The sequence below is a fragment of the Enoplosus armatus genome, chromosome 5, assembly GCF_043641665.1.
Source record: "Enoplosus armatus isolate fEnoArm2 chromosome 5, fEnoArm2.hap1, whole genome shotgun sequence".
Taxonomy (NCBI): Eukaryota; Metazoa; Chordata; class Actinopteri; order Centrarchiformes; family Enoplosidae; genus Enoplosus; species Enoplosus armatus.
Genome location: NC_092184.1, coordinates 7,100,691 through 7,223,107, shown reverse-complemented (window position 1 = coordinate 7,223,107; position 122,417 = coordinate 7,100,691). Strand labels below are relative to the sequence as shown.

At 38.4% G+C, this 122,417-nt stretch overlaps 1 protein-coding gene across 1 annotated transcript; it reads right to left on the bottom strand.

Moving 5' to 3' along the window:
- Positions 1-18,482: 18,482 nt before the first annotated feature.
- cntn5 (contactin 5) lies at positions 18,483-92,947 on the bottom strand. Its single transcript, XM_070905958.1, has 25 exons — positions 92,924-92,947; positions 92,702-92,718; positions 92,074-92,192; positions 79,570-79,776; positions 73,682-73,805; positions 73,417-73,592; positions 59,631-59,726; positions 55,876-56,079; positions 51,043-51,145; positions 45,983-46,164; positions 42,673-42,809; positions 42,385-42,514; positions 39,358-39,502; positions 34,916-35,043; positions 34,321-34,520; positions 32,438-32,558; positions 30,200-30,358; positions 28,143-28,292; positions 27,224-27,294; positions 20,855-21,089; positions 20,655-20,764; positions 20,321-20,507; positions 20,037-20,149; positions 19,119-19,287; positions 18,483-18,586 (listed from the first exon to the last, which is right to left on the bottom strand). The coding sequence occupies exons 1-25, from the start codon at positions 92,945-92,947 to the stop codon at positions 18,483-18,485; spliced, it is 3,411 nt and encodes a 1,136-aa protein (XP_070762059.1).
- Positions 92,948-122,417: the final 29,470 nt, after the last annotated feature.

The following is a 122,417-nucleotide window of genomic DNA, read 5'->3' as shown; positions in this document are numbered from 1 at the left end:
AAATGGAAAAATGGCTTGGATTTCACAACAGATATCAATAATCCATGCAGAATAAGCATTGATTAGCTCTGCAATGACTTATGCACAAGTCAGGCGACTTATTAGATTTCCTCTGGTATCACTGCATCACACAGTGGGGCAGCCAGTGCATGTGAGGAGATGTCTGGTCTCCTTGTGGTGGGAGAGGTGGGGGGTTGTTGGCTCCTAACATGCCCCCGTCAATTCCAGCTCTCGTGCCATCATTCTGCAGCAGCAGCCCTCAGGGGTGTAGTTTGTTACATCGACACAGTGAGCAGAGAAATGTGATACATTAGTGGAAACCCTGTTGCTCCGAGTTAATTGCTGTGTGCACTCTGCAGTGCTGAACTGCGTTATTGGGTGAAAGATGATGACTGTGAGATGGACTACGAAAAAATAAGTTTCTGCCCAACGCACAGCTCTCAATTCTCCATCTGAAAGTGCAGAGATGATAGAGTTTAAGATGTCACACTTGACATGTGTATTACTGGCCGGGATGCGGGTAACAGTTCTGACTACACCAGAGGAAGACATTTCCTATGACATTCAGTATCAGCCATAGCTGCACAGTGCAGACCGCATCAGATATAAATGAATAAGGCAATCGTGTTGTGTTAATTATGCATTTGAAACAAACGATGCATCATAAAAAAGACAGGATTAGATAACTAGAATTCTTGTGATGGCAATTACCTCTAAATAATATGAGCTGTTTTCCCCAATTAGCAATTGACACTACCATACATACTCTTCATTTAAATCAGGTATTAAGGTAATTGCACAATTTCCGGGTGGCACTCAGCTTAGTTCCAGAGGAGAGCTTTTGAGAACAAGACCTGTCACTGTTTTCCCAGCATGATTAATGACCCAAATTTAGAAGGTTTTTTTAATCCAATCATGTTCTGACATTTCCTATCAGATGAGTCCTTCCTCATTCTTTCCGTTGTTTACCACCTGACAGTGCAATCTGCCAAAGTGGCAAGTGCCGGGCTCTCGTTTATGACTCCCATGTCCAGATGACGTTTGAGCAGTTATGCGTGATTACCTCCTCTTTACACAAAGAGGCATCTCTAAAGCATGCGAGTGTCCACAGGGATTCCATTTATTGCTTTTCACTGCACAGTGAAAATTGGGATGGTAAGCTTTTTTAGCTTGAAATACCATGGCCGCATATGAGTTGAGTCTGGTGTCAGGCAAAGGACACATCCTCTGGAAAATGCTAGAGCTAGAAATGTACATGAAAGCCTCGTCTGTGTCTCTGCATGTATAGCTTTTGACTTACAAATCTTCTCAGTGCACATAAGAAGAGTTGTCCTCAGGCGCAAAGCAGGTTTTTTTTTGCCTCATTGACCTTCATGAGGTGATACCTGTCCAGGTGGACCCCAAGCACAAATTTAAGTCTGGGTGATAAATTACAAGAGCTGCTTTAGCAGCTTTGTAAGCAACAGTTTGTGTGCTTTGCTCAGACGGTGGCTTTAATTTGGAGCAGCAGAAGTCCAAAAAGAGGCCCCTAAACCGCAGAGCACCCCTGTTGAGTCAAATAAACTTCTCCTTGGCACCTTCATCTGTTGGCCCCACACTGTGAGGATGTTTTGGTACATCACCAATCATTGCACTGAATGTGAAAATCTGAAACTGTGAGACAGAGAACAGTGTTTAAGAGATTTTAGAGTTACTACACTAGAGAGAAGCCTTTGTTCTTATTTTTAAAACCAGATGTAGGATGCAGGCTACCACTTCAAGTGCTGGCAGCTGCTTTTGATTTCCTCTGAATCTCAGAAAAGACTTTGATTCCATTTTAGCTCAAAGAAGAATATTTCACATCTAATACCTCATTGAAAAATGAATGATTCACTTCTCTTCACGGCACAGAAAACAGATTCTTTCCACCTTACCCTACCCTTGATCTGTTTGGAAGAGTCAAATTGATAGTGAATTACTTTTTTGTGCACTAAATATTAAACATGATATAAAATGTGACTCTTCCTTACCTGTTTTTCTTGATAGTCAGTTTTTTTCTTTACTTTACCAGTGGGTTTATTTTCTCTTAGACAAAACATGAAATCACACAATGCTTTGGAGCAGTTTTTATTGCTGTCCAGTTCAACAAACATGCTGCTTCATAAGTTTTGAAAAATGACAATTTCAAAGACCCATGGTTAAAACCCAGTTGCATGCAATAACTGGTGTAATTTATTGGACAATTCATTATAACCATCTGGGAGTTAATAGCAAAGGGTATAGTCGATATCCTCGTCCCAACAACAGATTGCATGTAAAACTGGATCATTTTCTCTTGCAGCTTATTCCATCTGGACACCATGCTTTTGACCAGCCATCCTTTTTGAGTGCCATTTTGGTTGGAAATGATGCCATGGCTTTTTCCACATCAAATACTGGGCTTAAGCATGATTTGATGCTGAGAGACGTTTGGTAAAGTTTAGGGATAAACCCAACCAGAGAGTTATTTCACATAAACATGGATAACAAACTGACTTAGTTATACAGTGTACTGTGATCTCCTCTGTTTTAGTGAGATTTCAGATTTGCCTAATCAATCTAATCATGTCGAGAGGCCTCTCTAACATGTTGTTTTTTTCTCATACTGTTTGCGTCAATACAGTTTATATTTCATTTTTGTAGGGTGTGCATTTATATTAAAAGGAATATTGTTGGTTAAAAGTGACCACAAAATCTATTTTTAGCAGAGACACAAATATCCAACATGGTGGTCACAGTTATAAATCATGGGTGATCAAATATTGCACTTCAAATGATGCTGTTTGTAAGGCCTGAGTTCTGTTCAGTTCCGTTGACGGCTTTATTAGTATTCCTCAAGCAGACCTGAGAAAGCTGTTGAGACTCTCTTGATCAGATAAATCAGTATTAAGGGTTTTCATCAGAGAGAGAATTACACAGGTCCTCGGATGCTTCAGACTCTTCCTCAGGGACGCCAAAGTATAATTTTACATTCTTCAAAAAGTTTTCCAATCATCTTCCCTTCTCATGGTTAAATTTAAAGCCCATTAGTTTTTATGTCACCTGAAGTTTCTCTATCCAATATACTTCTCCTGCTGACAGAGAGAAAAGGGCCAAAGAGATTAACTTCCACAGAGCATGCTAAAGGAGAAATCAAGCAAACAATTCTGCCCAAATTCAAAAATGCACCACTGTGATACTGTGAGTTCCCAGAGGCAAAGAATAGGTATTATGTTTCTCAGGGAAGCAATCTAAGCCCGTTCAGTAAGTGAGCAGTTACATGCGGTAACACTGGGTGGCTGCTGAAACTTTGAAAAAGGCAAAAATTCTTCTATAAGATAAACTTCTACTGTAATTTCATAGAAAGATACTGTTCAGTGTTTTCTATAAATGTGAGCAGCACATTGTAGGTATATATCACATTCAGTAACTGACATAAAGGCGGTCTTTGGCCATTGGTGATGAAACAAAAAGTATTTTGGCGGTCAAGATGAGTAACTGTTATTGGGTCTATTTCAAGTTTGAAAAAATATCAGTGAGTCAAGGAAAGCTCCCTCAAAAAAGATCAGTTTTTCTTGCAGAGGAGTGTGCTTTGCAGGGAAGGCTTAATAAGTATGTAGCTTTCAATTTTAAAAGGCACACAAGTACATGCCTCCACTGCTAGTGATTGACTGATAAAAGCTTTGTTTGCTCTCTCTGGGATCCCTACAGCTTTGAGCCAGGTAATTGAAAAGAGAAAAAAAAGTATTTGTGTGGGTCATACCTACAAAAGAGCCCACACAACTAAAAGCAGTATCCAGCTGAAAGAAACACCAGTCACCGCTGTTTTTCAGCTCAAAGCTGATGCTAATATAGCCTACGCTTCCATGCTTCTAATGCATTCAAATTAACTTAAGATTTTCACAGTCCATGAGCGTGGAGCATAGAATATCATCTGACATGTTAAATGTTGCCAAAGACCTTAAAGAAAGGCTGAATCCTGAGAATTGGCACAGATGAGAGACAACAAATCCATAACAATACCAGACTCATCAGCAGTTACATAATCCTGGATGGGCTCAATAGACTGATGCCTAACAGACTATATTCAATGTGCCAGGCTGCATCAGAGCTGTACCTTTCAAACTACATTGGATGTTTTGTAATGACACCCAGAAACAAGGAATTTAATGGCAGGAAGTTACGCTTTCCATGTGGCCAATTGTACTAATACAAAACAACAACAGCTACTACTACTGATAATACTGATAATAAGAAGAATAACAAAACCATTTAAAGACACATAATTCTATCATATTTTAACCAACAATTTCTTTAGGTATACTAATAAAAACATGACTAAGATCTGTAGCCACACCAAAGGCCCCATGAGGCTGTAATTCTCATAAACATGCCAGACAACAAAATAGTTGAATGCACTAAAAATGTAGACATGACTTTGCTGTTCTTGCAGTAGATCCTTACCACCACTGGGGATAGAGTGAGACAATGTAACCTTTACTGAATAGCGACCACTGTAGCCAAAAGTGGTAATTACAGAATATTAATATATAATATCTCCCAAGATTCAATTGCTTCCAAAAAAAAAATCTATCTTAAGTTTTCCAACACTAGCCACCGTAAGCTACTGGTCATACCAGCCTGTAGCCTTTGAGTGCCGTGAATTGAGCAAGGATGTCTTTTATTGCTGATCATTTAAATTTCTCCTTTAGTAAGAAGAAGATTGTGACGTGTCTCTTTTTTAACACACTGCTGAGGCTGACAAGGATAAAGTGGCGGTAAAGTGGAAATTTAGACCTCCTGGTGGCACTAAAATGAATTGAGGATTAATCCCAATGACCATCCAAGTCATTGTGATTTATATTGAATTACAGCTCTTTGAAGGGACCCGGGGGGTTACAATGTGTATCTGTGAAATAATCACTAGGATAATGACAGGTTAAGATTTGGATCAGATTCAAACTTAGATATCCCACCAATATAATTTCATTTCACATGTGTGGACGAGGTGTAGAAGCATTAAATTACTCGTATTGCCAGACCTAATGTCAGTGATCTGCATTGTAAATATTACACAAGGCAACGCCATATCCCTCTGCTTTGTCAGTGAATTTACCCTCTGTATGAAATGGGCTATGTAAATAAAGTTGCCTTGCCTTGAATGCAATTCATGCAACACTGTGACTGGCTGGTTCTCACAGTTCACATAAAGGGGAGTGGATTCCCTTCGTTCATACCAAAGAGCTTTTGAAAACAAATATAACATCACTAATTTATTACTGTACATGGGAATCCATCCAAGAGTTGTTGCCACTCAAGTTGTTGTCCCTCCATGTTTTAGATGGAGAGGCAGACCAGTCATACCTAAAATTACATTTTTACATGTGATGCCTATTTACAAAATTCAGACAACAACAGAAAGACACATAATATCCCCCAAATCAACAAGGAAAAGGCAAAATTAAAAAAAGAATGCAATTATCATCATTATCATTATCAACATTTGGAAACATACTGCAACTTCAATATGACACCATATTTAACATGAAATAAATCCACTTTTTAATTTCTGGAGATTTCAGTTTTGGTACATCAATTTGGGATCGAAGCAGGCATAACTTTAGTAAACTAGACATAATGACATTTGGACCCAGGCATTTCTTGATATTGTTAAAAACATCTTCCCAAAATGGAAAAACAAGACCACATTCCTCATCACAGTCTTCACTGCGCAGCATATACTTCTCACAAATGACATGTTATTATTTTCACTCTTGCAAACATTATGTGAAACATTGCCAAATAAGCCTCCCAGTGCCAGGTGAGGTCAGGACTAATGACTGTCTTGAGTGTCTGTAAAGACAGCTTCAAAACTGTCATCCATCTCCTCACCACAATGTCCTTACACAAGCACAAAGCTGGTAAATAAGCAACAGGGAGTGGATACTGCAGTTGACAGAAGCTCAATAATCCAACAGACAAAGACAAAAGGCTTATCTAGCCAGTTTTCGTTTGCCTCACATCACCAGTAATGCCAGTCAAACCAAATGAGTGACAGCTTCCACTTTAAAGATTTATGCTAATCTAAAAGGTTGTGTTGAGCCCGCTGTTGTAGACGGCTGTTGTTAGGGGGTCAGGCTTTATGAGCATGTCAGGACAAAAGATGCCCCCCCAAAAAGTCTTTCTGATATTTAACTGGATGTAGTTTGATTCTACAGAGAAAGGCTTGATATAACTTCTGTGTCCAACATATTTCTGTTTGCATTAGAAATACTGTGCACAGACAAGGCATCAGAGCAACCATACTATCAATACCTCACTTTCAACCCTTGTGTATCTGGATTCTTCCTTTTCTTGAAAGCAGATTATACCCTTAGCTTTCATGTGTCATGCGATTTGATGTGCAGCATTGCCAAACATCTCTCACTGTTAAATGGGAGGCATTGCAGGACAGACGGGAGAAGGAACATCTGATATTCTGATGCTCAGGTGTGACAAATCCCTCTGTGAATTTGTCGTAAAACAGCTGCAGATTATAAACAGGCCACTCAGAGAGGGATGTGACACAGCTGAATGATACAAACTGAAACATACAATGTAGCAGATAAAACACATTTTTAAATCCTTTGCAACAATGTGTAGCTACAGTAGTAGTACACATATTTTCATGGTTAATCTAACTATTTCCACAATAACTTTTATTTAGAAGTCTACATTTTCATTAGACAGCCAATAGTAGAGCAACATGAAGACTGAGACGGGGAGGAGGATGTAGTTAAGTTCCTAAACCAGATTCAATCTCTGCGCACGGAAGGTCGATGGCCCGTTCCTTTCCCTTGAGCCAATGTACAATATGTTCTTTGTTATTTGCCCACTAAATTACAAGACTTTTTATATGATGCTTATGTTTGCCTGTGGAAATGGTCCTACAGTAAAACAACACTTTTTTCAGTGTTCATTTTTTTTCTTTTTTTTGGATTTCAGAACTCAGTACATGTTGTTGTTTGTCTATAAACCTCTCAAAAATCCTCTTTTATTTGCGATCCCAGTAAAAGTTATAAATAGCTGGTATAGCACAGGTTTTGACGGTTAGCACAGGGTTCATTAGTATGCGTGGCATGAATGGCAAACACGGTATGGATTTAACAGGGCCCAGTGGAAATGCTAAGCATGTTATAACATTATGCTAGAACTGCAAAGTTGCTGCACAGTTTTTTCATCACTGCCAAGAGCTGTCAAGTGTGTGTTCAAAGATGTTTTGCCTGTTTCAGTGTCTGAAGTGAAAACATGTGAGTCGATGAAGCCACTGCAGTTAGGACTCTGGAATGACCCGCCTGAAGATTTCAGTCTGCATCATTTAAATAAATAGAACAACTCACCTCTATGCATGCAGTGTTCATTCATGAATTTTGTCTGACCTACATGTTGCTCTCATGTTGCTGCTTTTGCTTTTCATATTTTTACCTCTGGTACTTCTCTGTAAGACATTTGAAGCATGTATTGTGCAAGAACATGCATGTAGATATATAGCTGTCACTGCTGTCTGTGCAAAATGGCAGTGTTCATGCCAAAGTATCAAGGCTTCAGGGACAGCCTGGTGGGAGACCACTTGAGCTGCAGCTTACATGTACAAACTGCCGTCTCGGAAAGATTGAAACTGGGGGCTATATGTCATTGTTTTCACAAACGGCCTGATCTGAGGCTTCTAGTGGTCTGCCATTGTTTGAGTAACCACAAAGACAGCTTTTGTGTGGAAATGCTAAACTGAGATTAGCTCCAGCAGTCTAGCAAGCTACACAGAGCCTCAGAAGAGCGTGCAATAATCACACAGTTGCTCCGATGGTGTGGAAAGCCCTGTTACTGAACCACTTAAAAACAAACTGTACAGCTGCTCCAAAAGAAACCCAAAGGAAATCTCAGAAGATTATCCACCAATTGCACAAGTTAAGACATCCAGCAGCATATTCTGAAACCCATATTACATTGATTTTGGGCCAGTGTACAATACAGTAAACATATCAGTGGCTCTATACATTTCAGTGGTTCTGTTTTTGTCGGATAAATGGCCGTCATGATATCAAGTATGCTCAAGTAAAGTCTCCATTTTATTCATAACCTCCGGGATCCTCAACATAGGTTGAAAAATGCCAAGTTACAGCAGCATTTTATTAAAGTCATCTATCAGTACATGAGGTTGACGTTGGTGCTGCCATGCAGTGCCTTTACAATAATTTCAATTTCACTGCAGTACCAGATCATTTAGATTTTACTAACATAAAGAGGATGTCCATAAATCACTTTTCTTTGGGCAGTCAAATTGTTTTCCAAACCATGATAAGACTTCTCGGTTGTTAAAATGGATAAATGGTCTTTCAACAATATGCTTATCTTCTCATGTGCAGCATCAAACATGTGTGCATGATGGCCATTTTAAAATGAGAGGTATCTCATTTACTGTGGAGTTTGCATGCTGTGATGTGTGAAGACGATAGCTCTGACAGCACCCACTATTATTTGATGATTTATTATAATTCTCTCAGTATGGGCATCTGCTTTCTTTTCAGATCTTTACTTCCCAGCTCCCCGTGGCTCTTTCCTGTCGTGTATTTTTGCCTACGCTTTGTCACAACTACAAAAGGAGCATGTCTAACGTGCCGATTTGTCTCCGAGACAGCGTTAATCAAGAAGCCCTCTTAACAGTAAATACTTTGATGTCCAGTCCACCTGAACAGACAGTACTGCCATCTGTGGCCCATCCCAGCTGTTTGTAGTGCATTTTCAAAATTAGTTTGGCTTCTGTTTTCCTCTGCATAGGAAAATCGGTCTGATCTGATAATCTACCATCCAGGGAAACACAATCCGCACTTGTGACATACTGGTCTGAATGAAGGGTAAAGTGCAACGCTCTTGAGAGCAATTTCCTCATTTGAGCTGTAAGTCAATAAGGTCAAACATAGGACATTAATCACCAGAGTTTAAAAAAAGAGAAAATCTCTAAGTCTCAGTACAAAGATCAACCTATGAGCGTAAACCTAGATTTCCAGCCTACAGCTCATTAAATCTGAATTGAATTTCTTTTCAGTTGCCTGTGTTGCAGATCTGTATTCACCTCGGGTGATAAACCTCTTCTGGCTACCAATTAAGGGAAAACATTTACATGCACAGCCCAATTTAAATGCACCACCATCAGAGCAGACATGCTCAATCACCTCCAAGTCTGTCTCATTCATCATAGTCTTACTTACAGCTGCAATCTCCTTGTATATTGATTCTGCAGCACCTGTTTTCACTCAACGGTCTGGGAGGACATTGTAGCTCGGCTAAGACTACACCGCGGGTTGCTGTTGGTCTTTGATGGTGTGCAACTGTCATATGGGGAAGACGCACTGACAACACCTTGTGAGACATCAGAGGTGTATTATTTAAGCCTTGAGCGTATTGGCTGTACGGTATTGACGTTTGCATTGATTCTACAAGTATCATTGTTGTATCCACCCTTTAGATGTAGGTTGCCTGCAGGGTATTTGGAGGTGTACACCGACATGACCTGCTGTAGCTACTTTAAACTGTGAAGTAATCCTCTGGTCATAGAGAATGAAGATTGGATTCAGAGTTGTGACATTAAGAAGGTTGGTTCATCCAAATTTTAAAACATTTTCTCACTTACCCGTGTTGTAGTTTTGGTTTTATACGTAGACGTTTTGAGATTTCAGTACTGTTGTGCCGTTCATTTCATTTTGTACAGCACATTAGTCAACTCTGGTTGTTTTTAAACATGCTATATAAATACATTTGATTTGATTTGATTTGAACCTTCTGCTGCCATCTTAACACAATGGAGGTCATTTTATTTGCACTGAAAAATTACATTTGAATGCATCATGTATTTTTCCCGAAACAGTGTACTGTTACTGGACCTCACTGCAAACAGTTTTCATAGGGACTATTTCTTCAGTAGAAAGAAGTTCCTGTAAAACTGTTCACATCAAAGTCTGTGGATCATCCAAAGTAACTCATTGTTACACATTGTTGTTGGAAAGACAAATTGATGTTGAAATGTTGAAATCTGTGAGCACCACAAACTACATATTACTGACTTCCATTGTATTGGGGTAGATGCAGGAATCTCACAGACCTGTGCACATAAACCTAAAACTGTCTGATGGGTAAGACACCACTATTGATTGATTCTGTTTTGTTCAGACTGAGTCAGTCTTGTTTTACAGTAAGCTAATTTATTATTTTTCTTTGCTCTCATTTCTGCTTCATCTTACATCCTTCATTTATCCTTCATGTACTTGTGACACACAAGCTACTGCATTAGTAGACGCTGAAAGGAGCTTATAAACAATATGCAAACAATAAACAATAAAATAGAGATGAGCTGTAATTTGTAATTTGTGTAAACTGAACCTTTAAACTACTGATTTAGCAATGATAATGTACAGCCTTTATCTACGACGATAGTTAAATGTTCAACATTTCATGCTCAATGAGGATAAGCAACACAAGCAGTTCACAACTTGGATGTTTCACACAGTTGCTGTGAAAATATGTCACGAAATACCTTATAACATATTTGAACAATAATCTGCCACTGTGGTACACTTCAATGACTTTTTCACCTTTATATAGCATGTTTTACACAATAACATAATTGAGAGTGGGCTCACCAATGGTTTCAACTAAGCTGAAAAAGGTCATCATTTGCCATCTAAGGTCTACACCCTAAAACTATATGTACATGCATATATCCTTTCTTTCATCCTTCTTATGGGAATTGTCTCCATCTTGTTCTTCAGACCTTCTGAATAACATAATACAATAAGCTCATTCATCTTTTTACAATAAATCCTAGCTCCAAGGAATCTTAGCAGCTAATTGAAATCACTGTGAATACAGTGAAAAGACACTGTTGTTGTGCCCTCTGTCTGAGATCAGATTTAATGAGGGGTTTATGCTCTATACATTCCATGCAGTGTGTCAGATAATACATTTTGATTTCATGCATCGTGAAACAAACGAGTGCTCAACGGAATTATTTGAGATGCTCTTTCAGTCAGAGAGTTGCTATTTGAGTAAATGAGTATTGAAATGACACAGCTGTTTTTGCACATTGCAAATTCCATTTGAAAATCATACGCATTTCAATAAAGCTAAATTAAGAGCACAACTACTATGTTGCCAGTGTGAAAGGGCTTCGACTTTATCAGTCATGGAAATTGTCAGAGCTCTTCTTCTGCAGAGTCTGAAATGGGGAAATATGGAGTTTTCTGATAATCCAGCCAATTTAAACTTGGAGAAGAACAGCAGAGAGGAGCAGGGAGATGAGGAGAGTATGGCTTCTTTACTGTTTTATTACTTAGTTTCACTTTGAAGGAACCCTCAGATTGCCTCAACTGATCCAGGTTTTACTGTGGCCTGCCACCCAGGGAATCTTTAAATCAGGTAATATGTCAGCCCCGTGAAAGGTTCGCTGCACCTGGCTTTACTGTAAAGTAGGCGATGAAGCTGTAAAAGGCCAAGCGATGAACTGGATGCTCCCTCGCACAGTCGGGCTCCAGACCAAGGATAAACCCAGCATTTACCTTTCTCTCCTCTCTCCATGGAAAATGGAGGGTGAGTGCTGCAGCAAGGTCTTAGCGACAGGTCAGGACAGTTCAATCCGGGAAGAAGCCAGTGCATTAAAGGAACTGATGAGACTTTGATTCATCTGAATTTAAAAGCAATGAATAAAACATTGGGTATTACCTTCAGATCCACTTGTTATTAAGATCTTAAAAAATGGAATATATCCAAGACAAAGGAAACTATGAAGCTGGACTGATTCAGTACAATATGTAGACAACAGGAAACCTCTGAGAAATATTTGTAGTCGTGTCAGCGTACCCCACAAATCCAGCTCTACAACATCACAGGGGCACTATTAAAGAATGGCCCTCTTATTTTCAGTAGGAAAAGGTTATCTTTTAAAAAAAGATAGAGTGGCCACTGCAGCATCTTTTTCTGTTCTGAGAAATAAACCAGGAAACCAGACACAATTAGATGTGACTTTCTGCAGGCACCCTGCCATCCAGATTGGTGACAAACATGTTGAATGCATTCCTTCCTCATAAAACATTGCAAAGCTGCTTTTATGGAACATTTTAAATTCTGTATTGTTTACTAGCTTGCAGTCTTCTTCTCTGCTGTTCCTATATTTCTTGGCACATTACTGCGAGGACGGTGTGTGCATCGGGCGCGCCCTCGAGACAAACAAAATGGGGACCTGCTCATAAATAAACAGCTCCATAGGCTAGTAGAGGTCAAAAACTTACCTTGAATGGTTGATTTCCATTCATTTGGACGACTCTGTATTCTAATTCTAATGTTAACATTTTAATGCCAGTCAGGCCTGACAAAGAGCAACAGGACTTGCAGCATACACAAAATGCTCTTTTCTCTAGCCAAGTATAATATATAAGAAGTTTAGTTTCCTGGAGTTGAGTGGATGAACTTTCTTGCTCAGTCCCAGTAGTCAAGAGTCTCACAGATTAAGTGGTGGACCTCCTCTCAGGTGAGCAGTGTTCACAAGGCCTACTGAGGCACACTATGGCAAATGAGTGGGTGTGTCTGGACCAAAGTAGTAGTAGATCCCCACACTGCTTATATGTGAGACAATAGTATGTTACATGTTGGCAAGCTAACAATCTAAATATTAAATACTAGGATTAGCATGTTATCATGCTAACACCCCCCCCCAGGCCAAATGTCAATGCCAAATGCCCCACTAGTGGTGAGCATAAAATGTTCTTTAAATTTGTTTTGTTCTTGGTATATTATAGATTTGTGGTCTTATATTGACTTTGTTACACATTTTACTTTAATCGTATTTTATTCAAACTTAAAGAACTGTGGTTAAATTTGCTGTTTTACCAATGTGACTGCACACAGGAGCCTGAACCCAGAATAAACACCTCCATCTGTCTGTGTAACCAACATTGGCATGAAACTTGTCATGCATATTACTGCCCCATGGACTAGCAACACCAGCAGGTTTAAATTGTATCTACTGATACAATCTATTTTGCACATTTATGCTTCCATCTGGAAGAAATTTTTGTGACCCCATGACCTTTCCTCTAGTGCCACCATCAAGTGAATTTTTGGTCACCTTCATATAATTGTTCAGTTATCTACATCAGTGGTTCCCAAACTTGTCCACGTCTTTTCCCTGGAAGCCCCTCAAGGACCCCTGGGGGTCCCCGGACCCCACATTGAGAACCACTGATCTACATGGTACAATACTGCCTGTGAACATAACAGTTAACTGGGGAGATTATAAGGTCTCGGCAGAGGTCTGTACTGAGCTGACTGCTTTCTTGCTTGACCTTTAAATCTCCCTACAAAGCCGTCTTCCTCCTATATACATCACACTTAGATTATCCCCAGATTCACAAATCCATTTCAATATATTTCCTCACACAATGGGTCGGGGGAAAAGTAGCTTGGATCTCCAAATTGAATCACCACCTTCACCAATCTGTCGGGATTTGGCTGAAATCCAGGATTGGTATAAACAAATCACCATGAATGACTTTTACTTCGTGAAAGGATTTACACCTGCAGTGGAAATTCTTGGAAATGTTAATTTCTTTTGAGCAGCATGACACACCACACCTTTTTGGAAATATTTGCAGTTAGACACCACGTGGTTCAGCAAGGGCCAAACATTTTGGTATACCAGGTGGTTTGTTATTCCATATGTACACCAGGAGCACTTTACAGCATAATGCATTCCAGTCCCATAGCAATAACTGTATGTCAGAGCACTGTTCACCTCAACAGAAACAGAGCGTTGAGGAAATAGAGCTGTACAATGCATTCCATCACTATGTATCAGTATTATAATTGGAAAAAGTTTGGGAGTAGAATAGCACATGGCCTGAACTACAAGGGATGGAAAGTTTAATCAACAGGATTTGTCGTTTTTTCGTCTCAGATTTACTCTTAAATGTGCCTCCCTAATGAGGCCTCTCAGCAGGGCACTCTTACTTTAATTTCTTATGAAGGAGGGTTCACAGTATATCAAATTAGCTGGTGTTTCTTAAGAAGTTTCCCTCTAATAGTACACCATCTGCCATCACAAAGGCAAGAGGATTTGTTTTGAAAAAAATAAAACCAAGTTCTGCAACTAGTGGATCTTAAGTGTAGCTGTAGACTGTGTTTTGAATTAATGGCTCTAGTAAAACAATCCTTGCATGGAGATGCACTTATACTGTCAGTATGAGGAATCAGATAGTATTGCAAAGACAACAACAGACGTGCAAAACCAACACTAGTTCCACAACATACCATCTTGCTGAGCCCACAATGTAAACATGTTGTGACAAACAATATACAGAAAGCCACAGTAGTGCAGCTAATATGTGAGGTTTGTCCTGAGAGTAGTGCTAGAGGAAATGCCATTTGATCATTACAATCACAAGGGTTTATCACTGTGGAAGTATGAGTGTAGCCAGCAAATGTCTCTAGTTTGTGACCTCTGAAGTGGACATCATAGCCTGAGGTTGGTAGTAGTTGTCAAGATATCTTAACAAAGTTACCTTGAACCAAAGGTGCCACTGATATTGTCTGGCAACTAGTGGTGCAAAATAGAATAATAACAGTCTGAGTCTACGTTGTTGATGGTACAATGAGGGTACTGTAAACAAACGAACAAAAAAAGGCATGATATTATATATCCCGCAAAGCTCAACAGCACAGCACATTGTGCACTGTGGCTTCCTGACAGCACAGTTGGTTTTAGAGGTCAAAAGACAACTTCAATTATAACTTAAATAATTACTGCACTGGTGCAATACAATGCTGGATGTTGACTCTCTCTGCAAAGCTGCTCCTTTAATCCCTCTGTTCACAGTCTTCGACAGAACATGGCACACTTCCCTAATTCTCATTCTCTGCCATCCCTGCCGCTGCCGAGGGGGACCAACAGGCCGAAAATCCAAACATCACAGAAACCTCCAACAGCAAACACAAATTAGCTAGCTGTATCAGAAGTCCCAACAGTTCTATTTTTACATCTATATACCAAAAAACACAGAACGTCTTGTACCACAGCAAAGATGGGAGATATCTCACTCAACAGCTTAGAAACTATCTGAAGAAGGTTTCACATCACACACAAGCTTTTAATTATACTATAAGGCTATTTACCAGACATACTGTACATTGGTAGAAAATTATGAATTAAACACTTAATTAAAACTTATTGAGGAAATATTGCAGACAAAATTGAATTAGGGTGAAACCACAATTACGGTTTTTAATTCAATGTGATCTGTGAGTGGTCCTAAAAAAGACAGTTCCTAAGAACACAAATGCACAGACATACGGCATTATTACCTCAACTTTTTTTACCGTTTGATCTCTGTCTGATCGCTGGCTCCTGCGTTTTACTCAATTGTATCCCAAAACTGTATGATGTAACAGTTTTGGTAAATGTAATTCCGTTCTAGTGCGAACAGAAACATCAAATGCTGGACAGAAACTTACACAATACACAGAAAGTCTCTTACTGTATGATATTACAGTTTATATCTTACTGTAGCAGCAGCATCTGTTGGAGGACTCTATTCTTTTCAATTTCAGGATGAGTATTAAATTGTGACCTGCCTGAAAAGCAAAGTCACAGCTCAGCTCTCAATCACAGAGCAACAATGCCACCGAGACAATTTAATACTTGACTTTGTAAGTTTTAGAGGGCTAAAGGACATTTGGACATGAAGACACACGTAGTATCAACTGATACATGCTGGGATATCATATTTGAAAGGTTTCTTTTGGTGCAGATAAGTCATTATTGTTGTGTATATGGTGTAGGTTTCCGAGAAAGTGCTGTCAGGATGAAGAGGAAAGAGAGGAGAGAACCTTTATATACCATGTGCCACTGGTGTCCCCTGAATAGAGCATCTCACTCTGTAAACTCATTTGTGCAATAGCATTAGATGATGTAAAAAGTAGTACATATTTCCTTCAACTTGAAGTTCCTGCCGTCTGTCCCGTTGAAGTGTCGTTGGAGCCGAGATGTCGAATCCCACAGCTTCAGGGTTGCTGTTAGATTATGTATGTTGCTAACCTCAAGGAAAGAGGTTTATGAAATTTCAGCGTAGTGTGACTCCTTAAGCCTAAAATGTTCCCCTTCAAAAACACAAGTATTCAAACATTAGCTTAATATAAAACAGATGACAGTAAATAGGACCACCATCATATCCAGGCTAATAGTGATTAATAACAGCTTGATGAAAATATATTTGTCGTGTACAAAATGTAATTGCAGGTAGGAAAATCTAAACTGTAAAACTGACTCTTTTTTGTCAAGCAATATACATTATCTGTAAAATTGTCCAATGTAACATACTGTAGATAACTAAAAAGTACAGTATACCCCCCCAAACACACACACATACTGACATTAAGCTAGGGGGAGTTCATGTTTTAATTGCTGACACTATAGCTTCTGGCTCTCTGAACCAAATGGGTCCCCTTGCAGGATACATAATCCATTATCATAAATCAGATGCACCAACACAGACAGGTGCTGCATGAATAATTAAAGGTTGGTACATTAGCACTTGTGTGGAGGTATGTGTTTGAGCCGACATCATTGAACAGGCTAAAAGCACCGCAAAACCCCCTCCATCTACATTAAACAGCTTAATGCTTTGCACTACAAACAGAAATGATGTACAAGTTAGAAAGAGGAGACCAACCTCACCATCCTCCCCCTCTGAATGTAACAGACAGAGAGATCTCAAAGTAGAGGAGCGTCCGTGGGATAGACACTGCTTGGAGCAGTGTTCGTCCTCTGTTTTGCTGTGTGGTCCTATCTCTTGTGGTTGAGCTGGTACCCTTGTTTGAACCTGAGCGGCTGAGCCAGGTTACTCTGACTCTGTAATGGAGAGTCCAGGGAACTGGAGGCAGAGCAAGCAAAAGGTCTGCTCAAGCAAGCAGGCTTTAGGACTACAGATCACCACTCTAACATTAATTACACTTGAGGCAAATTCATTTGGATTTCTGCCCAGTGAGATAAGCTTTTACTGCAGACAAGGCAAGAGAGGAGCCAGAGAGGAAGGAGAGATACTCTTGATGTTGCCCTATTTGGCTCTGCAGTGGTTCTTTTATCACAGAAAGTTTTGTGGCCTCTGATGCCACGTGTGGGGAATTCAATCAATCCATGCTTTACATAACACCTGGGAAGGGGAAGGCTTCTCAAAGTGCAGAACTGTCTGACTGACCAGCAACATGCTAACAATTATGAAAGTGTCATCGTGAATTTGAAAGTGACATGTTTTAGGTGCATTGTCGTGCTGTATTATCATCCATTAATCATTTGATATTTATCAAGCAAAAGTAACAAATATTTACTGTCTCCACCCTCTGAAATGTGGGAATTTGATGATTTTCTTTTATTTGAATACTGAATATATTTGGATCCTGGACTCTTTGTCAGACAAGGCAAGCTGTTTGAAGATGTCACCTTGGGCTTTGGGAAACATTGTATGGACAAAATAATGAATTGGTTCTTCACAAAATAATGAACAGACTAATCAAAAATGAAAATACTTCTTATTTGAAGCCCTAGTGTGTTGTCATAAATACCTCTTTTCTAAAAGTTAGAAATTACAAACAACAAACATTTAAAAAATATACATAACATTTATTTGTACTGACACCAAGAGTCCGTACAGAGTTGTCTTTGTCTACCTTTGTGTTTGAGCACTACAGGTAAGTACCTGTTTCCTACCTCCATACATCCAACAGTCAACAAACTGTATCACCAAGCATTGCTTTATCACTACCAAAAAACAGAGAGTTTGACGTAGCTGACACACACCACTGTGTTTTTTCTCTAAAGGTAACACAATGTACAAAAAGCAAGTCTGGAAATAGTAAGATTCTTGGTTCCATAAAAAACTTTTTTCTCCTCAATGTGTGAATAAGAAAACAATGCACTTATCTCTACTGAGCTTCTGCTGCATTGCTTGTTAGGCAGCCAAGGGGTAAATTGATGCAGATAAGTAATGAAAAGAAACAGGCCGGCTGATCCCTGTATTACTACCACAGCAGCTTTCGAGGAATTGTTCATGCTCTGTAGAGCCCCAGAGCTGTAGGAGCCGTCTGGAAGTGGTTAGATGCCAGTCAATGAGGGGAACACATGATGTTAAAGTAAATGATTAAACAAATCTTTCCATACAATGTACAATACAGTACAACACTACCGCAATGTTGGAAAGAACTGTGCAAATGTCCAGGGCCTCAGAAGAAACAGGAAACTTAAAAGGATGAACTCTGAAGGGCCGCATGTTAACTGGCAGACTCAACCCCCTCTAGCAGGCCTCGGGCCCTTTGGGATGGCAAAGGCCAGAGCAAGCAGGCAGTCAGAGGGAATTAGGGAGCGGAAGACTGGTGGCTCCCTCCATGAAAATGAGGATGGCACAGTGGCCTCACCAGGAAGCTGAAGGCACCAGAAGAACCAGGAGCAGTGCTGTCCATGTTAGGCTCTGTGGCAGACAGTGCACTGAGCACTGGTTGCTTTTTGCTCGAACGCCTAAAAGAAGGGGGGAGAGAGAGAGAGAGAGAGAGAGAGAGAGAGAGAGAGAGAGAGAGAGTGAATACTGATGAAAAAGAAGTTGCTAAACAAAATGCCAGAACTGCATTCATTTTTAATGCTAAATAACTCCACAGATCTTTTGAATGAATCGAATGAAAAATTGTCTTTTCTTGCCAAAGGAAGAAAAAAGGACAGTGAAGGAAAACGGAGATGAGGAAGAAAACAGCAGTCCATTGCCTTGAAAAGCTGCCTGGTCCTGTCAAACACAGGAGTGCAAACTTTCTGTTCGTCCTGTTGCTCAAAAGTTAATTGGCTGTGCAAGAGCAGGAAGGTTTGTGTGGGCGAGGTAATTAAAACAGTATTAGCCAAAGAAAACTTTGGCTCGTACAACAGCTGCAGTGACTCAATTAAGGGCAGAACATAAGATTGTTACAACGAGAAAACAGCCTGTGCATGGAGATTGGATTTCAGAGGTCATGTAATGGAGTATGTGGCTGAGAGTGAGGCAGCTAACTAGCCTTGAGCTTACCGGAGGAGGTGACCACTCGAACTTGGGAGCTGACCGCTCCCTCTCCCCCTTCGCTGAGGGCGTGCACCTCAATGATATAGGTGCCTCCCTCTGGCAGTGACAGCATGGTGGAGGGGTTGATGGTTCTTGTCACCTGGTTGTGGCTTCTGCCCTCCTGTTTGAGTAAAACCTGCAGGACATGTGCACATAGCCACTTCAGGTTTACATGGTGTATACAGTTCATACTTAAACACCACATTTTTCCCAGTAATAGAACGGAAATATTGGAGTTCTTTCTGATAACCAGGAATCCAGAAGTCAAAGTCCTGCTTATCTTCTGCATAGACAATGTTAGGTGAGTTGCATTTGGAGCACTTCCTCAGCTTCGACAGACACAAAACTCTCCCATTTTAACTCTGTTAGTAAATATCACTTTCTTGAAATACAAAGTCAAAGTTACAAGACTGTGTGAATGCAAATGTTGGGAGAGATGTCAACTGTGATTACCAAGGGGCATTTCAGTAAAAAATGTCCAATCACTGAGCTTAATTTTGTTGTGCATGCCAATAATGGCAAGGTGAAGCTAAGGTTTACACTTCAGTGAAGCCTTATAATATATTCAGCAGTTTAAATTGATTCGCTTTTGGATTCTGGGTCGATGTTAGATGCATACATCAACGTGTGATATTTTGTTTCCAACTGCAATGATGAAAGGCTCTGAATTTGTTGCACTGCCACACATTGCCACTCTCACCGGCTGAAAACACTGGGTATTAGAGCGTGTTGTCAAAAGGCCATAACATAAACCTAAAGCATCGTTAAATTATCCAGGTATAAAAGACTTCTGAAACTAGCAGCTCCTCCCAGTTAGTAAATCTGTAGTATTTGCATGAATGCTTTTATGTATTTTAATGTTATGAAATTGAGATTGATCATTACCATGTACCCGATGACATCAGATTCATTGTCTTTTGCCTTCACTGGGTCCCAGTTTAAAGACACGTTGTTGCCTTCTTGAATCCACTTGAGGTTGGTTGGAGGCTGAGCAGGAGCTAAGGAGAGAATGTAACACTCTGGGTGCAAATTCAAACAGACTTTTAAAAGAAGTTTCAACCAACTAGGTCAATTACTACACTTTTTTACAACGGGATTTAGAGCGAACTTAACAGGTAGCCTCTATTCCATATATAGTGTTACATGATTAGTGTCAGTGCTGTACTCACGGGCTTTCCTGGTCTTGGCTGTGACAGCAGCAGTGGCAGGACCCTGGCCGATGCTGTTGAAGCCTCTAACTGTGACGAGATACAGACTGTTGCCCTCTAGTCCTGTCAAGACCATGGATGTTTCGTTTTTCACAGTTCTTTGTTTTTTTCCCGACTCTTCCTGCTCCATGTCTTTCCAGTAGCTGACCTGTTAACAGGAATGAATGACTTTGAAAAAAATACTGTTCTCAACACATGCCCAAAAGTACACACACTTGTGCAAAATGTCAGATGCTGTATGTAAATGAACAAGTGTGCACACAAACGCACACAAGCATGCGCAATTTTCAAGCACCTCATATCCTCTCGGTCTTCCGGGGCCAGGATTGGGTGGCTTCCATGTGACCCTAATTTCCGATGAAGAAACGCTGTAAGCTTTCACATCAGACGGTGCTTCCCTCGGCTCTGTGAAACAAGTCAAAATGGTGACAATCATAAAAAAAAAACCAATTCCCTCTGTACTTTTTAAATCCATGCAACCACACGTTATCTCACCCCCCTCAGCAGAGTGGATGATGACAACTTTGCTGAACGGCCCATCTCCCTTATTGTTGTACACTCCGACCTTCACTTCAAATGGGGTGAGGGGAGGGAAAGTCTCGTCTCTGTATTTGTAAGTCGTAGAGTCCGCTGAAGTCACCATCTTCTCCTTCCAGCCTCTGGTTCCATTGGCACGAAATGCAACGATATACCCAAAGCCTTCACCATTTTGGAACTCCTCAGATACAGGCTGAAAATATCGGAAAGAAAAAAATGATCATCCAAGAGGGTCTTTCACTGAGATTAAGTGCAAACCTGGAAACTGAAGGTGCATTATTTGCACATTTTCTCATTTAAACCACTTTTCCTGTGCGCGCAAGGCTCTCATTGAATAAAATTGACTTTTTCCTCTATGCTAGTCCCATATAATCAGCTTTCAATTTCCTACCCATTTACTGTAACTGTCTGCCAGTGTTAATAAAGATGTAGTCAGTCTTGAGTAATGGAAACAAATCATATCTGGCTCAGTTGTGCCCATTATGTAGCTATTTATCTTTCCATGTCTGACAGGAGGATTTTTGGGACACAGGTTTCGTGTGCTGGCTTTAATGCTTATCTGTGGTTTTCCTGAAGTGGTGAAACTGGGAGCTGTCTTCCACAGCTGCTTGGTGCTTAATCAAATCAAATGCCAATTTATGAAGTGAGATAGAATTTAATTAAAATATGAGCTGCAGGGATTACATTTTTGGATAAATTTAATAAATGACAAACACCTGTACACCTGTTTTTGGCAACTGCTCACTGCCGTAATGTGTTGATTTGCATAGGCTTCAAAGTAATATTGTCCCCTAAAGGCATCGCCCAAATTAGCCATGTAGTCTACAGAGGGATTGGTGGAGGATGGAGATGTAGTTCACATTTCATTCAGCAACGACCAATCACCATGACAATGCCTAATTACAGGGATGATCAGTGAAAATGAATTAGCTTCCATCAAAGTTATCATTGGAGCTGGCAATGCTTTTAAAGAGATGCCAAGCAATATGGGTCTTTAAAAAACAGCATGAATAAATGAGCCAGTTAAGTCTAGAAACACTTGCGGGTTTGGGAATTGAGATAGTTACAGATAAGTGTGGACCCAGTGTGAGAGGGCTGATACCACTGAGGTAAGTCTTGTGGATGAAATTGTGAGGCCTGCAGGGCTCAGTGACGGTGACTGTGGGGGCATCACTAATGGTCCTCCCAATGGCTCCCCGAGAAAAAGCAGTCTCTCACCGTCGACTCTAATGAGACGGCTGAATGAAGCTGCAGAGACTGTTTAGTCATTCATCCTGCTTAATAACCCTGCCCACCATGGCCGTGCAGGCTCTGACAACTCTCCACAGATGATTGGAGAGGCAGAACCGCCATGCGCTCACACGCCTAGACTGCCAAAAAGGGCTAACATTCCTGCTCCGTCTCCTTTAATATTTGTCTCCATTGATCACTGACAAAGTCCTGATTCATTTCCAAAAGCATTTAGCAGAAACGAGAAGAAATAGGGCAGAGCTAAAACGACTTAAAATGCCAAGTACCAAAAAGAGGACACTGCACCTAAGTGGAGCGTCTCAGAATTGTCCTGTGATACTGATTATTGATGGGTGACTAATTATTGTACCCCACAATGGACAGAGAGGAAATGTCATTTTTTCTCACTATTGTACACCCTGTACGTCAGAAGTGAATTGATCTGATTGCAAAAATGTCTAAAGGCTAAATCATTTTCACACTCTTATGCTGAGGCCCTTGTTGAAGAAACAAATTGCTCCAATCATGGAGGTTTGTAAGTGAAAAGCTGCAGATACGCTGTTTCTTGAGTCTCTTTAAGAGAATCCTTCAGACTTCTGGGTCATGACAAATTGTTTCACTAAGAAACACTTTTGTAATTACTCAAATTCATGCATGGCTTGAAAGGACTCTTTATTACGTTTTTTATGTCTAACCAAGCAACAATCAGTGTTTTGTGTAAAGTTAAGTATCCCTTGATTGTTCTTCCAACATGGTGTCCCATATTTATTTATAAGGAGGTCTTCAATGTGTTATACTAGCTCCTCTAATGACACTATTGTGTTATAAATAGGAAATGGTCCACTACCAAACACCATCCCATCTGGAATGGACATTATCCCCCATAATGTGCCACTGAGGGGCACTTCTCCTCATGTGAAGGTTATCTTCCCAGTGGCAGTTGGGCTCCCATACTTAATAACTACAAGAATAACTGTCAGTTGCTTCCACATCTGTTCACTGTTCCCCTGTTAATATATCCTTCAACTGATCTCAATTGCAAATTCTCAGCTTTGCTAATAGTAATTCTGTACATGCTGTGTCCTGAACCTGGCGGAGAGCCAAGCTGTCCACTTGGAAACAGTTCACACTAAACTAAACCTCTTTACTTGGTGTGAGATTTATTACACTTTGTACAACCATTGTCAAGATTGAGATTACAAACAGATATTTCTAAACATCCCTGGATTTATTGGGAACGGCAATGAGATTCAAGGTTAATCATCATTGTGCCTCTCTGGTGACCAAATTTAAAATTCACAACATCTTTAAACACTTGCCCGGCTGATGCAGCTCTGTGTAATACACAGCCCAGCTGTCCTTCTTTGAGCTTTGTCAGCAAATTTTGCAATTTTGACCAAGTTGTGCCCTCAAACTCTAAGACCTTGGATGGTTAAACACAATTTCCAACAGAATAAAGCAGGGCCCTGTTTAAAATGCATTGAGCTGTGATCCCGGGGTTGTGCTATTGTTAATGATAAAGCAGGGGTTTTTGCCCTGCTTGTAATGACAATCTGCACAACTAACAACACATGGACACAAGGTCTTTAAAGCTTACAAACAGGAGAGGCAATGACAGACAATGAAAACACCATGCACACGTGCTGTAAATATATGCTTGCAAACTGCATCCACAGATAATCTATAAATCTGTCAATAGTCATTATTTCAAGTCAATTTGAGGCGTGTCTTAAAATGATCAACATTTTGTTTGTGCTGTATTCATTTGAATAGGCTCTATTTGTTGTACTAATGCTTGTATTGCATTCATTGCTGCTGCCATGACTTTATTTCCCTTGGGACCAATATAATTAAATCTTTATCTCCTAAAGGTGCTCCCTTATTACAATAACCACTTCAACCTCTGATCTCGTGGAAAAGCATCCTGCCCTAGTGGACTGAAGCACTTTCCCGTCTGGCTTGTTGCTCCTTTTTTCTCAAACCCTCCAATGTGGAATTAAAATTCAGTGAAAGCAAGTCAGAGAAAATCATGTAGAATACTGCAGCAGACGGGTGTATCCTGTCTTCCCTCTCAAGTGGAATAAAAGGTCACTTTGCCCTAATGATGGGCGCTCACCTGAGCCCCCTCACTACTCACAAGACCCTCGCTGAGAAGACTGCAACCTTCACCTTTGTGTGTATCCACTGGATATAATGTGCATCTTTCTCACCTTTTTCTATCAGGAGGGTCACACCGTCCTGGCAGTTCAGTGCATCCACACCTGGGTTATTTTACCTTTGTCTCTGCAGCTGTTTGTCTGCTGAAAAGGGCTGCTACAGTAGTGAAATTACAGTATCAAAAAACTGAATGTGGCTCTGCCACATATTGTACCTCCTGATCAAGGAAGTGCAGACATGCTTTTCCAACTTTAGAACAGTCATTCACATTAAGACTCACAAGGGAAGGCTGACTAAGGCCAATTCAATTACAGCAAACTGTAACTATTTTAATTAGACAGAAGCTTGTATCTCAAACACAGCAACATTTCAGAAAGTTGCTAGTTTAACATTTCCTTTGGAACTTAACCTTCTTGACTCTTGGCTAATAAACTGTTTATTGACTATTATTTATGGAGTCTTTGTGAATACCAACATATTAGCCTATGTCGTGTACAGTGTATTGTTGTGTTACTTTTGGTTGTTTTGGGGGTTTGTTTGGTGTTGACACATGATGCTGCTGAGAAGAAATCAGATTGTAGAGATAATTAGGCAAAACTGCAAAAATATAAATGAGAAAAATAATAACCAATGTTTATTTGGAAATATAATGCAAATAATTCTTCAGCCAAAAAATACAATTTTAATTAATTAATTTGTTTTTCATTATAATCTAAAAAAAACAGCTATGATCAATGCAATCAATAACTTTACTGCTAAAATTTAAGCTTAAACTATTCTTCTATGCAATCATAATAAACACTCCGCTCTTATCCAGAGAGCTTTTAGAGAAGGAAATGTAAAAGAGTTTATCCACAGGATAGAAGTCGTCTGAGCTTGATGTCAACCTCCTATGCGCAACTCCGTTCTTTAAATACTCCTGCAAATCCCTCAATACATCTGTCTTCCGACATTTTAAAAACATCTCCAGACTCTTCTCATCACTTTCTCACTTTAGCTGCTGAAACTTTCCTCTATGTTTTAATTAGATCCCACTTTGATGGCTCTGGGAATATGACGGCAAGCGAACGCACGTCCTCAGGACACACTGAGCGAAACTGCAGCTACTCATCATATCTCACCTCAAGTGAATGCAACTGACTGTAAACTCAAGCAATCATCTGTATATCTTTAAATCATTAGACCGTTTCTAGGAACCACAAGGACTAGCGTCGTCCATCAACCACGCTTTATCCCCCTTAATAATGTCTGACAAGTATTCCCAGGCAACAAAAAGTGAATGTTTTTAATGAATGGCACATGCAGTAGCAACCTCTACATGATTATTAAGTCACATTCACATGCAGGATTTATTACTTAGTGACAGTTACATTCCTAAGGGAACAATGGCAAAGCTGTAGTTTCAGTACAGATGTTTAAAATGAACCTTGTTTCAGTGGGCTTGTTTTCACTCTTGGATCACACTGATTACACTGATTGTCAAACTGCGGGTTCAGACATTTTCTTAGCAGTGGGTGGGTGATAGCAAATTCCCTTAACATACAGATTTGTTATCACATTTTCAATCTTGTTGGGTAATACTTACGATGAATATTTACACTGTATAGGTTTCCTATCACATTTAATCATGTGAAAATCCTAAAAAAATGCTTTTTTAAAAAGTTTTAAAAACTGCAGGCACTGCTTTGTTTCAGAGGGTCACAAGCAGGAAAGGTTGAGAAAGACTGGCTTATAGGATCCATATGTTCATTTTTATAAATCACATAATGAAAAATCCACATCTATGTTTATTGTGTTGTTTGGGGTTATATCTATTATCAAGCTAATATCGTCTCTCATTGCTGATTATAATTATTATCTCAACTTGTCCCTTCTTCAATCTGGCCTGCAGGACTTCAGCAATCTTATTCTTATTATTATTATCATTGTGACTGTAAACCTGCTTTTACCCTTAAAGTCATTATATTAGTTTCAGATAACAGGGAGAGTGAACTACACTGAACAAAGTGATCCCAAGCTTAAAGGATTGAGATGACTCATGCTCTGTTTTTCATGAAATATTACTTAAAAACATTATTATAACATTATAACACCATTATAACCAAAACATTTGTATATTTTCTGAAATTCTAAAGTTGAACAAATTTCTAGTTCCTTTTATGTCTCATTATCTGTTGAGTAGTTACTTGAAAGCAATTACTGATAACTGAGCATCTCTTAAAACCAGTAACATCTTCAGTTGGGGTACAAAGGTCATAAGACTGTGTTTAACACGGTTCTGTTTACATAATGCAACACAGCCATGCTCTTTACTGGAAAACAGAGCAGACAAACTACAGACTACAAATTATTTCTTAAAGGGACTCCCTTTAATAATGACATTCAAGACAGGTTTTTTATTATAAATAAGCATCTGTAGCATTCTAAATGTTGATCTAATCTATTGACTGGAATTACATTGATTTTTGAAAAGTACATATGGCAAAGTTTCACATTCAAGGTCTTCAAATTGTACTGGAAACTTACTAGAAAACTTTTAATAACAATTCTAATTGGATGACCTGTGGCAGTTTCTGCCTCAGTTTCTTTAGAAACCAAGAGAATATTCTGTAAAATAAGTATCTTGAATTTCAAGGACCTTTAAGCCCTCTCTCATACAGCATGTAGATATACTGTATATCATTATTATATCCCTGCTGGAGACTTTTTACAAAATTCCACAATTTGAATGTCATGTTGTTGGCATTCCTAGATACAACAGGAAACTGCAAAGATTATTTTTAAGTGAGAGTAGACTAAACAAAAGCTTCCATTAACTCCAGTTTATTCAACAAAAATCTGAGTTTGCTTAACTTAAACACCAGACGCACTGTGACATTTGTGTTTTTACACATTTGTTGTCACGCTTGTGCTACAGAGGGAGTTTGGCAGAGGACTTACCTCCCACGAGATGACCAGTTCATGCCTGCGGCCGTTCCCTCCACTAACATTCGCTGGTGCCACTGACGGGACTGTGTGAAACAGAAAGGTTAACACTGCATCACTGACCCAACACTGCAAACTCACTTCAACATATTTCTGAAAACTGAAAGAGAAAGTACAGAATGAAAATACTTTTCAGATAGTGGTCCATGTTCTCTAAGGCCCAATCTTCAATTTCTGACCACATACATTTGAGCTAAATTAGATTTATGATTTTGTGATTAAAAAAATGCATTTTATGAGTACTGATCATAATCGAAAATAAAACGTTTTCAACATTACTGAAGAAAACAAACTTACAACATGAAAAACTATTTAATGTTGTGGCATCCATTAAAATATCTGTCAATCAAATCGAGAGTGATAGTACATTTGGATCACGGATTGTAACGTTAAGGATGGATTACCACATCCGTGTGTAGATACAGTAATTAGTCTTAATTATGCTGACGAGATAGGACAGATTAAATTAGCCATTTCCAAATGACCACTGACCTTTGTAATGATTACATTTTATAGATGAGAAACGAGCAGTTAGTGAAGCGGGGCACTTGATCCAGACTGTCTCAGTCAGTTTTTGCTCACCATAAATAGTGTATTCTGCTGTGTCTTTGCCTCAGGGCATTAAAGGACTGGCTGCTTTAGCAGAAACACTAAACTTGTTAAATTTCACGTAAGCAGCTTATTGTCAACTTCTTGCCCAATTAAAACTGAGTATATTAACAATGGGATGCTCTCTAGCTCCAATAAATCATCAGCTGGAACTTGCACTCAGCATATTATATAATAGATTCCTGGAATTTGGGTAATTTCTTATGTCTGTCGAAATCTGACTTGAATGTAGTGTATATCCCCGCTGATGTCTTAGAGGATTTACCTGCTTCTTTAGTCCTAACTCCTCTGGAAGGTGCACTGGGATCTCCGGTCCCGATCGCATTGCTGGCCACCACCCTGAACTCATATTCCACCCAAGGGTTGAGCTCCACAGCCATGGCTGACTCCATGTCCCCCGTCACTGGGTCTGGGTCTGCAGACAAGAGTCGCTTATGTATTTATTTAATTAGTACAAGGACCACATAACAGCTCCTGTACTTTTGATCAGAAAGAACAACGCAGCGGGACAATTATGGTTAACATACAGACGAGACAATCAGGGAGGTTTTTTATGGCTGAACATTTGAAAGTTCAGTGCTGACCGAGGCAATCACCTGGCCTCAATCAACCCACTGAACAGGTGTTTCACTGCTTAAGGCCAGACTGAAATAAGCAGCGTGAATAGCAAAAGTGAAGGTGCCTGGCAGAGCATCACCAGGGAAGATACCGAGTGTCTGCTGATGTCTGTGGGTCGTAGCCTACAGTTAATACAGTCATTTACTGCAAAGGATTATATGTGATTAAATATGATGACTTTGTGCGATGGCTTCAAGACTGTGTCAACTTGTCTAATTACTTTCTGTTCCCTAAAATTGGGGGATAATTCCTCTAATGTTTACACCTGTGTGTAAAAGCTGTGAGCTGACACTTTAACCTCACAGCCATTGTTTCATTTCAAATCCAGTGTGCTGGAGTACAGTGCCAAAAAAACAAAAAATATACCATTGTCTTAGTTCTTATGGACAGTATCACACCTTCCACACAGATTCACTGTGACGTGGCATAATTTTACACCAGGTGGTGATGATACACAATTTACTTGAAACCTGGTATATGATGTTGTTTTGATGTCTGAACAACAGCTTACTAGCAGCTTTGGAGCATAAGTAAATTAAGTATAAGTCATAATTACATAGAGGGAAGCTGATTTCAGTCAATTTTCACAGTATCTACAGAAGACTTTGAGAGCTCCATAATTACAAGTCACATCCCGAGACTGAAAAAATGTCAAGTTTTATGAACGTATTTTCAACGGAATTACAAGCAGGTAACACAACTAATCTAGTTTCTTCAGGGCTGCCATAATCAAGCTTCGCCAATATTGATCCTGCAACAACAAACAAACATTGACTGAAAGCATATCCGTGTCACGAATGAACCAGAGGTCTCTCTGTACTAACTAAGGCAACATTCAGTGGTGCAGTGGAGATTACATTGTTATCATCATCCAAAGCAGCTCACAATGAGACCACTCTGTCAAGCAAGCTGCTCTTCAAACATGCGCTGATAACTCTGTTTGCAAGGAGTGGGAGCTAAAAGCCCAATCCCCTGTATGCTAATCTTAACAAGTTCAACACTGACAATACATCACAGACTCCTAATTGCGCTTTATCGAATTAAATGTGGTTGAACAGACATGATGTGAGAGGAGTGTATACAAAGTATGATTTATATATCTGTGGGGATGAATCATTATCACATCTTAAACTCTGCTATTATTATCACACGGCATATTAAGATGGATTACACACAATGCTTAGCAAGCCTTCATCCTTTAAGTGATAGTAACTGATGGTTTTTCTGTCAAGGTACAGAAAAAAGAAGCTAATTATTTTTTAAGCAGTGAAAGTGCATTTATACTAAATGAACATGGATTAGTCTTATAATTCACGCCCAAAAGGTTAATTTCCCACTAACCGCTAATATAAAATTCAAAGCAATGACATTTGATATAGGCTCAAATTACTTTTTGCAAGTTCTTCTGAGCAACAGCCAAGTTCAAACGCAAAACGACAAAGGGAACTGCATTTCAACTTCTTAAACAGGCATCTGAGAGGAATGCCATTACGTTCTGGATGAGATTTAAAGGTCTGATTGTGTTAATATATAAAAGTGCCTTGCTACAAGAATTTTTAATTATGTCTTGAAACCAGTAACCTCACTCTAGTTGGGCTGATTCACCGTCTCCAGACATGACTTTGGGCAGGATTAAAGCCTTTGTATATAGCCCCACATTAACCTCAAGGATCTAGATGCTGCAATTTGCTCCTTATTGATTACCTGTTTTGACAGTTTGCCAGCCTAATGAAAATGGGCTGCGGGCCTGTAAATTATAGGTGCTGATAGGGCTGTGGTTGTCCAGGCCACGAGTCCAGGACAGGGTGGCCGTGGTATCTGTGATCTCCTCTACAATCACCACTCCAGGGGGTCCAGGAGGTCCTGGTGGAAAGAAGGTTAGGAGACACAGATTAAATTACAGGTTCAAACGGTTGAACCACCAATGCTTAAGACATGTCAGGACACAAGGGAAGAACAAAAAAAATCTCCGTTGCTGTTTGAATCAATTCTAAGCTGGTCCGTATCGTGATGTCATCATGCATTGTTGCTATTAGATGCAACCATGCAAGCACTGAGAAGGATGTGTATACATATGGCAAAAGCATCAATTCTCTGTTGTAATATTTGCACAAACAAACAACAGACAAAAACACAACATGCTAAACTGAACCAGGATTCGGGCTGACACAGATCTGCTGCCAAGGATTTCATGCTGATTAAGGGATATTGAAGCTTCCTTTTTGGGGGGTTTCGGAGGCAGTTTGCCAGTTCTGCTGAGCATGACTGTGTGGTAGACCTTCCTGTGTTTTAATACAGCTGAACATATGTTTACCTCAGTCTTCAGAAGGAAATGTAATCTGCAAGTGCAGCAAACGTCTAAGGACTCTAGGGGGAACAGCTGTAAATGAAAAGCTGGCAGCTGGTATGCTCAATGAAAACCAATGTACTGTGTCCCCAAAAAGTGCCCATTAGAAGGTTGCACTGAAAGGTGCATTTGCATTTCAGGACATTAAGATTCATTCTGTGTCACTATAGGAACAGCGCCCTCTTTTTAGTGTGTCCAACACCATGGCATAAATCTTCCCCTGTATTAGTGCTTAATATGAAATGACAACCATTAAATACATCAAATAATATACTGGAGATGAAGGTAATGTCACAATATATTAACATGAATATTTTTGTGATAAAGTAAAATAAAACAATACAGTGTAAAGTGTGTTCCGCTGTCTTTTTAACACATACAAACAAAACCTTTAACAATTCATTTGTCATCACCAATTTACTTCAAATGTATTAATCTATATAACATAATTTTGTAAAATTATAACACTATCATGACCTTCACAACATTCCTCTGAAAGTCACGTCAAGTCATTAACGCCCAGTCCTACAGTATATACAATCATTCAGCTAAACAGAACTCAATTTAGCCTTGGTTGGATGACTGGTCTTTATAAAATTTCCTGTCATGTCATCTTAGAAGAAAGGGTATGAGAAGTCACAGCCTTAAAACGTGTTTACATTTTACTTCAGAAGACAGTCAAAAACAGACCGGGAGCTGCGTGGACAATAATCATTAAGATTCATTATCAGCAACAACCAGAAACAGCCAGATAATCTTATCACTAGACATTTAACAGCACAAATTAAACTTGTTCATGCAGATAGACCGTCTGTCCAGCAGTAGTCACAGCGACCATAAAAAATTAGTCAAGATGGTCAAAAGAGGGCAATAATGTGGAAATAGTTGCTCATTTGTCTCCACCTGGAGCAAATGTCTAACGTCTGATGTAATTAAAGTCGAGATGAAATGAAAAATGCCCTTTTAACCCTTTTACATCATATTGTGCACCTATTTAACAATATATGCCAAAACAATCACAACAAAATATGTTGCTTTGTCTTTCTATATTAAAATCAAATCATGTTTTCTTCCTGTAAAACAAAATATTACGTTACGTTTGCTTGGGTAAGTTTGAAGCAACCAAGAGCTAACATTCATTGGTTAGTTAGCTAGCAACAGCATGGTACGTCGGTGTGTCTTCGGGTGTTCAAATCAAATTCCTCCCAGCGTTATGTCCTGCCTGCCTATCCCGTTTCACTCTGAAATACATCACAGAAGCTAGACACTCTCGAAATGCCGTTTCATCTTGACTTCATCTCAACTTCCCAAAGCTGCTGCACTTGTAACAATTTGGGCGCTAATTTCCTAGATTCACAGAAAACCTTAACATTATTTTACAGTATATGTTAACAGCTTTAAATCCACCAAAAACTGGTGATTGTCATAGTGTCCATTTCCACTGGACTAAACTTTTCAAAAATAACAGAGTATGAGAATAGCATGTGAAATCTGCTTCAGGGTAGTGGTTCAGTTCAAGAGTGACAGTGAGTCTCTGCCTCCATTAAAGAGTCTACAGGACAGCGTACTGGTGCACTGACAGACAAGAAGCTCACCTCGGACAAGAAGTTCCGCCTCTGCAAATACAGTGTCAGCACTGGTCTGGGCCCGGCAGCCATACTTCCCAGCATGCTTCAACAAAATGCTCCTAATCATCAGATCCACTGTCGAAGACTGCTGCAATTGGGAGAGAAAAGAATAAAAAAGTTAGGTATTAAGCAAGCCTAAATGTGCTTGACACGAAAAACTGTGATTCCTTTACATCTTGTAGAGGCTCATGCGGCTTGAGAGATTCCTGTTTAATTCAGGTGCTTGCATGCTGCTACATTCTTCAGCTACTCGTATTTTCCCTCTGTTGAAATGAGAAATGCCCAAGGCAAGACTGGGAATAATTCAAGGTCTACAGGCAGCTGTTTAGCACGAAACCTGATTAAAATTACAAACCATGCATCAGCCAGGAATCTGTTGTGCCTGTAAAGGATTGTCACTGCAAATACTTTCTCTCCAGAGCATGGGTACTAGCAGAGGACACATCAGGACAGATTTTAACATCTACTGTTGATAAAGGAATAGTGACATAAACAGGACTCCCCACTCTCTAGCAAATTTGTTTTTAACTTCATTTCATGGTTTAGTCACTAATGATTTTTTTGTATTATGCAGAGGGGAAATGTAAGATGTTGCTTTGTATATAAAACTAATTTAAGCTTGTGAGCAAAAACAAACAAACAAGCAGCCTCAACAAAGTTGTTGAATTTAATTGAATTTACTTCAAAATGATTCATCTAAAAAAACATTTCAATTCAGTTGAACACATAATGATTTATGTGTATAAGTGACATTTATCATAATGTTATCCTGCAGTAGCCTTTTCTTTGCTGATGGTTTCTGTTTACTACAGACGACTCATATGAAGTAGCTAGTGTGGTATAAATGCACAGTGCAAAATGGTGAGTGCTATTCGCGTATATTGTGCTGAATAGAATCCCATACTACACCAAATATGGTTAACCAGGGAAACAAATTCAACTGGTAATGAGGAACACGTAAAACATTGAAGTCAGAAAAGGTCCAGCAAAAAGCAAAAAGATTAAAAGGTGAAGGTGAAATGGCGACATTAACAACTGCAACCTTGATGTTGAAAGGTTAAAAGCCTCTTTGCTTGTGTATATTTTGTTTTCGTTGGCAGAATTCATATCACATCTTCCTCAGAGGATCCTTGACCCTGTATACCTTGACCTATTCTAGATGACTGAAGTCAAACACACAGACAAACAAACAGAAAGAGTGGGTGCAATTGGGCTCTTCAGGGGCCTGACTACTATGTAGCTGTTGTGGATGGATTTGTGACGATAGTGCTACGTGTCTACAAAATAAACAATGTGCATTAAGAAACAGAAATAGTCAGCATATTAAAGTTTTAATTTTCTTCTTCATCATTTTCCTTCCTATTTCTCATTCAAAATCATTGCTGACTTTGTTTCATGCCTTATTACTTTTCAAAGCCAGTATGAGTCTGTCTCTATTTGTGTTTTCATTTTCACAAAAAGATACAATTTCACAGGCGCAATTCAAAACAATATACTAGACTTTGATATACATGATTATATGATTCAATGCAGGTCTTTGATGACGCCCGAGGCTGTCTGACCTTTAGAGGAACTGATTCTTTTTGCAGATAACAAGTGTTTGTTGCCATGAGAACTTAAAATCATTGCATAAAAGAGTGCAAACAACAAAAACAAAAAAGTTAACTAAATGAAAAAACAAACAAACAAACAGCCATATGTTTACGCTTAACAGATGGCCAATTATACAAACAGACAGATACAATGGATGACAGACAGCCGGAAAGACAGAGACAGATAGAAAGACAGACAGGTAGATAGAGAAATATATAGGACCATAACCAAAATGAAAAATTGACTCTTAGTCTTACTTTTGCTCTTACTCTCGCTCTTACTGTTTGGATGTATTCAAAGTGGCCACCATCTTGTTGAAAGTTGATTGGTTTCTGGTTGAAGAACCACTGGAAAGCCACATCCAGCGATGTGTCATGTGTCGCCTTGCAGCTCAGCACCACGCTCTCCCCCACAGTCACTTCCACTCTGCTCGGGCTAAGCTCCACACGCATGGCCTCTGGAAGCACAAAGCTGCTACACTGTCACCTCAGGCTAACTCAAAGCTAGCGTCAAGCAGCTGCATTTGACTGTGACACCACTGCCAGAGCAATCATGAGAACCCAACCCTAACTTGGGCAAAAACACTCACCTTTGTCAGATAAATATCCTGCTTAGCCTTGATCTAGGCTGTAGTAAAGTATACAGTGCAGACAGAGGCCTTTACGCTGTTAAAGAGTGCCCTTGTAATATAATTCTTGAATGTGAGAGCCCTTGGTTCACGGTTGAGCAAGCACAATAAATTTCCTGGCACCCGAGCAAAGGTGGGGGGAAAAAATGACATTGGGGACTGTTTACTGGTGGCCGACTTGTGCTAATTTGGCAGAAAATAAAGGCCCCCAGGGCATCACTTACCTTTTACCCACAGCATGGCAGTCATCTCTGCCGAGCCCAACTGATTCTCTGCCCGGCACACATAGCTCCCCTCATCCGCTCGGCTGGAGTTAGCAATTCTCAGAGTGTTGTTCCGTAACAACATAATCCTGTGAGAAAGGACACAAAAATCAATACTGGTATGAGAAACAAATTCACATACAAACAGTTGCACTACACGTTCAGGCACGAGGTTATATGTATGTGGTTGTGTCGGGTTACAAGAATAGCAATATTCACACGGGATAAGAATAGAAGAGTTAAAACAAACTGCGCAGATATTCTTGAAATAATCGTCCACTGGAGAGAAAATATAGAATAAAATTACGTCTACACCTAGCAAGTTATTATCACTGAATTGAAGGACAAAAGGCGTCTGACAGTTGTTTGTGTTGCGAAAAAGCTCAGAGGACTGGGGGATATGAAGTCAAGAACAGTGTTTGTATTTGTTGTGTAACCTTCAACAAATAAACCCTTTTTCAGTAAAGATCAATCAACAATTTAAATGTGTTAATGAATCTGATTTACAGATACCACTAAGTAGCCCTATCTTGACCAGGATTAAAACACAGATGCTATTGAAGATAAAGCTTAAGGTAATGGGGGCACATTTTCAGCAAAAGAAAAAAAAGTGACACCACTATTGAAGTATTGATGTTGAGAACAAAGACACACAGAATTCCTCTGACTTTCAATTTGTGTACAATGATGCACTATATCTGATCTTGTGCCTTTGAAAGAACACAATAGGCTGCAATTGGAGAAATTATAGTATAATTTAAAACTCATTAAAGGAGCATTTCAGGACAAAATTGGGGGAGAAGACGACACAGCATGAAATAAAATAGATGTTATGTTATGATTCTTTGTTTCTCTGCATCAATTTCTTCCTAAATCTAAATAAACGGAGCATTCAAAAAGGCACAGTGCTCATAAACCCACCTGACAACCTCTAAATATTGCTGCATTCAATGATTCTAAAGCAAAAGCTGTCAAACCAAGATGTGCATATCACCAAGCCTTCCTCCTGGGGAACACAAACGTAATGGAGAGAAAAGGCAACACCACGCCTGCATTCATAAGTAGCTGAAGGACACTAGCAATATGGTAGTAACATTTCGCTCTGACTTGTAAATAACAGCTTGAAAATTAGGTGCTTGACATCAGATAGTATAGGATGTAACAACACTGGAAGCAGGTGTGCGAGCAGATGGCCTCAGAGCAGGAATCATGTAAAAGTATAGTATTTTGAATTATGTTGAGCTACTGCTCTCCCCTCAGTGTCCAGTGCAAACCCCCTTTATTCAAAATATAAATATTTATATCACAGTTGATTTCAGCATGGCCTACAGAGGTGGGGATGGATATTCACTCAAATATTTACTATTCAAAAATCAATTTCATCCTAAATCAAACAATTGAAATGATGGGGGGTGTGAGGTATTCTCTTCTTTTAATTTAATTCATATTGTTTGCCATTTATATTTACAACGCTTTTATCATGGGCAAGGTGATTGAAATTGGCAAAGAGAAACTCATGAAGGCGTGACAAAATCTTGCCACACATAGACAATTCAGAAGCAATCTGCAGCCAGGAGACATTTTTCAAATTAGGGAGGAAATTCACATCTGACAAGGACACTGAGGCAGAAAGGACAGGATAGGGACTGTTGGGTATACAGAATATGCAAATGAATTCAACCGTAGGAAATTTAAAGGAAACATTTGAAAATCACAGTACACCTATTTCGAAAACATATATTTCTAATCTGAAGTTCCTGAAGGGAAATCAAATTGAGTGCTACAGAATACTCACTATTTACATATGAAATTTCACGATTTTTATAAAAATTGCCAAATTATGCACTGATTGTTAAACAGCGAGTCTGTGGGTTTCAATTGAGTCTGCCACGTACTTTCAGACTAATGGGATTAATACTTTCTATTTAAGAGACAAAAGCCCTGAACATTAGCGGAAATCCATGTTAATTACAAACTTTCATTAAGTCAGCACAGCTGTCAATGCCAGATAAACGTGAAGCTGTTTCGATTCCTCTCCTGTTCTTCCAAGAATAGAACGTCTCTCCATCCATAAACTCTTCACTTTACTATAGGTAATGGCAGAAAATCCTTGCAGGAGTCACCCTGGCCAAGACCTGAAATCGCACGGCTCCTCTTGTTGTTTTGGCTTTTTCAGATAAAAATAAATAAATAAATCACCCTTTCACCCTTTGTGAGGGGATCAACCCTCACAAGGTTGATCCCCAGCAGTGACCCCCTAAACACACTTTGTTATCCATTTCATGTATTCCCTATAGTACTGTTAATTTGCTACAAACATCCTGTTAGAGTGTCAAACTCGAATTGGATTTGTGTTTTATAAAAGCCTTATGTATAGCTCGAGAGGAATCTGAGAGAAAAGTTGCACTTACTGAATGTAGAAATTCTTTGAGATTATGAAGACAATGGACCACATGCATATATAATGCCAGCACTTAATAGTGAATGATAAATTACTCTGAGGGGAGAGATGAACTAACTGCTTTGCCAATATTTTTTCGGAACAATTTTCTGCTCTCTTAAGACACGACTTTATCTGAAGTCAGATAAAAACAAGATCAAGGTGTTCAAACAGGTATGAACCTCCCAGAGGTGTATGCCAACACCACTGAAAAATAGATTTGCAAGGGTTTGACAAATACCTCAAAGGCTTTATCAGATCCAGACAGGCCAGGGTCATTAATCACCATTTTAGGGAACCACACTCACTTACTTATCCCCATCTATCAGTTCTACTGAAGCCAGCTCTTTTATAGAAAATAGACATCCAAAATGACCTCTGAGGACCATTTGTCTTTCAATGGAAAATGAAATATTTTGCAGATGTAAACTAATTCTTGAATACTCTGTTTCCCTCCAACTGTTAGAGGCATGAAGATTTGTCGCTGCCTGTTTGAAGGAGAAACACACTGAGGATCTGATTATCAACTGGCTGCCCTTGCTGCGAGGCTGTTGAACAGAAGAAAGACTGCTGAAGTCTGGCTGATAAATAAAGGTCCTGTTCTCTCACTCAAAACTTAGAATGCTCAGCAGTGACTGATAATTTCAGTGGTGTCGCTCAGTTTGATTGATGGCCCCTCGCCCTGCTCAGCCCCCTCTAGGTGCAGCAGAGAGATGTTTCTCATAAAAGATGATGCATCAAACTGCATGTGATTTCCAAATGCAATTGTGCGGTCTAAATTGGCAGCATCCCTGAGAAGGAGGTGGGGTTGAGGATGAGTCTCCAGAGCTTTGCCAGAACCTAAGGTGTTTTATTTTAGTAGTGACACTTAATTTCAGTTACAGTAATGAAACTGTGATGTGTTACAATAAGACATGTATACAATTCCTCAAGGGCCTGAGCCGGAATGATAACACTTGCATTTATGCCATGAAACTATTATGAAAAATAATATAACGATATTGAGAGAGACAAACTGTTCATGACTTCAAACATATTTTACAGGGCAATTAACTTTCTTTCATAATATTCTATTCTCTAAACTGAGCACAGGAAAACAAATCTGATAAAAGAGCTCCAGCAAATCTACCACTGTCTGCAACGAAAGTGTGCACGATCTATCCCAATGATAACAGCAAAAATTATGTTCCTAAAAGTCCTAAAATGTTTTAAGCATTTCATTCCAGACACTGAAACAGGCCCTCCAACATATTGCTATTTTGGAAGCACAGTAAAGTGCTCAAGGCAGATCATGACTTCAGTGATATTTCAAGACACGAAATGATTATTTCTGGGTTTTACACATTTCATCTTACGTTTCAATACCACATATTGTACATATACAGAGGCTTGGATGTTATGACAATATACTGTGCAATTATACAGATCTGCTATACCATTTCCTCTGAGGTATCCATCTATCTCTGGTCATATTAGGCCATTACAGACAATGTTGCAAATCACTGACCAGGAAAGCTTTACAGCCACAATGTGTTGAAGTACGTCAGATATCAAATTCACTCGTTTAGCCCAAAATAGCCATTTCCATCTGGATCATTTATCTATACATGTTTCATCCATTTTAAAGACATGCAGTATGTCAGGTCAACTCAGTGTGTGTTGTTATTAACATGCTGTGCTGAAGAGTAAGAGAGAGCCCACATTAGGCTGGTCTAAAGTTTGATATGATGGCCTTGTCTGTGGACACAGTGCCAGCCTTTGTGTGGGCAAACACCTGCCCTACTGAAGTGTCCTTGAACAGAGCACTGGATCCCTATCAGCTCGGGGGCTCTGTTTTCTCACACAGATCAAGAATGTATTTTTATCATTTCATATGACAATGCATTCTAACGGAGATATCCAGTATGTAAAAACACACTTCTATTTGAGAGTGAAACAGAAGGATTCTAAAGAGTTGCTGTACCTTTTATTTGGCTGCATCCGCCTGTCTCCTCTCTTCCATGTTATCCGTGGTTTGGGTGATGCTCTGGGTTTGCATTCTAGTGATACATCTTTTCCAAGTGTGGCAATGACCCGTACGGGATTGTGGACAAAGACAGGTGCCGACGCTGTTTAAGACAGACACACATCATTTTAAGGTGTATTTTTATAAGAAAGAAAGAAAGAAAATACTGTAGGTATTTCATGATCAACACACTAATATTAATGCCGTATGTGATTTATTATTTCCAAAGTTTGGGTGTTGTAAATATAAGCTTGTTAAATTCATTTTTGAAACAGTTAAGATATGTAAATATACATTATCTTCAGTATTAAACCCCACCAACAAACTATTGTATTTGTCAGAGATGTACAATCATTTATCTATCTTTAGATCAATCACTGAATCCAATGACTCCTGATAAAGTTAAAGGGCTTATAGTGAAGATGATCCCCCTTTCATGAATTAATATTTTTTGTCACACAAACTGACAAAAACTAAAACGATGTTGCCTTGTATAAAAATGTGAGCAGCTCTTTCCAGCCCAGCGCCTTCCACAAGCTAATTGTATGATTGTATGCTACCTGTTCAACAGATAATGACGCCAATGGGATTCTCATGTTGCTCTTTGTCTTGTGACGTCAGTTTGCCAACACAACTTGACTAGCTTATTTCTGCAAGTTTGTTTTTCTGCCACCTAGTGGTAAAACAAACTCCCTTAATGCAGTTTCAATCATTGTGTAGCTGCTTAAATGTAACAAATTTGTAAACGTAACACTCGTTACACCTCTTCAACTGTGGCATTTCAAAGTAATTATTTGAAAAATGCTAGAGGGTTTAGACTGACACATCATGACTCACAACACTGCTTGATCAAAATGCTAATTTGTGTCAAGAATAATAACTAGATGTTCCACATGAACTATTACAAAGCATGCTTTTATACATACATTGGCTTAAATAAATATATATAATAAATATTCATATACTGTATAATGTACCACACTTAGTGTTAATTCTGTGATTATTCAGTATCCACTACAATTATACAAATGTGCATTGTGTTGTGCCGCCTAATTACTAAATAACTGTCATCATGTTAATGATGACATGCCTGGATGATTTGTTCTGCTTTTATGAAAATTGTTTTTAACCCATATTTATCCAGGCTGCCTGAGTGAATAATAAATACATACTATAACCCTTTTTAACAATCATGGCCTGCTCAAGGGTATGAATTAAGCAGTAATGGTCTAAATAAGGCTTCAGGCACTCAAGTTGATGTGGTACTGCTGTACAGCTGTATTACACATCAAGGCCATCTACAGGCTGCAAGGCTTTGTCAACTGTGATTATTCAAATCTTGAATGATGCTTTATAGGTGACATTATACACAATGACAATTCAATCCCATCTGTAGCTACAGGCTGACCCCTCTCCTGGTAACACTTGTGTCTTTGAGCCTGAGTAGTTGCCTGAGTGGCAGAGGTCCCTCTAGACACGGAAAGCAGCAGAAAACAGAGCAGTTGCTGTGTGTATTTGTTTTAATCAAAATAAGAGCAGGCCTGCAGCTGGTGGCAGCAGTACCCTTATTGCTTCACCCGCCACCCTCCCAGAAGAGCTGGATCTGGGACAAGATCACAGGCATGAGGGCAGCTACTGCCCCCATGTAGCCTCCAGTGATCGCTCATCTGCAGGCTGTTATTAGCCATGTAATCTGTCCTGATAGTGTTTGCTTGTGGACATCTCTACGGAGCACAGGTCACTGGGAAGAGATGCCTGGGGGGTATGGTTATGAAAACATTCATCACCAGCTTCCAAATATCATCATTGTGACTCTGACTCTAAGGAAGGCAAAAGCACCTCCTCGTCAGCTCAGATAAAGCTAATTAAAATCTAGAACTTCTCACTCTCACTCTCACAACACTGTGAATTTAAATCAACTAAACAGAGGTTGTTTTACACCAATTTTAAACTGATGGTTTAGGGATAAACATGTTATAGATCTTCCACAAAAAAACGTTGTCCATTTGCAATAAGATTTTCAAAATGCCACAGATTCCCCTTCAAAAAAGGGCATGCCACACAGACGGTAAATCAAACCGTCCCTCAGGGAAACACGAAAGGGGAATGGGTGTCACCAGATGTGTCCCAGTATTGAAGATGACAAGGAGAAAATAGTGCATCAACACAGAACAGTGGACAGCCATTCAGACTGTTATGTTTTTAGCCTGAAGCCTTAAGTCTGAAGAGCACAGTTTCCTTGGCTTTTAATGTCCTTACATTTCCAACTATACATGAAGCATGTTATGTATAAAAAAGGATACACATACACATTTCAAAATAATGAAAACATGGTAGAATGTAGGGTTGGTTATTACTGATAATTCTAATTGATTATCAAATAATAATAGCAAACAGTGACTAATAAATACCTGATGAAAGTCAACCCCGAAATGAAGATTTGTTTTTTTTCTAAGAAATGGGGATTGTGATGTCTATGCTTTGAAGGCAAATGACAGAGCGGAGATAAGACCCTAATGGAGTCATTAAACTCCATCAAAGAAACCACCGATGTCTCTCATGGAGTGTTTGCTCCCATTAGTATAAATCTATACCTACAAGTCATTGCTTTTCATTCTCCTCAGAATAACATACAAGTGTTCCAGACACTCCTCGACTTGATGCGTGCAGACATCTCATCGAATACAACCATAAGGGTCCTTCTTTTATTCATGCCGTCCACTGCCTGGGTTAAATCAGGGACCATTGATTGGCAATCAGCACATCTCACAGTTCAGCGTTCCCCACTTGCATTTCAATCTCCTTACCTATCATTCGGTACCTTATTTAGGTGCCAATACTTGGTCTGCAATTTTATTATTTGCAGAGTATCAAGAAATATGCTTGGCTGAAAGGAAAAGTTCCCTCATAAAATTTACACAAACTATTTTTTCTTTTAATGCTGTGTTTTGTCTAATGTAAATTATAATACAACGGTGTAACTACCTAAAATCTTGAGTTCAGCATTAGAGTAGAGGGCCCCGTATTTATTTTCTGCAACACATTGGTACATTCCTGAGTCCGTCTGCTGCATTTTGTGAATGCTCAGTTCTCCATTCACAATTTCAACTCGACCCTGTAACAAGACAAAAGGTATATAGGAACATATCTTAATATAGACATACTATTCATGAAAATACTGCATATAGTGGATGTGTAGTTTCATTGGAATAAGTCAGATGTTTCATGGTAAAATCAGCAAAAGGAGAGGGTACTGTGTAGTAAGGTAGGTACCTGGGATGTCAAGGGCAAACCATTACGAAGCCAGCGATAGGTGGGCCGTGGCCTCCCCATGGCCTTGCACTCCCATTGGAGCTTCTCTCCACTATCCATCTGAGTATCATTAATCATCCTGACCCACTGAGGGAGGGCTTGAAGATAGAAAAAAAAAGATTTAAGAATAAGTAATATATCCTTGAAACACACACAAGGCACAAGTATGGTCAGCTGTATTAGTTATATAGGAAGAAACAGGCATGCGCAAGTACACTGCAAACACACAATGTAAGAGGTTGTATTTAAGACACTCTTTTGTAATCCCATAATGCTACAGTCCCAAAAGAAGCAAAATACGGTTTAGGACATACTAGGAAAAGTAGCCTATGTGTTATTTATTTTGTTGTTTTTTTACAGTATTTTGATACATAAAAATCCTTGAATCCTTGACACACTGACTTTCAATCCTCCTGTTTTTTTGCACTGCACTTAACAGAGATAACTTGTAAAACACACAATGTGTCCAGTAATAAGACATCTTCTTTTTCTGATCTTCTGTTATGCTCTTTAACCCTGAAGACCTGGAGGAAAATGAGCACCTACTCTAATAAGGTTTAAAATGATGTACAGCACAAAACATCTAGTGCTTGTTTCTGGGACCAGGATTAAGTATATACAGTAAAACCAGCATACCAGCACACCTCTAGTCAAGACCAACAAGCACCACACCAGACAAATACTTATTGACAAGAGCAACCCATTCTATAAGTTTGATTACATTTTTTTATTTATTTCTGAGACTGGTTTGAGAATTTTTTATTTCTGTTTCATGAATATTAACAGAAAATGCAGTGGGGATTTTCACTGATGGGGCCCAGAGTTGCATTGCTGTCAAAAAGCGGAAAGCCATCCTCTCTTCTCCAAGTGTGGTTTGTTTTTTGTGTCATGTAGCATGCTCACTTTCCTCTTTCCGCAGCATGGCTGGCCCATGGCATAGGCAAACTAGGCAACCGCCTTTCTTGGGGACCCTTTAACCGTGAAACCTTTTTTCTTTTCCTTTTTCCCCCCGTAGCCTACTTGCTTGTGTTTCCCAAGCAGCATCTGCAGTTCCTGTCCAACTCCACATGCTGCAAAGAATCTCTGTCACAACTCAAGATCTGAGCACTGTATAGGCTGTATGTACTTTCTTTTCATCTTGTAGTCTCTTTTCTATCTACTGGATCTTATACTGCATGCAGTTGTGCATTTTTCAATTCTTGTACATTTACAAGAATATAAAATTTGCAAAGGCCTTTTACTGGGGATGGATCATTCTGCCAGTCTTGTGTAGGGGCAGGAATGTTAATCAGCCAGTTACTCACTAACCCAATCATTTCCCTCTTTCTTTTAATCTCCTTTATTTGTACTTTTTGCTCTAATATGTTTTTAAGCTCAAATCAGACATTTATAAATGCACATGGTGACACATGGTCACATTTTAAGTTTAATAATTATTAAGTTAAATAGTTATTGATAATGACATGATATGAATATATAGTCAATGTGATAATTAGATCTGTAAAGTTTTAAATGCACAGAACTGAGAAGGAACACTGGCCCTGACACCCATACTGATGTGATTTCTTTTCGTTTAGACAAAGCTTCAACATAGAATTCTGTTATCTGTGTTTGTTTTTTACTGTAACAATTAAAATAATCAAAAATAATTGTATCCAGATTAATGTATGACACACTTGGCCAGACTTGTACAATTGCATGGTGATGTATTTCTTGTACAGTGTGTGTAGATAGGAGGGAACCCCACCAGAGCTGCTTCTCCTACAGTAACATGCCAAGCACGTTCTTTGCTATTCTTTGCATATGGCACCTTGAGTTGAACACTTTTTTTGTGTGGTTTGATTGAATGATTATGGTCAAGAAGGTCTCCCTCACAATGAAAGTTCAAACTACCAGCTGACCTGTGTAAATTACATTTAGCGTGAGGCTGCTACAAATTAGGCTCCCTATTCTCCTTGTGATGTCAACAGAATGGAGGTTGCCAAGAAGTGCAGGGCCTTGGAAATGTGTCCTACCAAGGCTGAAGCTGTCCATTATCTTGGTCCTGTGCACACGGCACAGGCAGAGAGGGACGGGGGATATGCACCCTCATAGATAACTTTATGGTCATGGGCAAAGGCAGTAATTGTATGCCTCCACCAACCAGTAAAGTTGCAGTTTACATCCATGTCTGTCCAGACTCATATAATATATGTAGTATAAAGTGTACAGTATAAAGTGCATTTGTTGGCTAAATGGAAGTTATTACTATATTGATGATACATATGTATGATTCCAGTGAATATACATTGTTGAACTGATTAATGAAGGATTATCATAGATTTATTGGCTAAACAGATGGATTCGCATAGCATATAGCTACACAAAATGTGGTGCTTTTGTTTTCTCCGGGCATTTCTAGATGCTAGATGCTCTATAAGCTGTAGCTGAATCACTCATTCACAGGATGTCGTAAGGACATGTGATTTCAATGGCGCTCAAAATTCAAAATGAGGCAGGAAGTGAAAGGCAGAATGGATGAGATGGAGGAAAGCCCGTACTTTGCTAGTTATGCTTTACTAGTTATTGTTTACTCATTGTTAAAAATGATATAAAAATTGTTATTTTTGGTGACTAGCCTAGATTTGGTCAAATAAATAATTGTAGCGTATACCTGCATTAGATGTAAGCTGAGAACATTACAATGTTAGTATAAATAAATCAAGAATCTTTGGTCATAATTATTGGTCTATAATTAATGTGTAATCTTATTCCAACAGTTGATTCCAATATGTTAAATGAAACGTATGTTTTTGTAGTGACAAAAATAATAAGAAATAGGTGTGCTCAGCAAATTCAGAGAAAGCAGTGTCCAAATGGATGTAACTACTAGAGAAAAAACAACTATGAGAAATCTTTGAAAAAGACAAAGAACAACTGCAACAGTCTACAGTATTAAAACAACTAAGCAGAGAAGTAGCTCAGAACATTTTAGCCGGGAACAACACACACCTGACAGTAAAAAGAATGGACACTTGTTCTTTATTTATTATTTGCGATGGATGTATAATTAGTGCTTGGACTGGACAGCCTTGAATTTGAGAATAACTAGCAAAGATTATATCATGAAAAATCCTTGAAAACTGTGCAAATTGAAAAAAATTGCTTACAAAAAAAGTTCCTTCGACGCTAGATAGACATTCAACAATACTTGTGCTCTTCCATGTTTAATGGCTGAACAAAAGCAAAAGATGAACAAATGAACGGAGAATAAGAGCATGCTCAGACTCACTGTAGACCTGTAGATGTCCTTTGAAAGCAGTGCCTCCTCTTGGATTCTCAGCTTTACATTCATAAGTTCCCGAGTCCTCCAGCTGAATGTTTGGAATTTCCAGCACAGCCTGGGACTTCCGAAGTCTTGCTTTTTTGGGGATGTTGCCATTTATCTTCCTCCATGTGATTGTTGGCACTGGACTGTGAGGAGGGAAGAGTGGGATTATATACTCAGTACAGTACAGTGTAAAAGACAAACAAGCAGTATTTACACACAGTATGGGCTGTGAGATGCAAACAATTTAAACCGTTTACAATTTTATATATTGCATGAGTGGACGGTTATAGGCTGAACTCGTGTCTGATGCTCCATCAATTCATTCCTTAATCAGGTTACCTGAGTTTTGGACAGTAATTTGAAGACATCACGGTTGTGGGCATTTACACATTTTGCCTGCATGACTAAGTGAATAAATAATTATCTGATTATTCAATGATGAAAAATATTTGTATTTGTAGCAAACAATGAGACATTTTAAAATAATAGCATCTAATTGTAACAAGACATCTGCAATACTGAAAAAAGTCCTTCATTTGTATTGACACACCACAATGAGTTTCTAATGTTAATGTTGTTTAATGCTGGTTCTGCACTACATGTGAATCACTGACCTTTTGACCACTTGTAATATATTTACTGAACCAAACAACCTACACATTAGACCCCGGGTTTCAGAGAGACAGGGACAATATTCAAATCAGGCTATTACAACAGCCAGAGTGATTCTTATGATTAGTGTTCAAGAAATGTCATCTATCCCTGTTTATTCATGGATTGCCCTATAGATCCTTATAATAAATGACTTGCACAGAGAGAGAGAGAGAGAGAGAGAGAGAGAGAGAGAGAGAGAGAGAGAGAGAGAGAGAGAGAGAGAGTGACTTACTATGCGTCCAGTATCAGTAGTGCTCTTGTATGACAACTAGATTTGACAGGTGTCTGAAAGATGGAAATGTGACACCATACAAACCTCCAGTGAACCCATCAATCATTTAGCCAAGATGGAAATGTTACATCCCTGAGCTTTTTTATCTGTTCTAAATTCACAAGGACATTGAAGTGCTCTTGGCTGCAATGGACTCAAATTAGGATTCAGAGCATGTTTCATATTAAACAAAGCAAGTGTTTTTTTCATTTGGGACAGGAGTTTTGTGTCACATATTTCTTTTGTAGACTATTGGTTTAAACATTTTCATTTACTTTGTATTTTTGAATAGTTAATTCATTACCTTGCAGCATGCATTTAGGTTTCCTCACGTCACTGAGGGTGTGAAGCAACATACTGAATAATAGCCAGTAGTTTGAAACGGACTTCAGTTATTGGAGCCCCACATTTCTGCACATAAATTTGGGGAAGCAGTTCTGTGGCTAGAAATGAATGTCTTGATCGATAATAAATAAAATATTGATTTTTCCTTATCTATAATATCTATGTAAAATGTGGAAATACAATACTTAATACAACATATATGATGATGTATGACACATTCACAGATAAATAGATTGTCACAATATTGTCACTTTAATTTATATTTATGTAACATGGATTCCAGTTAATCCCTGACAAAGTAAAAATCACCTATTTTAATTATTCATCCATTAATAGAGTCAAATAATGTAGAAAACTATCACTGTCATCACTAGCATCTGCAGTACAGACGGCTATACATTTTACTAGCATGGTCAATCAACAAGAAATATTCCCCCATACAGTATGGTTACTAGGGGCAAAATCTGGGGCCTGAGGTAAAATCAAATATCTGTGGTCTAATGTGGGTCCATTTGTTAGTGCTTGGCATTTTCATTTTAATGCCCCTGTGGGGGTGTAAGAACAATGTAAACAAATGCCAACCACAGACACAGAGATTGAACCAGTACTCATGAATATGGCATGCAGTTGTTATGAAGCCCTTCCTTATATGCTATTGATGGAGAATTTTGCTAGAGACCTTTGCTCCAACTAAACTCTCAACTAGCCAGAGAACAGAGCAAATCTATAGCGACCTTGAGGGGCTGGAACATGAGGGTGAATCTTCCTGACTCCATGGCAGGATTTCTCTTTGGAGGCTGAATAATGAGTACCAAGCCTGTACGCATTCACAGGGCCGGTGGTGGACAGGAGGGAATAGGCTCACTCAGTTTAGAAACGAGAAACTGTGCCTGTCAGTGTCTTCTGTATGAAACTGTTGGCATTAACTCCTGAACTCTGAAGCTCAGGTCATGTCCATTATTATCAAAGTGTGGGTATTTCATACCCTAACATCGTGAATGTGCTACACACCCAAGTTTATGTAAGGTGTTACAGTTTTCAATTTAAATGTGCCCATAAGCAAGCTCTGTAGATTACATCTTAATTAGCATTCCACACAATTGCTGTGCCCTCATCTGGACTTGTTCCATAATAAAGGTTGAAAATGAAATCTAATACCAATATATAGTGGAGAATTGGTTTGCTTCAGATCATTAAGATTTACATATTGTCCCACAATTTAGCTCATTTGCTAAGCTCTCAATTTCTTGGTCCTCTAGGAATGTCTACACTATTATTTTAGGGAGAATCTACCTGAAACACAAAGCCACATTTTACCTGTATGATCAGAGCAAACACAACATTAACCACAGCAGAAAGATGATAAAATGTATTGTCATTAAGATACACTTTCTGTTGCTGCTGACAGTGTGGTCCTTGTAGTCCTGTATTGCTCAATGAGGAAAGTAACTGCAAGGGTTTCAAGAGTTTGATTCCCTCTGGGGTCACTGAAACTAAAAGTATATGCTCTACTCTAAGGCAATTTAGATGAAAGCATCCACCACATGCCACATACTATATTTTAAGTGGAAATGAGTGGGAGAATGTGTAACCCATCAAATGTACAAGGTTTTTTGAACTGCAATGAACTTCATACTCCAATATCTCTTAAAATGAATGCAGCTAACAGCACTGCACTTTCCAGAGTTTCTTGTAAATCAGACTGCGCAGCCAGGTTTTAAATTGAATTTGTGTTGTCTGAAAATCTGTAGGTAGTGTATCATCATCTATAGATGGCTATAATCATAGTCCTATATTTAAAAGAAAACACTGGCTGAATGATAACTGTTTTGTATTGACTGGCAATAAAGGTGTAGAATCAAAATGACAAACAAACTATGTTTTCAGTATACTGTACACTGTCAAACTGCCGGTAAAGGCTAACTGTTTGTGTAACAGAAGCATGAATCTTGCAACTTTTTTTGCTACAGATTTCCATCCAGAAAACATTGATTGTAAATTGGAAGCCAGACAAACCAGCAAACTAGTAATTCAGAAGATGACAATGAACAGCGCCATATACTTTGTCTTGAACTGAGCGCGGTACTTGGTTTGCAACTCTGACTGCTTAAAGTAGAAGCAAAGTAAATTTGGTCTACGTCTATTGACAGTTCTCATGCAATCTAGGAAAATGCCCATTGAGCCTCGTTAATGCATCATTTGTTTGAACACAGGTCCTGTTCACAGAGGCACAGAGATACCCCACAATCGCAAACAATGTTTATCATTCTACAGAGAATCCACTTTCACAAACATACAAGTTACAAAATCATAATTAATAATCTTCTTGCAGTCTTGCAGATGTTACTAAAAATAACATTACTGTGTAAGGTGAATGCAACTATTTTACTATTTACTATTTTTATTGTTCTGTTTTTCAATATCATTGTCCCATTGTTCTCTTTGCCCTTGACTGTGGCCTACAAAGTACTGTCACTGGTAAATATCTCAACAGACAATCACATCAAGGTATTTTGGCATCCACACACAAAGAGCTTTTCTGTCCTGTCTAAGCAAGTGGTGCCATCATAAATATTGATCAACAGGAGAACAAAACCCATTTTAACTTCATTTTCAGTTCTATATAAAGACTGGCATTTCTTAATAGGGTGCATTGATAAATCATTCATCTCTACGTAAAAGGGTAAGTCACTGGGATCACTGTCTGACTGAAAGCCATCATGCACAAATTACTTCATTGAGGGAAGAACAGGGCAAGGACTCAAGCTGTTTGGCTGTTCTACAAGCATCCAAAAACTCCTGCATGCTTGATAGGAAAAACTAAGGGGTGTGAGATGACAAAGCAGTGTCTATATATTTAGGAAATGACTTGCGATGATATGGATAATTAATTGAAATCAAGGTAAACAATTATGAGGTCCTTAGTCATCTGTAGATTAGAGACTGTTTGCACTTAAGATAGGACTCAGTGATGAATAATTCATGCTGAATAATCATAAACAAAAAGGAGTAGGGATGATAAAATATTACATTATTTCTTGTAATGTCAAAAACCACTTCAACCTTGCTTTGGAGTAGAACAGGTTGAAAATGTTTAGTAATTATATTTGATTTGAATGTTCAAATTTTACAAATGAAAGTGACTTCCTTACAATTATTTTGATTAAAAAACTCAATTTCAAATATATTTTGATTGAAAAAGGCAATAGTTTTGTAAATCATGAGGCCATGAAGCCAGCAATGCTAACTTTAGTAACGATGGTAAGTGGTTTGGATGTTAGTCTCTGTAGACAAAAGTGTGTTTTCCCTCCTGGCAGACAGACTATTACCAGTTTCATTTTTTTTCCCAGACATAACCTTGGCTTTCTACATTCATAACAGACCCTGAAAGCACCCAGGAAACACAGATACATTAGGGCTCTCAATTATGAGAACACATGGGTCCCTAGGGCTGAATTCCCTATTCAGTCTTCCCCCCATGCACTAACATGCCATCTAACAGCCGAGCTACGATGCAGCACTTCTCTACACTCACTTAACATCCTGCCTGGAGACAAGATATGCCTGGTTCCCTTTCAGGTAATGGAATAATGTAATTTAAAGAAGAGAGGACAACACAAGGAGTATTATCTAAAGGATCTCTCAGCAACAGAGCAGTGATAGGCTGTAATTTACTGCTCCTGGTGATTAATATGATACTGCTGTAATAAACAACTACCTATATTTGTGCAATATGTCATTGTTTACTTACTTCCCCAGAGCAAAGCACTCCAGCCTGACAGTGACTCCTTTGGCAGCCAGAACAGATGTCGGAAAATGCACTTCAATTTTGGGCTCATATTCACCCATGACACCTGGAAAAGGTTAAAGAAAGAGGAATTGCAGACATTAGAACCAAGCGGATTGAAACGGCTACTTACCCCCCCATTTCCCATCATCCTCATCTTTTCTTGCTGTGTGCTACACAGATACTGGGTATAGTGATTTAAAGATAAAAGGGATGCTCAGTTCCTTTTGCCCCAGTACCTGTTTTATGAGTATGTAAGCAACAACTGAAGGAAAAAAAAATGAAGCAGCAAATCTAAATTTCCTGAGGATTCCTGATGTATAGGCTTCTCAAACTACACATGGTACATTGAATCATGCAGTGTACAGGTTTGGGACTGTACATCATGCACACCATCTGGCATATCCCTCATCTATTCAGCTTTACTTTATGCACTGTTTATTAATAGGGTTAGTGATGCTGGCTTAGATCAAATACAGAGAAACATTTTTGATCTCTACAAAAAACAGAGTACAAATTGGAATAAAGCATATACAGTTTAAAACGTGGTATACTACATTTTAATACATTTGTCATTTGGTATTATTTTTATGTAGTCAAAGTCATGTGCAGTCATGTGTGCCAAATTTTGCATAGGTAGCATACTGCCATCTATGCATGACCGCAAAGTCTACTATACAAGAAATGGTAGAAAATAAACCATTAAGATGATGTACTAACAAATGTTCTCCAGTGACAACAGGGAAACGAGGTGTATTGTCCTCCAGAATTAGTAATCCACTCTACAATTCCCAAACACATTGTGAAGGACACAAGTGATAACATGTTATCAGTCTTGCCAAGTGGCACTATGACTAACACCTCCACTCTAAGTCATAGCCAGAGGACATGTTTTCTTTGTTTTCTGTATGTTAAGGCGGCCATTTATATCCATTTGCCAGAGCGATATGTCAGATGGCATTGAGCAACTTTGGAGAAAGAAAGGAAAACACCTTCATCTGAGATCTAATTACTATTATCTGTCTTGTTAAATGGGAGTTTGCGATATGAATATTACATGAGCATTTTGCTCAGAAGAATGTTAAATGCACACACAATCATTGCATGTGAGCACCACTGATGGACACGCTGGTAACCCCAGCACCTTCCTGAATTCACAACAAAACATATCGGACCATATGCAGTGCTGCTCCACGTGCACTGTAACGTACATGATCAGTAAGACAAATGACCGACGTGACATTTGAGAAACCATAATTACACCTCCTACGTGTACCTGACACTTTTTATGTGATAAAATGAATGCTGCAAAGAAGGAGTGGGGGTATTGAATTGTGGCCCACTATGTATGGAAAAGGAGTTTTATGATATTTGTTCCAAAGAACTTTTCAATTTCAATCTCATTCTCAACATTTATGGCTCCAAAGCAGCCCTTCACATATAATGAATTTGCAATATTTCATAGGCTCGTGCCATAGTATATTCAATATCATATTCAGTCTCAGTGGCTGGACTTGATAGAATTGAAAGAAATGTCTAGGCTTGGTGTGCTAAAACATTACCGACCCTCATTTGTAGTGTAGCTTTATATTTTATGTTCCAGTTTCATTTATTAATCACATGAAAATTACATTTGGGACTCAGGCATTGAAAAAGTGTTTTATTAGCTCTCTGATCCAGCAACAGCAAGGCGTTTTAAGATGCCTCTTAGAAGCACTAACGCAGGAGAACTTTTGAAACTTCAAGAAGAAAATGGAAAATATAACAAATAATACATAACTTCAAACTTCCAAAACAGATTTTAGAGGTTTGAACGTTTTTACAAATTCATTACACCTGCTTTAAAATATATGAAAACTTCATAAATGTAAACATTTAAATCTACATTTGATTCCTTTTTATTTGTGAAATAATCAAATCAGATTTCCCCCTGCAATAGTAAAAATTGTAGTTAAAATTGTAACAACTAAATAACAACTATCTCTTACTTTCTCCATCTCCATAAACTTGAATTGGTCCAGCCATTTCCTGGGCAGCTGGACTGGTGTCCCTAATTGTCATTGGATTGTCACATCCCTACTGTAGTACTCATTGAGGAAGTTGCCCTGAAGGCATCGATCCATCTATACTGCATTAGCAACGCAGACATGTTTTATACAAAGAACAATAGAGACATTACACAACATTTTGTAATATACCAGATAATCTGTGATAATGAGACTTTAATTATATTAGATATATAGAGAATTTTTGATGATCAGATATCTAAAAAAAACATTTTTTCTTGGGACTAAGGCAGTAATTTAACATGCAAGCAGGGAAAATGTCCCATTTACAATTGCTGCATGTTCTCATTAAACACAATATATTCAAAGTACTTTTTCACATTTTCAAAAGCATTTAAAGGAACAGTCCTATCACTTCAGACAAAGGTAGGGACATAGGTATATTTATAAGTCGCTACTTTCTTGACAGCAGAATGTGTGCATTCAGGGTAAAGGACAAGGAGTTGTTTTGACTACACCACTAAAAATATGTTGTTTAGTAAAAAATCACGCTGACATCCAATATGGCTCAGGGCCTAAGGTCACCAATAACAATTTACAATGTAGTACAGAAAACATGCCCATACAGAGATAGCATGCGCCTGCAAACATTATGTTTCACTGATATTACTGTCAGTGTGGAGAGAGAGAAAATGTCTTATGACTATAATAACACCACCAGTACAGACACATAAAAACACACAAAACAATGGTTTATGGTTAACAATATGTCATTTTTTGACAACATAAATTTGAGGTATATTCATAATTAAGAGCTTTAGTTATAGATGGATAATTCACATTACTGTTTAGTGTTATTCACTTTATCAAATGACCTGTCAATTAGTTTGAAAATTATAACATATCACTATAAACAACTATAAACTGTGTGCACACATAAACTGCTGCTTGGTAAACCAGCTTGTGTTCCTTTACTCAAAAGAACGCTATATAACTGATAGACCATGGCAACATATGGATGATGGCTGATGTCAAAAACTATGAGATGACATAATAGACTGTGTCAAATATCAGAATGTTTTATTTACTGCGGTTTCATTTTGCTGTAGTATTCCTTTTTTATTAAAAAACACTTTACATGTGTTCTGATCCAGAGCCATTTCAAAGTTACTGTTATCCACCGTAAAATTATGCACTTGCTTCCATTTACACCAAACAGATAAATCAAAGGGAGTGTGTTTCTGAGATGAGCTGTATGTCTGTTTAAAAAGAGTGCATTAGTTCAGGGTTCAGTGCTTAGCCCAGCTCTGCTCAAGGTGGATTGCGAATTGACGATCAATGGCTTCCAGCAGGGTATAATGGAGCCCAGATGCTTGTTTTGATTAAGAGAGTCAGTGTTTGAGCTGACAGTGGTGAGCTGCACACAGATCCTGCTTGAACTGTCTACTGTGTAATAATCACTCAATTTTACTGAGGCACAGATTGTGGTGTCTGATTGGTCAGATTCCAATGACTGAGGGGTGCACACGGCATGGGAACATTTGGGAATCTGCTGTGAGGTGTGCCAATGCAATTTCCAGCATTTTAGACCCAAATGCACAATATAGAAGGCTGCTGAACATCATGAGATTTGCAGAGCAAGAGATGCCAAGACATTCTTTGGCATAATGGACCTACAGCTGTAGAGATTTGATTTGACCAGGTTGTGTTGCAGGTAGGAGAGCTGTCCTTCAGCCTGCGTATCATAGCCACACATCACAATATGGAGGCTGCAAAGTTGATTCCTCACTCATCGTTGAAAAATAAACAACAAAAAATCTTTCTGTTTTTTTATTCAATCATGAGCCATATTAAACAGCAGACTGACCACATGCCCTTCTGACTGTATTTTGCATCTTGGTGCGTGGGAGACACAAACCAATTTAGCATGGTGATGTGCTAAGTATTATGCACGTCTCTGAGGGTCATTTCATACAATGTTATGCAAATAAAGAATAGGAATCTTGCTGGAAGGGATGTAATCCTTAAGAAGTAAATTTGTGTTGCGACATTCGGAACAAACCTGGTTCCGAGGCACAGAGGCCCTTTCACAGCTTCACTGGGGATGTAATCACAGTAGCTCTTTGAAACCTTGACAATGACAGGCACCTGTGTGAAGTGATGGGCATTTCTCTGTGTAGTCAGGTGTAAAAGCCTGTAGGTGAAATCCACACCTGAATCCAACAAACAGCTCAGCAGCATGGCTCCTGAGAGGCTAGTATAAAAGAGCGAAATCCCATCCACAGCAAGGGCCATTGATTCAGTTAATTTTATGCTGGAAAATGATTTCCCTGATGGCCAGTTTCACCAAAGCACATTGTGAGCAAAGAGGGCTCCCCACACTAATGTTAAAGCATTGCTCACTATCTATTTATGGTGTGTATGGAATTCATAACGGCCTCCACTAACATGAGGCTCAGTGGAAAGCAGAAGACCGCCCCACTTTTATTAAGCTATATGATCTGATATCTTTTCTCCAAATGCATTATAATACAATAAAATGCACCAGCAAAATATAAAATAGGCTTTTAGATTTTCATCTGTGCTGAACAAGGTCAGAGGGAGGGACCACTGTGATAGATCTAAAAAAAATGAGAAACAAAATCTAAACATTTTTACACTTTCAAATGGACAGAGAGAAGAAGTTCTGTGTGGTTTATCCAATGAAAATCATTTGATTTGTCTTCCCAGGGCATTCATACAAATCAGGGCCTATCATGTGTGAGAGGTGCTATAAATCTGAGAGCCTCACCATCGGTTTTCAGCGTTAGAGGCGTTGGAGGGCTCAGAACCCTTGCATTCGTCACCGTGTTCTTCACCAGACAGATGTAACTTCCTACGTCAGAGGGTTGCACCTTCGAGATGTACAGGTTTCCTGTGTCCTGGGAGATGAAGCGTCGGCTGTCCTCAGCCACGAATGAGGGGAACTCATTAAACACCCAGCTGTAGATGATCTCTATAAAAGCAAGTGGAGAACATACAGATTAGAACTAGAATTACTGCCCTGTGGTTTGCCTCCATCAACCAGTCAAGTTGCAGTTCACGTCCATGTCTGTTCAGACTCATAAAATATATGTAGTGAATACTTGAAGGAATTGAATAAAAGGTATTAAGTTTATTTTTTGACTAAATGGAAGTTATCATCATTTGATGATACATAATTATGTATGATTCCAGTGAATATACATTGTTGAACTGATTAGTGAAGGATTATCATAGATGTATTGGCTAAGCAGGTACACATGTACTTACTTTACCATGTAAAGATGTAACTAATTTACCAAAATTTATAGAATATATGAAGTATTCAATTTCGTTTGAGTTGTTGTTTGAGGTTGTGGCAAAGCATTGCAAATAATTACTGAAGCACCCAACATGTGTTTCTGGTCTCACTGCATGAAAGAGCAAAAATCTGCTCTGACATGTTAACTATTGCTATGTTTAATGAGTCTGACAGGAGCAGTCTTCTCTTAACTAATGTATAATCTGACCAAAAAAGACAGGGCTTTGAAAGAGTATTAAGCTATTTGCATCTAGGTTGAATCTTTTATATTTTATTCATGAATAACAGTGTGCGATAGTCTGGGATATAAACTCCTGATCCCTGGCAGACTTGGCAGCACAGATGTGCTTATGTGTTTAGTAATGCATGCTGATATACAAATTAAACTGTTAAAGAAGAAGAAAGATTACATAATTGCTTAGAACAAAATATGTGGGTTTGCAGAAAAAAAGTCACAAAGAAAAAAGGAGGCAGAACTAATCGGCAAAGTGACCCTGAATAGGATTAAGTGGTTAATAAATGATAAAAGATGGATGTATGGATGCAATATAAGTATTATGAACATAGAGCAGACTTTCACAGCATGCTGTTTACTTAGAGTCTATTGTGCATAGTTCTACACAGCCACAGTCACATCCATCATCATATTAAAAAAAATGACTGTCAAACTCAGGGACAAATTAATCTATTCAATGTTGCTTTACAATGTTGAACAACTCTTTGATTCTGCTGTCTGTTCTGGGAGAAAAAGCTCAGCTATATTTTCTTTAGACTATCAATGTCCTCTTGGTAAATAACGAATAACTGCTGTTTCAAAGATGCTCAGATCTGAAAGATCTAAACTCAATGCAACACTCGATGTGAGCTCAAAGTTAGTGGCTGCAATAAGGTAGAAAACTGAATCAAATACTGGACACTTTTCAAATACTGCAGGTCAACAAATTCATCAGCATCACTTGTTTAATCTACTGAGGGGACTACTTGATAACGAGAGGCAAGCAGGAATGGGGGAACAGGAATTGGGCACACAGTTATAATCCAGATCAACAACACAAACTAGAACAACTGTAGAGGATGATAACTTAATAATCAACACATATTGCTGCTTTAAGCATAAATAACAAGTCTTTGCTACAAAGCATTATCAAAGACACCAGAGTTTCAATAGGTTTTATTCAAAGGTCATACTTCATAAAAGTAAAACACTATTTACCAAAGACACACATAACTGATCACAAGCATCCAAAGCCATGAAATGGAAATATAATAAACTTTTCACATCTCAGTGATTCCAAATTATTATTTTTTTTTACTCATGAGACCTATCTAATTTTAGTGGCATTTTAATGTCTTTGAGTCCTCCCACAACCAATTTAACCCAAACATTGTTTAACACTCCCTATACAATATGAATTTCAACGCTGACACGCTCTGACTCACAGAGCCATTCATCACACCGGCAAATTTTATGGCGGTGGCATTTTTTAAATTATTTTAGTTGTTGGAGATCATCCTTCATGTCATGCCAGCAATGTTGAAGAAATGAATTATAATCTTACCAGTATTGTGTATTTGAGCGTCATCTGTAAACATGAAAAGTAAGCATCAAAATAAAGGCTCAACAGCCTGTTGAGGCTGGCCTGCCATTCACCAACATCTGAGAAGTAAATATTCTACCAATGTTGGTTTAAGCAATGCTAACTTTGTAACTTTGGGTAGTATGATTATTATTAAGTCCCTTGTTTGTATAGATATATATTGCCAAAAATAGCCACATTTTGTATAGTTTTGTAGTTTTTTTATTAAAACTATATTAACCAAGGCTACCTTGTCAAGTACTTTGTAACTCACTGCGGTTACACTTTAAGTACATTTTTACCACAGAAATACAGTGAAATGGAATTGGAAACCTTCCAAAACCTTTGATAGCAATTTCTTAAAAGTTGCTATGTTATTACGTGGCATAACTGTCACTTTGTAGGTCTGATCTTTTTTTTTTTCTTATTTGTTTACCGTCTTTGGTTCATAAATGCTGATTTGACAACCGCTGTCCTAATTAATTTAGCTACTCAAGTCAGACTGTAAAAGCAAGAATGCAAAGATTTGAAAATGACTCACTGCAGTGTTTCACCATATATGACCTTTGATACTAACCTCAGTATCAAAGGTCATGGTCTGATGATATCTGACGTAAAATCTCTTTGTTCTAAATTGCCCTTTTAACGGTTGAGTGATTATGAATATAACATATTCTGTATCGATCCAGTGGGTAAATCTAATACAAGCAATGTAACATGAGGGTCTTACAGTCTGCCATCATGACTGAAACATGGGTCAATTTTATAGCTTATAGTAGCCTGACTGTAACAAACCCTTAATGACAGAAAATCATTTTTTCCATTATACTGATCTCACTCCATAACATCATTTCCAGTGTTTGATTCTAATTGTATGTCAATCACACTTTTAACCATTCAAGAGAAAATCTTGGTTAAGGTGGAAAAATAAAAGCATGTAAAATATGTACAGTGATTACCTGTACTGTGATTAATGGAGAACTACATCTGCACTACATTTGAATCTGTCAATCATTAAGCATCATTAATAATGAATTGTCTCTTCTTTTTTTTTAATCAGCTATTCTGTCACTGACTCTCTGGTTGCTATCATGTCATTCAAAATGGCATCCAAAAATGGGAGCGGGTGCTGAAGAGCACTTGGCAAACATTCCCATGGGTGCAGTGCAGCGGTACGACAGAGCTGATGCAAACAGAAAGCTTGGATGATTCATGACTCACATAAGAGCTTACATTAGGGGACAACTGCAGAGAGGGATATTCAAGATATGCTATTACAGAGCGGTGTCCATGCTCTGCCTATGGGAAATAATTGGCTGTGTGACATTTCTTTTCATTTCTAATGATCCAGCAAATTTGATCTCTGAGAATCTGTGCTCTGGCTCTGTTGTTGCCATAACTTATCACATTCATCATTTGAACGGCATGGATGGATGGATAGGAGAACGGACGGGTACAAAAACTAACCATCAAAATACAATGCAATAAATAAATAAATAATGACAACAATCATTCACCTTGGCACAGTAATAACAACATTACTGGTTGTCATAGGAATCTTGATGAATAGTGATGAGTTTATTGACAATCCCAAAGAGAAAGGTGAAGAGAAGAATTCTGGCAGTGACTGACGGTCTGAACTCTTACCTGGTGAATGAGGAGGAGGGGTACACATAAGTACCACACCTTGGCCTTCTCGCACAGAAACCCCACCTCTGGTCTTCCCACTGAAAGCACCGAGATCTGGAACAGCACGCAAACACATTTTTTCTCAACAATACAGTAAAATATAACATACTTATGTGGAATCATTTTGAGGGGTTTAAAAAAATGCAACATACTTGAATTTTGAGGTGGTGACACAAGGATAAAGCAACAATAATTGCTGGTCTCTGGCATCAACGGTTTACATACCCATCCACCACCCCAAGGTCCACACCTTTAAATGGCACACTTGCTTCTGCTTTTGCACTAAATGCATTGGATGTATATCATGTACTGCAAAAGTGTCCGATACGAATGTATCTAAGGAAGCCTGGGCCAGAACAAGAAGACAAGGAAATCCTCGAACTTGTTGAAAATTATGTAGACACACTAAGCTGCTGTCATTGGACTATAAAAAAACAGAACTGGAGTCTCAGTGTAAGGTTCAGATGGGAATTATTGCTGGCTGAATTAAGTTTAGATGCTTTCTTAATTAACATTTGTAGAGCTGTCGTGCTGTTTGAAAGAATCAATTTTGATCATGGAATTTATGCTCTAGATTAAAAATAGATTGTTAGATTAAATCATCCCTAACATGATATTGCTTGTTTGTAACTGAACTAAACTCCTTTACTAACATTATTTTGAATGTACTAGTGTGGCAGTTTGTTTTCACCTAGTTGTTTTTCTGTGGAAGTAGAACAAAGCAGGTTTAATCTGAAATCCCAGAACTGCAGCCCTCTGGAACCTAAAACTGCCTGCTTAATTTCTAGTTGAAGCAATGCCAAAGTGTGGAAATCAAGCGACAGGCTGCTGACCCAGGGTGGGTCTCTGTGTCTCCACCACTCTCATTTCATCACTTTGAGGGGCAGTGTTTACCATTACCCTGGAACTGTTGGATAATTATGCCCCCGAGTGACTTGTGAAACCTGCATTTGTGGCACATTTAATAATAATCATAGTTCTCGGCCTTCATCTTAAAATGTAGCACCAAGTCAATTTCCTGTCAAAGTGTATTTCTTTATTTTTCAAAACATCAGTGTGGTCTCTTGTGCGCTTTCTCCTCATTAAAGCTCTGAGTTGCATTTAACTTTATGTACTGATGACTTTTAAAAAAAATCCATTTTACTTCAAAAGAAAAAATAATAAAAAAAATACAAATACAAAACGAAGGGTTAATTTGATCCATTTAAAAGAATGGTAAGACTATGGTAAAAAGAAATAGCTCGACTATGTCAAAAAATAATAGAGGAAGAGTAAATATTTCATGTGGTATGCTGCACTAGTAGAATCAGCCAGGAGAGTACCATGTCATACAATCTGGATTTGCAAGCATTCAATCAACACCAGAAATCAATCTGCCATGCCGACCAGTTCCTGAGCTTAAAACAAGGCAGATTCAACACTGAATAGACAGTTTATCAGCTCTTGACGATGTGCAACGCTGGAACAACAATATACAAAGTTGACATTTCTGAAATGCAAATGACTGTAGATACCTTCTCTTGGCTCCCAATGTTATTTAAATTAACTATGAATGATTTAACCTTCTACCTTAAATTGATTGACCACAGATTGGATTGTAAATTCAATGTTATTGTCATTGTTTTTTGAGGATAGCTGTTTTGGACTGCTATTCTAGTGATACTCAATCCCATCATCTTCACCTATTTACTGTGTGTGACTAGTGTTGATTTATTTGTGTTAACAACCTGCCACCAGAGTATAGGGATGGAGAGCCACTGGTTGTCACCAGCAGCCGTCACCTCCCTGTCTTTTTTTGTGTAGCTACCTTCTACCTTTCTTTCCTTCTTAATTCAAACATAAATCATGAGCTATCGTGGATCAATATTCTCTACTGTAGCTTTAATGAGCAAACAGACAGGTAGGTCATCAAGTGATAAAGAGGACAAGGACTGAAATGAATGAGTGAGTAAATAAGTGAATAAATAACAAAGGACTATACCCAGTTACGGGGGAGTTCTTTCCTGGGAAACATCTCCAGGCACATGAGAAATTATACATTTTACATTCCAGGCAGCAACAAAACTGGTTGTTTGACATAAATAAGTCAGGGTTAGCATGTGTTGTGATTATATTACTACTTTAACCCATAAGAACCCAGACCCATTTCCCCTCAAAGGAAAATTATGGGGAATACACCACAGACCAAGTGGACCACATTGAAGACATTTCTGATGTGTTTTTTTTATACTGCCCCTTAATGTCAAAGATCTGCGATGGTACATATACGTTACATTGGGCGTTTATGGTGAATTTACTTGTTTTATTGATTTGTATTAATTTGTTCAAGAAATATGGTCAAAACAGGTTGACTGTAAACAGGACACGCTATTAAAGTATTAGAATTGTTAAATGGGTTTTAACTTACCTTTAGTATCAAAATACAGGCTTTTTGAAATGAGTTGCTTCCTTCACTAGTGTTTACATGTCACACCACCATGTCATGACTGTGACATGACCACCACACCAGGATGTTACGTATATGTCGCTTAGGGACTTAATGAGTTAAGATCAAGCACAAAGCTGTATAAGGACGATTCTGGGGCCTTTTAAGTGTGTGTTACACTGGTGTCACCATGGATTCTTAAGGGTTAAAATTGAAGGTTTGCTCTCGTTTGAATAAGGGGCACCACCTTCAAAGGGAATAAATAAACCAAATTAATTAAATTGATCAGTCTCGTCAGAAGCAAAATTTTTGATACATTTACTTCTATCTTCTGCTTCAAAGAAAACACACAGACAACTTCTTGCTGCTAAATGAGGACATTTATTTACAGCTAAATGTCTAATAACTGAATAAATGAAGGATTAATAAAGAGTACATGATGAAGTAAATAAACAGATGAAAACAAGATATTAAATGATAAACCTTACTCAGTGGGCGATAGTGAAGCGAGAAGTATGTGATTTAATTATCAAAACAAAAAGCGATGCTAACGTAACGCTAAGGCATCAACTTCTCTAAAGGGGATTTCTTTTATTCGACGTCAACTCTTATCACACTAGCAGATGGAAGTTTACCGATACTTGCCGACTTGAGAGGGGAGACCGTTTCAGCTGACTTCCAAAGGTTGCTGTGCGTTGGCAACGCAGCGGGAGGTGCAGGCTGGTCTGCCTGTGTGTTAGGAGCCCTGCTGCAGGTTACGCTCCCCGGTGACTCAGTGAGAACCAGTGGGTCACCGAGCGGATCTTGCTGGTCAGGCAGTCTACTTTTACGGCCAATGACAAAGGTTCTGGCCAGGCATCGCTGGCACGGTTCACCAGGGCAATACAGCTCTTGTTGAGTCCTTGTGATGCGGTAGCTGAATGTCAAATAAAGTTTTTTTTGGCTACTTCTTCAGCTAGGACTGGGTAACTCTGTTGGCTGGAGGAAAACTTCGAAAAAAGGAAAAAACACTTTAAAACCGTGAGGCTTAGTGGTACAAAAATCTAAAAATCTAAAAAAAATAGTTCTTCAGTTTAACACTGAGGCACTCAGAGGCTTGCTTAAAAAAAGTTAAATTGTGTGCGGACTTTAAGCGAAAAAGGAACTTAAAGAAAGACAAAAAATTGTCTTAAGATAACTAAGAGACGTTACTTGAATTCAAGTTGAGGACCAGCCTGAAGATTGTAGATCAGTCAGGCTCTTTTAACACAGTGCCAAAACAGGCAGAGTTTAGGATGGAGGAAGGTGTTTCACGCAGAAACTCTATTCCTTCGTCTGAAACTTTAATAATACTGTTCATGTAATATTCATTGCTCCTCTTTTTGTTAATCTCCAACTAAAATCAGTCATGTTGTGTCTTCACATCTGGTTGTTACTTTGTTATCTTGACAAGACGTGTATTTCTCAGGGGTAGAAAGTCCTGGTACTTTCTCTGGGAAGTGTCCAAATGAAACCTTTACTATTCAAGATATGAGAAGTCAGTTAACAGATCAGGAGAGGTCTCCCCAAAGGAATTCCTGAACGTGAAGTATCAGTCCTGCAGGATGTCTGAGAATCTGGGAGAGACACTCTCTTCTATTGTAGTCACTACAGGATTTTTGGGGCTGATCACCGATTACCAATCACTGGAAGCAATATCGGCCAATACCGATTATCAATTACGGGTCTATTTTGAAGCCTTCTATTTATCATGTCGCATTATCCAACATTGTATATCAACAGTATGTATCATGAATTGACAACTGTTTATTTATTGGCAGGCAACATGTGCAACATACTCCACTCTCTCTTTTAGAGTCTCTGTTACAACAGCTGAGTGAGTGGTGATTCAGATGCTAAACCAGGGTATTCAATTAGAATTGAAAGAGGTCCAGTTAGAGGAAATGTCCTCAAAGGGCCGGAACATCATAAAGTGTTATTGCATTATGATTCAGTGTCATATATATATTGAAGTAGCCTAGTAGTTGTATCAATGTCTGGATGTAGTCAACAACTGTCAGATCAAATAAAGAAAGTACAATTCAGTAATACTTTAACAATATCAGTCAGTTTTCACATTGAACTGGAGGGATTATTCAAATACTGCAGGGTTTTTATTATACATGCATTAACCCAGAAATCCCAAATAGCCCATGAAATAAGAAATATTAATCCAATATTATTAACATTAAAACAGCATCTCAGAGCATAAGAGGGTGACAGCAACGCAGTATTTCCCCTTAGTTGACTGCTTTTGGGGGGCGCGCACACACACACACACACACACACCAGAGCGGAGGAGACAGGTGAAATGAACGTTACCCGAATTGACGACAACTCATTAAGGTACATAATGCTGGAATTCAACCGTGGTGTTCTGTCAGGAGATGCAGTGACTTAAACCAGCGGTGAGAAAGAAAAAGTAGAAATATTTGTTAAGCTATGAGTAGAGGAAAAGCCCAAAAGCCGCTAGGCTAATTTATGCAGTGTAAAATGACATGGGCTTAAACTAATAATGGTGACAGTCATTTCAGAGAAATTGTCTCACGTGTTTACCAAATACCATAAGGTAATACTCCATTACATGTAAAAGTCCTGCATTCAAAATCATTAAAAGTACTCATTATGCAATAAAATGTCCCCTTGGACTGATATATTATTATACATGACTTTATTAGATTGTTAATGCTGATGCATCAATGTGTGAGCAGCATTTTATGAAGTGGAGCTAGTTTTAACTACTTTATATACAGTGAGGTAGTTCCGTCTGTGGTTCCCAACATAGGGGTCAGGATCCCCCAAAGGTTCACAAGATAAATCTGGGGGGCTGTGAGATGATTAATGGGGAAGGAAAGGGGGGCTTCAACGACACGCTGATTTTATATGAGGTAACAAGCCAAAAAGGATTAAAATCACTGGTTTAATCCTTAACAACGTATTGTATTTTATAGGCTCATCATTTGTTTTTTTATGTAAAAGTACCTAAACTTAAATAAATGTAGTGGATTAAAAATGACAACATTTCCTTTTCCCTGAAATTTAGTGGATATGTATATATATATATATATATATATATATATATATATATATATATATAAGTATGTAGAAATAGAAATACAAGTAAAGTAAATAAAACACTTGGTCAATAATCAGTAATTTAATAAACAAAAAATAAAATATCTCTCTAATATATATATATATATATATATATATGTATTTATCATTTGTATCATTATAACGCTGCATTCCACCAGCTGACCTGGGAGTTCCGTAGACTATCATGACACGTCTGACATTCTAGAACACAGCCAGCACTTAATATACAAGGATCTTCATCATATCAGTCAGTTCTCCTTCGTTCGTGGGTGCAGAACAAGAACAAGACAAGAAAAGCTGTTAAAATTTCTAACCGTCTTATTTCAAATAGTTTGAAAAAACGTCACTGACCAAACTAGGAGTTACAAGCTGCAGGTTTGCTATTACACAATGGCTGAGAAGTCCCGCTCCGCTGTCTCTTCTGACAAGGACCTCCAAACCATCAGAGGAAGTCAGCTCTCCTCCATGGACTTCCGTTGTCCTCAAAGTCTGAGCTCAGATCAGGCTGAGGCAAAGTCAGAGAACCAGGCATCCACTAGATCCTCCTGTGGGGCTCAAAGCCCACAAAACCCACTGTCACACTCTGAGGATGATAAATCTAGCATGGCCTGCATCAAACCTCTGGAAAAAAGAAAGAGGAAACGCAACAAAAGCCCAGACAGCACTTCCCCGTTAAAGAAGAAGAGGAAGATCTGTAGAGATATATCTCAGGGTAAAAGGAATCGTGGGGTAAAAAGGCCCTATGGTGAAATTTCAAAGGGCAGCAAAATAATCCCAGAGATATCCTCACCAGAAAGGAAGAGGAGGAGGTTGACCACAGATACAAAAGAGAAAGACACAAAACTGCCAAGCACTTCTAAAGAGGCTCTTTCCACTATGATCCAGGTCAAATCTCAGAAGAGGAAAGAGAAGGCCTCAAGATCAGAGAGTGACACCAGAAGTTCAGGCTACACATCTACAGAGAAGAAGAGGAAAAAAACAGGAACTAAGATATGGATCATTGGGTCTAGTTACGTTCATCGAGGGGAGAGAGCAGCACATGAGAAGTTCGGAGAGAATTTCGGACTAGATGCCAACGTTAAGTGGTTTGGCAAAGGAGGCATGCGCTGGAGTGGGGTCCTCCCCCGTTTCTATGCCGAGTTGTCCTCACAGAGTCCCCCTGACATTTTGGTCATCCACGCTGGTGGCAACGACCTGGGACTGATGTACGCCAAGGAACTTGCATCCGTAATGAAAAAAGAAATGATGCAGCTTCATGCAGAGTTTCCGTCAATGGTGATTGTATATTCCTGCATCAACGGGCGGCAAATGTGGAGAAATGGATGGCCAGTAAAAATCAATAAGGACAGAAAGACCGTCAACAGATGCATGAGAATGACTGTCGGTGACTTTGGTGGTGAAGTTATTGAACATCCTCTCCTGAGATATTTTGATAATACAATATTTCTAAGAGATGGAGTGCACTTCACCAAAGAATGAAATGAAATCTTTGTGACCAGCATCCACTGTGCCCTGAAGAAGATCCTTCAGAAATCTTAAAGAAAGCACAACCAACCACACGCACAACAAATATGCTGACCAATGACTTCTCCCTGTGCATTCGTGGCTTTTCTCTGGCTGTTCCAGGTTTCATCCCACAAAACAAAGTGTTAATGTAAATTGTTGTTCTTCTATATGTGTAAACCCAAATTAAAAAAAAATTAAAATGTTAAGAAGTGATTGTGTACAGTGGTGCTATGTCTATAGGGACAAAACAGAAATATAAATTTCCAATTCATAATGAGCAGTGGTGTTTCAAATTTACAGTTTATTTGACATCTGTCTGGGCTAATTTTCTATCCTTTCACATTAGTTCAAAGTAGGATAATTGGATAATCTTCGAGGAATACAAGTATCCATTTGAACAATTTTTCAATAATATAATATTTCTATTTTGGCTAAAGTTTGTCGGAAAGTAGGAATTAAATGTATCTCTTTTTTCTATGTATCTGTCTACACATATAAAGCCTATAAAAATAAGGGTGCTCCGATCAGGATTGTAGTAACTCTATTACTACTTAAAAAATAAAGTTTTGCTCTCGTTTGAGTAAGGGGCACCACCTTCAAATTGAAGGAAATAAATCAATCAAATTAATTGCTAAATTGATTAGTCTCGTCAGAAGGAATTGGAATTCTTTTTGATACATTTACTTCTGTCTTCTGCTTCAAAGAAAACACAGACAACTTCTTGCTACTAAATGAGGACATTTATTTATAGCTAAATGACTAATAACTGAATAAATGAAGGATTCATTTAACAAGATCTTAAATGATAAACCTTACTCGGTGGCCGATAGTGAAGTGAGACGCATGTGATTTAATTATCAAAACAAAAAGCGACACTAACGTAACGCTAGGGCAGTCAACTTCTCTAAAGGGGACTTCTTTTATTCGACATCAACTCTTATCACACTAGCAGATTGCTGACCCGTTGAGAGGGGAGACTTTTCAGGTGACTTCCAAAGGTCGCGGATGAGTTCTTCTTGCCGGTTTGGCAGTTTAGTTTCACGGCCTACAACAAAGGTTCTGGCTGGGCGTCACTGGCACGGTTCTCTGGGGCAATACAGCGCTTGTTGAGTCCTTGTGATGTGGTGGCTGAATGTCGAATAAAGTTTTTCTGGTTACACTAACTTCTTAAGCTAGGCTTAGGTAACGTCGAAAAAATTGAAAAAACACTTTAAAACTGTGAGGCTTAGTGGCACAAACAAAAATTCACATACTCTCAAACATCACTATGGCCATGCAATCCTGATTCAGGACATATTATAACATCACAGTCATAAAAGAATTCCGGGAACACATGGTTTTGCAGCAAATCATATTTCAGAACGTCATTCAAGCAGTTATCTATGCAGTTAACAATGCAGATTTCCCCGCTGAGGGATAATAAAGGATTATCTCATCTAATATTCCTAACTACTAACTATCGAAACATACCTTCTAATATTGCTAATAAGTGAACAGTAAGTTAATACTTGATTACACTATATTTGATTACACACTACAGTAAAATAAATTACCATTTTAGTGTTGTTTTCAGTCGCTCCTCTTTGTGTTAATCTCCAACTAAAATAATCACAAGAGTCATGTTGTGTATTCACATCTGGTTGTTACTTTGTTGTCTTGACAAGACGTGTATTTCTCAGGGGTAGAATGTCCTGGTACTTTCTCTGGGAAGTGTCCAAATGACACCTTTATTATTCAAGATGTGAGAAGTCAGTTATCAGATCAGGAGAGGTCTCCCCAAAGAGGGTCACCCCCCTTTGGAATTTCTGAAAGAAGAATCAGTCCTGCAGGATGTCTGTAAATCTGGGAGACACTCTCCTCCATTGTAGTCACTACACATGAGCAGTAACTGAGAGAGAAAGAATCACCTACATAAACCTACAGTAGTGTTTGATTGTCAAGTGAGAAGTGCAATGTCGAAGCAGTACAGCAGTGATCACCTAACATGTAAATATGAAATAAACACATAAAGACCAAGTGGGTGTTTCAGACATTTAAAAATAAGACATCAATGTTAGAAGCCTTCGTATGTTATGGAACCAGGAGATGAGGTTCAAATGAAACTCTTACTGACCTATCATTTCCCTTTGCAAACTGCAGTTATGTAAGTGAGTATATTATATATATAAGTCAATATTAATGACTTTTTAATAATGTAAAAACAGCATGGTCATTAAAGTATCTTCAAAAACTACAAGTCAACCTATGTCTGTATAAATGTTTAAATGCAGAAATGCAGTGATGAAATTTGCAGCAAGCACAGGAGCAGGTGCTCAATGCAAATTAGTTATTTCACGATCAGTATGAATTCAATCAATGGGCATTAACTACTGATCATTTCAACTTTGTACAATGTTTCAGAGTGAGGTTTGTGCGTGTGTGTGTGTGTCTTCCAATGTTCAAGTCAAAGCATCCCGTTAATTTCATTACTACTGTACTGCTCAGAGTGGCTCGATACCTGAGCCTCAACCAGACTCCCGTCTGCAGAGAGAGAAGAACTCTTTGGGGAGAAAGATCAGAGGCCTCCTTTCCGCCTGCTGCCTTCAAAGTCACGGCTGAAAAACAGCCCAAGTGTGAGTTCAGCAGCTCAGAATTTCAAAACAAAGAGAGGAAAAAAAAGCATCTTACTGAAACATCTTTGGAGCAGAGTACACGACCAGTGGGTAGAATATAGAAAGCCTTGACTGAACCTTTCCTTATGCACTTTGGCTGGTCCACTCTACCTCTCCCCTGATTCCCTGCATGAAACAGGACTGTGTTCGCCAGCTTGACTTAACAACCCTCTGGACTAAAGAGTATAGTGGAGTCCTGTACAGGCATGTCATTTCAACCTTTGCACGACCCGAAATGTATTCAGGCTGACCTGGCCCAAATCAATTTAATAGTCTACACAATTGACAATTATCTTTTACCAGACCTTGGCCCAAAGCTAAAATTTGAACATCAAAATTCTCTCCTATGCACACACAGTGATAATGATAATGATAATGTTAGTGCAAACCAACTTTATTCTGACAAAACATTGTACACACAGAGACAAAATCTTAAAACCTCTCTACTAATTAACAGGTAACACACTATTAAACAAGCGTAAAACCAAATCAGCCACCAACTGCGTAAGAAATCACAACTAACCCACTGTTTCCATGTGCCCCTTGCAGTACCAAACCATTCACGTCAGTTGGCTAAAACTATAATATTAGACTCAGAAAGATTCAGCTGTATATTTTAGACTTGAATCTGACTTGAACCTGTAGAATGTAAATTAAATTGGTCAAGTTGCAGGCCTCTAGGATTTAGTGTGGTTGGCTTGAAATTACAGCAGGTACAGTTTGTAATTGGGAGAATGAGTTACAAGGGGCCTGCTGACTGTGTCTTAACATACACTGATTGTGTAACACAAGTCAAATAAGTTGACCATTCTATTTAAAATCTTAACAACATATAAAAGCATGTAATTACTTCTTTAAAATGTTCAGTTCATGTGGAAAAGAAGTGTATCTGAACTCGTTAAAGCAGTCGACAACTGTGTCAATGCATGAAAATGTGCAGCACCATCATGAAAAGGGAAGAAAAAGTTGAGCTCCACACTGTGTGATAAATACCCACCATTTGTTATGCTGAAAGAGAGAGGGAAGGTTCTGCATCCAAATGGGTGCTGCAGGGCACCTCTCTTTGTTTCTGTGGCTAGCTTTTTGAAGGGTCGCATTTTAAAGAAAAGTAGCCTCAGTATGAGACTATTAAACACTGCTGTTGAATGTTAGTACTGCATAAAGCTGAAGAAACACAAACATGCATACGCTGAAGCCATGGATAAAATTGGTCATGGGATGAAATGACTAGGCAGGAGGCAGCAACAACTATTGAGTTTTCATGTCAAGTTAAGCTTATTTAGGAAACAACCCCAATAAGGACACAAACATTTGTAATACTTTTCTTATTACAACTTATTTCTTCTTACATTTTTTTGTACCTGTGATATAACTTGTATACTTTACCTGACATCTGTTTATGGAAATTATTATTATCATTTCCAAATCATTGTTTCAGTGTTTCTTTAACTGTATGATGATACTATGTGCCATCATGACTGGTTCTTCAGATCTCACCACGACACCAGTTGGTGAGATGTGGGATTTGTTACTGACTCAAAAGCACAGCTGAGATAGCCACACATGTTTATTCAGCAAGTGATATTTTAGGGCTGTGGTTCCAAACCCCCCAGGCAACAGAAAATTTGCTGCTGTACTGCACTGCAAGGAAATGGTGTGATTTGGCAAAAAGAGTTGAATAATAATGATATAATTTTACAGGCGATTACAGGCTATTTTTGCTGTGATACCTTGAACTTTGTGCAGTCCGTCTATGCTGCATCTTTCCACATTACGCCCTGTCACGCCCCCAACAACAGGATACTGACTGATCTGTCTGTTATTGGAACTAGAAAATCCAATTTTGTGCAAAGGTGGCTTGGGTGAAGCTGATGTGTGACAAACAGGGGCCATCGTCTCAGCTGATACACCTGCCAATCAACCAAAGATGACCCCAAACATACCCTCTGCTTAAGCCTTAATATGCTTTAAGACAAAGGCACAGATTAGAAGAATTGCAATGAACTATAGAGACCAAATTAACTAGATGCAAATACTACACTATATATAATAGACTAAATTGTGAAAAAAAAAAAATGATTTGGATTTGAAGAGAGCTTTGGTGGTGTTCCGTTTATTTCAGTATATTCAGATTTCTTTGGATCGTGCAGCCATTACAGGTGGTGCATGTTAAGGTGCGAGTAGTAATGTTGGCTGCTGCTAGGCTGACGGTTGGTGAAAAGGAAGGTAAAACCTTCCAATGTGATGTCATTCTTTAACCTTTATAAGCATTTGGTTTGAGCTTTAATCATTTAAATAAAGTAAAACAGTGAACAAATACCACAGTTCAAATCTGGGCAACCATTAGCACTATATGACACGCCTGTGGTTCATTTAGCTTTCTTTAAAATGGGACAGAATGATGGTCATCTTAGTCTAACAGATAAAGATGTGAAAGCTGTATACAAAAACACAAACTTCAACAAACACCACACCGATTACACAGAACAAACATTTTAGTAAAATACTATACTAGAATCTGGCATGTCACCACTATTAATCTGATGCATAATATAGTGTCAAGCAAATGCACAGTATTTATGCAAAACTAAAAATAGCTACCCATGTCTCAGCTTGAAGCTTAGACTAATGAATGAGTGTCAACATGTTACATTTCTCATTTTCAGGCGAGTTTTACATACTGATTTGACACTCCAGTGGAGAGAGGGGGAGGAAAAGATCTGGACAGTTGAGAGGACAGATGACGTTCATGTTGAGACGCAGCTCCTGATCCTCAGAAGCTAGCAGCACTTTTTTGAAGCGTGTCTGTGCTTTACCATCTGGGCATTTTTGCCTGCCAACACAGTCTGGCTTATATTTAATTTAGGACAGGTCTTCTGATTTTTGTTCACTTTTTTGATTACTGATATATATGAAACTTTGTGAAGGAAAACAAACGGAACAATAGAAAAGTAGGTTCTATTGATTGATTGATTGATTGATGGATTGATTGATTTTAAGGATTATCAGACACAGAACAACACACAAAAAAAGACAAAAGTAGCACCAGACATTCAACATAAAAACTAAACAACACAATCCTGAAATCCAAAAAAACATAACCCCAATTTAAGAAGTAAATAATGACTCCCACATCAAAAAACAAGAATTGCTAAAATAACCATGTCATGCAAATTTCATTATAAATATGTTACCCTGTTCCATAAAAAAGTCCTAACCTGACTTCTATAAGCCCCTCTCATATCTGAAAACCTGATGTGTCGTGGAAGGCTGTTCCACAAGATGGCACCAGTTTATAAAAAGGAACTTTTAGCTACATTATTGGCCTGAAGAAAATAGTGCTTTTATAAAATAGAACTACATTCTTGTTTTTCAGTTGTCATAGTTTCAGGCTAATCTAGCCATTTGTTCCCTAAGTAATTCCTGTAACAACTGTAAGTCCCCATAACAGCACATGAGACCATGTACTATACTTTCTAGCAACAGCTCAGTGAATGAGAATGGTAAGCTCCCAGTAGACATGCCAATAAGGCTATTATGGCCATTGCTCCTGAGGAAACTGTAGAGAAAACCAACAATGCATTTTCCTCTGAGCATAGTGCCCCTGGTCTCTCTGTGTGTGCTGCCTCAGGCTGTGATGATGTTTTGGAGTTAGGCCAGGGGATTACTGGTGGAAGAAATGTGCTTTTTGCTCTCATTTACCATTGAGACATGGCATTTGAGGGCACATACCCTGTTAGCAGTGCAACTCAACAGTATCAGATGGAGCCGGTGGGAACTAAACTCAGCAACAAAACCTCACTGTAGACAGCGTGGTTGTTTATTTACCCCTGGAACCAAACAGGTTTATTTTGACTCCGAGAGACAAAGAGCTAGAAGCTAATTATTTGCTTCATATCAGAAGCTACGTACCTCACACCTCAAGTTTGACAGACCAAAATGTAAATTCAACACAGACATACAGCGCTTCATGCTACTGTATAGAGCATATATTATTGTATGTAGAATTGCAAAGATGTTTGAATGAATAAATAAAAAGTGTACTTACATGCAAACTGTAGAAAAGCATCTCGACTTAGGATGGTCCCAAAGCTGTTCTCTGCTTTACACTGGTACTTCCCATAGTCAGTGATTTCACTTGCATTGGTAATAATTAAGTTTCCATCGATGAAGCTGTAGCGATAATCTGCGTCTGCATCCACTTCCGTCCCATTGATGTACCAACTGAAAAACAAAAGAAGGAGATTTTAATGTTTGTGATCAACGTATGAAAGTAGGACTGCAATTATGAGACAGACAAATATATGTCACACCTGTATGTGGGTGGTGGATTCCCCCGTGCTTCACAGTGCATCACCACTTTCTTTTCATCCGAATCCAAAGGAAAAATAACATCGTCTGGCTCCTGGATAAAAACAGGCCCAAACTCTTCACTTTCTATGAGAAAAAAAGAGATAAAGACAAGGATGACTGCAATAATCACAACATGAGCGCCACTCAGTTTTAATGTCCAATTACTTTTTGCTATTATTCCCCAGTTTGGTTAGTGTAAGTGCACTGTGTGATGGAATCATAAACAACAAAATAAACTGTAACAATAACTAGCATGACATTCTACAGCTAACAACAGATTTTTTTGACAGGTGATGACACTATTGTGATATACTGTATAACTGATCTGGTCGTTCAACATTAGGACGGCATTCTAGTAATCCTCAAAGCAAGAGTCTAAATTTGTTTTCACTGAGAAGCCTGGAGGTTGTTGTACATCTAAAGGAGAAATAACAACTTCTTATGTTAGAAGTGATCCTTTGTGATCATACCGTTAACCTAGTTGCCTATGATTCATATGGTGAAAAACAAACGTTTTGAAATGTCACACCTTTATGCTCAACCTTAAAGCAATCATCCAATTACTTTTACGTCTTTTGGACTCAATTGTCATTTGCCTTGAGGGCCAAGTGAGGAGTGATGAGTCTTAACACACTGGGTCCTAACTTTCAGCAGTATTTCCTTTGGGATTTCACACATCTGCAGTCTCTGTGGCTTGTTTCCCACTATGACCTGAATTCACATTTTGCAATAAAGCACATATGTTCAAACCATGGTATCCAGTGGTATCCAACCATGTTAGATGAGTGATAACATTAGCAGGATACTGTTAGAACATTTGTGCCAACATACTATTTATCATCTCTTCTCACTGATCTATTTCTGTCCTTTTACAGAATAGTGTGACCACCCTACCACTGAAAATAGGCAATTTGTCAGGGAGAAAATGTTACAACAACACAATCTTTCCTTTTTCTGTCAGTCCTCCGACATTATTTACTATCCTCCTAATAGGCTGTGGCAGGCCTTTGTTTTCCTTTTTTCAACAAGCTTTATAAGCAAAATTACAAGGATTAAAACAAGCCTATGGTAAAAATGTTATCCACATAAAAATGGCTCAATCTGGGATTCAAAAATTGGTAAATTTTGGGCAACAAATACTTACTGTAAGTAGCTCTTATCTTTGAGCGTTAATATGGTATTACTCAATTGCAATATACAAATGAATGTAATAAAATAGACCATGACAACAAATGTCTGGCACAATAAACCCTTCCTGTTATGGCTGAATGTGTATCTTGCTCTTCAAATCTAATTCAATGCTGCACATGTATCGACATTAAGATTTTAACTATTAAGGTTTATAGCACATAGCCTTGGCCCTTTTGGTTGTATTCACCATTCACATGCTGTGAGTATAGTTCAAGCTTAAAAGCTCTCTTGAGTTCAACTTATTAGCTGGTTTTAGGCTTTCTTACTCAATGAACCACTAGGCAAATTAGGCATTAATCTTAGCATACACCTACGTACTAGAAAATGACCACTACTGCCGTAGCCACATCACAGGCTGCTCATGTCATAGTGCAGGTATCCCAAAAGTACAGAAATTTGATACACTTCTGTTGTTTTTGTGGCCAGAAGGGGTGTGGTGCACATGGGGAATAGGGATACATTCTCAGGAGTTGGTAATAACCATGGCCAAGAAAAGCAGAGAGGTACCTGCACATCAGAATCAGAGCCTCTTTATAAAATAGGCTTTAATGGCAATGTGTTAACAAAGATTAATAATACAAATACCCAGATGAATGAAGAGAGAGATCTATATAAATGAATAACAACATAAATATGTATTAAATGTGTAAATATATAATTGAAAGAAGTTTTACAATATCATTAGGACAGAAAAAATAAAACAACACTACTGTAGACCTTACAAGACTACAGTTGAGATTAGACAAACAACTAGGTCTAAGGGAATTCTAACCAAATAACCAAATACATTTTTATTTAAGAAAAAAAACAATTAAGAAATAAAATAATTTATTTAAGAATTATTGAAGTTGCAAATGGCACAAAGACAGAGGGTGTGTTCCAGAATGAAATTATGTGAAAAGTAACATTGGGATATTTATAATTTTTGCAGTAAGAAGTACATTGAAAGCTTGAATACAAATGCTACTATAATGTAGAATTTGTGACTACACCGAATCCATGCTGCTTCTTGAGCTAAGGTGCTCCTGTTGGTGATTTAAAGTGGTTCTCATGTAAAATTTGAACTCTCCCCGGCACAAATGTGCCCACATATCACATTATATGCTTGCTGGTCTAGTACTTACTGCTTGACAGTCCCTGTTGCAATTCTCTTCTGTTCCTTCAGAGTGCTCTACTCTTTGATCTAGCCTCGCACTTACTGTAGGTTTCCTAGGCGTATTGCATCTCAGAATTTCTCTGTAAAAGACTGAATCTTGTTCTTCAGACGAATTGTTTCACTATGAGATAATGAATTTATAAAGAATGTAAACCCAGTAAACAGAGTTACTGATGTACTCTTTAAGTTTACATGTGACAGCACAATACGGCAGCTGAATTTCATACAATATATTGATATTCATGTTGTTTGGTCATTATATTGAGCATTTAGATTTGGGTGGCATTATATTTGATCTAGTAAATAAATACAATAAATACAAATACAACAATGTAAGTCACCTGTCTTGAGTAAGTCTCACTATTTATGAATGATCTGATGACACAAAAAGAATCATGTTTTTGATTGTCCTCAGGGTATGTATAATCTCACCAGCCCTTTGTCAGCAATTTACTGCTCTACAGGGAAATAAAAAGCTTTTGAAATAGTGGGGCTAATCAGTGGCGCAAAATGAATCAATACTAAGTTGCAAACCTTGTTGAGCATATAAAGCAAAGCAATTCAGTACTTGAAGTGTCACTAGTGCCAGTTTCTTTACACAGCTCTCTGTCTATCCATCCACACTCGACCTGCCCCCGTTTAGCTTGTGGAGTGGGCAATAATGTATGATAAAATGATTTCTATTTCAAATGAAACAAGGATTCTGGTGCCGAGTTTCGGTTTAAATGAGAAACAAGTGAAGATGCAATCAAGGCCCAGCAGAGCATCACTACTCAGTGATCAAGATAAAGTGTCTGTTAATGTCTGTGGGTCATAGACTTTGACCTTAACTGCAAATAATTAGATATTATTAAATATCATGACTTCCACTTTAGGTTAAATTTTCCAAATGATTTCTGTCCCCTAAAATTGGGGGATGAAGCCAGCCCATCTGATGTGGATGTAGAGTTTAAACACCCTCAAATTAAAGCTGAAAGTTGGCACTTTAACCTCAAAGTTATTGTTTCATTTTGAGTCCAATGTGCTGGAGCATAAAGCCAAAACAACAAAAATAATGTCATTGTCCTTCCTGATTGCACTGTAGTTCTGGTTTACAGTTGAACATGATCTAAATCCATAAATAATATACAGTGCTTAACAAATTTATTAGACCACCACCCAGTGTAAGGTGTTTGCCACCGTTGCCCTAAATTAACAGTATTGCTGATTACCAAAATATTTTATGTTTCTGTAATGGTTAATCCACCAGTATGTGCAAGCTTTAATCAAAATGATATCTTTAATGCTAATATATAATTATTGTTGTTATGTATGAATTCTCAAATTTACTGTTTTACAAAAAAGCAGGAAAAAATAGTAAAGCACATTATTATTTTTTGATTGAGATGCCAAATTACAGTTATTTACTTGCATTCCTGAACAGAAAAATTTGTTTTGTGGTTGCAAGAATGCAAGCTGTTATCAGGGCCAAAGGAGGTCATACAAAATATTAAGATTTTTGGTTAATATATGTGAATAAGGGCTATTTAGTTGTTCCAGTTTGTTATTTGCCTAATAAATAACAATACAATTTTTAGTTTGAAACAACTGTTTGACAGATTTCTAAAATATTTGTGTTTTCTCATTTTTATGACAGGTAGTCTAATAAATTTGTTAAGCACTGTATATATAGTATACCATAGAGAGCCATAGAAAAAGCTATGCTTTTTGCTTCAGATGCCTGGATAAGATGCCATGGATTAGACTGACATCAAGCTAGTTAAAAATTGACATCTTATTTCCATTGGTAAGTTACTGTGCTATAAGCATGATGATGCATTGGGACATGTCCCAACTCGTAAATAAATAATAGATACATTTTTAGGACACCTAGTTCGTTAATTATTGCTAAATTACTGGAGCTGTGTCCACCTACAATACATTTTGTGATCATTTGAAAACATCAAAGAGTTGGATGAAAAAGCCAGGTTTCAGTGCTTAAGCACATATGGTCTTTGTGTGTGTGTATAAAATACACACACATACACGTGCATAGAAGTTGTTTAAATCACTCAACTTCAAGTGCCATGGCCATCTGTCAGTCACAGAGCCAAAAAAGCAATATCCCTTTAAGGTGCACTACTTTTTGGCATCCATTTCATCCACTGAACATCAATCCAGTGCAATGTTATAATGCTCTTGTCACCACTGACAATGGAGAGGCATTACTCTCACCTTGGTTATAGAGATATAAGTCATTTTATGGCTACATGGTGATAATGCTGTCAGAAAGTTTAAAAAAAAAGACAGAAAGAGAGGAAGAGGCACAAAGAAAGAAATAGGGAAAGACTGAAACAGAAAAAAGGCAAAAAGAAAAACCACAAAGAAGAAAAGAGTTTATTGTTATTCCTATTTCCAGCCTGCTGCTTTTCATGTGACTAACTCATTACTCCCAAAGTGTGCAAAGATCATTTTTGCCAATTCAGCAGCTACTTCAGAATTCCATTAATTAAGCACTCAAGACGCAATAAGCATGATGTGATTAATCATGTATTAAAACATCAATGTGTCATTATTCCTCTAAAATTATTCATACTGTAAGTCAGGACGTAAGCAAGTGACCCATGTAGATTTATGACAGCGTGTTCCCATGCTATGTCCAGGGCATTAAATCTTCCCTTCTGACACAGATATCCATCATATCTATAGCTTCCATAGTGACAGGAACACAGAGAGCTGGATATTGCCATGATCCCACTTCAATTTCACAAAGGGCATGACCCTGGTCACTGCAGACCATGCACAGTGATGATGGATATGTGAGATTCATTTCCAGGCCAAATCTAAACAGGCAGGAAGCCTGCACACATAAAGTGAGACCAGAGATAGCAGACTGTTGGCAGAGTGCAGAGATAGCAGAGGGCATTCACACCAATCATGTTTGGAGATGTTTTTTCAAACTCTAGAGTGTCCACGTTTTTAGTTTGGTTCATTTCGACAGGTGAGAACAATGTCATCTGAACTCATGAGGCGCCTCCCACAATCTACCTGAAAATCCAAGTCTCAGTCCTGCATGATGTAACTACAAGGCAGTTGGTCAGAACTGAGAAAGTAATCTCGGACTAATAACTACAAATGACACAAAAATGCAAAGCTCTCTTGGCAGAAAGAGGTGGATGCTAACATTTGATGGCTAGCAATAACTCCTAACAAAATAAACTGAAGGCAAACTACTCACATAATCATATTCAGCTGATTTCTTAACTAATGAACACCACAGCGGGTAAATTATGCCAAAATGTACACAAGTGTTCATTATCCTTTGCAAAACCTGTGAATTAAATCTATGCAGGAAGGCAAGTTTCCAAATTGTACTATTAATGAGCTATTTGTGAGGTTATTTGACTTTCATGTATATTCTGTTTTTAAGTGTGAATTTTAACAAACCAAAAGCAAAACTTTTCCATTTTGGTTCAGACAAGAGCAAACAAACTGTAGGTTTGACTGCACCATTAGTTTTACCTTCACTCCTGTAGTCCTCCTGAGAGCTGAGCAGACTCAGGGCTGACAGGGGGTGACTAGAGAAAGCAGGCCAGTCAGGAGTCACCAGTCCACCACTGTGGTGTTGTCGAGGTCTGCTGCGTGAGTTGAGCACTGACGAGCTGTCTGGTTTCATTCGTAATACTGCTGCATATGATATAGGCCGTGCTGCAACAGCTCTTGCGAAGTCTGGAAAAAAAGGTGAAACACAGGGAGGTGTTACGTCATATATTGTCATGACTTCCAGTAACATTGGTCTTCTACTAAGATTTGGCCCAAAGAATGGTGCTCTAGGTAAATATTTAGTATCTTAAATCAATGTCCAAACGGAGAGAAAGAATTATGCTAACTGAAGTGCTAACTTTATGGTTTGCCATATACTACCTCTCCTGTCATCTCAGATCATGTGACTCCCTTCTGCCCTGCAGTAACCCCTGTGTTCCTGCCATTTCCCATCACCTGACATCCCCAGCCCACTTGCACACCCATTCCCACTTCATCATTAGCCTTGCAGTATATATAGTGAACAATTCCCATTCATTCACCATCAGATTGTCTTATGTGCTTTCAACTTAGCGCTCCAGCCATCATCTCTGTCCAGTGGACACTGTGGAGTCCTTCCGTTTCCTGGGCTCCATCATCAGCCAGGACCTCCGGTGGGAGCTGAACATCAGCTCCCTCATCAAGAAAGCCCAACAGAGGATGTACTTCCTGAGGCAGCTGAGGAAGTTTAACCTGCCACAAAAAATGCTGGTTCACTTCTACACTGCCATCATAGAGTCCATCCTCACCTCCTCCATCACCGTCTGGTACGCTGCTGCCTCCACCAAGGACAGACGCAGACTGCAGCGTATCATCCGCTCTGCAGAGAGGGTGATCGGCTGCAACCTCCCATCTCTTCAGGACCTGTACTCCTCCAGGACCCTGAGGAGAGCCAGGAAGATCGCTGCCGACCCCTCCCACCCCAGACACCATCTGTTCGACCCCCTCCCCTCTGGCAGGAGGCTGCGGTCCATCAGGACCAAAACCTCCCGCCACAAAAACAGTTTCTTCCCCTCTGCAGTCAACCTGACAAACTCTCACTGACACCCCCCCGAACACTACCACAAGCTATACGTTATATTAACGTACATCACCCCTGTCCCCACTGCGTTACATTAACGCACTCACCCCCTACTGGACACTTTATCTGGACACTTTACTTTATTCTGGTCACTGCACTGTTGTTATTTATCTTATCTTATTTTTATTTTTATTCTTATTGTTATTTTAGCTTTTATATTCTACTTATTTGTTATCAAAACAATAGCACCTTCAGACCACAGCAAATTCCTTGTAATGTATGTTACTTGGCAATAAACAGTTTCTGATTCTGATTCTGATTCTGAATTAACCCCTGCCTGCTTTTTGGGCTTCTGGATGAGTTTGCCTTACCTTCCTTGCCTGTCTGGTGTTGACTTTTGCCTATTTCTGACCTCGAGTAAAACTGAACTTTTAACTTAACCTGCCTGATCTCTGAGTCATGCTTTCCAGAATCAGAATCAGAATCAGGAATGCTTCACGTGCTGCTTCCTGTCAGACAGGAAATCTGTGAGCTTTCCGGGGGTTTTGTCTCATGAAGAGCCTATTGACATCTCTTTCAAGGACAGACAGAGGTGTCGATGCTGGAGGAGGGGGGGGAGGGCACTGTGGGGGGCAGCTGTGGTGGTAAAAGGTGTGAGAGTTCAGCCCCAGGTGTGATGAGGGGGTTGGGGCTGTTAGGCTGGAGCTGGTGGGTGATGGTGTGGGGGGTGGTGTCAGGACTGTCCCATTGTCTTTCAAAGCGACAGTAGAAGTTGTTGAGGCTGTTGGTGAGGAGTCGGTCGTTAGCAGAGTTGGGGGCTCTTGGCTTGTAGTTGGTGATCTGCCTGAGCCCCCTCCACACAGAAGCAGAGTCGTTGGAGGAGAACTGGTCTTGTAGTCTCTCTGAGTACAGTCATTTAGCTTCCCTCACAGCCTTGCTAAACTTGTACTTGGCTTCCTTAAACTCCGCTCTGTTGCCACTCTTAAACGCTTCTTCCTTTTCCAACCTCAGCTGTCGCAGTCTTGCTGTGAACCAGGGTTTGTCATTCTTATAACTCACCCTGGTCCGAGTTGGTACGCAGCAGTCCTCACAGAAGCTGATATATGAAGTCACAGCCTCTGTGTACTCATCCGGACTGTTGGTAGCAGTCCTGAAAACATCCCAGTCAGTACAGTCCAAACACGCCTTCAGGTCCTCTGCAGCTTCACTGGTCCACTTCTTCGAAGTTCTCGCAACAGGTTCCAAGCCTGGTAATACTGAGCCATTGCAGTACTATGTTGTAACCTCTGTAATCTATAGTAATATTCTCTGTACTATGCTCCTCCTCTATAAAACTGATGAGCTCAGTTTCCCATGTGTCTGTATGAGGATGCATTTGAAACAAACCAGTGTTCTACAAGGCAGAAATCTTGCTGAACAAAAACAAAGAAAAAAGCAGAGACAGATAAGGAGATGTCACTATTCAGAGACAGATCTGAGTGAAATAGGTGAAAAACTTGGAGTGCATTTCCTACAGTCTGCAGAAAATACATGTACTGTTGAATAACATGGGCAAAGTATCTGTGATGTAATGGATTTCTGAAGAAAAATCCACATTTAGGCAACAAGGTGCAGATTTGGAGCTTTGAAGCCTCAGTCAGTCTATATCTATTCCTCTTAATATCCATTTAATGGAACAATACTGTTCCAAATCACCACCAAGACATCTGTTAAAAAGAAGTGAAATTAACTAAAAGACCCTAACTTCTTATAAGAAACCTTTTTATTCTCTATTTCTAGAACAATCCTAAGAGTCTTTCCCCTTTGGCTTCCCTACAGTCAGTCTTTTTCTGGAGCATCTAGCATACAGTGGCCATTAGAGGTACCATATTAAGGCACTGACGATGCCTCAGGTGAAAAAATGCTCTTCTTACAATGTAGCACAGTTACTATTCTATATATATTCTGGAAATCACTGTCATCAAAGTCTCAAATTGAATAAAAGGGTGAGGAGAGAAACAGCTTCCTTTTAAGTATTTTAAGTAAAAGAGTCCATGGAGGTTTAGAATAACATCCTCTCTGAAATGTAAACTACAGTTGAGGCTGTCACTAGTCATTGCTGTCACCAAATTCTTCTAGTACTTACTTTTGAGGAATTCTATCCACTTTATGTAGGGTAATGTGCAAATGTCTGGTCTTTTATGATACTATAAATGTAACAACTCAAGATTACACACACAATTAGTTCCCCCATGACAGCTGGTCATCAATACATATTTTGCATTTATGTGCAATACAGCTAAAACAAATAGCTGAAATTACTGATGATATGGAACCATTTCTGTTCGGATATAATGCTAAAAGAAAAAAGCAAAAGACTAGAAGCTTGAAGCTCAGCAAGAGTCTAATCACAGTTCTGCAAAGGGGGTGTTAGTGTTTTGTACTACATGATAAAGTACTATAAAAGAACTGAACAAAACGGAGAAATAATTATCTGCCCTTGGGGACATGTCATCTACAAAAATATTGCTATCTACAAATAGAGAGCGAGCAATTACTGTATTACATATTATGGGGAGAAGCAGGATATAGAACTCCTTTTTGAAATTAATGGTATTGTGAGTTTGAAAATTGATAAGAAAAGTAGTTGGTTGGTAGTAGTGGTAGTGTAAACCACATTCCCACTGCTCATGCCCGTGGTTAGCTAAACAATGCAGCGCCTTTAACTATTTCCTTTGACAGCTGGAAAAGTTAAAAACCTTATTGACTTAAGGTAGTAATACAAAATGTAACTAACACTATTTCTTCATTTTAACCTTGTTGAGTGAATGCCACTTCAGTCATAAAATGTAGATATATTAGCACATTTTGTGATGTCTAACATATGTTTAACGTGCCATACCAATTATCTCAAATGTAAAGATGCTGAATAATGGTTTTGCTGAGTAATTGGTTTCCTAACATCTAAATAGTCTCAGAAAAATGCACCAGTACCCAGTGATTTTATGACATATCTCAAAAGCCATGTTTTGAAATAGCATTATTTACCAGCAACTACCAAAAAATATTTACCAGTCTTTATTGTATTGTTCTCCTTTTGGTTATGTTTTATTTATTTGTCGGCATGTACTTTTTACATTGGAACTGCTATTGTCACAGTTTTAATTATTTTATTTGTTTTTTGCAATGTTTTGGCTGTGTAAAGACTTCCTGAGCATTATGATGCTGATCCACTGTATGGTCTTTCACACTTTCGTACCTCTTAGGCGATTCAGTTTTGTCCCTCCCATATCATTTATGAAAATTGAGCTAGGAAAATTACTATTTTTAGAAACATCACAATTCTGCTGTGCTGTGACAGTTGCAGTGTGGTTGAGAAAAGCAGCAACAAGGAATGAGCTTGTTGATACTGTTAAAAGATGACAGCTGCACTGACTTCACGTAGTTGAGGTTCAAAATACTGTCAGGACAAAAAGTCTTTGTTTTTCTTATATCCATATCGTCTCAATGCCAGTTGGCTTACTTCTGTCTTGGTAATAAACGATAATGGTAAATTCATCAGACTTGATTCACGATTGATAACAATGATGTTAGGGTGAATGTGGTTATACAGTAACAAATGGAAACCTAACACTGACATGTATCAAGGCACATCATGAATCGTTTTGTAATTGAATCATAGCAGCAAAAATCACCCGAAATAAAATTGTTAGATACCTGGACATTCCCAGCCCTAAGCAATACTGGACAAAGAGAAGTGAATTGGACAAAAACAGTAGTGGATCACACAAAAAACTGGCAATAACACACTGGGATTAAAGCACTTTTCCCTACAGCGTTAAAACAACCTCTTGTGGCAGATTCAGACCGGACCAAAGTCAAAGAATTCCACAGGGATGTTTATCAATGTACATATGTGACAAACTCAGTTGTAGAGAGCACAGGATTTTAGCAAAGTAAGAAAAGTGCTTGAGCCAAGCTATAATGTTTAATATGAACACGGCTTTGTGGTTAGGTTGACATCTCCAGTTATGCTGCCTCACTGTCAGAGAGGTGTTGATTTGACTCAATTAGCATTTTGAAGGCTGTATTTTTGTGGTGCTGCTTAATTGTACTGCATAATATTGAACAGTATTTCTGATGTTTACTCATAAATTAGCAGAGAAAATAAATGACTGAATAAGTTGCATGCGTACGGTTTTGTCAAAAGGCGTCAATTAAATTCTTGAAGGAATCTTGAAGAAAAATAAATAATTTTAAATGGCAATGGCCTGTTCCCCTCTGTGTGACATAAGATTTACGGGGATAGTCTGTCAATAAGAGCCTATACATTTTGCATACTACTCTGTCAGGTGCAAGTTCAGGTCCAATTCCCTTTTACTTCCCAGCAAAATAACATTCCAGACTGGGGCTAAATCCTGATAAATGCAGCATACTAAAAAAGTATCTTTTGTTTGTTTGACTACTAAAGCAGACAGGCACTTGCTCTTGTCAGCTGTCACCTTCATCTGATAAAAGCAATGACCTTTGCAGATCCCACTGATCCCTATCTTTCAGAGGGTGCGAAATCAGAAACACTCATTGTTGTTGAAAGGGCCGCACCTGCTGCATTTCAGGGAGCTCAAGAGCAGGGCCATCGGTGATCGTTTCAGGTCTTAACACCACCTTCATGATAACATCAGGAGACAATAGCCATGTTATACTTGAACAAAGAACAAAAAGCCAAACGTTCCTGTTACCTTGTCCTTTTTGTCATACATATCTTAGACTGTTAGGTTTACTGTAATGGAGATCACCTTTTCATATACAATATAAATTCAGCATTAAATTAAGTTATCATGCAGTATGACCAACTGAGGAGACTTACATGGCTTTGAGACAAGGGACTTGACATGCAAACAAACAGGTGAGGCTAAAGGAAGATGACATGTTTTAAGCGAACAGAGGGGAGACCTGGGGAAACAGTGAGAAACTCATCTACTTGTATTAGGTCATTGGGTTGGCACAGCACAAGAGACAATGTGTACGTCTTGGGTTTGTCTGCAGCCTCTGGACTGTGGTGTGAAAAATTAATTAAGAATAACATACAGTAAGTAGGTGAGACGCTCATGGGGGCTCAAGTAGACGGACATGATTAGCCATAGCCTGTAAGATTAATGAAGACCTTCACAGGAAGATTATATTGACTGAAGCTGATTATGCTTGAGACCATTTATTCAGCTGAATATCATTACAGATAGAACAATCCATACATCATATGCAACCTCACCTCACCTCCTATCACAGCGGACTACTCACTAAAACCCTGTCTTTTTTCCTGATCCTTGATGTACTATGGAGATTGTATGAGTTGCTTCAACCTTGCCAGAGTAATGATGAAACCACACTGGTATGATGTATGGTATTATGTTGTCATACTCTATCCAGCATGCTCTGTTACAAATATTCTTTTTTTTTATTTAATGCCCATATTGGAGGTACCACATAATTTTACAGCAGCATGACACAATATCAGATGTCATACTTGTTTTCTGTACCTAAAACACAAAGCAAATGACAACAAACTTTTCTAATTGGCTTCAGGCTATGTGGCACAAGTCTCTTTTTCACAAACTTTGGCGTCAGCACACAGGCTCATTGTATGTACTTGTGTACTCTGAAGTGCCAAATTCAAAATCCCCGGGTACTGATTATAGTGTTGATCACTGTACACACCAAAGAAGCTTGACTGCCAAGACCTGAAAGCTGTGCCCAACTTCTCATGCTTACAGAAATCAACTATAACTTTTATTTTTTCATTTCCTGAGCTGAAAGTTGTGAGTGTAAGAGAGGCTGTTACAACTCAGGTTGTCCTGCCATTTGAAGAGAGTCCATCAGTCCCTGATGGTGGAACCAAAAATAGATCCCAAAGTTTGGGCATTTGTATGTACAAAGTTAATAACATGCATAATTGCAATGACTCATTATTGTTTTAGGCACTCACTATGTTATTTGGGTTAGTGGGATGTTGGGACATTGGGAATTGCAGTTAACCTCTGTGGCTTGGGAGTGACTTTTAACAAAGCTCCGTATTTTAATGTTTATTTTCCAAGGTATACAATCACAGCAATATATTCATTGCATGGTCCAGCTCTGTGTAGTGCATGCAAATACTCACCCATTTCCCCATACGCAACCATATTTCTGCCGCATGACTCTTTTGCCCTTGATGAAAATGACTTCATGCATCACTTAAACAGCACTACACATCTATATTCCCTGCAACCCACTTTTAATATTGAGATACCTCAGAGTTAGCTGAGGAACAGTTGAATTACCATTCCACACTTAACACTCCAAGCAACATTGGATTTCAATCAGAGGGGAAGAAAAAATTGCCCCAGACATCATACCTGCCTAGCCCAGTTTTAAACATGAGAAAAATCTAATAGTGTTGCCCTCTCTGCTTCTGCATGATTTAAATATCTATGGGATGAAAGAAGACTGGGCAGTGGAGACAGGCGCAGAAGAAAATAAAATAAAACATGGGAACTATTGTTTTCAAAGTGAGCATTTTCAGATTATTCAAAAAGAACAGTAGGTCAACAATCCATTACACAAACCACCATGTCAAAAGTATCATATTAGACAAAGACCGCATCACACCCCTGGGAGTGGCTGCTCATGGCCCCTGCTGCTGATAATATTGAAAACCAGTTTGAAGTGCGGCACTCTTACTAAAATGTGACACATTTCTGACAGTTGTGAGTGCTAAAAGCATACTCAGCTCTCAGTGCTGTTTTGACTAAAGTGGAAAAGCACTACTTTTTATAGATTTTCTTTGTTACCTATGGTCCAACATTAGCGAAGTAATTGTTGGGTAAAATGAACAACTCCCCCTCAAAAATATCAGCACAGCAGACAAAATGTGAAACACTAATTTGACAGATTTGATTACAGTTCATGATAAGGCAATGCTCAGCTCTTAATGTGTGGATGGATGATGGATTCCTTCAGGAGATCTGCCAAAGGTCCACTGACAGTCATCCCTCTAAAATAACCAAACTGGGGTGAGCTCAGAAGATGTCTCCCGAGACCAAAGAACAAAGTAAATACAGTAAATATCTGACAATACAGATGTATGGTGCATCTCTTCTTTTGTGATGCCCATAAAATTTAATTTGTCAACACTGTGTTATATCTCCTGGCTCTCTTGTTCAACAAAAATACAAGACTTTATAGGGGAAGAAATGCACAACAGAATTGCATCAATAGACAAAATGCAGTATTTACAGGAAATATTGTCATCATCACTGTGGGCCACATTAGAATGCACTTCTCTGTATGGAGATATTATCAATTTTCCATTAAATAAAAATGAAAATATTGCACTGGAATTGCTTTAATCCAAATGTTAAGGACCACAAATTAATTAGCTCAATAAAAACTCACAACCCTCTTGCATACAGTGGCCAGACAATCTCAATCACGCAGCTTCACCTGTATGTGAACTCTAGGAGGAAGTGCATGTGGTTAAAGTCTTAATCCAAGTCTGAGTGCTTAAAACCTCGGCTGTAATTGTATTTTGTCTACTGTACTTGGACTGAACGTGGGTAATATTGGTCATGCTTATACTGTATGCTAATGTGAAAACAGTGCGACTGTAATTTAATGTTCCTCCAATGGAAATTCCTTTTTAGTAATCATCATTGCTGAAAGGTTAATGACTTGCAGTTTAAGAATTGACATTATCATATTTGATTGAATGTAAAAACATGAACAGCACTACCCAAAGAGTATTTCCTTTACTGTAATGCCACTCAGATACACAGTGTACTGACTTCATGAGCTTGTAGGTTTGTTGGAATATTTTAATATTTTAATTCTTGTTGTTTCAGAAAATCTAGATATTTTTACCTTTGATGGCTGAAATGGCAATTTTGAGAGAAAAGTAGACATGGTCACATACAAAATGAAAAAATCTATCCCACAGTAAAGCCCTATAAGGCCTTTAAGAAAAAGCCTACCATTTTGTTTCTGAAAGACAAATATTTTGCAAAGCAGCAAGACAGTGAGTCAGTGTAGGAACAGAGGGTTGAGATACCTATAATGAACAAGCAGAGCAAATTCTGTCAACTATGTGCATCCAAGATACCATGGAACCCAAGTCCTGAGATCAAAAATCAATAGACAAAATTGACTCAACTGAAACAAATTAACTGCCCAAGCCACTAAGTCCCTGTTTATAAACTTGATAAACTAGTTGAGGTCTTGATAAACAGAACACCTCCAGCTTTTCTAGGCCTCTTTTCTAATGTAATGATTCCTTAAAAAAAACTGATCTATTCTGTGTGTTTCTACACTGTTTTTAAAGTTACTTACAGAAGGAATGCTACAGTTAAAGTTGCCTTTGAGTATCTCTAAAAAGTGCATTTAGTTTTTGATGATAATAAAATGAATAGTAGACGGTTATTATGTATGTTAGAAATAGGGCCAGGATAGAGTTGCTTACTTGCTGTTATCTGCGAGTTTAGAACCAACACTGAACTATTTGCATATGTTACCAACTATATAAACATCAATATTACATACAGTTATGAAATACGAATCATAACATGAATACTATACAGTCCAGTCCCACATTAGACCTTGGTATACTTGGAGGTTTGTTGATTTTTCATTTTACATTGAGTTTTCCCATTTCTCTGTTCATGTTTGCAGTAACAGCAGCACCTACTGTAGCAGCCCCGGCCTTTGCCGCTATCTCACATAAAGCAGATAGACACCCACGTCAGATGAGACATTTTTGAGAGATCTCTTAAGTGCTTGTGTTGGTCTGAAAAGCTTTCAATAGTCATTGCACTTTACGGTTACACTGCAGTTGAATATTTTCTTTTTATTGTCTTTGACTGTGTTTCATTCTGAGTCATTCTTCAATCTGATAGACTTGGACTGACTGATTATTTTTGCACTTAATGTGGTCTAAAGCATTTTTATCTTTTTCAAAATCTAAAATGCTGATCAAAAAATGAAAAGTTTTTCTTTTATTTCTTTCTGCTTGGAACCCTGAGAGGGTGGCAGCACAGTATGTGACAGCCAGATAATGGAGTTGTCTTTCATTTTCCCTTGAGGAATTTAATTTTGCTCCATCATGCCTTGATCTGCTTCAAGAACCGCACAGGACCCAGAAGTTGAATTGTCACTACTGCAATTTACTTAATTATGCCAATATCCTCTGCTGTATCACTGAAGCAGCAAGACCTGTTAAATGGGTATAAATCTGAGGTTGAATGTTGACCTACTGATTGAGCCTGATGAGTAGGGGTGACAAGACATGCCATGAGTAGAAAACAAGGTGGAGCTGGAATACAACACTGTGAGCAGGTGCGATAAAGCAGTTTCTTGTTTTATCAGTGAGGTACAGTATATTGCTGGCCAGACCAGAGCTGACCAGAGCTTTGCTACTGGTTTGAGGATTATATTTAGCACTCTGCACGATGTTGTTGTGATATTGTTTCTTTGTTTGATGGTTTTAATGTGATGGTTTCTGAGACCATAGAAAGTTCCATGAAGAAGTTTTTGTTGAGAATACAATTTTTGATGAAGAAAAAGTTGGATTTAAATTGCTACACAGACAATGTTTCAAATAAGTAGTGACTTGATATTGCCTCACCATTTCTCCAGCATATCCCCACACCTTTCTTGAATCACTTTCACAAACTCCACAGGGAGTTAAGATTTACACTTTAAAGACAACTATTTAAAATGCTTATGATTAGACTACAACCACCCTCCAAGTGCTCATGCAAATAAAACCACAGGCCTGTCTTCTATTTAGCATACATTTAGAAAATAATACATATGCTGTACAGAATACTATAATCTATAAGTTTAATTGGTTTTCATGCTGACAACTGTCATACAAGTGGCTACCTCTACCTCTCACTGTAGAAGCCTTAAACTTCTCCTTACCTTGGAACAAAGAATGTGTCACCCTGAAACAGATTTGCTGTCAGGTTTATACTGTTACTTTTTGTAAAGTGCATTATTATCCTGTCTATGCGAGCACATATGATTACTATCCAATGGTGCAAGCTCCAACAGTGTACAAGAAATTAGTTATGTGAATAAAAACACCTATTTATACTGTCTTATATGTAAAACACTATATGGACCAAAGGTATAAATCATCTTAAGACATTTACCTACAAAACAGTTCTCTTACCCAAGGCCAGCATCCTCAAAGTTGACTCAAAGAAAAGCAGTGTGACAAGTGTGTGAGAGACTCCACAGAATTAGGGTTACAATGAATAACCTTAATTCTACTTCATACTGGTTTTTCCCTTTGACAGACCAAGCCTGACTCTTGCCGTGACATCGACAGGACACAGCAGGCCATGAACCTGTGGCATGCAAAATGTCACCCTTCAAAACTCGTCCATGTTAGGTAGGAAGGCAGGACCTGTTAACCTCCTTGTATTTGTAATACTTATTATAGCAGTACTCTTATCCAAAGTGTTATACCCAACATATACAAAAAATCCTCCTCTAAAGATGTCCATAATCTATTCAGAATCAAACAGTCTCGAGAGACAAGACTCAAAAGTTAAGAAATAGTTGCTTCCATCCAATAGTATGATTTAACAAGCAGACGAGTGAGGTCAACGCTGTGTGTTTGACTCCCAGAGACGAAGCTCTGAGAGAGCCACAGAGTGCATGAACCCTGCTCCGGTGGGTTGAAAGAAGCATTAAAAAGGCAGAATCCATTAGACTGGCAAACACATGCTCTAGCCTGACCAAGGGAGACAGATATGGAACTTGCAAATTGTTCACTTACATCTAAACGCACTAGTCTAAGATATGCTACCAAAAAACTCAGCTCAGTGGATAGAGCGGAGTCCTGCCATATAGAGGTTTTGATTCCTAAAGCATTAAAGAAACATACACTTACAAGGTGCATGAATGTCCACTAAATGGAGTAGTAGGAAAGTATTTGTCAGGCCAATAAACCTTGCTATTCAAATTATGTCATGTAAATGGGACTGTGAAACTACAGTAGTAATGTGGCCGTATCACTGGCTGATGCTTCTTCTGACAGTTCCTGCTGTTTACAGCCACCTACACAGCTTTACTGAAAGGTTGTGGAAAACCCAGTCAAATATCTGAAACTCAAACGCCTAACAGAATAGGAATGCTCAATGAGCCATGCCATCTTCACTTCTCAGATTTAAATGCAAAATTCATCATTTCAAAGATGTGGACTCATCCTCTCCAAGTGTGAAAAGACAAGCCCCCTCTCACATCCATAAATGATGATTCTTCCAGCTGTGTCACATTTACAACTGCCATGTCATGACAGTAGATTTCATTGCGTACCATTACTTCTAATATCAGTGCTTCAGAAGATTATTCTATACAACTATTTCTTACTAGTATCTCTGAACATTACCTTTTGAATTTCTTACCTGAAAGGCCACTGATGACAGATAGGAGGAGAAATGGTTTCCATGGTGACCCCATACTTGTTGAAGAGGGTCCCTTCTGCAAGAATGTTAGCAGGTCTGCTTCTTCATTAAAGCTGTGCCTACAAACAGAGAGAGAAAGCATCAATTAGAGGGAGGATACACCTCTGGTTATCACGCACATCCAGATGCGCACTGCAGAACTCTACAGCTGTCACTCCACATCAAGGTGCTAATCTCACGAAATGGCATATTTGCATTCTGGATCAATAAAGGATGGATCCCCCCACTACACTATTTCAAAATAATAAAATAGGTTGGAGCTTTTTCTTGTGACCTGTGCAAAAACATAGCCTCACATGGAACAGGAGTTTTTGTTACCTCTGCAGTAATTGGTGTAAAAAAGGAAGAGAAGCTTGTGAATTATTATATAAACTTCATGAGCTTGTAGGTTTGTAATTTATAGAACATACCGTAGGTGGTACTAAAGCATTAATACCATTCGAAACACAATTTCTAAATTTTTAACATAGGCCATGCTGTTGTTACTGTATGTTGTCACTTCATATCACTTCCTGGCTTCTCCACACACTCTCTAATTGCCTGCAGCTCTTAACAGTTCCCCTCATACCAAAAAATGGTTGCAGGCTGAAAAGAATCACACGTTTCACGGAATCAATCAGATTGTGACCGGCACCCACAGCACTAACTAGGCTCTGAAGTGGGTTATTGGTAAAGTATGTGTAAAACACTGCACATGTGTGTGTGGATGTGATTCTATTTGCAAACGATGCTAATGGAATACATTTTGGATGTGTAGGCCTACAGCATACAGAGAGCAAGATCTGCTGACCTTGTTATTCTCCCTCAGCGCCATTCATCTCCACAGAAAAAGCAGTGCTTCTCCATTTATCGGATATTTTCAGTCTCTTCGTCAACATGTTTGAATGTATGCTCCCTCTCTGTTTCTCTCTTGTCTCACTAACTGGCTCGCTCATTTTCATTTAAGTTGTCTGTCATTTAGATCATTAATGCAGTAGGACCGACATCTCTGAGGGTTGAGGGAAGCATGTCCAGATCCAGCAGGGGTCGTCTCACATTCATCATTTATGCCTCCTTGTCTTTGCCTCACCTCATTTGCTCCCTCTCCTCCCAATATGCACCAGCAGTAGTACTAGTGGGGTTAAACAATTTGTGACTTAGCAATTAGGCTATCTGTTATTTAGAGAAAGAAAAACAGAGAGGAAGAATGGGAGAGAAGGACGAACAAACACAACTATCCATTTCCTTCCTTGTAATATGGGCTGTTTTGCTGTCTTTTTGCAGGTTGTTCACCATATGTAATCTGCTACTCTTCTCTGTAAATTTAAGCCTTTTCTCTACAGATGGAATTCAATTAACAAACTACAAATGGGGGGTGACACTTTATATTGCTATTTCTTACTTTTCACTGTCTTTGCTCACCGATGCAAAGAATTAAATACCTGAAGGTCTGTTGTCTAGACAGCTGTGCAGGTGAAAACTGTTCTACTTTTTGGAAAAAGGTTCTCACCCGGCTTCACCTCACTATGACCTTCCTTGCATCTCACTTGCATACAGAAACATAAAAATAGAACATACCATAGCAGTATGATAGAACATGAGCAGAAGCCTATTGCATACATTAAAACACACCCTTCACCTCAGGAGAGAAAGCCTTCTCTGTCCCTTCTTCTCAGCACCTCACTTTATTCTTGGCTACATAGGTCAGCTTGTTGTCATACAAACCCCTGGGTACGTGTTGGACTGAACAACTTCCCCATCAGCCCCCAGTTGGAGCTGCAGTGGCCCCTCTGTGGCTCCAATGGCTCCTCTGTTTTATCATTTCTGGCCTGCAGTATTTTTGCAGAATAGACAACAGAGTTGGTTCCAAGACCATGTTCACACCAAACCTGTTTGGAAAATTGTCATAACACTCTGCAAATTCTGCATGTTTGGCTTGGATCATTTTGGAAATGAAGGCCAAGACCATTCAACCTCATGTACTACCAAAACACACATAGACATAATCTGAAAATCTTGAAAAGTTTGGCCATTTCAAGTGAAACTATAATCCAAATATATTGCAGGAAACAATTCTTAACGGCAAAACTTCAAGCATATGATGAAATGACTGTTGTGTACATATGACAGATATGTACTGTATATATTATTTGTGTATATGTGTATACAATAAAGCTGAACCTTGAACAGTCATAACAGAAAATCTGACATAACAAAGTGGACTGAGTTGCAGGTGCAGTTTTGACTCATACTTATATGAAATCATTTCATCATGAATTCTTGAATGAAAGGTTAATAACAGATTAAAGTGGACCTTTTGGAATACAAAAGTTTGTTTTATATAGTTACATTTATGTTTCTGCTAACTAGGGCACATCCCTCATCATCCCTCACCAGCTTCCCACCTGGAAGTATTATTGCTTGAGATTTTTTAACATTTGATGATTGAATTCTCAGAAATGTGAAAGATTCATATGTGGACTGGACGTTTGTACAATTTAGTCCTCAAGTGTCAAACACATCCTCATGTTACAATGTCCTACATATCAACAATGTCTGTCACACACAGCTGATTAACAATTCGATCAAACGTGGAATCAAATAATCTCTAACATTTAAATAAAGTGTACTGCAACTGCACATCAGTTGTAAAATATAAGTCACAATTACAGTAAATGTGAATACAATGACAAAATGTTTAGAGAACACACATTATGGTGAAAATACTACTTCTTTAATTACCTGCGACTTACACTCACTGGGTTTTGGGATGTGAATCTTTCTTGTCTACTGTCAAGCATTTATCATTCTGAGAGAACATGGGTCCCTTGCGTATGTATATCAAATAGAGTTGGTCTGCACTCAGACAACCTAAAGTTCACCCTACTTGGCTGCTCAGTGTCTCACAGATGTCAGCCAGACATATCATTAATGGACTCAGCTTTCACTTTCCAGTGAACTACATACTTTATATGGGAGAAAACAACGGTAGAATATTTTTTTGATTCTTTTTCATGGAGTAGTTTTCACTATGCCATAGTAGCAACTTTTCCAGGTGTGTGCAATACACATTAGGGGGCTGTGGGTTTAGATTCTGCCACACTTCTGTCCAGGCGATCACAGACCAGCCAGATGGTTATTAATGAGGTAGTGCGCAGGGTGAAATAAGGTGCACTGACAGTTCTGAATGTGATGCCTCTGCTTGGTCTCATGGCTGTGTTTCCACAGGGCTTGTTACACATGAAACAAATGCAGACATGGTTTGTCAGGCTGAGGTTCGACAAACCAAGTCTCAAACATCACCTGATAACATCACCACAGTAGCCATGTGTAGGAGTATTATTGCGTAATTTCAAGACAATACAAGACAATGACACAGTAAAGTGCTTCTGATAGTAAAAACTGTATGAATGATCTGCTCATTTACACTGCAGTGTGAGTTTCTACTATGTGTTTTTACTGTTGTAGTATATATATCGTGTTCATGAACTAATTATGGATTATTTAACAACTAGCCTGTTTCTCTATTCATGCAAACACAAAGGTGTCATGAGTCTAACCATTTTATCTTTAACAAAGGTATTGAGCCATGAAGGCAAGCAGAGGTCAAAATGACAAATGTAATGTTTTCACACCCCCTCGTCTCACCTTGTCACCAATGAAAATTAGTAGAGCCCAACTGATTAAATCGGATGATTTTTGCCTATCACAGATATATCGGAATCGGCGTATATGTTGTCTGATTTTCACCGATATTAAACATTTTTATACAGAACATTAATGCAGAAAAAGATCCTCGTGTTAATTCAGAAGTGGTGTCATGACATAGTTTGACCAGCAGAGCGCTCCCACTCTATTGTTTACAACACTCTCAGCACCGTCTGCAGCGCATGGCAGAGTACGCATCACAGCTGAGCAGACGGAGGTTCGAGTCAAGCGCGGTCTTTACAGTGAGTTGCTGTAAAGTTAATAAACAATGACCCCATCATTTTCCCTTTTCAGTATAATATAACCTTGTCCCTGTCATGTCACTCATGCTTATTGTTTGCTATGCTAGTGAGGTAGCTAGCCAGCTATAGTAACGTACATTATATCAGAACAGTCAATAACAGATTGAAAGATTAGCAGAGAGGTTTATAAAATTTAAAATGTCTCTTTTTCCACCGGAGATGTTGAAATACATTTATATCAGAGGCGCTGTTCATCTGTTGACTCGGCAGCAGTGAACCATGACTTAATGACCGTTATACATAAACAGAGAAATATTGATAAAGATGACGTGTTTTGATAAGCAAGAAAAACACATTTCTGATTGGAATTCAATCCATTAGCTCAATAGAGTAGAGGTGGTTTAGTAGAGAGGACATTAGACGTTTTGCCAGTGACTTCACGCAAAGATTAAGGTATTTAGAATAGAACATGTAATGCAAACTAGTTTGGTTCCAGCTCAAATATATAATTCAGCTAATGTCTCACACTTTTTTTATTTATATCATTTTATTACAGATGGCTGAAGGTGAAAAAAAGCAAGGTGTGGGACCACTTTACCAAGGGCTTGTGAAAGTCTTCTGTTCAGTCAATTGTTCATTCATACTGTTATATAAGCTTGCCCTACACAACATATTATGACATTCAGTGATATTGATATTTATTTTTTGAAGAAGATAATGCAGGAAAGCTGTGCTCCCTGCCTCTGTTGGATTGGCAGTACCTTGCTTGCCCTACACAGTTGCCTTGTGTTATTTATTTTTATATTTTTATATTTTATTTATTTATTTTATGTATATTTGATCCTTTTTCTTAATTCAAGTTTAATATTGCTCTATTTGTGTTTTTATTTATAGTTATTAAAGTTTAGTATTTCTGTGCACTTATGTCCTTTCTGACAATAAAGTTTATTGTTGAACTGTAAAACCACCTGGTTCCATTACATGTTTGATAACCACATTGCAAAGGGATCATTGCAAAAAATGTGTCTTCATGGATATATATATATATATATATATATATAGAATATTGGCCCATATATCGTTATAGGAATTTTTTTACTCCCTAATATCGGTATCGGCCCTAAAAATCCAGTATCAGTCGGGCTCTAGTAATTAGCATACATCGTGTGCATCAAGGAAGGCAAGTATCTAAGGATGAGACCAGAAATGTAATCAGTGCCATTCTAGTAGAGCATGCCACTTGTTACTGACACACGCTCACACACACACACACACACACACACACACACACTGTGTTAAATACAGTACCGCAAAAACAGTCATCAGGTAGACAAAAAAGATAAAAGGAAATTGTCATTTGTGCAATTTGCTGTTATCTTTCTCTTTCATGAGACTTTTTGTATTATTTATTTTGAAGTATGATCTTATTACATTTTTTGTATTACTTTGTGTATTTTTTCTGAAATACATTAAGTAACATGGTGTTAGCTTTTGGTTCTTCTTCCAGTTACTAAATGCAAATGCTTGCACCCACCGCGCATTTTGTACTAATAACAATAATAAGTGGTAGAGGTAGTAGTGATTAGAGTAGTGGTAATGATAGTCATAACATAGTTCTAGTATGCAGTGGTACCAATAGCAGCAGCACAAGTAACTAGCAGTAGAGGAAGCAAACATCTGCCTTCTCCTCAGTAATCATTTGAATATAACCATTCTAAAAATATATGTAAGAGGCAGTGAGTGAATGACACTTCACTGTTCTCTATGATACTTATCTCTGCTGCGTTTGCTCATTGATTTGTGGATATATGACATAAACACTTGAAGTCATGGGTGTATTACAGTTATTTTGTACAAGACAAATCCCTATTAGTATCTGCTTTACTAATACAGTATGAATCTAATATATTGTAATGCAGTAAATCATTGAAATTGTATAGCTAATTAGGCCTACAACATAGCACAGTAAGATAAATTAGATAAATTAGCCTGTACCCCTTAAGTGGACCTAGACCTGGAACAAACCAGACACAAAAGCAACCACCCGCAAGTATACCTTGATACTTGAACCTGGACAATACAGGGTCTCTGTATCCCCTTCCACACATACACTTTCATTTGTAAATGTTAAGGCAATTGTACATGCAATCATGTTCAAACAAGAGCTGGAGTGGGTTTTCCCTTTCAGTTACTCTGCCAACTCCAGACCTGGTTAGACTTGTGTACCTCTTCCTCCACGACTGTAATGTGAACAAAAATAGCAACATTTTAGGTACACAAGGTTATGGGAGAAATTGTTATATAGCAACTGCTTCCTGATAGGGAGCTTGATGTGATGTGTGAAATATATGCAAAACATTTAAAATGGTGATTAGTCACAATTACAAGTTATTACTGAAGGTCTGTGTAATTAATAATAATTAGAAGTAATTTATACAATATTAGGAACATTTTGTCAGAGTGGGTTGGGGTTTATTGTTTTTACTTATCGTGTATTTGTTTGATCTTAAATAAAAGTGGCTTACATTAAACAACAAGCACACAATTTTCTAAAAAATGTTAAAAGTTTCTATCTGAAATTTCTCAGAAGAAAAAAAAAATTGAATTAGCATTATAAAATACAATTATGGTAACTTTTACGAATCGGTAGTTAAAAAAGACAGCAAACACTGCTGGGAGATATTTTTGTATTTCAGCCTATACAAGCTACTAAGCTCTTTAGAATGAGTCTCGTTACACACACTGGAGGTTTTAATCCGAGTGCAAGCGGATGAAGTTAAAACATGATAATACGGGGATTACTCTCACCACAGTTTCACTCCTTTGCCCAAAACAAGCCCTTTGTTAATAGGACATCTTTTCTAGATTAGCCTTTAGCTAAGCCATGTTAAAGCCATAGCAAACTCTTAAAAACAACTAAGAGGGACCAGGTGCAGAAGGGGATAATGGTGAATGTGTAAGAAGTGGGCTTTTAATTGGGATTTCACCATTTTCAGTCCCTGGACTGGCAGGGAAAGTATGGGTGAAGTAAACACTGTTGATGAGTAACGCTCTCCCCTCCCTCAGCAAATATCACTGAGCATGCACTTTACGTCCATTTGTGCCAATGGAACGACACAGCGGCCAGCAGTAAAACTTCACTTACACTGGGGAACTACTAAGTAGCTGTGTGAGTATAAAGAAAGCAACTGCTGAAAAAGATTTTAAAAGGGTTAAAAATAGAATTAAAGCTATAGTATGCATTTTTTTTTTGCTTTGGGGCAGGTAGTGTATCATTTGTTCCAATCAACCCCTCAGTTGGTCAAGTTCCCACTCCTTCACTTGTCAATCATTTTGATGAGCTGTCTTCTTGGAAACGGCATGTAGCCTGAGGGTGAGGTAAACAGCATAAAGCCATCAAAGATGTTGTACAAGCAGGTGGTGAATGCAGCCAACGCAGCCAATCTGCGAGCAATGTCAATGTTCACCTTGTTTCATAACGGGTCCTGTCTGCTGCACATATACACATTCTGTTCTGTTGTGTCTTTTAGATTTTCACCATTGTTCCCTAAGCTGTGGCCAACAGACTCCTTGACTGTGCCAATATCAGAAACACACCCCCAGAAAATGAAATGCAATCAAAATCATTGAAAAGCTTATTTCAGGCAAACAGCACGATGTGAATATAATTTGTCACATACTGTATCTTTTGAAAAGGTTACATATTCTAACTTTATGGATTTTAGTTTTTTCTATCATCTCAACATTCTGCTTACGTCTGACTGTGGTCCAGCTTATCAATTAAATATCCCACAATCTCCATGTTAACTACATTCATTATTTCTTCATTACACCCACAGCATTCATACACCATCCCCCTCAGCTATTAAAACATAGCCACGCCACTCAAAACTGCATTGGGACCAGATAGACCTGTGGGAGGTCTGCATTAATGCAATACAATATGTAGAGCATACAATAAATTCTGAAAGCAAAATCTGACTGAATTTGAATTTCCTGCTACTGCCTTGTACTGTACACTGAGCAGTGTAATGCAAATGACTCATTCAGCATTTAATGTCATGTTTACATGTTGCTATTCTTAGTTCTTTGTGTTCTTTGTGAGCACAAGGAAGAACTATATCAGATCAGGGCAAAAGTGCTGTCGATAACGCTTCATTTTACAGGTCCGCAAATTTCACGGTAAGTAGGTGATAATTAGCAAGTACAGTGTTTGAAATTTCTTTGAAATTAACCCCAAATTACCGCAAAATTATTTAAGAATTATATTCTGCTCTTTCCTAATAAGCAGTTACGGTTAGATTTTTTTACAATTTAAACTTGCTGAAAACCCTTTTGACCAATGTATAAGCACTATTTCAGTGTTCAGCAGTTAGTTTTTATTTCGTTTTTTATTATGGAAATGATAGCATACTGTATAAAAAGAGGTCTATTTACTTTTTGTATTTAGTTAAAGTTTTCTTTTTTAAGTTTTACAAAGGTTAGCTGTGAAGTTGTCTAGAGGCAGGAAATATACAGTGTAGGTTACAGTTTGCCCTTGAATAAACGCTGCAGCTAATGTTGGGATTATAAATTATCGGGTAAATGTTGGGGTAATTTGGGTGTAATTTCAAAGAAATTACAAATACGTTACTATCTAATTATCACCTACTTACCATGAAATTTACAGACCTGTAAAATGAAGCCTTACCAAAGCTTCAAATGGTGGAAACTTCGAAGCAAGTTGTCAACAAGAGTAACATGAAGCACACATTCTCTTATTTTCCTGCTCTCTCAGATATGGCTCTGACACACATAATGACTTGACTGTAGATAACAATGAAATACATCTACCCCACAGCTGCACACATACATAACCAGAAAATCTCTATTTTGTCAGACGCAACATGCACTTGTTTGTGAAACTGAAAACTGCTGAAACATGTCGATAGGTAACCAGTTTATTTCATTACCACACTGAACATCTTGGGGAAATGACTGCACTGTACCGGCTTCTGGTCTGTGCATAAAGACTGACAATTAAATCCTCTTTTCCATCTTTGACATAACTATAGAAAATATATTGCAAATACTTGATATATTGCCCAGCCTGGGTGGTGATATTGTCAAAGAAAAACAAAGCAGGACTAACTGAACATCCTTGTGTGTAGTGTTTGTGTGCAGTATGTAAGTGTGTGTGTATGAATCACAGTCAATCAGCAACAAGGTAAAAATCTGCCTTGTCATTAGTCCCCTCTCTGCTCAGAAAAATAATACACACACATTTGACTTTTTAGGGGATCCATGAGAGCCATGGATTACTAGCTAAAAATACCTAGCAAGTTATGTTGGCATAGGACATTCACCAACCAAAAGAGACATTTAAACATGGACTATTAAATGTGTGCCCCAAAATGACTTTTTATTTATGAATTATAACAGATTATTATTGTCTTTTTCAGAAACCTGGTAGAACCGCCGGACGGGTGAAGCCATTTTAGAAGCACATAGAGAAGTTGTCTTGCGCGTTTTGCATCTTCTGATCATCTCCTCTGATTGGCCTTTATAGACACCGCTGATCAAACTATTTAGAATGAATGTGGGCCAATAACGATCAGTCGCTGATCAACAGGAGCACCCTTATTGAAAAGGACATGCACCTTTCAAACATGTTATCTGTGTAACATTGCACTCCACAGCTTAATAATGTGAATATGAAAAGTCTCTCCTTGGAAAGCAGAGAGTCTGACTGTAGAGATGATGTCATGTACAGACAAATCCTGGAGCTGCTTCATAGACAGTGAATAATGACACAACTCCTGGGACACTATGACAGCACCCATGGTGATTTTACTGGGACACGGGGACATTTTCTGAATCACGGCTGAAAGCCCTACATTCAAATAAAACTCATTTGGATGCAATATTTAAAATGAAAATCCTCTGAGCCCACAGCGTCATTCATTAATTCAGTCTCACTGGATCAGCTCCAAAAAGGTCACCTGATGACATCATGATTCAAGTCTTGATGCTCAGATTTGCAGCTTCGGGAGGCACTGTGTTTGTCGATACTGAATTTGCTGTTCAAAATAATCTGAATAGCATAATGTAAATTATCTTTTGAGTGACATTTCTCTTCAAGACTATAAACATTTACAAGTATTCTTATGGTATCAAATAGTGCTTTTCAACAATCACTTACATCCTATTCAGTCTACATTACAGTCTGACATTGATCAGAAAGATATAACGACATCTTGGAAGTCTAACAAGAGCAAAATGAATGTCTATGATCAGTGTGTTATTGTCTTTGATGAGGTTTACAGGCGTGCAATTTACTGTATGAGCGGAACAATAGCGGCTATCAGCATTCCCATAAGATGACATCTTCCCATTTGAAGCCTTTTAGTTATTCACAACAATACTCCATTGAGTGTGAAGACAGACCAAAGCCCTTGTAACTATATTCAGTCCAACTCCAGGGATGATGTCTATTAAAAGAGGGTCACTGACGGTTATCCAAATGGGTAATGAAAATCTAATTGGGGTAAACACTGTTAATTATTTGGTCTTTAGGAAATATGCAATGTAATAAGCATCAGTGCTATATCCTAAAGCCTGGATGAGCTGCTTACAATAGGGTATTCATTTATCTGCTCACTGCTACTTTTGTTGCTTAACCGTCCATTCAGCTGGAAAGGATGTCTAGAAGTTTGTGTCAAATCATGCCCCAAAGCCCTTAAAATTGGAGTGAAAACGTAAGCTGGATGATTGCTGCTACTGTCAGTAACAGAGACAATTATTAAAAATAAAGTAATTTTTTGGTAGCCTTGCAATGAGTTATGACAACAAGAAAGCCACAAAACTTCAGCCCTGAAAAATGTAACTCATACACCCTCAAACTATTTAGTGTGTTTTAGTACAAATCCACCACCATCTCCCACACAGACAGAGGAGACAACTTTGTTCTGCCCACGCTTCACTGGTACACATTCACAGGGAATGGCTCGTGTAGATAAAAATATAAAATGTGATTGTCACACAATACATGAGGAATTCCTGGGGATGGGTGCATATTTTCTAAATCTGGCCTCATACCTGACATTCAACTGTTTCAGCTGAGGCAAATGATGTATGGATGCTCAGAGACAGTTTCCTATTCATTATTTGAACAGTTTATCCGTCTCTATCTCCTTCGTCACAAGCGACATCCCAGAAACTACTGACCCGATTTTGGCAAAACTTGGCTGAGTGATGTGTCTTATTCTGAACAACCAGCATTTCACAAAATTACAATGATTTGCCGAAAGGGCCTCACAGCAAATAAGGGAAATCATATCTCCAGTTTTGTTTGACATACCAGAGATGCACATCATCATGAGAAATCTCCCCATACTGACACAACCAATTGGGTTTTCCAGATTTTAGAAACAAAGTGGATGTTGCCATTATTGCTGGGTGACAGCATTTTGTTTTTGTCAAAAAAGCAGCTCCATGTTGTATGTTAGAGGGGCGTCACAGATTCTAGTCGTGATGATTTAGACTCGGCCTTTGGAACAAAATCGTTCATAAAAATTCCAATGCCATTGTGCCATTTGATCTGAGGTCTCAGGAATTCATTATATAACATACATATAACTTCTTAGCTCCCATGATCACTGATGACGCCCTCCTGCTACCTTCAATAGATTTTTTTAAAGGCATTCTCTACAGTGTCCTATCCTGACTTCAGTGGGACTCCCAACGCGCAATTATCTCCTCTGTACGTTTTGTTCATCCTTTCTACCACCTAGTATAGCTGTCTCGAGTCTCCGGCTGCCACTTTTCACCCCTCAATGGTTTTAATTGTCCTGATGACCTCAATCAAAAGACAATTACCAAAGGGAAGAGCAGCACAGGCAATTATTGTCTTCACCACGAGACAGAGCACACCTGAATGGAGCTAGCACCTTTCACAGTGGTAAAATTACATGTGCAGCCGGTGATGGCTGTCGTGATGAAGAAGTGAGCATGAAGTATGTGCCTGAAATGCTTATGTGTCCTTAGAGAAGACTGAATATGAGAAGACACTGACACTTCAAAGCCCAATGAGCAAGGTGCCACGGTTTGAAGTGGCACACAGACATGAAGTTATGTGGAGGAATTCAGGGCAGGCAGAGATGAGTTGGAAAATAGGTTAAGAGGGAATGCAAGAATACAGACATTCTTTGCTTTAATATTACTCTCCTATTGAGTAACTGAAAGACATTTTCTCAGAATTTAGAAATTATCTGGAACTTGCCTCGCAATTATTGATTGTGCTGTTTGTCTTTGTATATTACAAAAATCATCATGAAATTCATTGTCTGACATTAAAGTCCATGATTGTTTCAAGAATCAATGCAGGGATGCACACTGAGGCTGGTGAAATGACAGTTATTCCTGGACTGAGGGAGAAGTAAGTGTTTATCATCTCTGCAGCTGTTGGGGATCATGGGAAGGGCAAACTGCTATTTTGTGTATTCATGAAGACAAATCCATGTCACAAAGAAATGAGAAAAAAAAAAAAACATTTTTGTAAATGCTGGTAATAATAATATATTTGAGACACAGCACAGTGGCATTCCATGATATAATATCACAATGCATTGAAATACAATGTTGTCCTAAAACAAACAGCAGATCCAGTGTAAAATCAAGCAAGGACTGCATCCCTGCTGATTTTTAAAATGTCACTTTTAAATGCCACCTGTCTTCTCATTATACCAGCACATTCACACAGCCTTATCTGCCATCTAGTTGAGACCACGGAATTATATGTAACTGGCCAAACACATAATATCCTAAAAAATAGTGATTTATTTTTAACGATGCACCCTATTAGTGCTTTTCCACTCACCCCTCTCTTCCAAACAATGTACAACATTATTTTCTTGAAACAGCTAGGATGTCAAGTCATTTTAACATTGGATTCACTGCAGAGGCCACCTAGGGAATTACACTTAATGAAGGTAGAGATGGTTGAGGGGATCACACACCATCATGAGGTCTGTTAAAGGTTGAAAAATTATGTACCTAGCTATTTCACCATGGCTCGTAAATCTAAGGGTTGTCTTCAACATTTAAGGGAAGGTAAGCAGGTGAACATGTTTTTCTTTTCTATATAGGTCTACACTGTAAATGCATACATACATGCACATGTTTATGAGCATTTGGGGCTACTCACTTACTGGTGTCTGTAAACAAGTAACCGCACAGTTTGTCTTCCCTTAATAGTGCATGTGAAGTTAACACTAATAGTAGTAATTGTAGCATTAGTTATAATACTATGAGTTAAAGCAATTAAGCACCATAGCAGGCAGCAGTATGCTAACATCTTAAAGAAACTGATAACACCAAGTAATATCACGCCATGCCACAATAACAAGTATAAAGCTTATTTCAAAATACAATATAAAGCTCGACAGTTTTGATTTCAACACAGTCAATCTTTCCAGCATATCTTTACATTATCATGCTCTTGATATGAAATATGATATTTAAATAAGCAAGTAAGTGGATCTAGTCTTTATCTCTACTCAAAGTGCTTTTACAAAAAAATATCCTGAAATCGATCAATAAGCCTTAGATGAAAAGTTTCTTTGCAACTGACTGAGTCATGCTGGTACACCCCACCCACTCCATTTTGCTGTGGCAGGGCAATATTGTGCGTTTTCCTCAGTTATCTCCTCTTTAAAAGCAAACACTAGATAACACCATTCCCACCAAATATCGGAGCTTGCTCTGTTACTGTGGATTGATTTAAAGAAGTTGAAATCTTTGCTGCTATAGTTGAAAATTCAAACCAGCACTCACGGAAACACCTGAAGAAAAACTTATTTTGTGCATGACGGACAGTAAACCATGGACTCAAACCAGTTTACTAACATCTCTGCCACAGCATTTTGTTGTAAAACTGACTGGCAGAGTGTTTTTTTCTTTCACTAAAAGACCATCTTTAGTCAAGCCTAAATAGTATAGACACCAGCTTGCAGAGAGCACACCAGACATCAGCCATGATTTTCATTTTGCCCTTTAGCCAACACACACCATTAAAGCTAATTATCAACACTTGATAAATAGTGCTTCTATAAGGTCTATAGCCACACTAGAAGCCCAGTGAGAGTGGCACCATGACTGCAGCTGTAAACCTGAAACACCTGCCCTGATTTTTAAGGTAGTAGTAGTGCTGCTCAAAATGAGGTCACAAATTGTGTCGCCATATGTGCAGATGTCTAACTGATCTATCATTTATTCTGACGATTTATTAATCTTTGCACTATCAAATATTCAACCAAGTTGTCAAGAAAGGTGAAGAGAAGTTGACATTTGTGAGCAAGGTGAACCAATGCGGCCAACAGAGCAGGGTGTCAGAACTAAGCACAAGTCAGTCACAAGTGGCCTTTTTTCTATTGAGACGTCATTTTTGTGGATGGCAGATTATTTTACTAGATTTCCATCTATGACACTGCAAAAGCAGATTGCAGAGTGGCAACTGCTCTGGAATACCTTCAGTGCTGTGAATGCCTCAGTGCTGTGAATGCCACGTGTTTACCTCCAGCAACAGCCTGATTATCCACACCTGAGCTTAATCAAGGAGACAACTTTAGTCCAGTTCATTGGATCAGCTGGTGATTTGTGGGGATGTGTTTTACTTCTATGTTCAATTTTTTGTAATTTCAGTAATTCAGTAAAGTTACATTAGGTTACACTTTGTTTATGATTTTGAAATATTTCGTATGGCTGTTTATTTTAATTCATCAACAACATTAATTTATGTTTTTAACTGACCATGAATTTGATTGTTTGCCACCCCTTTCCGAGATCAGACCGGCATTTCATCTTCCTTACCAGCATCATGTCAACCTTATCAGTCCCTGTGTTTAAATCAACCTTTTTATTCCACTACTGTATATGAGCAGGTTATACCTCTCTTAGTATAACTGAAAGATTTGAAAATATTGTCATGTAAATGTTCTCCATTTACACTCACTCACTTGAGTTAAGTAAAAGATGTTCCCCTGAGAGGATGCACCACTCGCTCTCCTATTATTTGTCATTCGCGAGAGCTGTCTCCCACTCCTCGGAGTGGTGCATCTTTCCTAAGAGATCTTTGAAGATTTTATATTTACTACTTTGAGGAAGATAAACAGAAGGCTTGTCTTCTGTTTATCTTCCTGTTTTAACTCCAATAGTAGGATATTCTGATAAAACTCTTCAGTGCAAAAACACAGCTGAAAGCTAAACTGAAAATATCTGTTCTGTCTTTGGCTTACTTTGAAGCATGTAAACAAAAAATAATTTTATCTAGTACTAATATTTTTGTGGGTATTGTCGATCTGATAGATTACATTCTGAAAAACATTAACAAAACAGCAGCCAAGCACCCACAGCCACTGATGGTGTCTATCTCGGGCAGTGGAATAAATATGAGCAAAAGGCTGTAAAGATCATTCCAACCCCCAAAGTTTTAAACAGCATTCGCACAAGGACACTTATATCCATATCACATCACAAATTCAACACAGCAAAACAAACAGTACCTGTCTGCAGATCCTCACTGACGTTCCCCAAGAAATACAGTTTGTCACTCACAGTAGTTGCCACCTATCCTTTCCACTATAAAACTAGGGTGAGCATCATTTCACATTTTTCATTACATTATCATGTATTACCCTACTTTATCAAAATCTAAGTTTGACAGCCAATTACATTTGTGCTACTAAATAAAGCAAGTAGCAGAAAACAGTTATATGAAAGCAGGTGTGTGCAGAAACTAGCAAGTGAAGGCTGTTGAAGCTAATGGCTGACCCACTGTGATGTTAGTATGCTGCTAATAGAAACTAAAGCTTTAACATTCCTGCACCTGCTTCACAGTAAAAGCCAGACTCATTCCTAACTCCACATGAATGCATGGCTATGCTATTTCTAAACTACAGGTGCACAACTCGTTCTGCAGAGGTATTCTTTGGAGAAAATCATCTGCTGTAAAAGACGTAATGAACTAACACTGCACCAACTTTTGCTAATGTTTAACACATGCCAAGTCACCCAAGAATACCTATGGCATCCATGTGGATGACAATAAGGTAATGGGGCAGCTGACCCTTCTCATAAGAACAAAAAACTGCTTAAAACATCAGAGACTACATGTAGTCCAGGATACTTAAATTAACCAAGTCAGCTGTTTGAGCTGTTATGATTAGACAATCAAAGGGCAGCACATTTGTCTGGAGTGAAACAGCTCACACATCAGAAATCTCAAAAGGAATAAACCTGTCTTGAACAAAACCATGTCAGATTAAATTATTTATGTATTCATTAATAATAAGCATGTGAGTTGGTAATCGTATGTGTCTCAAAAAACACAAATGAGACAATGGTTGGCCATAGATAATCAGCGATGGCCCAAAAGGCACCCGGTGGCCGACTATCGGCTCGGTAGGCTGGCGTCCTAATCCTTCAAAACGCTGACTGAACCTTCTGTAAAGGTTCAGTTTTATTCCAAGTGTCCTATCAGGTGGGGGGGGGCAGACAGGTCAGGCAATGTGGTGGATTTACTGGATCTAAAAAGGGTTGTTGCTCAATAAAATGCTAAACCTAATTTGTAGATTATGCCATGTAGCCTGATATGAATTAGACTTTACAGTCGCTTAATTGTTGTACTTAAAATCCCTTCTCCCACCACAAATGAAACACATTTACAGGATGACACGAAAGTCTGCCAAAGAACACAACCCCTAAAAGCATATAGTTATTTTATGGTCTTAGACAATTTCTTTCCTTGGAGAATATATATAAATTAACCAATTCATTCTGACTTTAAAACAATGACAAAATATTGCTCTGCTACAAGCAGTGGCTGGCACACACTAAATAACCCATCAAGCCAGAAATATCCCTCCGTGGTGTTGACTAAGCTCTGCTTAACTGTTGCATTAAAAATAAGCTGTGTTTGTATCCCTGCAAATATGAATATATGGTACATGAAGCATCATATAGATCACATTTACATACAAGACATTTCATTATATACATTTACATCTGTGCACACACTGTGCACAGTTTTGCAGAATCATAAGTTTAGCCATCCTAGGCTACTGCAGACACACACATACCAGTTTCGAGCACCTGAAGCTTAGCACTTGAATTTGTTGTTATTCACAGGAAACTGCAGAACACAAGTTCTGTGTGTCACACAATTGTGCTTTCAATGGGCTCTGCTGAAAATTGAGATTTAATGAGTATGTGATCTGGAACATGAGGGGACTGTCTCAAGGCTCATTGTTGGATCTCTACAGCTCAGGTCAGAACAGTTAACACACCCACTTGTGCATGAATGTTACACTGTTAACAAAAAAAGTGAATTACTGTAATTTGAATCTAGACAACTGAGGAAAGGTACCAATGATGTTTTATTCTATAAAGTAGTATATGTGATGACACTGATGGTGCAGCACTAACTGGGTGTCTCAGGATGGATATACAAAACAAAGGAAACAAAATGTAAATACAAAGAATAATTTAATGGGAGACTAGTCTCAGACTACAAATAAAAAAGAAAAAGAAATCACAGCTATCAGTGTCTTTGTGCCCAAGGTTGCTTTTCTGGTAGAATAACAAATGAAATCCAAACTTATCACATAGCAACACTGTCAGCTATTCACTTGAGCCACATACATTTCTAACTCTATTAGCTGAAAATTACAGGTTGCTTCTTATATAATATATATCTATATATATATATATATATAGACATATATAAAGATACATATAAGAGAAAAAGTGAAAGCACAGATGGTCTTTTTTAAAAGTATATGTTTTGAATTATGTTGATATTTGGCTGAATGCAGACAATTAAGGTCAGAAGCAGAGATGCACACTGAATGGCAAGTTGAAAAGAGGAAACTATTAGATTTGTGGTGAGGAAAAGGTTGCTTCTAACGTAGCAATAATGTGACCTGATTCTCCCTGCTCAAATCAAGGGGCACAAGTTGCTATGGTAACTATAGTATAGCCCATAGAATTAAAGCCGGTAGTAAAGGGGCTTTTGGAAAACCCTGCAATCTCCCTTCATCCTCTAAAAATTGCTTTCACAGACACGTGATAGTGTTGTGACACAGAAAGGTATTTTCAACGTGTGGTCACTTTTTAGGAGTCACAGCTGAAAAGTAGAGCACAACAGCCACTGAAATGTAGCTATGAGTTTCTATGTCATATGCTCATTCCCAGTGCAAAGCTGTACAGTCCCATGGCACATTTGTGGCCATGATATATAGATCTAATTAATTCTCCATTTATTTGAATGTGATCTCCACTGTCTGGCTCCCTAGGTGATCAAGCGTCTTCATCTCTTCTATGGAGCATACAGTGATGCTACTAGCTGGTTAACATTAGCAACTGAATTGGGGATTTCCATTTTACATTATTTCTTTAATCCCTGATCAATAATTGTAATGACCAATTATAGATAATTGTTAAGGTACATTTAATTATGGTGGCACCAATATAAATGCAAGTAATGCAACTCGAAATCGTTATCCTAAACTCTAAGATTCAAAAATAGTTTTGCACTCATTCAAAATGCATTAGACCAAAACATTAGGCTGGTTAGGTTAGATGAAAATGCAACATTATTAATATGGCTTGAAGAATTTAACTCTTCTTCTGGCTGTTTTGACAACACAACAGCTCATAAGAATTTGGCTTTGTGTGACTTTAAACCACATATTAAAAAAAACATTGTATAACCATTCTAATCCTTAATTAGGCTAACATAAATGTCATGAATATTGATAAATTAATTGTGCATGTTTGTAACCTGAAACATGGCAGCAGCCACCAACGTTAACAAAATGCTTGCATTTCTTCCTACTTTTTTCAGCCAATGAGAGGTTGCATTTAAAGTAGCTTGTGTTACTATGGTGTATAAGTGATTAAGGTAATTAGATTTAATTTTTAATTTTCTGCATATTTCTTATCATCTTATCATCATTGATATGTTAATTAATTAATAATAAGATACACGATCATGTTGTTTACAATTTTGGACTAGTCATTGGTCATTGTATTGATTCTTGTTTTCAGTGAAGTCAGTGAAATGCCCACTGGTTAGAATAAAACCATGCACTTTAAGGTTCCCTGTGATGTTTTAGACCTTCAGTAGCACTACAGAGATGTTTTTTTCTATGAGAGATTTTGTTGATCTTGTGCACATGCAATGACCACTGATTGGTCAAAAATTGTAAACAACATGATTATTTTTCTTATCATAACATACTGATGATGATAAGACGATAAGAAATATGCAGAAAATGATATAATTGTCTTCTTCAACATTCACGTGTGCATACATGAGTAACGCACTCTTAAGTCTCAACTGTCCAGGCTCTCTTTTTATTTTCATATCATACTAATACCACCTGAAATTAATGGCTAACTGGGTGGTAAGCAAAACGCAGTCAAAAATATCTAAAGCTCGTAGATGTGCTATGGAAAATGTTTGACATTTGATAGGATAAGAAATGAAAAAAATGGTCCTCTGAGACCATCCCGTAAATGTTCTCCCTTTGAAACACAACTAATTAAACTAACTAGATACCGCAGATACATATGTGTCTGTTCCACATCACCATACTCTTCTGTGCAGCAGATGGTTTAAGAAGATGATTAATTACAAACCTCCAGTTGTTGACCAACTGGAAGCTGCTTATCAAAGGCTCAGCAAGTCAGCCGAAAGATTTTGCAGCTGTATTGTTAAGTGAATGTTTTGAAACCTTTTTTAAAAAGGCTATGGCCTAAATGGTTTCTGTTAATTTGATAGTGTAAGGCTGCATTTCGATATTTCAATTTACATATCTGCTAACAATATTGTTCTGTCATCCCTTGCTGTCACCTCTCTCATTCTTCTCCCATTATATGAACTATTACTTTTATTGATTTACCGGACTGCCGGAAAAGGAGACAATTCAGTAGCCTCTCACCTGCTCACAGGTTGCTTATCTTATCGTTTTATTAAGAGCTAATCATTTTGAGAGATGTTACAAGGAAGGCTGAACCTTAACTGGTGAATTAAAATGTCAACCATGTGAATAAATGACTACACATAATTGAAATAATGGCAGAGTTACAATTAAATGCAGAACAAAAATAATTGAAATCAGAGAAACGCCAACACTGCACAAACCAATGTTTTTTATCTCATTTGTAATATTAAAACATTATTCTCTTTTTTTCAGGAACACTTGCTAAATCACTGCAGCCATGATGCTACCCACACCAAGCTGATATCACAACATTTTGTAAAACCAAACATCAGCGTTCACCACAATCATAGCTTTGAATACAATCTTCATAGAGCAGCTTTCTTTCCTTTCTTTCCACTAAAACACATCAGTGACTGTTTTATACCAGTGCCTAATGAAGCTTAACATCTGGAGGACATATTACCAGTATTAAGTCCTACATTTGTTAAAGCATGCATACTGTATGCTGATGCATTCCTGTAGAGTACGATGCTGGTTTCTGGTTAATATTGCCAGTTCACATTCAAGTTGGTCATTCACTTTGTGTATAGTTAATGTATCAGCTCAAGAGTTCCATCAGAAAATCACTGGTAGAAAACATGAAATCACGCACAGTCATTATCCGTTCATATAAGTACCATTATGTCATCGCAAAACAGAACGATATTGAGGAGATTATTCTACAGCTACCTCACTTGGGTAGAATAAATCCAGTGTTTGTCACAAGACAATGATCAGGGAGGTACTGCACAAGCACAGCAAAGCATAGCAGCCCTGTTAGTTGTATTCTGACAGATACCTCCATACACATTTCATCTCTCGGGAGAAAGGAGGCATGAGAGTGGAACGTAGCAACTCATCATGAGCCTGCAGGATGCATGACTTGGTACTGTAAGAAAGGTGACCCTAAAACACTCCTCCTCCACTTTTAAAGTACAGCATTGCTGCTTTCTTTTCAAAATGCCCTCTGGGTTGCAGGAAACATCACTGTGCATCTTCACCATGAGTTAGTGAACACTAAGAAGGCCTTAACTACAAAACATCTAAGACGTATTGAACAGCATTTTGACCTCAAGGGTAACTTTTATGGGTTCAAAAACTGTTTTTTTTTTCGTTCTCAAAGACCTAGCATTACACTCTAAATGGCACGTATGGTGTAAAAATAAAACGCATCTTAGCAGTCCGTCACACGAGCCAGAAAAAAATCTAGCTAATTTATACAAGACAGGAACATATAACCCAAAAAATGGTGTTATGGCAGGTGAAAATGAAAATCCCAATAACAAATCTGCATGATACAACAACACAGGATTTAAGATCCAGTTAATTATTGAAAACATAATCTGCAAGGATGTTGCTTGTTATTTGTTTTAGGACATTTTTTAGGACATAGTTTACAAGAAGCTGAGAAGCAATTTCACATTAATGAGCGAGCAAACAGGATTGTTAACCAACAGGGCCTGAAGACATGTTCATTAGGGTTAAAGATCAAAATGTAAAAGGCTAATTCTACATAATTAGGTATAATAACAAATGTTACATGAAAATTCATTGATCTCTTGAGGTGCCTTTGATTTCTGTCGACACTGTTGGTGCTTGCCCCAGGTTACTCTCTATGTCTTTGGAGGTTTGGCTTATTAAGATATCACACAAATAGAGAAGGGCTTGTAAAGAAAGGTTTGGGCTCAAATGAATTTCAAGCTATGAATGAATTTTAACTAATTCTTTAGGGGATCAATGCCCTGTCTGAGAAAATGAGAAACAGAAATAAATGTAGAGTACAAAAGAGACTGCGAGTGCAAGGCTTTCTAATGCTATTGCATTGAAAAAAACAAACAGAATTTTGAATAGACTGACTGGTCATAGATTAGGGGACAAGAACGTACTGCTACCACAAATTCAACTAAAGATTATGCCCAATCCGTTCAGTAAATCCCATTTACTGTCTGCCACACATAGCATTGTTTACTAACGCAAAAATAATCAAATCATGCCTTAAGACGATTCATATTTTTTTTGACTTTCTTGAACCTGAAGGTCAAAAGTACGTCAGTAATTCCAGCTAATCTTTCATTTTGTACTATCAGCATGATGCAGATATAGCCTTAGACCCTGTATTTGGCTGTATTTGACTCCCCTGAAACCACATAGCTCGTTTTTACACCTTCATCTTCCTAATCTGTCTAGAGTATGAGATTGTTAGACGTTTGGAAGATAAAAAATCAAAGAGTGTTGTGCTTCATCATGGCCCTGGAAGATAAGGCCCTTTACTGTCACATAAAATCAGGAGCTGCCTGCTGAAAAACACTCCATCCTCAGGCTATTCCCCACCATCACCATCATCACTCCTCTCTCCATACCATCTCCACAAATACTTGATGTTCACTTCACTGACAAACTATTTCCAAAGACAAATCAAACCTACTACCACCTATTTCAACACGAGTAATGTGACTAAAATAGAAATCCTTTGTATAAAGCGTGCTACTGTACAGATTTTATTATAGGCAAAAGGTTTGCTTAGTTGCCCCAATAACTGCAGAATCTTAATATCTTAAGGGCCACATATTTGCAATCAGCAATGTGTTTTTTTTGCATTTCTTGTTTCAAACACTACTCAGAAGCACACTGCCTTGTTCCATACATGCAATTCATAACCTTTAACATTTTCACAACCACCCATTTAAGCTTTGGCACAGAGGAAGCCTGCAGGTATCTGCAGATGACTTGCTCAAAGTTAACACAATGAGGACAGCACAAAGACAAACAGATAAAGGGACCGCATAATTAACCAACCTGAGGCTGTGGGACATATTAGCTAACCAAAACAAGTTATTTCAGCTATTTAGATCAGCTGCTAACTACCAAAGGAATTGTAGACTGCAAAAACCAAGAGAGAAAGGACACGCGTTGATGCAGTCATGCCACTCATGTTAATTACATTACTGTTTAACATATGCACACATTTGTCATTGTGCAAGGATTTATTTGTACACGCTGCTGGCTGCATCACAAGAGCCAGATCATAGCACTACAAAAATGCAAGATTAAGATATGTGACTGAAACTGTTTTCCATAAGAAAGACGCAACACTGTAATCAAATTAACGGTGCTTATTTTGTAGTTCACACAGGCTGTAGTATGACAACATCAGTGTGACTTAAGATTGTCTGTTTGACTCATTGAACATCAAATCCAAGTCACTCATAACAGTGACAAGTGGAGGAGGGTGCTGAAAGTCAGTCTTTCTTACACAGACGCTTCTAAGCAATTATATAAATTAAGTTGTCAGATGGGTCCTGAGGGACGTTTGTCTTCCCTTACAAGCAAGTGCTAGAGAGGAAGGCAGCCAAGGAAGGGTTTGCCACTGTCAAGATAACCAACATTTCCTTAAAAATAATTTATTTAATCTAACAAATGCATGTCATCTCAAATCTTACCAGGGAAAGATGCCCAGGACCTACATTCTTAGTCACTGTTGTGTTTTGAGAACAAAATTACACCCTTGCATTCTCTGGACAGTGAAAAACATGTTGTTTACAGATTTCAGGATGCCCCGCAATTTCCCAACACTTCCTAGCTTGACTAAAAAAGGAAAGGAATAAACACATAGTGCTCAGACTGTATTTGATTATCTTTGCTCACATCATAGAAAAAACAGACAACAGGGACATGTTGAGTACGAAGTGGGATCTGCAAGACATTTTTGTCCATTTTCATTTTATTAGTCTCAGATTTGTCACTGAAAATAGGACTCCCTTGGGTGCCGTTGTCTTGGTGAGACAGTTTCTATCCCTAGCATCTCTCTTGTCAATGCTGGTATGCATTTTTTGTGCAAGTGTCCCAAGGGTTAGCCCTCACCAGAGTTGTCATTTTCAATTAGCTATACCCTAAATGCATGTCTGTTGGCCCATGTCAATAACCATTTAATTTAAGAGGATGATGGGACAGCTGTAACTTCAAGACATATTCCATTTCCATCAAGGTTAGCGGATCTACTAATTTGCATTTCATCTCACACCTGCCCCCAAGTGGATTTACAAACATTTTAAAACATGTATTGCAAGCAAATAACTGATTTATATCCAATAAGGATAGGGGTAACCTCTAATTTGTGCCAAGTGAAACAGGCACAGCTGTTCATTCCCTCCATCTATTCCCCTGATATGAAGGTGAAGCTCCTTTTGATTAAGACTGTGTCTGGCGACTTCAACTCTGCATCTCTGGGTGAGATGAACCATTTTCGGATGATCTCTTAAACTAAGATGTGGAGTGGGCTAATATGGCAATCATTTAGGCACATTAGGTCTTATGAAATATATATCTGGATTAACATTATGGCAAATTATAGCCCATTTGAAATCACAAGCATGCCTTCAAGTTAGGCTTCCATCATTAAGTCCTAATGGATGCTGTATAACAGGAAACCGTGGCAGCATTAGACTATGACCGCGGTTACAATATTTCAGCACTGATTTACAGTCCTACAGGTAAGATTCAAAGATATAGTTACCGCTGTAAATGTGAACCGACCGTTAGTATTGTTTGGTAACATACGCAAAGCACCCTCGAGTCAAACAGGCTCCAGTTCATTAATTAAAGATAAATTCTGTCCCCGCCTTTACAGTGAAATTATTTACAAGGTGGTGCGAGTAAAAACAAAATGAAAAAAGTCGAGAGAGCAGTTTGTGTAAGAAAGCAAAAGGATTTTGCCGAATCAGCTAGAATTTCTTTACATCGTAGCAAAATTGAATATTGATTGAGTCTTTATTGCAAACGATATAGTACAAGTACAGTACAGTAAATGTGACATAACAGTTGGAGATAGATGTGCTCAACTCACAATCCTTCAAAGGATGTATATGAAATTGTGCTTGAAGCAAAAAAAGACTTTTCTCTGTGCATATCCCGCTCTCGCTTACACACATACGTACATACATACATACACCATATAGTATGTAACTCAACCAGGGGTTAGGACCCACTGTATGCGTCACCAGAGAATGTTGAGCATCACGATTCAGGGAATAGCAAAAAAAAAACATATATCTTCTACAGACAATATGATCACTTTTCTTCCCATTGTTGTAGACTTTCTCCTTTTTTTTGTGAAATTTCAGCCTCTAAGCAACATGTTGGAATTGGACATCTGTCACGTTCTCTGATGCTGTTTACACCAGTAATATTTCTATCAGCAGTGTTTCCAAAGTACCACTATATTTGAACATAATTTGTGTCAAATTCTAGAGTAACTGCAAAAAACTAGTTTCTGTATTTTTAGAAAGGGAAACTGGTCCAAAGGTTCATGGCTTAAATCTTCAGGAGTCTTGAACATTGTAGTGACATACTTAGTGACTTTAAATTGGAAACTGGCCTTAAAATAGTATGATGTTTCTCAGTGTCTCTGAATGAACCTGCATTAAAAATTAAGAAAGGCCAAAGCAATAGGGGGATTTACTGACAGCACACACACTTCAAATTGTTGGATTTTCCATTGGCTGACTCTATTCCATCTGCCACCACTTGGCGAATTGCTGTCATTGAAAAGAAAGTCACACAAACCTCAAGAAAATATGGAAATAATATTCCTAATTGAATAACTGCTTAATAATACCCCTTGGTCTCTGTGCATCCTCCAAAAACAGCTCTGGAAAAAAAGGGCAAATCAATAAGATCAAACAAGAGTCTGTGAGCCCCCAAGCCACAACGCACAACTCAACTGTCACCAGCACAGTCAGATGATAGTATTATACTAAACATTCAACCGCAGCGAAGCCGCAAAATTAGAGTTTGGGAAATTTGCATATCTCTGATTAGATAATTCCTGTGGGTCTACTTGTGTGGTAAGTGGTGTGTTAGAACCCTCCTGCTCTGCTAACCTAAAGATGCACTCCCCAAAAACAAAAACGACCTGCCTATGCACTTGCAGGCTCTTTTCTTTCACAAAATATGTTCATGGGTGCCTTTGAGCTGCTATCAAAAGCAGCTAGACCTCAAACCCACTTCAGTGTAAATGCATTTCAAAGCGTCTCTCTTTACAAGGCTGTTGAGGGTTCAATAGGACACCTTTAATTTGAGCTCATATCTGGAAAGATTGTTTCAACTTCAGGGAAGGTGTACTAAGTACAGCAGAAATGTTTCATTTTGACACTTTGTGGTGTGTTTGTGCATCCTGACACTCAACAGCTCCATCGCCCACATGCCTATTTTGACTCCATTCACTCTTTAAGAAAAGGCAGAAGTTATTGTAACAGCATAGGGAGAAATAACCCAGGCTGAACAGCAGGAGGTTAGTAACTTAGTCTGCCTAAATGACACCATCCAAAAATATTCAGCTCCTTTCAGGTGGTCTTACCAAGATTATTATCAGCAGCATTGTCAGCTGAACTTGTCTCTCTTTGAACGACCTGCGTTCACTCTTACAGCTGTAGCTGCATTACAACCCCAGTAAATACATGGAAACGCTTAAGTAAAATAGTTTACTCACGGAAATACAAAAAAAAAAAAAGTCGAGTCGTCCCTCGTCTCACTTTTTCTTTTCTCTCCCAGATGAAACCGGTTGTGGTGGCCGCCGTAGAGTCTCTCCCTCCCGACCCAAACGGCGGAATGGCAGCTGTATTAAGAATATCAAGTCCGGTCCTCGTCTCTGCCGCCGCTCTATGTGGTTCGCCCGCGTAAACAGTACATCCTCAAATAAGAAAACAGCAGTAAATAGATATTATTTCTTTCGGTGTCCAGCTCTTTCACCCTCGAGCGCCGAACCTTTTGCTCCACTTCAGGGAGCTTTCTGCCGCTGCTGTGCGTCGTGGCGGTCGGAGGTTTGGTTTGGTCTCTGTCTCAGTCAGCCTCCACTGCTGCAGCCGGCTGAAGCTCTCTCTCTGCAGCGCAGCATCCCGTCTCACTGGTGCTGAAGGAAAAGAAAAAAAAAAAAGGTGGCCCTCGGTTAGTTATGAGGAGTGGCCTCGCATCAGTTTCTGCCACTGCGTAAGTTAGAGTTAAAAACCTGTTCGTTTGTTTATTTGCAGGTTGTTTACATGTTAACTGAACATGGGGAAGAGTGACATGAACGTGTTTCTCCATTACCACTATTTTTAATGATCATTATTGATTGAGCAAAGTTGTTTAGCTAACCTTAATTTGAGCTGAGTTGTTACAAATGTACCCTGTTTAGCTAAAGAGCACTGACCATAACAGTTAACCTGTTTTGCTAACATTGACTCTAAACACCTCCTTTATTTGAGAAAAGGTTTTCCCCAGTTGGCTTCAATAACGGTGCGAGTGAAAGTGAGATAAAAATGTTACCGTTTTCAATCATGCAAGCTAATCTGAGTTGATTGTTGAGATTAGAGCATTAATATTTAATGTTAACGTTAGTATAAATGACAGTTCTCCAGTGGTCACAGTGTGTAACTAAATGTGTGTTGACAAAATATTTATTTTGAAGTTATTAACCGAAAGTTGTATTTACTCACTGTGACGACAAGAGGGCAGTGATACACCAGCAGCGGTAGCATAGATACTAACTACCTCAGCTACTACATTACGGTAGCATGCTAGCTAGGCTAACACTAGTGCTAGCTTGGCTACCCACGTCTGTCACATGACTCTGTCTTTGCATGTTGGAGCAGTTCCTAAGTGTCTAAGTGATTTATTTCAGGGCGGTTTACTGATGACAAATAATGCACATCATGAACACTGATATTCTTTATATTATAATATTAATTATTATGATTACCTCTACAGAATATCGACAATCAGCATTAATATCTGTATTTTTCCCACTGAAGAAAGTGGTTGTGTAGCTAACATGCCACCATCTTTCTGTTAGTTCTACAGGAAGCCGATGAGGCCGTCAGTCTTTTCTCTGCAGTTCAAAGTCTGTTATAGTTTTATATCGCCAGCTGGTGTTTATAAACCCTCATTGGTTACTGATTGGTTAGTATGTTATCATGTCTGTATTGATGCTGGCTTAATTAATGTAATATTGTTGGTAATCACTGTGAGCACAAGGGTAGTCGACACTCATGATTCTATGGCAATGCAATCCTCTCCATGTCACATTACATAAACGGACTCCGTATGCTACTTTTTGGTAGACTAACTAGCTTAAGCAATAATAGGCTAATATTAGAATCTGTGGCAGTGGAGATGCTTACAGATGTCCTTTGACACCTAACATCAACATCTCTAATACGTACATGATGCTTTTAGTAAAAGCATTCAAATGCAACCATGAACTCTTTCAAAATAAAACTTTCTAAATAGATAGAGGTGTAGTTGTGCACTCTGACCACTGGAGGGCACTGAACATACCCTTTTTTGGGGGGATCCTAATCTAACCCTGTAGAAGCAAAAATTTGGTCGGTCAAGTGTTGGAGTTTCCCCATTGGTCGTTGCTCTTTCAAAATGAATAGGCGCAAACAGTCCTGAATTACCTCCTCAGGAGGCTTTTAAGCTTTGTTTATGCTCCCACGAGACACTGTGGTGAGCTATGAGCGCACATTGATACGTTTATGCTCAGCGCGTTATCCATTGCAGTATTCTCGCCAGGGGGGCGAACAAACAAAACAATCTGTAAAGAAGTCAACAAGTGTTTCCAGAAGAATGCCATGGACCAAACTTGGTCGCACACTCTGCTATACACCTCCTCAGTGTGGAGGAAGAATTGTTATTCATTGTAAACTCATATCTATTCATTGACATACTTTATCGCTATGTTATACAAATATGTTATGCAATCCTTGTAAAGAAAAAAGTCATGTATTTGGACCAACAAATGTATTCTAATGAAACAAATAGTGAATATGCTGTTAACAATTTGATTCTGCTATTATTATATTAGTATATTATAATATTATTCACTCAAATGTAGATTTTTAAGATCTCCTGTTTTTGAAGCATTTAAAAACGAATGAGCTGGCTAATTAGTTTACTTCTTAATTTAAGTTATTTGTTTTTATTGGTATTTGTGGCAGTCATGTTCTTGTCTGTACTGTAATTAGTTAATGTCGTGTTTTACAGATGCCTATTTAAACTTTTGTTCTCAACAAAGTGAGAAAAAAGCAAACAAAAAAACCTTTGAAATTGGGAGGTGCATGTAGGGTTATAAAGTGAGGGTGACAGGTAGAGGTATAATGTCTTGTCAGAGGATTATATGACAGGACTAGTGTCTGCTGATGGTAAGAATTGGCTGTAGATCCATGCAGGCTTCACTAATCAATAGGCCACTTTACTACCTCATTGAGCATCAAAGTCAGATTGGGAGGTCCTTTAATGAAAAGCTTCAGACGATTTGTTCAGCAAATTTCTTTGTTTTTCTCTCCCTGGGGGGCCTATGCTCTTATTCTTATTGTTCATTTAGAAACTAGTAACAATGAAATTAAATAGAAAGGTGAATATAAATGTGATAGATGTGAAAATGTACGAATACATAATGTACACATAAATAACAAAGTAAAATTCGTTTTTATTATTTCTGTCTGTTGGATTACTTGTTTGTACTGTTAATTTACACCGTAAAGAGTTATGTCAGGCTTATAAAGCGGGATGTTTTCTGTCAATGAATTTAAGGCTGGGCAAGATAAAAAGGTACATGTTCAGTCCAGAGTGATTGTTTCTTTTATGTTTTTTTCTCAAACAATAGCAGCACTAAAACTCCCAGTTTTTAAGAAAATATTAAATTGTCTGTCCACATTTTATTATTACATATTTATTAATTGCATTTTGTCATCTGCATTCAGAAGGAATTAAGCAGTGTATGTGTGTAATGCAGCAGCACCTCTGCCCTGTTAACAGAACATTAATGGTAGTAGACTGGAGAGTATAGATTAGTTCCTTGTGTTTCATGTATCGGTTACATAGCTCATATTGCCACCCTCTGCTGTGAGTGTTTGACTGACAGTATGGAGCTAACAGCCTATCTCTATCCCCCATCATTAATTAAACAGTACCCATGACTGAGTGCTCTTCCTATTGCACAATTGATCCATTCCAGTGCTTGTAGCTCTTATCAGCTTTTAGATGCCATCATCAAAAGCAGTATTTTAAGGGTCCTTTTTACCGCTTTGCTCTTTGGTGCTGATATTGTTTGGAGAGCTTTGCTTATAGTGTACACTGTGAAATATATTTCAGGTCAGGCATATTATTTCTCAAGTCTGTTACCTTAAGCTCAGTAGTTTAGGGCTCTGCATCCCAGTGCTGAATAATGTTTTAGATTCAAAGGATATGGAGTATTCAATTTCTCTTGTTCTTTAAAACTACATGGCAGTAAACTGTTCAGCGTTATTGTTTCAACACAGTGAATATATACTGTACTGTTATCAGAGAAGGCAGA

Coding starts and splice junctions, on each gene's coding strand:
- cntn5 (XM_070905958.1), bottom strand. CDS start 92,947: ATGGCGCTGAGGGAGAATAACAAG. Junction 21,090..27,223: donor AACTGGTCATCTCGTGGGAG/GTAAGTCCTCTG, acceptor CGATATTTTCAG/CCTGTATCTGAGGAGTTCCA. Junction 20,150..20,320: donor AGCCAAGACCAGGAAAGCCC/GTGAGTACAGCA, acceptor TTCTCTCCTTAG/CTCCTGCTCAGCCTCCAACC.